This window comes from Pristiophorus japonicus, chromosome 6 (assembly GCF_044704955.1).
Source record: "Pristiophorus japonicus isolate sPriJap1 chromosome 6, sPriJap1.hap1, whole genome shotgun sequence".
In the NCBI taxonomy this organism is placed as follows: domain Eukaryota; kingdom Metazoa; phylum Chordata; class Chondrichthyes; family Pristiophoridae; genus Pristiophorus; species Pristiophorus japonicus.
The window spans coordinates 173,138,715-173,282,893 of record NC_091982.1 but is presented as its reverse complement, the minus strand read 5'-3'; the positions used below and the strand labels follow the sequence as shown (position 1 = coordinate 173,282,893).

The following is a 144,179-nucleotide window of genomic DNA, read 5'->3' as shown; positions in this document are numbered from 1 at the left end:
AGAAGCTTTTGTACCAAGAATTTACACCAAGGACAATGAGAGTGTACTCCTCCAGCCTGCACCTCGAGAGACCCACAAAGGCTTTTTAAAAAAAAAAGGCATTACAACTTTTAACCACCGGGACCATGTCTCAACAAACCTATCCTTTGTGCATTTCCTAGCTCCGTAACCTCTCATCCAAATAAATCCACACCTGCGCTTCTAACTTAAAATGTCTTACACTTCCCACATACAGGACAACACTATGAAGGGTTAAAAAAAACTTCACTTTGTTTGAAAAAGTGGGTGGAGCTAAAACAAACAGGCAGTTCCACAACCTTTCCAAACAGGCTTCCAGACACAAGGAAAAAAGACAGAAGCACTCTCATTCAAAGACAAGACATTCACGCACTCTCATTGAAAGACAAGACATTCACAAGTCTCTCTCCATTCAATAAAGCTTTTTCTTTTGCTAGCTTCATTTTTTTTTGAATCCATAAGTCACTATCAGGTTCTCTTTTTTTTTTACATTTGATTTACTTCCTCTGTTAATTTTACATGGACTTGAAGAATCGGAACCCAGGCCTTTTCTATTACTTTCCTTTTTTTTTCTACCTGGATCTCTGTTTATAAGACACTCCTGGAGACAAGTTGTTCTCTCTAAATTAAATGAACCATCGGGTGGAAATGGCCTGTTTTCACCCTTAGTCCACTTTACCGTTTTTGTTTCTTTGGTCAATTGAAGACTGACCACAATTCTGGAGCATGACATAGGCTGGTGTGCCTTTTGTGGTGTTTTAACTTGCTCCGGCACCCATTCTGGATGATTAAGATTTTCCCACAGTTTCTGATCTCACAATCCTTTCGGCCAACCGAGTTCTCTACGCCCACTTCTCCTGGCCGTTACGTGGCCTGAAAAGGCTCTTAATTCGGGCTCAGTCTGGGTGTGTGAGATATGTTGGCACGAACCAATCGTAGTTGATCAATCAGTTACTGTTTCTTTTCCTAATCAATTTTTTTTTTTTTTTCGAATCACAACTCTCCCTAGTGACTCTTCCCGTTTCTCTAATGGCAATGACTCACAAAGGTATTGCACACAACAGTAATACAAGGACAACAAACAATATTCCCGTGAGTACACAAATCATAACCTCTAAACAAATTCTCAGTCTGCGTTGTACGCCACTACAGACCGAGTCCTTAACTTATCCTAATAACAGCTGATAAAACTTAAGGTTCCGTACCCAAACTCTTTGATCGATTGCGCTCTTTTTTTTTTAATAGTCTTATCACATAAGAACCCCTTCCGAATTAAAAACAATAAAAATCTTATCACATAAGAACCTTCGATCGATTAGCGCTTTCTTTTTTTTTAATAGTCTTATCACATAAGAACCCCTTCCGAATTAAAAACAATAAAAATCTTATCACATAAGAACCTGGAACCCTTTTCGATCGACTAGCGCTTTCTTACCTACTGAAACCTTCCCCGGGCTGTCTCGAGGTTTTTTTCAGAACCTGTTCTCTTCTGCTGGCGAGCTGAGAAAGAAATGGTTATAAAAAAATACCTTTAACTTTTAAATGCCGAGTCTTGTAGATGCAGTACCTCAGCTGTGGACAACAGATTACATCTGCGATTCAACAGTGAAGAAACCTCTTGTGAGCAAAGGCTCACCTTGTTTGGCCACTGAAGCCTTTCACTGGAGAGGCACTATGCCTGTATCCGTTTTACTCACAGAACAGAGAGTATGCATCTCGGTGGAACCTCCAATAACTGTCGAAATCTCGACCTCAGAAAAGAATGACTCCGACACTTACAGCTCCGATGGAAGTTTCCCTTTTAATTTACTTGCTCGCAAGGGGTAGGTTTCACTCAGTCAAGGGCTAAATGAACACCTCCGCAATGGTACAGCTTCACAAGATATTTATACAGTAAAACCCAAGTTCTGGCCTCTCCCTGTGTATTGCTCTGTCTCACAGTCAGTGAATACAGATAAAGAGTTAATGGTGTCAAGATATTTCCTTTTGTCAGGGTTATCAGAAAGCCAAACGGCCATTACTCCATGAGTCATAGGTAATGGGCTATCACCTGTCTTGTATTGTGTCAGGATTATCCAATTTCCTGGTCAGTTTACCTGTTTGCTTCAAATGGATGAGGTAAAGGAAAGAGAGATAATGGCTAGAAGATAAGGGTGGGGTGACATGGAACTCCTGTAGTGTAGACAATAGGAGAGCACCATGGGGGGTTACTTGTCTCAGCATGACTTGTCTCCTAGCTGTCTGATAACCATCAGCCATCTAACAGCAGGTTTAGCTGTTTATGCAAGCTGGCTGCTAAAATGCAGAAAGTTCTGGAAGGGCCAGGACTCCATTTTGTTCAAAAGGCACACAAATACCGTATGGTATCAGCTTAGATAAAAATACATTTCCACATTGTCCAGGGTCGTGCCATGGAGCTTGATGCTTTGAGGGCAGTTCTGAGCGGCGGTGGAGGACCTTTGTCTTATGGATGTTAAGCATAAGGCCCATGCTTTCATATGCATTGACTATATCCTGGAGTTCAGCCTTTGAATGTGCACAGACGCAGGTGTCGTCCGCATACCGCAGCTCAACGACAGAGGTAGGGGTGATCTTGGACCTGGCCTGGAGTCAGTGTAGGTTAAACAACTTCCCACTGGTTCTGTAGTTTAGTTCCACTCCAGTGGGGAGCTTGTTGATTGTGAGGTGGAGCATGGCGGCGAGGAAGATTGAGAAGAGGGTTGGAGCGATGACCCTGTTTGACCCCGGTCCGGACGTGGATTGGGTCTGTAATGGATCCGTTGGTAAGGATCAAGGCCTGCATGTCATAAGATAGTCATATCTTTTGTGAATGTCATTATGTATTGATGGTATAATGTGTATTGCCAAAATCATGGCTCACATAATTAGTCTCTGAAACACTAAAGATCAGAGGTTTTCTGCCGAGCGCCAGCTTCCAGAAACTACTTTCAAAGGGTATGAAAAAACTGATATAGAAACACAGAGCTCAGGTTATCTACACGTGCAACACCAATGGGGAAGATGATGCGCAAACAGCTTCTGGGATGGATTCCTTGTGAAGATATCCAATATAACTGTAAAAATAAACGTATTACCAATAAAACCTTCAATGGCCTACAGTGCTACCATTCATATTCTACTGATTGAAAAAATTTATTACTTCTTCAGCTCTTTTTCAATCATTAAAAGTTTCACTGATGGGAGACCTGTGAACAGAACCCTGTACCTGCATTGAATACATATGTAGAGCAATTCCTCCTGCTGTTTCACAATGATGTGAGTTGGAGGTGAAAACACTGATCCTCATACATAGAAACATAGAAACATAGAAAATAGGTGCAGGAGTAGGCCATTCGGCCCTTCTAGCCTGCACTGCCATTCAATGAGTTCATGGCTGAACATGCAACTTCAGTACCCCATTCCTGCTTTCTCACCATACCCCTTGATCCCCCTGGTAGTAAGGACTTCATCTAACTCCTTTTTGAATATATTTAGTGAATTGACCTCAACAACTTTCTGTGGTAGAGAATTCCACAGGTTCACCACTCTCTGGGTGAAGAAATTCCTCCTCATCTCGGTCCTAAATGGCTTACCCCTTATCCTTAGACTGTGTCCCCTGGTTCTGGACTTCCCCAACATTGGGAACATTCTTCCTGCATCTAACCTGTCTAACCCTGTCAGAATTGTAAACGTTTCTATGAGGTCCCCTCTCATTCTTCTGAACTTCAGTGAATACAAGCCCAGTTGATCCAGTCTTTCTTGATAGGTCAGTCCCGCCATCCCGGGAATCAGTCTGGTGAACCTTCGCTGCACTCCCTCAATAGCAAGAATGTCCTTCCTCAGGTTAGGAGACCAAAACTGTACACAATACTCCAGGTGTGGCCTCACCAAGGCCCTGTACAATTGTAGCAACACCTCCCTGCCCCTGTACTCAAATCCCCTCGCTATGAAGGCCAACATGCCATTTGCTTTCTTAACCGCCTGCTGTACCTGCATGCCAACCTTCAATGACTGATGTACCATGACACCCAGGTCTCATTGCACCTCCCCTTTTCCTAATCTGTCACCATTCAGATAATAGTCTGTCTCTCTGTTTTTACCACCAAAGTGGATAACCTCACATTTATCCACATTATACTTCATCTGCCATGCATTTGCCCACTCACCTAACCTATCCAAGTCGCTCTGCAGCCTCATAGCATCCTCCTCGCAGCTCACACTGCTCCCCAATTTGGTGTCATCCGCAAATTTGGAGATACTACATTTAATCCCCTCGTCTAAATCATTAATGTACAGTGTAAACAGCTGGGGCCCCAGCACAGAACCTTGCGGTACCCCACTAGGCACTGCCTGCCATTCTGAAAAGTCCCCATTTACTCCTACTCTTTGCTTCCTGTCTGACAACCAGTTCTCAATCCATGTCAGCACACTACCCCCAATCCCATGTGCTTTAACTTTGCACATTAATCTCTTGTGTGGGACCTTGTCGAAAGCCTTCTGAAAGTCCAAATATACCACATCAACTGGTTCTCCCTTGTCCACTCTACTGGAAACATACTCAAAAAATTCCAGAAGATTTGTCAAGCATGATTTCCCTTTAACAAATCCATGCTGACTTGGACCTATCATATCACCTCTTTCCAAATGCACTGCTATGACATCCTTAATAATTGATTCCATCATTTTACCCACTACCGATGTCAGACTGACCGGTCTATAATTCCCTGTTATCTCTCTCCCTCCTTTTTTAAAAAGTGGGGTTACATTGGCTACCCTCCACTCCATAGGAACTGATCCCGAGTCAATGGAATGTTGGAAAATTACTGTCAATGCATCCACTATTTCCAAGGCCACCTCCTTAAGTACTCTGGGATGCAGTCCATCAGTCCCTGGGGATTTATCGACCTTCAATCCCATCAATTTCCCCAACACAATTTCCCGACTAAAAAGGATTTCCCTCAGTTCCTCCTCCTTACTAGACCCTCCGACCCCTTTTATATCCGGAAGGTTGTTTGTGTCCTCCTTAGTGAATACCGAACCAAAGTACTTGTTCAATTGGTCCGCCATTTCTTTGTTCCCCGTTATGACTTCCCCTGATTCTGACTGCAGGGGACCTACGTTTGTCTTTACTAACCTTTTTCTCTTTACATATCTATAGAAACTTTTGCAATCCGTCTTAATGTTCACTGCAAGCTTCTTCTCGTACTCCATTTTCCCTGCCCTAATCAAACCCTTTGTCCTCCTCTGCTGAGTTCTAAATTTCTCCCAGTCCCCGGGTTCACTGCTATTTCTGGCCAATTTGTATGCCACTTCCTTGGCTTTAATACTGTCCCTGATTTCCCTTGATAGCCATGGTTGAGCCAACTTCCCTTTTTTATTTTTACGCCAGACAGGAATGTACAATTGTTGTAGTTTATCCATGCGGTCTCTAAATGTCTGCCATTGCCCATCCACAGTCAACCCCTTCAGTATCATTCGCCAATCTATCCTAGCCAATTCACGCCTCATACCTTCAAAGTTACCCTTCTTTAAGTTCTGGACCATGGTCTCTGAATTAACTGTTTCATTCTCCATCCTAATGAAGAATTCCACCATATTATGGTCACTCTTCCCCAAGGGGCCTCGCACAACGAGATTGCTAATTAATCCTCTCTCACAACACCCAGTCTAAGATGGCCTCCCCCCCTAGTTGGTTCCTCGACATATTGGTTTAAAAAACCATCCCTTATGCACTCCAGGAAATCCTCCTCCACCGTATTGCTTCCAGCTTGGTTAGCCCGATCTATGTGCATATTAAAGTCACCCATTATAACTGCTGCACCTTTATTGCACGCACCCCTAATTTCATGTTTGATGCCCTCCCCAACATCACTACTACTGTTTGGAGGTCTGTACACAACTCCCACTAACGTTTTTTGCCCTTTTTTATTTATCGTTTTTATTTATCGTTTCTTATGGTTTATATTTTCATTTTTATTTCATTCCTGCTTATTTTTTCTGCTGTTCTGCTTTGGATTTTATCTTTTCTCTCTTTAAACCCTACTGGCTGTAGGATTTCAAACCACTGCTATGTTCTTGAAAAGTGAAGTGAAAGACCATGAGGGCGATTTTGCCCCGTGCCACTGTTGCGGGGCAGTAACCTCCTGTCCCGGGCCTTTTTGCGCCCAGGTCGGACGCACTGCCTCCGGCTGATTTGGGACTTGGCGTCCCCGAACTGATGTGGAGCACTGTCTGAGGCGCTCTGCGACATTCCGGGGTGGCTGCCAGGGCGGTAGTGGGCCTTTTCCAAAGGGGCAATTTCATCCCCATTGATTCTTCCCATTGCCGCTAATGTGTCAAGGAGAGAAAAAGGAATTTTATAATTGATAATAACTCAAAATGTACTGCACCTGCTGGCTTACTGACTTTAATTATACTATCTGTAGCTGAGCCAGACAGTTCACAACCTTGGTGTTGTGTTTGACCCTGAGATGAGCTTCCGACCACATATCCTACTTCCACCTCCATAACATCACCTACTTGCAGCCCTGCCTCAGCTCATCTGCTGCAGTTACCCTCATCCATGCCTTTGTTACCTCTAGACTTGACTATTCAAATACTCTCCTGGCTGGGCTCCCATCTTCCACCCTGCATAAACTTGTGCTCATGCAAAACTCTACTGCCCGTATCTTAACTCGCACCAAGTCCTGTTCACACATCACCCCTGTGCTTGCTGGCCTACAATGGCTCCTGGTTCGACAATGCCTCAGTTTTAAAATCCTCATTCTTGTTTTAAATCTATCCGTGAGAATCTCCAACCATCCTTTGCCCTTTCTCTCCCAGATTTCCAACTTCCACTGTTCAAGTTCCCCTGGCTTCATCAGTTAGTGCATTTTAGCCCCAACAACATGTTAACTACAAGTTAACGAACTACTTTAAACCGCCATCACTCATCCTCCATCCCTGCTGTCTGCTTCTCAAATTTGAGTTCTGAATTCCTGGCCTTCACTGGACATCAAGACTACGTCCCTGCATTGGACTGCACTGGACTACACCTCTACGTCCCTGCATTGGACTACACTGGACTACACCACTACGCTTCTGCACTGGACTATAATAGATGACACCTTAAGACTCATTTGCTGTGTCAAAAATCTGCTTCTAAAACAAAAAAATACATCTTCCTCCCTGTGGCTGTTTCACTGCTGAGCTAGGTAACTCGTATCTCTCTGCTGAGTTGGGTGACTCATTCTACTGGCTTTTCTGACTATTTGTGGTTTTCTATTTTCTTCTCTGCTTCTGATCTACGGTGACCTCCAACATCGCGGGAACTTTGCCATCATCTTCCTGCACTAAATCCGACTCTCATTACCATGGCAATAACCTCCATCCTTCAATTTTGTACTCTTCAAATAGCTTCTGGACTTCTCTTGCCTGTTACTCCTATCTCTGAATATAGACAACAGTTTGTTGATGCTCCAAATCAATTTCATCCTACCGATGTCAACATTTGCTCTCCACGGGACCTGTGACTTTAACTCTGGACTCCTTACTATTGTCACCAACCTATTGCTTGTTACTACCAGGAAATATACATCCCTATAATTGCTACATAACCAGGCCTATGTAACTTGAGATTTTCCCTATGTCCATTTGCGTGCGCATTTTGGCTGCCGCTTCAGACCCGAGCCATTCACTTCTATTTCCACTTCTTTCTACTGCTTTTTCTTTTCTCTCTATCCCTCCTGACCAGCCTCTCCTGTCGTCATGTTGCCTTTCATTACTCACCTCTTGGATAGTTTGCCTCCCAAATCTCGACCCCAACCCTTCTTTTACTTTACTACTTTCCTACTCTCTTGCCGGCATCCCAGGCTCAACTCCCTCGTAGACAAGCCTACAGCTTCCCTCTGTGCCTCTCTTGGAATCCTCCAAAATGCCCACCATGGCACTCGTCGCTGTCTCCTCACAAGTAGTAACCCCAACTGTCCCATCCTACTCTCTCACCGACCTTGCCACCCAGCTTGCCTCCAGAGGGCTAACCTTGCCAATCTCCTCCTCGTCCAACTCATCCCTCCAAGCGTGACCCTGTGGATGCTGGCAGTGGATCAGCCATCACCGATCCTCTCTGCATCGCCCTCCAGAACGTCCGTTCGCTTGCGAACAAGGCTCTTGTCATCCATAAGCTTATCATGGATGATGGCATCGACATCATGGCTCTGCCGGAAACTTGGCTGAGGGGAGTTGGCACCTTACCTTTAAATGAAGCCACCCCACCTGGCTATACCTTCCACCACTTGCCCAGCCCAGGCCGCCATAGTGGCATTGTGGCTCATCACCAAATCAGACCGTGGTCTGTCCCCCTACACCGCCGGCACTTTCTCCTCCTTTGAACATCTCACCTTATTCCACTCCTCTCACCTCTCATTTAAAATGATCATTCTCTACGGCCCAGCCAAGTACCATAAAAATTTTATCACCGAGATATCTTTACTGCTTTCCTCCCTCAGCCTCTGCACTGAACGAATTCTCATTCTCGGTGATTTCAAACTGCATCGCAATTCATCATGAGTTCACTACCCTCCTGTCCTCCCTTAATCTCTCACTCCATGTGAATTCCTCAACCCATATTCACGGCCACCCCCTTGGCCTTGCCATCTCTTGTGGCCTTGCTATACCCACCGTGTCAATTGCATAAAAGGCCATCTCTAACCATTGCCTTGTATCGCTCTGCACCCACATCCCCCTTCCTCCACCCAACCCTACTTCCTTCTGCATCCGCCTATGGAAAAAAACACGCCCCAAACTCTCTGACAACTGCACTTGTCAACTCCAAACTGTCCAGCCTTTGGCCCTCCATTCACCATGACATTTCTGCAGCTACCGATCTACTCAACAATATCTTCACTACCACCTTGGATGCCCCAGTCACTATTAAAACCATTACTCTCTCTCACCCTGGCTGTTCTCCCTTGTACAGCCCTCATCTTCGCTCTCTCAAGTCCAAGGGACGCAGACTTGAATGGATATGGCAGACAACTGGTTTCGACATTCACTGCCAGATCTGGCTCGACCACATAAAGCATTATTGGGTCCTACTCTTGTCTGCAATAACTGCTCACTATTCCAGGATCATTCTAGAATGCAAAGATAATATCTGGCTATTATCCTCTACTGCTAACTGTCTTCTTAAACCCCTCTCTCCTGTCTCCACCACACGCACCTCCAACAACAAGTGTGAGGAGCTCATGGACTTCTTTGTCTCAAAGTTTGAGATAATGCGATCAGCTGCCTCTGCTAGTTCCCTTCTTTCGCCTAGCCCACCGAGCCAAACTTCCTCTGAGGCTCCCCCCTGCCCTAACCCTAAACTCGCATCTTTCTCTAATTTCTCTCTGATCTCCTCTCATGACCTCGCCACACGCATCTTGTCCATGAGATTCACTTCCTGCTCCCTTGACCTTATTCCCACTAAACTGCTGACCACCCAACTTCCTTTTCTGACTCTGATGTTAGCTGACATTGTTAACGGTTCGCTCTCCTCAGGTACTGCCCCCCTCTCCTTCAAATCTGCCGTCATCACATCGCTCCTCAAAAAAACAACCTTTGACTCCACTGTGCTCCGCCCCATCTCCAACTTCCCTTTCCTCTCCAAAGTCCTTGAACATGTTGTCACCTTCCAAATCTGTGTCCAGCTTTCCCGGAACTCCATGTTTGAATCCCTTTAATCTGGTTTCCGCCCCTGCCACAGTACCGAAACAACTCTCATCAAAGTTACAAATGACATCCATTATGACTATGACAACGGTATACCATCACTCCTCGTCCTTCTCGACCTGTCTGCAGCCTTTGACATGGTTGACCACTCCATCCTTCTCTAACACATCTCCATCATCATCCAGTTGGGTGGGACTGCACTCCCTGGTTCCATTCTTATCTATCTAATCATAGCCAGAACATTTCCTTCAATGGCTTCTCTTCACACTCCCAATTCATTACTTCTGGTGTCCCCCAAGGATCTATCATTGGCCCTTACCTATTTCTCATCCATATGTTGCTCCTTGACGATATCATCCGAAAACACAGAGTCAGTTTCCACATGTACTGTGAAGACACCCAGCTCTAGCTCTCCACCACTTCTCTTGACCCATCCATGGTCTCTTGAGGTCTTCCAAAATTCAGCAGCCCGTGTCCTAACTCACATCAAGTCCCAATCACCAATCACCCCTGTGCTCGCTGACCTACATTGGCTCCAGGTTAAGCAAAATTTTCATCCTTGCTCACAAATTCCTCCATGGACTCGCCCCTCGCTATCTCAATAAGCTCATTCAGCCTCACAACTGTTAAGTATGGAAGAACTCCATAAGACTGAGTACTGTGAGCTAAAACTGATGTGACCTTACTCTCTTTAATACAACTCCAGAGTGCCTAAGCAGCATGGCAGACAACCTTTTATACTCCCTTGCATGAGGTGTACAGGTGACCCTTGGGCCTCCAACAGTTGCGCCCTCTGGTGGCAAGTCTTACACAGTTACAATGTTTATATACATAACATCACTCCTCCCCCCCCCACAGAGAGTACATCCATAGTCAGCACATACAACATCACTCTCCCCAAGTCCTTTGTGCCAATTACCTTTGCACTATGTGCTCTGGCTTAGCTCTCCCCAGACTTAAGTGCCAATAGCCCTTGCATCTTGGCTGTGCTTTGGCTTGGCTCTCTCCCTGTTAACCCCCAAATCCTTTTGCCACAACGTTGGGTCGTGGTTACCAGATTGGATAGTTCGATGATGCGGTGAAGGTTCCAGTGGGTTCTGGGTGTGATCCATGTGTATGTCAATGGCTACATACATCCATTCCCCCGCCCCTCCCCCCACCGCCGCCACCACAGCGAGATCATGCAGCTGGCCTGTTACATTAACATATAGGATCAGACACAGTACAAAGAAAGGAAGAAAAAATGTTTTTTTAATAGTTTGTATCGTGACACCTTGGTTCAGTGACTTACATTCGTTACGTTTTACAGTCGTGCGCCAGGATTGGATAGATTGCATTCATTAGTCATGGTCAGTACTGAGGTAGCAGTACAGGTATGCGAGGATGCTAGTTCCAGAGCAACCGGACGGGGTCCTAGTCGTCTGATGGCGGCACTGCGCCACCTGCTAGCGGGGTGGGCTTGGTTCGCTCACCTAGCCAGGTCACAGGACCTTTGCCGTTGCCTAGTGGTGGGCAAAGCCACAGATGTGTGTGGCCTCCCTGTCCTCCTTTGCGGGCTGCAGAGTCTTCTGCCTGTTCTCTAACGGTGTTGGGAACCTGGCTGTTCCAGGTCTTGTTTGGGGAACTCGTTGGTTCGGACCTTTCGCTCCTCGACATGGCCGAGGTAGTGACTGGGTCTGGGGGCTGCACCGTCTCCACCCGGGCAGTGGGCAATGGCGGCCAACTGCGCGTATTGGCGCCATTTTCATTTCTGGGTCCGTGACGAAAAGTGCCAATGGGTGCCTGCAGCGTGAGATAGATCTGGGCTTGCAAGGTATTAGGATCAGTGCCTTCACACTCATGAGGTCGCTTGCTTGCTACTTTTGGGGACACTCTATTCCCGACATCTCACAACAACATTTTGTTCTTTACATTAGGAATAGTACTGACAATTTGCAACAACATTTTATTCGCAATCTTAATCGGTTCGTTACATTGATTGCCATGCATACAATATCTTTTTAAGTTCAGTTGGTTGCAGGTCTCCTTTAAGAGAACCATGCTGGCTTTACCCCAATCAAATCCTTTGTTAGACACCACGTGTTGGTCCCTCAGCATTGCACCTCGTGATATGGCCGCGGCCATCTTTTTTTTCAGCCACGCTGCACCTCGCTGCAGCAGGGACACCATCTTGCCTCTGTCCTCAAGATCGATTGCCTTGATCCTTCTCTCACGCGATTCTGCCACAAAAGCTGGAAAGGTACCTGTGAATTCGATCTTCCTCCCCAGGAGTCCTGCCACTGGAGCCGGGAAGGTACTTTTAGGTCGTTCAGGTCGGATCATTGCCATGCAGTCATGATAGACGGTCTGTGTCTCAGGTGCTGCACTGGTCTGTTCTCTGGTGCCTGGCCCAAGCGAAAGTGAGGTTATGCTCTGCCTCTGAGTACGGGGGACATCGATTGCTGGAGTGAAGAGGTCTTCCCATTTCCACTGGATCTTCCCCATTCACCTTCTTCCAAGTAGTGTTGGACCATCACCTGCAACAATCCACAGAGGTAACTTGCCCACCATGCCATTATGGATTACACTTACATCCGCACTACCAAGGACTGGGATCAGCTCCTTGGTGTAGGTGCGCAACTTTTCCTGTACTGGAGCCAGCTCAGGTCGTTTTTTGTTCCATAGCCTCTCAAAGGCATCCTGGCTCATCACTGACTGGCTCGCTTCCGTGTCCACTTCCATGAAAACTGGAACGCCATTTATCTCGACTTCCATCTTCACTGGAGGACAATCGGTGGTGTAGGTATATACTCCATACACGCCTTCTTGGGGCTGAGCTGCCTCTCTGGCCAAATCATCATACTCCCCGCTGGATTCAAAGTCATCTACCGACTCCTCTGCTAGACGGTGAGTCGTATTTCTTTTACAAATACGCTGGAGGTGGCCTTTCATGTTACAGGCTTTGCATATGTACTCAGCAAACTGACACTGGTAAGCCCTATGGTTTCCCCCGCACGCCAGCATGGTGCTACTCGATAGCACCCCTCGGCTAGAGTTCTGGAACCCTGAGGTCTGTACTCTCTGCCCTGGGCAGAGCCACGTTCCACAGTCTTGCCTGTGAAAGGAACCATTCTGTGTACATTACTTGCCAGGTTTGAGTCCACAGGATGAATGATTTGCTTGGTACTGCAGGTCGAGGTCATGGACGCCTGACTGATGCTGATGGCCCTCTACAGATTGACTGTGGTGTCGGCAGATAATAGCTTGTTAAGGAGGCCCTCGTGGCGAATTCCTATAATGAAGATGACTCGCAAAGCTTCGTTGAGGTGCATGCCAAAAATCACACGCGCCGCAGGTCTCCTGAGGTCGGCAGCATATTTTGAAATCTCCTGGCCCTCAGGTCTGCGGTGAGTGTAGAATCTGTGCCTGGCCGTGAGGATGCTCTCTTTTGGTTTTAGTTGGTCGCGAATTAGTTCAGTCAGCTCATCGTATGTCTTATCCTTGGCCTTCATGGGTGACAGCAAGACCCTGACAAGGCGGTAGACCTCGGGCCCACAACTGGTCAGCAGTATAGCCTTGTGCTTCTCTGCCAATGAGTCCATCTCCCCTGCCAGGTCGTTTGCCACGAAATATTGCTCAAGCCTTTCCATGAAGGCATCACAATCATCATCCTCTGCGAAGTCCTTTAGTGTGCCAAAGGTTGCCATGATCGCGTGAAAGTCCTAATTCTCGTCGCCAGTTGTTATGTCTGTAATGTGCTTATGAATGACTCCATGAAGCAATGTGTTCTACTCTAACTGTAGTGACTTTGGTCCTTTATTCCAAACTCCAGAGTGAGGCACAAGCATGGTGTGCAGCCTTTTATACAGGGCTCTGCCTCCAGGGCAGGAAATCCCCAGTCTCCATCAGTTGCACCCTCTAGTCGTGCCAGCATGTATGTACACAGTGTAAACCTTATTGACAGTACATCAGGTACACAAGTCTCCATCTTATGCATCCACACAGTGATTACGCAGAAAATACATCCATAGCTAGCATATACAACAGTTAACATCAACATCACACGATTCAGCCGCGCGATCGTGGTACATGTTTTGCCGGTGACGCTGGGTTTCCACATGATCATTTAGATCCGGGTGGACTAGGGAGAACCTGGTTTTGAGTGCTCTCTTCATTAACAATTCTGCAGGGGGAACCCCAGCGAGCGAGTAAGGTCACGTCTGGTAGCTGAGCAGAACCCCAGTTAAGGGGGTCTGCAAGGAGCCTTCCGTCACGCGTTTCAAGCTCTGCTTGATAGTTTGAACTGCCCATTCCGCTTGACCGTTGGATGCGGGTTTAAATGGGGCAGACCTGACATGCTTGATGCCATTGCGGGTCATAAACTCATAGAATTCCGAGCTGGTGAAACACGGTCCATTGTCACTGACAAGGACGTCAGGCAAGCCATGGGGGGGCGAATATAGACCGGAGACTTTCAATGGTGGCAGTGGATGTGCTGGATGACATAATTACGCATTCAATCCATATACAACTAAAAACATCTTTCCAGCAAAATCTACATGGATCCTTGACCATGGTTTGGAGGGCCATGACCACAGACTCAATGGTGTATGCACAACTCTAAGTCCGAGTCAATGCCGGGCCACCAAACATGCGACTTGGCTATAGCCTTCATCATGACAATGCCTGGGTGGGTACTGTGTAGGTTGCGTATAAACGTTTCCCTGCCTTTTTTTGGCAAAACCACGCGATTGCCCCATAAGAGACAATCCAACTGGATGGACATTTCATCTTTGTGTCAGTGAAATGGCTTAATTTCTTCTTGCATTTCCCCGGGAACAGCCGACCAGCTCCCATTGAGGACGCAACTTTTTATAAGTGATAGCATAGGATCCTGGCTCGTCCAGGTCCTGATCTGGCGAGCAGTGACAGGTGACCCCCTCACTCTCAAAAGCATCCTTGACCAGAAGCAAGTCTGCGGGCTGCACCATTTCCACCCCGGTAATGAGCAATGGTAGCCGACCGAGGGCATCAGCACTGTTCTCCGTGCCTGGTCTGTGGCGGATAACATAGCCATAGGCGGACAATGTTAGTGCTCATCTTTGGATGTGGGACGAAGCATTGGTGTTTATACCTTTGCTTTCTGAAAACAGCGAAATGAGCGGTTTGTGGTCGCTTTCAAGCTCAAACCGAACTCCAAGTAGGTATTGGTGCATTTTCTTAACCCCATATACACATGCTAATGCCTCTTTCTCAACCATACTGTAGGCTCTTTCAGCCTTAGACAGACTTCCGGTTGCAACCGGTTGAAGTTTGCCCGATACATTGGTTTGCTGTAACACACAGCCGACCCCATACGAAGATGTGTCACAAGCCAGCACTAGTAGTTTACACGGGTCATACAGTACAAGTAACTTATTGGAACAAAGTAGGTTTCTGGCCTTCTCAAAGGCTGTCTCTTGAGATTTACCCCAAACCCAGTCATCACCCTTATGTAACAACATGTGCAACGGTTCCAGCAAAGTGCTTAACCCGGGTAGAAAGTTACCAAAATAGTTGAGGAGTCCCAGGAACGAACGCAGCTCTGTCACATTCTGTGGTCTGGATGCATTCTTGATGGCCTCTTTCTTTGAGTCCGTGGGTCTGATGCCGTCTGCCGCAATCTTTCTCCTCAAAAATTCGACCTCTGGCGCTAGGAAATCACACTTGGAGCGTTTCAGCCTGAGTCCCACTCTGTCTACTCGACTTAAAACCTCTTCCAGGTTGTGCAGGTGTTCGGTGGTGTCACGACCGGTGATCCAGTGATCAGGATGTCGTCTTGAAACACAACGGTGTGTGGAACCGATTTCAGCAGACTCTCCGTGTTCCTCTGGAAGATGGCAGCAGCTGAACAAATCCCAAAAGGACACCTGTGATATATAAACAGTCCTTTGTGCATGTTGCTGCATATCAATCTTTTCGAAGATTCAGCCAGCTCCTGTGTCATGTAGATGGAGGTTAGGTCCAACTTGGTGAATGACTTCCCCGCTGCTAACATTGCGAACAGGTCATCCACCTTGGGTAGCGGGTACTGGTCTTGTAACGAGACTCTGTTGATCGTTACCTTGTAGTCTCTGCAGATTCTGACCGTGCCATCACTTTTCAACACCGGAACAATCGGACTGGCCCACTCGATGAACTCGACTGGCGATATGATTCCCTCTTGTTGAAGTCTGCCCAGTTCAATCTCGACTTTCTCCCTCATCATATATAGAACTGCTTGAGCCTTGTGATGAACGGGCCTTGCATCGGGGACTAAATGGATCTGCACCTTGGCGCCTGTGAAGTTGCCTGTGAAATAGCGACGGAAACTTGTTCAGCACTTGGGCGCACGAGGCATCATCCATTGAAGATAGTGCTTTGATGTTATTTCAGTTCCATCGAATCTTTCCCAGCCAGCTTCTGCCGAATAGCGTTGGGCCATTGCCTGGTACAATCTACAGTGATAAATCATGCACAGCTCCATTGTACGATATCTTAACTGCCGCACTGCCAATGACTGGTATAAGTTCTTTGGTGTAGGTGTGCAGCTTTGTCTGAATCGGGCTCAGTTTGGGCCTTTGTGCCTTGTTGCCCCACAATTTCTCAAAAGCCTTCTGGCTCATAATTGACTAATTTGCCCCCGTGTCCAACTCCATTGATACTGGAATACTGTTCAATTTGACTTTCAACATAATGGGAGGACTCTTGGTGATGAAGGTGTGTACCCCATACACTTCTTCCTCGGGTTGAGTTGCCTCTCTAGTTTGTTCTGCGTGATCCGCGCCGGACCGATCATCCTTTGCCGAATCTGCCACGGAGTGAGTCGCAGCACTCTTGCACATCATTCGCTGGAGGTGCCCCTTTGTTGCATAGCCTTTGCACACGTAGTGCTTGAATCGACATTGATGGGCTCGATGATTACCCCCGCAGCACCAACATAGTGCTAATGGATTTGCATCCACGCCCGATGGCGGACTCTGAGTCATCCTAGGTCTTGCAGCTGCAGACGTGTAGACCCTGCCATATGCAGTTCTGCCTGCTAGCGACGTTATTTTATGCACAGTACTTGCCGGTGAGCTTCGATGCTGTGACGATATCTGTCTGGTACTATCGCTCGTGGATATGAATGCCTGGGCTAGCGTGATGGCCTTGCTCAGGTCTAGGGATTCAGCGGACAGCAGCTTGCGAAGAATGATCTCGAGGCTGATGCCAAGTACAAAAAAGTCCCACAGCTTTCCCCAAAAAATTCAGCAAATTCACACATTCTCGCAAGGCGTCTCAGGTCGGTGACATAACTCGCCACTTCCTGGCCCTCGTAGTGGTGGTGCGTGTAGAAGCGATACCTGGCCATTAAGACGCTCTCCTTCGGCTTGAGGTGGTTCCGAACCAGCATACACAACTCTGTATATGTCTTCTCCGCTGGTTTCTCCAGTGCTAGCAGATTCTTGATGAGGTCGTATATTGTGGACCCACACACGGTGAGGAGAATTGCCCTGCGCTTGATCACTTTATTGTCCCCATCCAGCTCGTTGGCCACAAAGTACTGGTCGAGACGCTCAATGAAGGCTTCCCAATCATCACCCTCTACAAATCTCTCAAAATACCAACGGCAGCCATGACCACGTGAAAGTTCGTAATCTGTTACTCGTCGCCAATTGTTAAGTATGTAAGAACTCCACAAGACTGAGTACTGTGAGCAAAAACTGATGTGACCTTAGTCTCTTTAATACAACTCCAGAGTGCCTAAGCAGCATGGCAGACAACCTTTTATACTCCCTTGCATGAGGTGTGCAGGTGACCCTTGGGCCTCCAATAGTTGTGCCTCTGGTGGCAAGTCTTACACAGTTACAATGTTTACATACATAACAACAACCCCACGAGATGTCTGCACTCCTCAAATTCTGCCCTCTTGAGCATCACTGATTATAACTGCTAAACCATCGGTGGCCGTGCCTTCAGCTGCTAGGGCCCTAAACTCCGGAACTCCATCCCTAAACCTCTCTACTTCTCTGCCTCTCTTTCCTCCTTTAAGACACTCCTTAAAACCTACCTCTTTGACCAAGCTTTAGTCATCTGCCGTAATTCCTTCTTATGTGGCTCGGTGTCAAATTTATCAGTTTTTTCTTATAACGCTGCTGTAAAGCGCCTTGGGAAATTTTACTATGTTAAAGGCGCTATATAAATAAAAGTCGTTTTTGTTGTAGTTGTTCATAAAGGTTGGGATAAACAGACTAGCGCCTGTCAGAAAGGTAGCAAATTGCTTCAGTGTGTCCAGGATCGTTTTCTGCAACATTATTGTCTAGACTTAGTAATGAATAATGAGCCGGATTTAGTTACCAGTCTAAAGATGCGTGAACATTTATCTGATAGCGATCAAAATATGATTAAGTTCAAAGGAGTGTTTGAAAGGGAGAAACGCAAAACAGCTACTAAGATTCTAGGTTTAAGTAAGACTGACTTACTGACTGACTGACTTAAATGCGATGAGACAGAGACTATCCACAGTCAACTGGGCAAATCTGTTAAGGAGAAGGGAAAAATGTGAAATAATTTTCTTTAGTAACATGATGCGCAATAAAGCCTTTGAAGGGCAAGGCTGCATTTCCAGGTGAATATCTTTGGCAAGATATTTTTATTAAGTTTGCTAATAGCCAACATGATAAAGTAAATTGTGTTACAATGCATCATTGCATGTAATGTTATGGAAATGATGCAAGATGCTCTGTTGTCTCAAAACAAAATGTTTGCCAAATACTTTTACAGCAGTCATCAGTGAGAATGGTGATTAAAAACCTCTACCTGCCCATAGTGCAAATTAAAAAGTGAAAATAACATCTTAAAACTATGTATAGGAGCTCAAATATCATTATTTCAGTCCAGTTTCTGATCTGTAAATCCACACCAATAGTTTCCCCATGCTTCTAAAGGACTTCTCTGGTAATTATATTAAACAGTACCTTTTGTACCGAGAAAAAAAATGGGTAAAATGACAGACGATCAGTGGGAGACGTTCAAAAAATAACTTAACGTGGTACAGAACCAGGTTATACCCCAATGGGGCAAGAGCTTTGCTTGCCAAAAAACAGCCATGGACAACTAAAGAAGAAAGAGACAACATAAAACTAAAAGAAAAAGCATACAAGAAAGCAAAAAATAGCATGGATCCTGGCGAATGGGAAAGCTCTGGCCGTGGAAGGGCCAGCTGCAGACTGAGCCGCATCCTCCTCTGCGCCATCAGTCTGGATTGGCTGGGGCGATTCCATGGTTGGCAGAAATGGCAGAGTGGGAGGGCTCAGGTCAGGACTGGTGTGATTGTGAGAGATCCTGCTCCAATGGCCTGCTGCCACTCCCCCGGTGCAGCACCTCACCATCCCCACCAATCTGCTGGAGCACAGTTTGGTGGGGTGGAGCAACACTGGAAGGTCCCCAGTGGACTGTGGTGGACCCAGCCGCGATGGCAGAAGTCAGATCCCACGTGTAATCCAGCTGAGACTGCAGGAGAACAGACACAGTCTCGATGCCACTAGAGATGACAGCTGTAAGACACTCCGTGGCCTGTTGCTGAGAGTGCATGAGAGCATTCTGAGCTTCCAGGGCAGCGGCCATCCTCTCCAATACAGCACTGAGACATTGATTCCCTTGCGCCTGTGATGTAATGGCAGCTGCCACATCGCCCACGACACGCATCATCACAGCTGGATCTACACAGTCACTTTGTTCGTCCAACATCGTCTGCACACTGGCAATGATGGGCTCCATGGTGTGCACAGAGCTGTCAGCAATGCGGGAAACGGACTCCTCCATGCTCCTGACCACTTGCGAGAGGTTCTTGGGCATCCTAGCCATTGCCCCCAATATCTGCGAATGCATGGCCTGCACCCTTGTTTCAAAAGCTGCCACATCGATGGACTCATCTGAGTCCTCTCCAGCGAAACTCGTGTGCGACCTCGCCCCCCGGAGAGAGGTTGACTTTGCCCTTCACCATGCTGCAGCCCGCTAGGCCCCAGTGCATCACCCAGTGCAGACCCCTCTCCTAAATCTAACTGCAGTGAACGCGTACTCCCAGTATCTGATCTGGTACATGTGAGTGTAGGAAGCAGTGATGTGGTGCTGGCAGCAGTGTCCCCCTCTTCCTCACCCTCATCGGACATGCCACCAATCTCTGCACTTGGCTCAAGGCTCTCGGCCTGACTCTGGCTCACACTCGGGATATCATCTGCAATCATAAGTAGCACAAGGATTCCGTGAGTTAGGGCATTGCAGCAAGCAACTTGTACACATTCATCACCAATTGCCTGGTAGGCGTTTGGACATTCAGGGACAGATGGCATTAAAGAAAGGCCTTCATTTACCGATGCTGCCCCCAGTGGGATCCACACTGCCTGCGGCCACGGGGAAGGCAATATGTGGACCCATTAGCCGATGCACCCTCTCTTCCATTTCATTCAGCTGTTGGATATCGGTCTCACCCCCACCAGTCCTCTGTTGCTCCAAACGATGATGAGAGACCTCGGCCTGCAAAGCAAAGAAAGGTTACTGGGTACCACTGTCATGAGGCCTTGGCAATTAGTGCAAGTGTGGGTCCATTACATGCAGGTGTAACTCTCACATGAAAGGGACCCTCCATTTCGAGTATGCACACATAGATATACCTGCCTCAGCAATCAAATGGTGCTTCAGTGGTGCAGGACCATTGGCGGGCCGGGGCCATTGGAGGGAGCAGCGTGCGGTGGCATACCGCTGCAGGGAGCAGCACGTGCTACTGCAGGAGGATGACGGCTGTGAAACCAGGTCGCTAATTGCAGTGTGGGCAGGCACCACAGAAAGGGCGAAGGAGTGGCAAGAGTCCATAGAGAGAGAAGTGACCGGGGCCCAGAAGAGGCGAGGGCCCAGGGGCAGCACGGGCCGGCCCACACTGCGATATGTGTGCACGCTCAGCCTGTGCAGCAGAGTTGGTCTCCAGTTAGTCTTGGGTAATCCTTGCCACTTGACCAAGACCTAGCTCTGTCAAGCCCATGTGGTGGCTAGTGTGCAACGGCCACCACACGTTAAAAAAATCCAAGCACAGGCATCTTCCACCCTTCAATATGCAGTTCAGGATCTGGAATATTAGGCCCTTCATTGAAACACCTGTGAACTCATCCCTTTTTGGCGTGGAAGCAAGTCATCCTCGCTTCGAGGGACTGCCTATGATGATGATGAGTGACTATATAGTGAAGGTGGGAAATAAGAGGTGAAGGAGAGGCTCAGAGATGCAAGGTCAGGAGTTGGGGGAACATGCTCTCACTTTCACTATTCGAATGATGTCAATAAACCTTTTGCGGCATTGGGTGGCGGTGCGGTCATGAACTGAGGTCCCTGACACCTCCACAGTTACCTCTCTCCATGCATTCCTGTGTTCAGATACAGTACGCATCTCCTTTGCTCCACAGCTTGGATGACTGTTTCAAGTTCAACAGGTGGCTGGCCCTCCTTTAAGAAGGCCAGGGAGCAGGTGCATCGTCATCATTCAATGGCAATCAGCTGTATTTCTCGGCCGAAGCGGTCAGGCCGCCCCCACACTGCTGCAAAGAGCCCGTTCCTACCACTAACACCGCCCCGCTTTTTTTTGGCTCTAAGTCCAAAATTTCGTTCTAATGTCCGCCCCATCCTTTTTCTTCTTCTTCTTCTTCTTAGGCGGTCCCTCGAATCGAGGATGACTTGCTTCCACACCAAAAAGGATTGTGTTCAATGAGTTCACAGGTGTTTCAATGAAAGACCTAATATTCCAGGTCCCGAACTGCATATTGAAGGGTGGAAGATGCCTGTGCGTGGATTTTTTTAACGTGTGGTGCCCGTTGCACACCAGTCACCACACAGGCTTGACAAAGCTAGGTTTTGGTCCAGTGGCAAGGGTTAACCATTCATCCATTTTGGTGGTAATGCACGCAAAAACTCGGTAGGTGCGCCCCGTTTCAGGTGGAGGGCAATTTCAGCCCCAGAGAGTAGGGATAATGGGCAGGTATCTAATTGGCAGGGTATGACGAGTGATGTCCCACAGGGATCTAGGTTAATGCCTCAATTATTCACTGTATTTATCAATGACTTGGATAATGGGATAGAAAGCCACATATCCAAAAATGCCGATGACACAAAGATAGGCGGCATTGCAGGCAGTGTAGATGAAAGAATAAAACTACAAAAAGATATTAATAGATTAAGTGAATGGGCAAAGCTGTGGTAAATGTAGGCAATGTAGGCAAATGTGAGTTCATCTACTTTGAATCTCAAAAGGATAGAACAGGGTACTTTCTAAATGGTGAAAAGCTAAAAACAGTGACGACTTGGGGGTCCAGATACATAGATCATTAAAATGTCATGAACAGGTACAGAAAATAATCAAAATGGCTAATGGAATGCTGGCCTTTAGCTAGAGGACTAAAGTACAAGGGGTAGAGGTTATGCTACAGCTATTCAAAGCCCTGGTTAGACCTCTCCTGGAGTACTGTGAGCAGTTCTGGGCACCACACCTTGGGAAGGATATATTGGCCTTGAAGGGAATGCAGCGTATTTTTACCAGAATGATACCCGGACTTCAGGGGTTAAGTTACGAGGAAAGATTACACAAACTAGGTTTGCATTCCCTAGAATTTGATCAAAGTTTTCAAAATATTAACGGGAACAGATAGTGTAGATGGAGAGAAACTATTTCCGCTGGTTGGGGAGTCTAGGACTAGGGGGCATAGTCTAAAAATTAGAGCCAGACCTTTCAGGATTGAAGTTAGGAAACATTTCTACGTGCAAAGGGTGGTAGAAGTTTGGAATTCTCTTCCGCATACGGTAATTAATGCTAGATCAATTGTTAATTTTAAATCTGAAATTGATAGATTTTTGTTAACCAAAGGTATTAAGGGATATGAGGCAAAGGCGGATATATGCAGTTAGGTCACAGATCAGCCATGTCTCATTAAATGGCGGAACAGGCTTGAGGGGTTAAACAGCCTACTCCTGCTCTGCTGTTCCTATGTTCCTACGGGTCTTTTATAAATTATTTTGGGATGGATTTTTGGATCTTCTCTGCTCTGTTTGTTTGCCGCAGAGCGGCGCCAATGGCAACGATGAGTTGTTTTGACCGGTCAGTCAGCCTCCAGCTCCCCGCAGCGATCCTCAGGTCCGGTTTAGCAGCACCACCCGGAAAAGCTGGGCCTGGTGTGAAACGCCCCTGGTTGCGACACCAGCTTGGGTTTTGATTCTTGCCCGAACTGTACGCTGCAAAGCCCACCTTGCACTGACCGCCTGGGTTATCAGGGTGGTCCAACAATCCTGTCAGCGAAGAGATAAGTAATGTACTCAAGAGGTAAGTATGACTGTTTCTTCTTTTAATTTTTTTTGCGATTTGTGTTGTGGTGGCATGGACAATGTTTTGGGAATGTTTTTGTGATATTTGTTTTAGTTTTTTTTTCACCCCCACCAGGCATCTCTTGGAGCACTCCCGGCCCGGCTCTTTAGCTCGGGAGTTTCCCATCCTAACACCCTAAGAGAGGTGTACAACGCCTCCCTTAGCAATGCGATCCCGACTCAGGGCCAAGGTGCCCAAATTTACCTACTGAGGCGCAAATTATTCCTGGGCGCTAACTTTCCCGCCCCCGGCCCCCGCTGCCATTATCACTCCAAAAACACCAAAGCCAAAAATCCAATAGTGAATTTCAATCGGTGAATCTACCTGGTGTCTGTTATGGTTCATGAAACACAATTCCTGCTTATTGAAGTGATGTGCTGTGTCTATTTAGGCTGTGCATTTTTTGTGTGTCTTAACCTGTTGCTGTCAGTAAATTAAGCTGCTGCTTATCAACTAATGTTGTGCTACTGCCTGATTGGAAACTGCAGGAAATTACTGACAAATGCCTGATGCTTTAATGATTACAGTCATAATACTCAATCTCTAAATCCATTTATTTCACCTGCTCCTGCACAACCAAGTTATTGCGAATATTAATCATAACTCCACATGGTCCTATTGGGAAGCAACCGTGTAAGTATCCCACATGATTTTATGATTTTTTAAATATAATATTTTAGTAATGATATGGGAAAATAAGGTTATTGTCCAGGAACATATTATGAAAAATGTAATTTAATATTTGCTTTAATCAGTAAAAGTTAGAAAAATGCACATTTGTTTTCATCTACTAAACAAGCACTGGAAAAACACCAATAATTTTTGAGTAATTATATAACTACACATTCTGAAACAATTTGGTATAAACTTAACCAAGAAATCAAATAAGATAGCAGACCAAAAGAATAAGCTCTTCTGCATGTTTAGTATTCAGTAAAATGTATACAGTGAAGACAGATTTATTAGTACAAGTGCTTAACCTCCACATATTTACTACTAAAGCTATTTTAAACCAATAACTTGAATGGATGTTAAGGCCACGGTAATGTTTGCATTGCTCTATAATAACATAGCTAGATGGGGATCATCAAAACTCGATTAGACGGGATTTCTCCAGGGGTGAGTTTAGCTCTCCAAGTCCTCTCACTATTCCATTCCTCCTCCAGGCAGACGTAGCACCATCAGGATTGTGGATTTATTTTTGATCTGGTAACCAGAGAATTTGCTTCCATCTTCCAATTCATTTTTGGCAAAAAGTAGGCGCAGATCGTCTATGGTGGCTAATACAGAAAAAAAGAGAGAAACTGAGAAAAAAAACGAAACAAAACCACAAGCGCATCCTAAATACCATCATTAGTAAGTCTTCAGATTTTAGGATTAAATACATTTAGATCCAGCATCAGCTCTGGAAAGCTGAATTCCAAAGTTAGGGTTGAACCCTATAAATCCTATCAGCATAATACAGCTCTGCTGTGATGCACGCAGTCATTTTCCCATTAGGTGTACAGAACATCTGGGGGGGGGCAATTTTCAACTTCCTTCACCTGCCGGAGCGGATTGCCCACCCAATTTTCATCAGATTAATTTCAGAAAGCCACTCCTTAGCCATATGGCACTTGTTACCCACCTCCTGCTTGTCCTGGCAGTTTCTTCAGTAGTTTCTCCTTGAACTTCAGGATCGTCATCTCATTGAATTCTGTCTCTGAGTGAGAAATATCAACAGCCATTTTTTCCCCTTTCAACCCCACTACAATCACTTGATAGATTTTCCCCATTGCACCGTCTCGGGGACTTTGCAAGCTGCTGTCTCTCCTCCGTAGTTCTCAAAGTCTATTGTAAACAAGTTGGATTCAGTTTCACTTTTAGTTTCAGGCAGTTTGATGGAACTGCAGCATTGAGCAATCTCTATGGGACATGACTGTAAACAGCTTCCTTAAAATGCTCCACCCAAATTTTATTAATAAATTATGAAGTGCTTTACCACATTAGAACTATTCCACAACACAATAAAATAACAACTGTGCCTTTTATAGGTTCAAGTCCCATTCCAGAGACTTGAGCACAAAGACCTAGGCTGACACTCCAGTGCAGTGCTGAGGGAGTGCTGCACTGTCGGAGGTGCCGTCTTTGGCATGAGACATTAAACTGAGGCCCCGTCTGCTGTCTCAGGTGGATGTAAAAATCCTATGGCGCTATTTCGAAAAAGAGCAGGGAAGTTCTCCCAAGTGTCCTGGCCAATATTTATCTCTCGATCAACATCACTAAAACAGATTATTTGGTCATTATTTATAATCTTTCCAAAAGCGTAAATTCTAGAATTGTTGATTTCACTTCAGTAAATTTTTTCTCTCTGGGGTGGGGGGTGGGTCGGCAATTATTGATAGAGTCCTATGGAGACTCTCCCAATATTGACGCTCCCAAGGGCCATTTTCTAATATCCAACAGGGAGCGATAGTGTAAAACGGGTAATATCGGATCAATCGGCTGCACAATATCTCCCCCAGTTGTAACTGTAGTGTATGTAGGCACCTTTAGTAATGACTCCACGAGGCAGGGTACGATACTTAAACTGTGTAGACCTGTAGTCCTTTATTTGCAGCTCCTGAGTGAGGACAACAAGCTGTGAGTTCCTTTTTATACTGGGTTACCTACAGTGTGCAGGTAACCCTCAGGTCTCCAGCAGCAGCACCCTCTGGTGTACAGGTAAGGTGTGTACAGTATAAGGGTACATTCAGTGTTACATAACAGTGTTACAGACATCACACAGTAAACAGGCATGCATACACAACAGTAACGAAAATCGAGAGCGATTTATAATGGGCGGCTGATGCGAGAGTGCCTGTTTTATACGATTGCCCAAAGTCAGAATTACACCCAGTGTGAGCTATTGAAATGGATGCCGTGAACACCTGAACTAATCTGCTGACTGAACCTCATGGCAGTCGCACTGAACTCAGCATCAACAAGGGTCTGTGCATGTGTGTTGGGATGGATACGCAGAATTTTGATTCCCCAAGCAACGACTTGTTCATGCTGAGAGAGACAGCAAGTGTGTCACTTCTCTCATAACATTAAAAAGATTCCATACAAAGTGTAGAAAATTCCTAAGAGGCCCAATAGATGAACAGTGTCGGACATCTACAAGAGGACATCTTGCACCTCATGGCTGGATGAGCAGAAATTTCCTTCAACTAAATATTTGGGAAGACCGAAGCCATTGTTGTCAGTCCCCGCCACAAACTGCGTTCCCTGGCCAACGACTCCATCCCTCTCCCTGGCAACTGTCTGAGGCTGAACCAGACCATTTGCAATCTTGGTGTCATGTAGGACCCTGAGATGAGCTTCTGACCAAACATCCACCCCATCACCAAGACCGCCTTCTTCCATCTCCATAACATTGCCCGCCTCCGCCCCTGCCTTAGGTCATCTGCTGCTGAAACCATCATCCATACCGTTGTTACCTCTAGACTGACAATGCCAATGCTCTCCTGTCTAGCCTCCCATCTTACACCCTACATAAACCTGAGCTCATCCAAAGCTCTGCTGCTCGTATCCTAAATCACATCAAGTCCCGTTCACTCATCACCCCCCCTGTGCTCGCTGCCCTCAGTGGCTTTCGGTCCATGGTTAATGGGACAAAAAACGGACAAATCCCCTGACCTGATGGCCGACATCCAAGGATTTTCAAAGAGGCTGCTGCAGAGATAGTGGATGCAGTGGTTTTGATTTTCAAGAATTCCCTAACTGTTACGCATATGAAACCATGGTATGGCTATTAACAGGGGCAGGTTACGTGGGTACGGGTGGAGTTTTGAATGGTAAAGCCAGAAGTCTGGGTATCCACAAATGGTGTGACGTTTTAATTCCCATCCCAAATCTCGTAGCGGGGGGGGGGGGCGCGGTGGTACCCAATCCCAGGGGGGTGCCAGATCGCCAACCCGGTTGGGGCAGTGGGGGGAGGAATGGGGGTGATACGTCCTTACTACACAGTATAAATGCACACGAGGCCCATGCTTGAGAGAAGGTCAGTCTGTGACCTGTCCTTTATTCCTTAGCACTCAAGTGATGAAGGTGGGTAGAGCTTCCCCTTTTATACCTGAAGGTCCAGGTTAGGAGTGTCTCCCACCTAGTGGTCAGTGTTCTCACGGTGTACAACTTAAGTCAGTTTATACATGGGTTACAATGCTGGTTGAATACATGACATCACCACCCCCCCCAAAGTCTTATTGGGATCACAGGTCGAGTCTCTTTGGTGGTTTACGCTCCCTTGTAGAGCGCCTGAGTTGGGGCTCCGGTTGTTGGGCACTGGCCTGAGTGTCTGCTGTTTGCAGTGCCTCAGGCCTGTCCGGACTGCACACAGTGACTGGGCTCTCCTCCCTTTGGTTCCGGTGTTCGGTCACCTGTGGTGGAGTGAACTCTATATCGTGTTCTTCCTCTGCTTCTTCTATGGGGTTGCTGAACCTCCTTTTTGTTTGATCCACATGTTTGCGGCAGATTTGTCCATTGGTAAGTTTAACTACCAGAATCCTATTTCCCTCTTTGGCAACCACAGTGCCTGCGAGCCATTTGGGCCCTGCTGCGTAGTTGAGGACAAAAACAGGATCATTTACATCAATACATCGCGCCCTCGCATTCCTGTCATGGTAGTGATATTGTGACTGGCGCCTGCTCTCGACAATTTCTTTCATGGTGGCGTGTATAAGGGATAATCGGGTTTTGAGCGTCCTTTTCATTAGTAGCTCTGCGGGTGGAACCCCTGTGAGCGAGTGTGGTCGGGATCTATAGGTCAACAGGAGGCATGATAAGCGGGTTTGTAGGGAACCCCCTTGGAATCTGAGCATCCCCTGTTTGATTATCTGCACTGCTCGTTCTGCCTGACCGTTTAAGGCCGGCTTGAACAGTGCCGTTCTAACATGGTTAATTCTATTGCCTGCCATGAAGTCCTGGAATTCAGTGCTTGTGAAGCACGGGCCATTGTCGCTGACCAAGATGTCCGGTAGACCGTGGGCGGCGAACATTGCCCGTAGACTTTCTATCGTGGCAGAGGATGTGCTTGAATTTAAAATGTCACACTCGATCCATTTGGAGTAGGCGTCTACTACAACCAAAAACATTTTCCCCATGAAAGGACCTGCGTAGTCCACATGGATGCGTGACCAAGGCTTGGCAGGCCATGGCCAGGGAGGCTTCCCTGGGCGCATGGCCCAGCTGGGCACACGTGTTGCACCTGCGAACACAAAGTTCCAGATCTGCGTCTATCCCTGGCCACCAAACGTGTGACCTGGCAATTGCCTTCATCGTGACAATGCCCGGGTGTCCATTGTGGAGTTCTCTGATGAATACCTCTCTGCCCATCTGGGGCATGACTACACGGTTTCCCCACAGTAGGCAATCAGCCTGAATCGAGAGTTCATCCTTGCGCCTGTGAAATGGTTTAAATTTCTCAGGGCATGCCCTGTACATGGCTGCCCATTCCCATTCAGGACACATTTCTTAACGAGAGACAATAGCGGGTCTCTATTTGTCCAGACTTTAATCTGACGGGTTGTCACGGGTGAGCCTTCGCTTCCGAAAGCTTCAACAGCCATCACCATCTCAGCACCATGCTCGGTAGCCCCCTCAGTGGTGGCTAGTGGGAGCCTGCTGAGTGCATCGGCACAGTTTTTGGTGCCCGGTCTGTGCCGAATTGTGTAGTCATAAGCGGCTAACGTGAGTGCCCACTTCTGTATGCGGGCCGATGCGTTTGCATTTATGGCCTTGTTGTCGGCCAAAAGGGACGTTAGGGGTTTGTGATCTGTCTCCAGCTCAAATTTCCTGCCAAACAGGTACTGGTGCATTTTCTTTACTGCATATACACATGCGAGTGCCTCCTTTTCTACCATCCCGTAGCCCCTTTCTGCCTGGGACAGACTCCTGGAGGCATAAGCTACCGGCTGTAACTGACCCTTGGCATTGACATGCTGCAACACACACCCGACACCATAGGACGACGCATCGCACGTTAACATAAGTTTCTTACATGGGTCATATAGCGTTAACAGATTGTTGGAACATAACAAATTGCGTGCTCTATTAAAAGCCCTTTCCTAGTTGTCCCCCCAGACCCATTCGCGACCTTTGCGTAGGAGCACGTGTAGCAGCTCTAGCAGCGTGCTCAATTTGGGAAGAAAGTTACCAAAATAGTTCAGGAGCCCCAGGAACGAACGCAGCTCCGTCATGTTACGGGGTCTGGGTGCTCTCTGGATCGCTTCCGTCTTGGATGCAGTAGGGCTGATACCGTCTGCTGCTACCCTCATCCCCAGGAATTCTACCTCTGGAGCTAGGAAGACGCACTTCGCCTTTTTCAGTCGCAGACCTACCCGGTCCAGTCTGCGTAGCACCTCCTCCAGATTGTGGAGGTGTTCTTCAGTATCGTAACCCGTAATGAGGATGTCGTCCTGAAAAACCACCGTCCCTGGAATCGACTTGAGGAGGCTTTCCATATTTCGTTGGAAGATCGCGGAGGCCGAGCGAATCCCGAACGGACATCTGTTGTACTCAAACAACCCCTTGTGTGTCGTGATGGTGGTCAGCTTCTTCGACTCACTTGCCAGCTCCTGGGTCATGGAAGCTGAGGTCAGGTCCAATTTTGAAAAAAGTTTGCCACCGGATAGCGTCGCAAAGAGATCCTCCGCTCTCGGTAACGAGTACTGGTCTTGGAGTGACACCCGATTGATGGTGGCCTTGTAATTGCCACATATCCTGACCGACCCATCCGCCTTGAGCACCGGCACAATCGGGCTCGCCCAGTCACTGAATTCGACTGGCGAGATGATGCCTTCCCTCAACAGGCGGTCCAATTCACCTTCTATCTTTTCCCACATCACGTACGGCACCGCTCTGGCCTTGTGGTGTACTGGTCTGGCATCCGGGTTTATGTGAATCACTATCTTGGCCCCCATGAAAGTACCAATGCAGGGTTGAAATAATGAGTCAAATTTGTCCAGGACCTGTGAGCATGATACTCGCTCCACAGAAGAAATTGCATTGACATCGCCCCATTTCCAGTTCATGACAGCAAGCCAACTCCTCCCCAGTAGTGCGGGACCGTCCCCTGGGACAATCCAGAGTGGCAACCTGTTCTCCGAATCTTTGTGGGTCACGACTACCGTGGCGCTGCCTAGCACCGGAATGATCTGCTTTGTGTAAGTCCGTAGCTGTGCGTCAATTAGCGATAATTTTGGCCTCCTGGCCTTGGATGCCCACAACTTTTCGAACTGTTTGATACCCATCAGGGACTGGCTGGCACCCATGTCTAACTCCATTGATACTGGGATGCCATTGAGGAGCACTTTCATCATTATCGGTGGCGTCCTGGTGTATGAACTGTATACGTGCTCCACATGAACTCGCTGAACTTCAGCTTCCAGCGATTTCCCCCAGTGTCCATTTCTGCAATTTCTGCAGGTATTTTGCTCATCTCTGCAAACTCCGGCTGAATGTCTGCCTCCACGCCTCCAGCATGAGTTGCGGTTTGAAACAAAAGGTCCCTTGCCAGTCGATCGTCCCTGACTGCCTCTGTTATTGTCCTTGAGTGCACCATTAACAGGTGTTGATGGCCCCATTACTGGCCGCATTGTCCCTTGCAATGGCGTGAATCGCTGTTCAGCTTGCCATTGTCTCTGTTGAACTCCCCCTCTGGGTTCGACTACATGTTGGGGCATGCCTGACTGCCCTTGTCTGCCTGGAGAACTGTGTGCTGCTTTAACAATGTTGAATCTCTGTCCCAACCATTCCTTAACACAGTACCTCTCGTCTGTTCTGCTAGTGGCCATGCTCGTGTGGTTTAAATCCCAGTTTCTTGTCGCCATTGATACGTCCTTACTACACAGTATAAATGCACACGAGGCCCATGCTTGAGAGGTCAGTCTGTGTCCTGTCCTTTATTCCTTAGCACTCAAGTTATGAAGGTGGGTGGAGCTACCCCTTTTATACCTGAAGGTCCAGGTTAGGAGTGTCTCCCACCTAGTGGTCAGTATTCTCACGGTGTACAACTTAGGTCAGTTTATACATGGGTTACAATGCTGGTTGAATACATGACAGGGGATAGTGCAATCCTGAGCTGGGTCCGATTCCCGACCTTGGGGGGTGTCCGATCCTGAGGTGGGGTCCGATCCCCGACCCTGGGAATCTGATTGTTGGGGGGATCTGATTGCGGGGACGGGTGGGGGGGGGGGGGGCAATCCCAGGGGCCGTTGTATTGGGGGGTGGTCTGATGAGGAGGGTCTGGGGTGAAGCACTCCTGCCCACTATAAAACCTGCAGTATAAATCAGAGGCTCCCAGCTTCATTAAAATATTTAAATTGACAACCTGCCGCCATGGAGCGTGTTTGCTGCCCGCCCCTTGTTCTGCCTCCGTATAACCTGGAAGTAGGCGGGTTGGAGGTGGGGCGGGGTGAGCTTTCAGATTTTTAGGGGGAGAAATTCAGTATCGCCCCATTTGGGGAAATTAGCGGCAGGTGCTAGTGATTTCCAGCTTCCTCCTGGAGCGCTGCAGGACACAGGCGGGGTGGTGGTTGGGCCGCGCTGCACAATGTCCCGTGCAGCATTGCCAGGTTCCGAGGCTCCTTCCCTCCCTTAAAGGGAAGGGCCATCGCTGCAGGTTCTGCATTGGGATCAGTGAGCTGGTCCCCGACAGCAGCTGCAATCCAGCCTGATCAGCCCCACACACTCCAGCAGAGTGCCGGTCTGATCGATCACGGCCCGGGAGAATTGAAGAAAATTGAAAAATACTGTTTTCGAAATTTCTCTACTTACCTCGGCAACCTTCCCTTTAACTTGTGCCCCCCCCGCCCCCTCCCTGCCCCCGCCAAGCTCCCGGCCCTCCCGAACAATGCCTCCTGCAGCTGTCAGTGTTGTCGCCCGGCAGTGCTTCAGGGGGCGGAATTGAGGTTCAGATCCAAGACGCTACCGGGGCGATGCGCACGGCAATGATGTCATGATATCCAGGCGCAGGAGATCGTGGCGCAATGTCTTATCGACGTCGCAAACCTCCCGACCAAGTTAGCGGGAATCCGTTCATCTCGCTGCACCCGGTCAGTAATTTGTTAGCGCCACGTTACTGCCCCCGGAGGTGATAACAGGAGGTGCTAAGGAGGCCAATCTCTAGGCCTCAAAACGTTAACATCTGTTCTGACTTTAAGCCACCAGATTTTGTGTGCTTAGATGCAGCTGAGCAATACTCCGCTAACCTCCGATAGAGATCCGCACTTACCTGGTGCAAGGCCTCCTTTGAAAATTTGTGTTGTTTCGCTGCGGAATTGTGCGCAGTGTAGTGACCCACAGATCCCAGTGTGGACGTGTGCAAAAGCATATCTGGGATTATGTGAGGCGGTGCTCCAACCATGCAACTGAAATCCCCGATGACCATTCATGATTTTTTAATGCTTAATTTTAGCAGAGGCAATATAAACATCCTGCTTGTGTGTCTAGGTTTCTTGTGTACAAAAACTTCACTGCAGGGAGATTACAATTCATTCATAGTTTAGTAAATTCGTTCAAATCATGAAAGCCTCAAGGACTAGTCAGCTATGTCATTGGCATTTCAAACAGTTAACTGAAAAGGTTGAACACTTGTCTTGTTTTAAACACCCTACTGTTGTTCACTTGAATAGTAACAAATTCAATCTTATGGTTATAATCATTTTATTCTTTAACTGCAGCATTACACCACTTGTCAATTGCTGTTTTAGTCACAGATAGTGCATGCAAATTTAAGCATGAGTTCCTTCTCGTGCTGCTGGAATAAAGGAAAAAGTTTATATTTATTCACTATTCTCTTTACCAAACTGCAAGTAGCCTTACCTTATTTGGTCATTTCTGGTCAAAAGCACTATCCTTCAGCCGATGCACACAAGTTTACATTTTCCGTACATCAACATTTGGTAGTTTACATTCAATGTACCATCTTTCAACGGGCTTGAACTTCAACATCCTCTTCCAATGATTGCAATGGTATGTGTTGGAATGTTTACAGTATGGCAATACTATAAAGATCCCGAGACCCTACTTCAAACTTGAACACTGGCTGTGGCTAAGTGAAATCCTTAACTCTCTCTCACCCTCTCTCTCTCATGATGCCAACCTTTGCTTTTTCCCCTGATTGAACTAAACATGGACACCTTTTGGAAGCTGAATGCACCGAGTTCCGTATGCCAACAACTTGTTCTTTTCCTTTTATTTCTGTTGGTGAACCAGTTTTGTGAGATACATCACAGCGACTGCACAAGGAGATTGTTTTTCTAATAAAAACATCTTTGTAATCCAGCTCTGAAATGAAAAGGGCGCTGTAAAGTCCTGTCCCCTCAGTACAGATTCACACGAGGCATGTAGTGAAGTCGAGGTCACTCTGGACCTGCACCTTTATTTCACAGCTCTGGAATGCTGCACTTGCCTGAGACCTGTCCTTATATACCTGTCTCTTGCAAGTGCACCCCTGGTGGTAAGGTATGCTGGTGGTTACAGGTCATATCTTATTACAGTCATGTATAGCATGTTAGGATACAGTTATATATAATAATGTAAGATACATGACATCACCCTCCCCCAAGGTCTTATTATCTTTATAGGTTCAGTCTCTCAGGTGGTCTACGCTCTCATGTGGAGCGTCTGAGTTGTGGTTCAGTTGTTTGCCTTGGTGTCTATTTTTCTTTGGGTGTGGTTGCTGGTATCTCGCCTGGGCTGTCTGTTTCAATTGGTGTGATTGTTGGGATTGCCCTTTCCTCAGGTTGTTCCCTCTGTCTGTCCACCAGGTGTGGTGCGAGTTCCACATTGTAGTCTGCCTCTGGTTCCGCAGTGTTGTTGGTAAATCTGCTTTTGACTTGGTCTACATGCCTCTGGCAGGTTTTGCCATTGTCCATTTGTACTACCAGTAGCCTGTTTCCTTCCTTGCCCGTTACTGTCCCTGCAAGCCATTTGGGACCCCTGCCATAGTTTAGTACAAATACTTTGTCCTCTATCTCATTCCATCTCCCCCTCGAATTTCTGTCATGGTACTCAGTCAGCTTACGGCGCTTTGCCTCAACAATTTCGTGCATGTCTGGGAGGATTAATGAGAGCCTTGTTTTTAAAGTCCTTTTCATCAACAGTTGAGCGGGGGGGATCCCAGTCAGTGAGTGCGGACGAGATCTATATGCCAGCAGCAGTCGCGACAGGCGACCCTGCAGCGTGGGACCTTGGATTTTAAGCATGCCTTGTTTAATGATTTGCACTGCTCTCTCCGCCTGGCCGTTGGAGGCCGGCTTGAACGGTGCCGGCTTGAACGGTGCTGTCTTGACGTGATTTATGCCGTGGTCAATTATAAAGTCTTGGAATTCTGCGCTGGTGAAGCACGGACCATTGTCACTGACCAATATGTCAGGGATTCCGTGCGTTGCAAATATGGTTGCGAGACTCTCTACAGTGGTGGAGGTTATGCTCAAGTTTAAAATGGTGCATTCGATCCACTTTGAAAATGCATCTACGAGGAACATTTTGCCCATGAATGGGCCCGCATAGTCTACGTGCACCCGCGACCATGGTTTAGTAGGCCAGGGCCAGGGGCTCAGTGGAGGCTCCCTGGGGGCATTGCTGAGTTGGGCACAAATGGTGCACCTTCGGACACAGAGCTCCAAGTCCACGTCAATACCAGGCCACCAGACTTGGGATCTGGCTATGGCCTTTATGAGAATGATCCCCGGGTGCTCGCGGTGGAGCTCCCGGACAAATGCCTCTCTGCCTCGCAGAGGCATGACTACTCGGCTGCCCCACATCAGGCAGTCTGCTTGCAGTGATAGCTCATGCATGCGCCTGTGAAAGGGTTTTAATTCCTCGGGGCAGGCATCGCGAGCCTCTGCCCAGTCACCGGTTAGGACACATCTTTTTACTAAGGATAACGTGGGGTCGCTGGCCGTCCAGGCTCTCATTTGGCGAGCCGTCATGGGCGAACCTGTGGACTCAAAGGCATTGATTGCCTTGACTATCTCACAGTCCTATTCGTCAGAACCTTGCGTGGTCGCCAGGGGTAGCCTGCTGAGCGCGTCGGCACAGTTGTCTGTGCCTGGTCTGTGCCTTATTGTGTATTCGTAGGACGCCAGCATGAGTGCCCACCGTTGAATTCGCGCCGAGGCGTTGGCGTTTATTGCCTTGCTCTTGGATAGGAGGGACGTGAGGGGCTTGTGGTCAGTTTCTAACGCGAACTTGGCCCCGAAAAGGTATTGGTGCATCTTTTTGACACCGTACACGCACGCGAGCGCCTCCTTCTCTACCATTCCGTACCCGCGCTCCGCCCGTGAAAGTGACCTGGAGGCATAAGCTATGGGTTATAATTTGCCCGCACTATTGACATGTTGCAAAACGCACCCGACCCCATACGCTGACGCATCGCATGTGAGAACTAGCTTTTTACCTGGATCAAAGAAAGTCAAAATTCTGTTGGAACACAGAAGGTTGCGTGCCTTATTGAAGGCACGTTCCTGGGCGTCCCCCCAAAACCAATTGCACCCCTTCCTGAGTAGCACGTGGAGAGGCTCCAGCAGCGTGCTTAAGTTCTGCATAAAGTTCCCAAAGTAATTGAGTAGCCCGAGAAAGGCGCACAGTTCTGAGACATTTCGGGGCCTGGGTGCCAGGCGAATTGCTTCTGTTTTGGACTCTGTTGAGCGGATTCCATCAGCGGCAATCCTTCTGCCCAAAAATTCAACCTCAGGTGCGAGAAACAGGCACTTGGATTTCTTGACTCGCAGGCCTACCCGATCCAACTGCTTTAGTACTTCCTCCAAATTACGGAGATGGGAGTCGGTGTCCCTGCCCGTGATAAGTATGTTGTCTTGAAATACAACCGTCCCCGGGATGGACTTGAGCAGACTCTCCATGTGGCGCTGGAATATGGCAGCTGCCGACCTGATGCCGAATGGGCATTGATTGTACATGAAAAGGCCTCGATGTGTGTTGATGGTGGTGAGTAGCTTGGATTCCTCGGTCAATTCTTGCATCATATACGCAGATGTGAGGTCTAATTTTGAGAAAAGTTTACCTCCAGTCAATGTGGCAAATAAGTCCTCCGCTCTGGGCAGCGGGTACTGGTCCTGTAGGGAGACTGTTTATGGTAGATTTGTAGTCCCCACAGATTCGTATGGATCCATCAGGCTTCATGACTGGGACGATGGGACTTGCCCAGTCGCTAAATTCCACAGGTGATATAATGCCTTCCCGCAGAAGCCTGTCTAGTTCGTGTTCAATCTTTTCCCTCATCACATAGGGTACAGCTCTGGCCTTGTGATGTACCGGTCTAGCATCCTGTGTGATGTAGATTTTGACTTTGGCCCCTTTGAAAGTGCCCAACACCTGGCTGAAAGAGATGTTCAAATCGCTTTATAACTTGTTGAGCAAGAGGTCCGTTCCTTGCATGACATGGCATGGACATCATCCCATTTCCAGTTTAGTTTTGCCAGCCAGCTTCTCCCCAGCAGTGCTGGGGGGTCTCCGGGGACAATCCACAGGGGAAGTCGGTTCACTGTCCCTTTATGTGTGACAGAGAGCATGGCGCTGCCGAGGACTGGTACGATTTCTTTGGTATAGGTCCTTAGTTTGGTGTCAACCCTTCTGAGTTTTGGTCTGTCTCTTTTATGCGACCACAGTTGTTCAAATTGTTGAGCGCCCATGAGAGATTGACTCGCTCCCGTATCCAGCTCCATGTTGACAGATATCCCGTTGAGTAGGACCCTCATCATTATAAGAGGCGTCCTGTTGTAGGAGCAGCGGCCATTGATCGTGTTGACCCGCTGTACACCGGTGTCCCGGGTACTGTCCCCACCATCTTCTGGTCTGCTTTCCGACCCATCCGATTCGTATACCAGCCGAGCTGCCGTTTTTCTTCACATGCGGGCCAAATACCCTGCAAACAGCCTGCTGAAATTGACATCCCCTTGCCGAGTGCCCCCCCCCCACACCTCCAGCACAGAGCTGTTCCATTGTTCAAAGAGTTCCCAAAGAATGAGCTGCGTCTGGCTGATCTCTCTTGAGCTTCTCTCAGTTTGTAGTTGATTGCTCGCATTGTGGGTTGATGAGGTGTGAACGGCCGTTCCTGTGGCCCTTGATGGTTTCTGCCTGCTGTCGAGAGCCTGTTCTCCCAGTTTTGTCTGTGTGTGGGGATGGCAGCTTGATGGCTTCTGCCTGCTGTCGAGAGCCTGTTCTCCTGGTTTTGTCTGTGTGTGGGGGTAGCAGCTTGTTTAGTGCTGTGACAACTTCTTCCGATATTTCGTTAGTTGTCGTACCTACATTGTAAATCAACCTCGTTTCTTCTTCCCCTACCAAGAATGTCTGTGCAACCAGTGCTGCTGCCTCTAAGGTCAGGTTCTTGATCTCTATGAGCTTTCGGAATATGTCTGCGTGGCCTATTCCTTCAATGAAAAAGTCAGCATTTCTCTCCTCAGTTCATCGGAGAACTCACATAAACTAGCCAACCTCCGAAGTTCCGCCACGAAGTCGGGTATGCTCTGGCCCACACAGCGTCTGTAGTTGTAGAATCTTTGTCTGGCCATGTGTAGGCTGCTCGCTGGCTTCAGGTGGTCTCTTACCAGTGTGCTCAATTCTTCAAACGACTTGCTTGCTGGTTTCTCGGGTGCCAACAGATCCTTCATTAAAGCGTATGTTTTCGAGCCACAGCTGGTCAAGAGATGGGCGCTTCTCTTGTCTGCCTTATTGTCGCCTAACCAGTCTTTGGTTACAAAGCTTTGCTGGAGCCTTTCTATAAAGTCCTCCCAATTGTCTCCCGCATTGTACTTTTCATCTGATCCGTTGTTCGCCATTCCGTGGATTCTGTAATCCCGTAACCCGTTGCCACTGTAAAGTCCTGTCCCCTCAGTACAGATTCACACGAGGCATATAGTGAAGTCAAGGTCACTCTGGACCTGCACCTTTATTTCACAGCTCTGGAATGCAGCACTTGCCTGAGACCTGTCCTTATATACCTGTCTCTTGCAAGTGCACCCCTAATGGTAAGGTGTGCTGGTGGTTACAGGTCATATCTTATTACAGTCATGTATAGCATGTTAGGATAGTTATATATAATAATGTAAGATAGATGATAAGCGCGGTGCTTTGGTGGTTTGTTTTCGGCCTTTGCCTATTTGTCTCTGGGAGTTGTGTTGGGATCAGTTGTAATAATTAGAAAGAGGAGGTATTAGTTTGGTGGATACAGATATTTATTTTGAAGATAATTTTTAATTACATTTTTATCATTGTGAAAATAACTCGGGTATATGTCAAGCTGCTGCATGTCGCTCCTTCACTTACGCTGTGCAAACAGGCTCCTGTGCTGGTTTGCACCAGCCGTGAAATTTTCCTGCATCATTGCTGGGAAGTTGGTGGGCAATTAGCTCAACTCTGTGCAAGCAATGAGGATTTGACAGTCGAAGTGGATGACAGTCGGAACCTGACAGATCGCAAACTTGAGATTTAGTGGCACTTGCGGTCAATTTCAAAGGCGGCATGATATCATACTCTGAGAGTTCATCGTCATATCGATTGCAAATTCCTCCCCAATAATTCCATTTACTTGCCACAATGAGGACAAAATTCCAATTTCTACAGTCTAAATTTGATCGTACCTCTGAAAATGCATCAATGTGAGGGTTAGATTATAAGGAGCGATTACATAACCTATACTTGTTTCCCTGGAATATAGAAGGTTAAGGGGTGATTGAGATTTTGTGAAAGGATTGATAGGGTAGATAGAGAGAAACTTTCTCTGCTGGTGGTGGAGTCTCAGACAAGTGGACATAACTTTGAAATCAGAGCCAGGCTATTCAGGGCAAAAGTTAAGAAACACTTCTGCACTCAAAGGATGGTAGAAGTGTGGAACTCTCCCACAAAAAGCAGGAGATGCTAACTCAATTAATAATTTTAAATCTGAGATTGAGAGTTTTCTGCTGGACAAGGGTATAAAAGGATATGGAGCCTAGGTAGGTGGATAGAGTTAAGAAACAGATCAGCCATAACCTCATTGAATGGTGGATCAGACTTGAGGGGCTGGATGGCCTACACCTGTTCCTATATTGAACACAATTTCTGACTTCTAGTCCACATCAACTTATTTCACACAAGGAAACACGGGCCTGATATGGGAGGCGGGGAGGGCTGTTTTGTGGTCCGGAAACCCGGAAGAATGAGTTTCCCTGAAGTACTGCCGGATTTAACAGCAAGGCCCAAAAAGCATTATTTTTATTGTGTCTGTAAGCACTCTAGAAATGACTCCACAAGGTAAGGTATTGCACTTGAACTGCTGTGACCTTAGTCCATTGATTGCCGCTCCTGAATGAGGGTACAGTAAGGCGAGCTCCCTTTTATACTTGGTTACCTGCAGTGTACAGATGACCCCTAGGTCTCCACCAGTTGCACCCTCTGGTGGTACAGGCATAGTGTATACAGTGTGAAGATATATTCAGTGGTCTTATATAACTGTACAGTGAGTGTACATGGTATATACTTATATTATACATACACAACATCACTCCCCCCGAAGTCTTGTGCCACTGGCCTTTGCACTGTGTGCTCTGGCCCTCGACTTGAGTGCCCAAAGCCCTTGCATCTTGTCTGTGCTTGGAAATGGCTCTCTTCCTGTAGACCCCCAATCCTCATTGCCACAACATTGGGAAATGGTCAGCAGTGGATGGTTAGAGGTTGCAGTGGGGTTTGTGTGGGTTCTGGGTGTGATCCATGTGTGTCCAGGGCTACATTCATCCATTTCACCACCCCCCCCCCCCCGCCCCATATAGAGACCATGTGTGTGGCTCAACACCTGCATTTGCATACATGTATAGAGAAAAAAATAGGATTAGTTACATCACTATTTGGGTTTAGCAGTAGTGGAACAAGTACATTTTACAGGTAAGGTACATACGTGGTGTGACAGTCTTGCCCCTGGGTGTAGGTGCAGGTGGGTGAGGACGCTTGTTCCAGAGTAACCGAACTGTGTCCAGGTTGTCTGATGGTGGCGCTGCACTCCCTGCCAGCTGGGTGGGCTCGGATCGCTCACCTGGCTGAGTCTCAGGGTCTTTGCCGTTGCCTAGTGGTAGGCAAAGCCACAGGAATGTGTGGCCTCCCTGTCCTCCTTTGAGGGCTGCAGGGTTCTCTGCTGCCCTTCAGCGGTAGTGGGAGCCTGGTCATCCCAGGTCCCATCGGGAGGGCTGGAAGGTGCTAGCCTCTTGCTCCAGGTACTGGCCTTGGTGACCAGAGAGCTAGGGCCGATCTGGAGCAGGGTGCCAGTAGTGGTGCCTTTGCCGTCTGCAGTGGGTATGCTCCCGCTGTGTGTGACCACACTCTGGGGCATCACATTAGCCCTGGAGGCACAGGCTACATGATGGGGTAGCCTCTGGACCTGGGTGCTTCTGACGGGAGGTTTCCCTTGGTTTTGTCAGCATACATGTAGAACCCGGCATCACACATCATTTCTTCATTTACAGTCATGATACATTGGCTCCGACCACAATCATCCGATTCAACATTGTTAGTTGTCTTTACATCTTCACATTTTTCACTTACATCTTCGCATTTGTCAATTACATCTTTTCCCTGTGTACTACCGGCATCGCTGTACAATGTTACATTTATATACTTGCATTTGTCAATTACATCTTTTCCATGTATACTACTGGCATCGCTATTCAAAGTTACATTTAGATACTTGCATTTGTTAATTACATCTTTTACATGTGTATCACCGGCATCGCTGTACAAAGAGTAGAACTGTCCCTTTAATTGTGCTGGGTTGTCGCTTTCCTTTAAGAGGGCCTTGCAATCTTTACCCCAATCCGGTTCACTGCTCGGCATTACGTGTTGCTCCCTCAACGCTGCCCCTCGTGGTCTGGTCGTGGCCATCTTGACTTCAGGCGCTTCACCTCGTGGTGCGGACGCCATCTTCTTTCTCTCCACAAGGTAGGCTGCGGTGATCCTTTTCTCCTCCGGTTCTGCCACGGAAACAGGGAAGTTACCTTCTGCATCGATCTTCTTCCTCCGGAGTCCTGCCACTAGAAGGTGAGGTCTGGTCATTTGGGTTGGATCATCTCGCCGTTGGGTTGTGCGGTCTGTGTCGTCGCCGCACAGTCGAGTTGGACGGTTGGATTTTCAGGTGCTGTGATGGGTCCAAATTTGGGCTGCATAGGACGTCGATCGCCGGGGCCTGGAGGCTTTACCAGCTCCAACAGATTTGGATTTGTTTCCTCCATCTTCTTCCTAGCAGCATTGGGCCATCACCAGCAACGATCCACAAAGGTAACTTGTGCATCGCGCCGCCATGGGATACCTGAACATCCATGCTGCCAACGACTGGAATGGTGTCGTTTGTGTAGGTAAGTAGCTTCACCTGGATCGGGATAATTTTAGGTCGTTCGATTGGATTGTCCCAGAGTTTCTCGAAGGCCGCTTAATTCATTAGCGATTGGCTCGCCCCTGTATCGACCTCCATCGAGACTGGGACACCGTTGATTTCAACTTCCATTTTCAACGGAGAGCTCTCGGTGGAGCAGGTAATCACTCCGTATACCTCTTCCTAGGGCTAAGCTGCCTCCTGGACTCTCTGTTCCTCTTCATCAGCGCTGGAGCCCGGGTGATCGGCCAACTCTTCAGCGACTCGGTGAGTAAAATTCTCTTACACATTTGCTGGAGATGGCCTTTCACATTGCAGTCTTTGCAAGTATAGTCTTTGTAGTGGCACTGGTGGGCCCTGTGATTTCCTCCACAGCGCCAGCATGGGGCTGGCTGGTTGGCCCCATGTGGCGGACTCAGGGTTGCAGGACTTGAGGTAGCAATCTTGCCTCTAAAGGGAGCCAGTCGGTTCACGGTACTTGCTGGGTTAGAGTCCTGGGGGTGAGTCATCACCCTCTTGGAATCGCAGGCTGAGGCCATGAATGCCTGGCTGATGTTAATTGCCTTCTGCAGGGTAACCGTGGTGTCCACAGAGAGCAGCCTGTGGTGGAGGCCCTCGTGGTCGATTCCAATAACAAAGATGCCCCTCAGTGCTTCGGTGAGGTGGTCGCCAAAATCACACGGTGCAGCCAATCATCTCAGGTCTGCAGCATATTTTGCGATTTCTTTGCCTTCGGGACGCCGGTGTGTGTAGAACCGGTGTCAGGCTGTGAGGATGCTCTCTTTTGGTTTGAGCTGTTCCTGTATCATCGTTACGAGTTCCGCGTACGTTTTGGTTGTCGTCTTCTCTGGGGCTAGCAAGTCCCTGACAAGGCCATAAACGGTGGGTCCACAACTGCTGAGCAGGAGAGCTCTGCACTATCAGCCAGTGACGTCGGTGTGTCTCCAGCCAGGTCGTTCGCGATGAAGTAGTGTTCGAGCCTTTCCACAAAGGCATCCCAATCTTCCCCATCAGCGAATTGTTGAAAGTTGCCAAGGTTAGCCATTTTTTGCGTGGAAATTCGTAATCTTGTCATCAGTTATTGTGTCTGTAAGCACGCTAATAATGACTCCACGAGGTAAGGTATTGCACTTGAACTGTTGTGACCTTAGTCCATTTATTGCAGCTCCTGAATGAGGGTACAGTATGGTGAGCTCCCTTTTATATTTGGTTATCTGCAGGTGACCCCCAGGTCTCCACCAGTTGCACCCTCTGGTGGTACAGGCATAGCATATACAGTGTGAAGATACATTCAGTGGTCTAATGTAACTGTACATTGAGTGTACAGGATATATACTTATATTATACATACACAACAAATTTTACTCCGTCTCGGGCCGCAGCCAGCCATATTGAGAGCCTGACTGTCAGGCGGGAAGGCCTGTGGCATCAGGCTGAAGCCAGGGAGTGGAGGGGAGGGAGGGAGAGATCGTGGGTCAGGGGCCCTGGATCGATCAGAGGGTCAGAGGCATGTTGGGAGGCTGGGGACCTTCGATGGCCGGAGACGCATCAAAAGTTCGGAGACATCGGAAGATCAGAGATATCGGGGGGTCGGAGACATCGAAGGTTCGGAGCTACATCAAACGGCCGGAGACATTGGAGGGGCAAAGATATCAGAGGGTTGGAGACATCGGCGGGGACGGAAATTTTGAAGGGTTGAAGATATCGGAAGGTTGGAGGCATCAGAGAGGTGGAGACGTCGGTGGGCCAGACACATTGGGGGCCAGAGACATCGGAGGAGGGGGGGGAGACATAGTGCGGGGGGGGGGGGGGGGCAAGATGTCAGAGGGGCGGAGACACAGCGGGGGGGGGGCATAGAACTTGGAGGGTGGGAGACACCTTGGAGGGACCAGAGATATCAGAAGGGCAGAGACATGGTGGGGCAAAGACATTGTGGGGGGTGGGGCGATACATCTTGGAGGGGCCGGAGATATTGGAGGGAGCAGAGACATCGGGTTGGAGTCATTAGCGGGTCGGAGACATCGGAAGGCTGGAGACATTGGGGTGGGGGGGCTGGAGGGAGATGAGGAGTGGAAAAGCTGGGGAGGGTTTCAGGTCGGGCGGATCAGCAGCGTCGGGTGGGGTGAGCGGAAGGATCGAGTTGGTGGGAGGTCGTGTCTCGTGGGAGGTGTTCGATTGCAATGGGAGGAGGATCCAGCAGGAAAGGAACGTCACTGCTGGATCTAGCAGACCTCGCCTCCCATTAGCCACCAGGTTTCTGAAAGCCCGGGAAATCTGGCTGGCCAGGGTTTAAAGTGGATTCTAAGGGCTGGGTTTTCCTTTTAAATCACCCACGCCCGATCCTTAACGGTGTTCCGGCGATCGACTCGGAATCTTCGGCTCGCAATTTCTGCGCACGCACGCGTGGCTGTCAAGCTCCGCCCCCCCACAAGAGGCCAGGGACTGCCGGCCTGAGATCACTGTGTGGGAGGGGGAGAGAGTGAGATCCCTGCGGTGTGGAGGGAGAGAGTGAGATCACTGTGTGGGAGGGGGAGAGAGTGAGATCCCTGCGGTGTGGAGGGAGAGAGTGAGATCACTGTGTGGGAGGGGGAGAGAGTGAGATCGCTGTGGTCGGGAGGGAGAGAGTGTAATCACTGTGGAGAACTATAAAGATCTGTGTAATATCAAACAAACCTGTCAGATCTGTGACAATACCATCCACTTAAAATCCAGTAAGACCTGCTTTTTCAGGACGGTGTTAAGGTCCGATGGTAAATGGATCTTAATGATGAAACTTCCATTTTAGGCGGTATTTGGGCGGTAATATATGGGCGGACAGTATCAAATACCGCCGGGCGGTAATTGTAAAGTCCTTACTCTACAGCATGAAACCACACAAGGCACATTCCAGGGACAAGGCCACTCAGTGACCTTAACTCTTTATTCAGCACTCCAGAAGTAATGACCCTGCGTGGGACCTCCCTTTAAATACCTGAGTGATCAGGTAAGGAGTGTCTCCCACAAGTTCAACCCCTGTGGTCAAGGTGTGCATCTGTGCTGAGTGTATAGAGTAATACAGTGGTGTTACGTTGTAGTTACAAACATGACATCACCTTCCTCCCCAAAGTCTTATTGGGATCATAGGTTTAGTCTTTCAGGTGGTCTGCACTCCCTCGTGAAGCGCCGCAGTTGGTGCTCTGGTTGTTGGACACTGATGTGAGTGTCTGTCACCTGTGGTGATTCCGGCCTGTCCGGGCTGACCTCAGGAACTGTGCATTCTTCCGATTGCTCTTGTTGCACGTTCGCTGGCGGTAGTGTGAGCTCCATCTCATGGTCTTCTTCAGGTTCCTCCGTGTCCACACTGAACCTTTTTTTTCACTTGGTTCAGATGCTTACGGCATATCTGGCCATTGTTAAGTTTTACCACAATGCCCCTATTCCCTTCTTTGTCAATTGCGGTACCCTCGAGCCATTTTGGCCCCGTGGTGTGATTGAGGATGAATACAGGATCATTTATTTCTATACATCTCCCCCTCGAATTACGGTCATGGTATTCGTTTTGTGACTTGCGCTTGCCCTCAACTATGTCGGTCAGGACTGGGTGGATGAGGTACAACAAAGTTTTGAGTGTCCATTTCATGAGTAGCTCTGCGGGCGGGACCCCCGTGAGTGAGTGTGGGCGGAACCTATAGGCCAGCAGGAGGGGCAATAGGCGGCATTGTAGAGAGGGTCCTTGAATCCTGAGCATCCCTTGCTTAACGATTTGGACTGCACGTTCCGCCTGGCCATTGGAGGCCGGATTGAACGGCGCAGTCCTGACGTGGTTGATGCCATTGCCCCACATAAACTCCCAGAATTCATAGCTCGTGAAACACGGGCCATTATCACTAACCAGGATGTCCGGCAAGCCATGGGTAGCGAAGATCGCACGTAGGCTTTCCACGGTGGTGGATGACGTGCATGAATTCAGGATGATGCACTCGATCCATTTCGAGTACGCATCTACAACGATAAGGAACATCTTCCCCATGAACGGGCCCGCGTAGTCAACATGAATGCGTGACCATGGCTTGGTGGGCCAGGGCCACGGGCTGAGCGGGGACCCTGTGGGCATTACCCAGCTGGGCACATGTCATGCACCTGCGAACACAGTGTTCCAGGTCTGCTTCAATTCCGGGCCACCAAACGTGGGACCGGGCAATGGTCTTCATCATCACAATGCCTGGGTGCTTGCTGTAGAGTTCCTTGATGAACGCCTCCCTGCCCTTCTGGGGCATGACTACACAGCTGCCCCATAGTAGGCAGTCAGCTTGGATGGAGAGCTCATCCATCCATCTGTGGAATGGTCTGACCTCCTCAGGGCATGCTCCGTGTGTGGGCGCCCAATCCCCAGTCAGGACACATTTCTTAATCAGGGATAGGAGGGGATCCCTGTTTGTCCAGACTTTGATCTGGTGGGCTGTGATAGGGGAGCCTGCACTGTCAAAGGCATCGTCAGCCATGACCATCTCAGCGCTTTGCTCAGCTGCCCCCTCGGTGGTGGCCAGTGGGAGCCTGCTGAGCGCGTCAGCACAATTTTCAGTGCCGGGCCGGTGCCGGATGGAGTAGTCATAGGCCGCTAGCGTGAGAGCCCATTGCTGTATGCGAGCTGATGCGTTGGCATTGACAGCCTTGCTGTCTGACAACAGGGATGTGAGTGGCTCATGGTCCGTCTCGAATTCAAACTTTCTACCAAAGAGGTACTGATGCATTTTCTTTACACCATAGACACATGCGAGCGCCTCCTTCTCAACCATCCCATAGCCCCGTTCTGCTTGAGAGAGTGACCTGGAGGCATAAGCCACAGGTTGTAGCTGACCCTCAGCATTACCCGGCTGCAACACGCACCCAACCCCATAGGACGATGCATCACATGTCAGAACTAAACTTTTGCAAGGGTGTTACAGGGTCAACAGTTTGTTTGAACACAGTAGGTTTCACGCCCGATCAAAAGCCCGTTCCTGACAACCGCCCCAAAACCAATCACAACCCTTACGCAGGAGCACGTGTAGCGGCTCCAATATCGTGCTCAAGTTCGGCAGAAAGTTCCCGAAATAGTTCAACAGTCCCAGGAATGAATGCAGCTCCAATGTGTTGCAGGGCCTGGGTGCTCGTCGAATCGCCTCTATTTTGGATTCGGTGGACCGAATCTCATCTGCAGCAAACCTCCTGCCCAGAAACTCAATCTCGGGAGCTAAGAACATGCATTTAGACTTCTTGAGTTGCAGGACTACCCGGTCCAGTCAGCGTAGCCCCTCCTCCAGGTTGTGGAGGTGTTCCTCGGTGTCTCGACCCGTGATGAGGATGTCGTCCTGGAATACGATCGTTCCAGGGATGGATTTAAGCAGGCTTTCCATGTTGCGCTGAAAAATCGCGGCCGCTGATTGAATGCCAAACGGACACCTGTTATAAGCGAACAGTCCCGTGTGCGTGGTGATGGTGGTCAGTAGTTTAGATTCGTCGGCCAGTTCCTGGGTCATGTAGGCTGAAGTGAGGTCCAACTTGATGAACAGCTTGCCGCCTGCCAGTATAGCGAAGAGGTCCTCCGCTCTTGGGAGCGGGTATTGGTCTTGTAAGGACACCCGATTGATGGTGGCCTTGTAGTCACCACAGATCCTGACAGAGCCATCCGCTTTAAGAACGGGGATGATGGGGCTCGCCCAGTCGCTGAATTCAACAGGCGAGATGATGCCCTCTCTCAACAGCCGGTCCAATTCGCTCTCGATTTTCTCCCGCATCACATACGGCATCACTCTGGCTTTGTGGTGCACTGGCCTGGCGTCTGGGGTGATGTGTATCACTACTTTAGTGCCTTTGAAAGTCCCGACACCCGGTTGGAAAAATGACTCGAATTGTTGTAGGACTTGTGAGCACGAACTTCGCTCCACCGAGGACATTGCGTGAACATCCCCCCATTTTCAGTTCATCTCGGCTAGCCAGCTCCTCCCCAACAGTGCGGAACCATTGCCTGGGACAATCCAGAGCAGCAGCCGGTTCACTAAGTCATCGTGCATGACAGCCAACATTGCACTGCCTAGCACCAGAATGATTTATTTGGTGTAAGTCCTTAGTTGTGTCTCGATACGTTCTAATTTGGGTCTACTGGCTTTGTGTGACCATAGCTTCTCGAATTGTTGAACGCCCATGAGTGACTGGCTGGTCCCTGTGTCCAGCTCCATTCGTACTGGGATACCGTTCAATAAAACCCTCATCATCATTGGTGGCGTTTTGGTGTATGAACTGTGAATATTCACCACATGGACCCGCTGAACCTCGGCGTCCCTTGATTTGCCCCAAAAGTCATCCTGCCTCACAGAACCCTCTTCTGGTCTACAGGCTTTCTGCATATATGAGCTAAATGGCCACTGAGGTTGCAGTTTCTGCAGACAAACTGTTGGAATCTGCAAGATCTGGCTGAGTGTTTCCCCCCACACCTCCAGCATGAGTTAAAGTTTGCATTGTTGGGGACAAAAGGGCTGTGGCCAGGAATTCTGCGCTGCTTGTCTCTCTGACTGCTCTTAAGTACCCTATTAGTGGGTGTCAATGGCCCCATCCCGGGCTGCATTGTCCACTGTGGTGGCGTGGACATCCATTCAGCCTGCCGTTGTCTCTGCTGAGGTCCTATTCTAGGGTTATTACTGCCTGATGAATGTCGGACTGCCCCTGCTTGCCCGCGGGGCTCTGAGTAGCATTGAGGACGTTGACTCCCTGATCCATCGCCGCATCGGAGGCAGAATTGCATGCGTAAATCATTTTCATCTCTTCCTCCCCCGCCATGAAAGTCTGAGCCATCAACGCCGCCGCTTCCAAGGTCAAGTCCTTGGTCTCAATTAACTTGCAAAAAATCCCCGCATTACCGATACCCTCGATAAAGAAGTCCTTTAGCATCTCCCCCCTGCAGGCGTCTGTGAACTTACAGAGGCTGGCCAAGTGCCTGAGGTCCGCTACAAAGTCCGGTAAGCTATGTCCTTCGCAACGTTGGTGGGTGTAGAATCTGTGTCGAGCCATGTGTATGCTGCTCGCTGGCTTGAGGTGCTCCCCAATCAACTTGCTAAGCTCTTCAAAGGTTTTGTCTGACGGCTTTTCGGGTGCCAGTAAGTCCTTCATGAGCGCATAAGTCTTTGGCCCGCAGCTGGTCAAAAGATGAGCCCAACGCTTGTCGGCCGCTGCATCCCCCAGCCAGTCGTTCATGACAAAGCTCTGCTGAAGCCTCTCAACAAAATCGTCCCAGTCTTCCCCAACACAGTACCGTTCCTCTGTGCTACCGGTGGCCATTCTCGTGGGTCGTGAATTCCTGTTTCTCGTCGTCAATGTAAAGTCCTTACTCTGCAGCATGAAACCACATGAGGCACATTCCAGAGACAAGGCCACTCTGTGACCTTAACTCTTTATTCAGCACTCCAGAAGTGATGACCCTGCGTGGGACCTCCCTTTTAATACCTGAGTGATCAGGTAAGGAGTGTCTCCCACAAGTTCACCCCCTGTAGTCAAGGTGTGCATCTGTGTTGAGTGTATATAGTAATACAGTGGTGTTACATTGTAGTTACAAACATGACAGTAATTACTGTGGAATTTATCGCTGGGCGGTATCTGGACAGTAAATGGACGATTTTAAAGGAAACACTAGCCCTAAATCTGAGGCACACAGCCTCATTATAATATTTAAAGGAGGGATCCTTCTCCCGTTATGCCTCCGTTAAAACTAGAAGTGGGCAGGTTGGAAGCAGGTGGGGGTTGGGTTTCAGATTTTGAATATTTGTACATCCCCCTCGACCCAAACCCACCTGTTTTTAGGGTTTAAGATTCCCACCACAATCTAGGATATAAGCGATAGCGTGTGACTTATTATCCTAAATTGGCCTATCTGCAAAATAGGCTTGCAGCTGCAATGTGCAATATCATTTGATTGGCAGCGAAGGTTGTTATTTTCCGGGACTGTTTTGTTGAAGGGACTTTCCAGTCAGATTTATACTCAGTGTTTCAGCACAAAGGTTACACTTTGCAGCTTGTAAGATGTCAACAGAAAAAGGGGCCTCTCATTCAGTTCACAATTCCTTCACTCAGTGTCCAACTCCTTCACTCAGGCCAGTGCGGACGGCATTGGTGGCATGGGGGGAACGCACTGTTGATGGGGCGTGTTAAGCCTGCCTGCGAGGTTCCCGGCCAATTAACAGAAAGCTGGTTGTAATGTATGCACCTGTGAGTAACAGGGCCCGAGACTATTACGGGGCTCTGTTCTTTCCGGATCCATCCAGCGAGGAAGCACACAGAGTTTTGTGGGAGGACCTGCCGAAGATCGGCCAGGAGGGTGCCAAAAATCTGGACGCTCCACTAAACTTGGCGGAGCTGACCGGTGCCCTCGACCAGCTCGCGAGGGGAAAGTCCCCGGGGCTGGACGGGCTGATCATGAAGTTCCACAGAGCTTCTGGGACATCCTGGGGGGGGGGCAACTACGCGCGGATCCTACAAAAGGCTGCGAGGTCGGGAGGTGCGTCGCTGAGTTGGGTGTCCGTGAGTCAGAGAGGCCTACAAAAGGCCCAGCTTGTGCAGCTACAGGAAGAAGGCAAAAAGAAGTAGAAAGAAATAGAAAGGTGACGTCACAGCCAAGGGGGTAAGTGGCTGGTGACTGGTAAGTAGTTTTTCTTTTTTCTCTTCTATATCAGTGAGTAACTTTTAGCACTGTTGTTGCCAATTTAAGTTAATCTAAGGGTTAAGTCATGGCAGGCAAGCTCGGACAAGTGTTATGCTCCTCCTGTACTAAGTGGGAAATCAGGGGCGCCTCCAGTGTCCCTGACGACTACGTGTGCGGGAAGTGTATCCGCTTCCAGCTCCTGACGGTCCGCGTTGCGGAATTGGAGCTGAGGATGGATTTACTCTGGAGCATCCACGATGCTGAGAATGATGTGAGTAGCACGTGTAGCGAGTTGGTCTTACCGCAGGTAAAGGGTCCACAGCCAGTTAGGGAATGGAAGACTAGTAGGAAAAGCAGTGCAAGGAAGGTAGTGCAGCGGTCCCCTGCGGTCATCCCCCTGCAAAACAGATACACCGCTTTGTGTACTGTTGAGGGGGATGACTCATCAGGGAGGGCAGCAGCCACGGTGCCAAGTTCATGGCACCGTGGCTGGCTTTGCTGCACAGAAGGACAGGAAAAAGAGTGGGAGAGCGATAGTGATAGGGGATTCAATTGTAAGGGGAATAGATAGGCGTTTCTGCGGCCGCAACCGAGATTCCAGGATGGTCTGTTGCCTCCCTGGTGCAAGGGTCAAGGATGTCTCGGAGCGGGTGCAGGACATTCTAAAAAGGGCGGGTGAACAGCCAGTTGTCATGGTGCACATTGGTACCAACGATATAGGTAAAAAAAGGGATGAGGTCCTACGAGACGAATTTAAGGAGCTAGGAGCTAAATTAAAACGTAGGACCTCAAAAGTAGTAATCTTGGGATTGCTACCAGTGCCACATGCTAGTCAGAGTAGGAATCGCAGGATAGCTTAAATGAATACGTGGCTTGAGCAGTGGTGCAGCAGGGAGGGATTCAAATTCCTGGGGCATTGGAACCAGTTCTGGGGGAGGTGGGACCAGTACAAACCGGACGGTCTGCACCTGGGCAGGACCAGAACCCATGTCCTCGGGGGAGTGTTTTCTAGTGCTGTTTGGGAGGAGTTAAACTAATATGGCAGGGAGATGGGAACCAATGTAGGGAGACAGAGGGAAACAAAATGGAGACAAAAGCAAAAGACAGAAAGGAGATGAGTAAAAGTGGAGGGCAGAGAAATCCAAGGCAAAAAACAAAAAGGGCCACTGTACAGCAAAATTCTAAAGAGTCAAAGTGTAATAAAAAGGCAAGCATGAAAGCTCGGTGCCTCAATGCAAGGAGTATTCGGAACCCAGGAGAGGGCTCTGAGCTAGTTAGAGTGGGTGAGAGCTCAGATGAACAGGACCCCAAGAAAGAATGCAAAAGGCATGAGGCAACAGACCAGAATAGCACTGGGGTAAGTGTAAACCACAAGGTGATAGGAAGGGATAATATGTATGAATATAAAGGGGCTGCAGGAGGGGTCAAAACTAAAAATCATGGTTTAAAAACTAGTATTAAAACAATCTACCTAAATGCACGCAGCATTCGAAATAAAGTAAATGAGTTGACGGCACAAATCATTACAAATGGGTATGATTTCGTGGCCATTACAGAAACATGGTTGCAGGGTGGCCAAGAGTGGGAATTAAACATACAAGGGTACCTGACAATTCGGAAAGATAGACAAGAAGGGAAAGGAGGTGGGGTAGCTCTGTCAATAAAGGATGATATCAGGGCAGTTGTGAGAGATGATATTGGCTCTAATGAACAAAATTTTGAATCATTGTGGGTGGAGATTAGAGATAGCAAGGGGAAAAAGTCACTGGTGGGCGTAGTTTATAGGCCCCCAAATAATAGCTTCACGGCGGGGTGGGCAATAATCAAGGGAATAATGGAGGCATGTGAAAAAGGAACGGCAGTAATCATGGGGGATTTTAACCTACATATCGATTGGTCAAACCAAATCACACGGGGTAGCCTTGAGGAGGAATTCATAGAATGCATACGGGATTGTTTCTTAGAACAGTATGTTACAGAACCTACAAGGGAGCAAGCTATCTTAGATGGTCCTGTGTAATGAGACAGGAATAATAAACGATCTTCTAGTAAAAGATCCTCTAGGAATGAGTGATCACAGTATGGTTGAATTTGTAATACAGATTGAGGGTGAGGAAGTAGTGTCTCAAATGAGCGTACTATGCTTAATCAAAGGGGACTACAGTGGGATGAGGGCAGAGTTGGCGAAAGTAGACTGGAAACACAGACTAAACGGTGACACAATTGAGGAACAATGGAGGACTTTTAAGGAACTCTTTCATAGTGCTCAACAAAAATATATTCCAGTGAAAAAGAAGGGCAGTAAGAGAAGGGATAACCAAGGAAATAAAGGAGAGTATCAAATTAAAAACCAATGCGTATAAGGTGGCCAAGGTTAGTGGGAAACTTGAAGATTGGGAAAATTTTAAACGACAGCAAAGAATGACTAAGAAAGCAATAAAGAAAGGATTACGAAAGTAAACTTGCGCAAAACATAAAAACAGATAGTAAAAGCTTTTACCGATATATAAAATGGGAGAGTGACTAAAGTAAATGTTGGTCCCTTAGAAGATGAGAAGGGGGATTTAATAATGGGAAATGTGGAAATGGCTGAGACCTTAAACAATTATTTTGCTTCAGTCTTCACAGTGGAAGACACAAAAACCATGCCAAAAATTGCTGGTCACGGGAATGTGGAAGGGAGGACCTTGAAATAATCACTATCACTAGGGGGTAGTGCTGGACAGGCTAATGGGACTCAAGGTAAACAAGTCTCCTGGTCCTGATGAAATGCATCCCAGGGTATTAAAAGAGATGGCGGAAGTTATAGCAAATGCATTCGTTATAATCTATCAAAATTCTCTGGACTCTGGGGAGGTACCAGCGGATTGGAAAGCAGCTAATGTAACGCCTCTGTTTAAAAAAGGGGGCAGACAAAAGGCAGGTAACTATAGGCCGGTTAGTTTAACATCTTAAGTGGGAAAAATGCTTGAAGCTATCATTAAGGAAGAAATAGCGGTACATCTAGATAGGAATAGTGCAATCAAGCAGACGCAACATGGATTCATGAAGCGGAAATCATGTTTAACTAATTTACTGGAATTCTTTGAGGATATAACGAGCATGGTGGATAGAGGTGTACCGATGGATGTGGTGTATTTAGATTTCCAAAAGGCATTCGATAAGGTGCCACACAAAAGGTTACTGCAGAAAATAAAGGTACGCGGAGTCAGAAGAAATGTATTAGCATGGATAGAGAATTGGCTAGCTGACAGAAAGCAGAGAGTCGGGATAAATGGGTCCTTTTTGGGTTGGAAATCGGTGGTTAGTGGTGTGCCACAGGGATCGGTGCTGGGACCACAACTGTTTACAATATACATAGATGACCTGGAAGAGGGGACAGAGTGTAGTGTAACACAATTTGCAGATGACACAAAGATTAGTGGGAAAGCGGGTTGTGTAGAGGACACAGAGAGGCTGCAAAGAGATTTAGATAGGTTAAGCGAATGGGCTAAGGTTTGGCAGATGGAATACAATGTCGGAAAATGTGAGGTCATCCACCTTGGAAAAAAAAACAGTAAAAGGGAATATTATTTGAATGGGGAGAAATTACAACATGCTGCGGTGCAGAGGGACCTGGGGGTCCTTGTGCATGAAACTCTTTTAGGGAGTTAATGGAAAAACATTAAACCGTGCCCCCCGATCTGGGGGAAACACTAACATTTACAATGCCATATTTTTTTTTTTGGCACAGAATTGAATTTTTCTCCAAGGGCCCCCTATAAAAGGGGAGGGGGACACTAAAAGCACCGGCAATTAAAACAAATTAAACTTTAAAACGTAAAATCAAATTAAAATTTGGTTGCCGGGCGTGATGATGCATGAATCCCAAAAAGTTAATTTGCAGGTGCAGCAGGTAATCAGGAAGGCGAATGGAATGTTGGCCTTCATTGCGAGAGGGATGGAGTATAAAAACAGGGAGGTCCTGCTGAAACTGTATAGGGTATTGGTGAGGCCGCACCTGGAGTACTGCGTGCAGTTTTGGTCACCTTTCTTAAGGAAGGATATACTGGCTTTGGAGGGGGTACAGAGATGATTCACTCGGCTGATTCCGGAGATGAGGGGGTTACCTTATGATGATAGATTGAGTAGACTGGGTCTTTACTCGTTGGAGTTCAGAAGGATGAGGGGTGATCTTATACAAACATTTAAAATAATGAAAGGGATAGACAAGATAGAGGCAAAAAGGTTGTTTCCACTGGTCGGGGAGACTAGAACTAGGGGGCACAGCCCCAAAATACGGGGGAGCCAATTTAAAACCGAGTTGCGAAGGAATTTCTTCTCCCAGAGGGTTGTGAATCTGTGGAATTCTCTGCCCAAGGAAGCAGTTGAGGCTAGCTCATTGAATGTATTCAAATCACAGATAGATAGATTTTTAACCAATAAGGGAATTAAGGGTTACGCGGAGCGGGCGGGTAAGTGGAGCTGAGTCCACGGCCAGATCAGCCATAATCTTGTTGAATGGCGGAGCAGGCTCAAGGGGCTAGATGGCCTACTCCTGTTCCTAATTCTTATGTTCGTATGTTCATATGAAAGTCTGACGAACGGGGAGATGCCCCTCACTTGGCGCAGGGCGGTCATCATTCTGCTGCCTAAGAAGGGCGATCTCCAAAGAACTGACGCCCGATCTCCTTCCTCAGCATGGATTACAACATTTTTGCCAGGCTTCGTCTTGCCGCCGTGCTGGACCACATGATCCACCTCGACTAGTCCTACATGGTGCCGGGCCGGACAATCCATGATAGCATCCATCTGGTCTGGGACCTGGTCTACCATTCCCAGAGGGCTGGTCAGTTGGTCGCCTTCCTTTCCCTCGATCAGGAGAAAGCGTTCGACAGGGTAGATCACGAGTATCTTTTCAGGACTCTGCACGCTTTCGGGTTCGGGACACATTTCGTCACCCGGATCCAACTTTTGTATGCCGCCATGGAGTGTCTGATTAAGGTTAACGGGTCTTTGACGCCGCCCCTTCGTTTTGGGAGAGGAGTGCGCCAGGGATGCCCCATGTCTGTCCAGTTATATGCCATATGCGTAGCGCCTTTCCTGTGCCTCTTGCGGAAGAGGTGGACGGGACTGGCTCTGCAAGGGCCGGGCATGGAGGTCGTCCTTTCGGCTTACACCGATGACGTGCTCCTCATGGTCGAGGATCCCCTTGAGCTGCGGAGGATGCGTGAGTGCCAGAAGATTTATTCGGCCGCATCCTCCGTTAGGTTCAACTGGTAGAAACGTTCCGGACTCCTGGTGGGTCAGTGGCGGGTGGACTCCCTGCCGGAGGAGCTCAGGCCTTTTGCCTGGAGCACAACCCATCTCCTCTATCTGGGAGTCTACCTTAGCCCTGATGAGGAAGCCTGGCTGGCGAACAGGCAAGAGCTGGAGGCCAAAGTCGCCTCTCGCCTAGGGCGCCGGACAGGACTGCTCCGAGTGTTGCCCTACAGGGGTTGAGCGCTAGTCATAAACCAGCTGGTGGCCGCTATGCTGTGGTACCGGTTGGTCACGTTGACCCCTCCCTCTGCATTTGTCACCATGATACAGAAGAAGCTGGTTGACTTCTTCTGGAACAACAGGAAGCACTGGGTCTCTGCTGCGGTTCTGGGTCTCCCTCTTAGGGAGGTCGGTCAGTCGTTGGTGTGCGTGAGCACCCAGGCTGCAACTTTCCATCTTCAGACCTTGTGGAGATACTTGTACGTCGAGCATCCTCCTAGATGGTGTGCACTGACGACATATTTCTTCTGCCAGCGTTATTGCCTCAATTATGACACACAGCTCCTGTTTGTGAACCTGGGGGTCGTCAGGACCGCCATGCGGGTGCTGTCTGTCTTTTACCAGGAACTCATCAGGGTCTGGAACAGAGTCGCCACCAAGTGCAGTTCTCCCCCCGTCTGGAGTGACAGCTGTCCTTCGGGAGCCGCTGCTCAGGAATCCGTGCCTCCACGACCGCAGTTTTAGGTGGCAGGTGGATGAGAGAGCTGTGTTTGGCAAGGTGACTAGGAGTCGAGGATCATGACAACACTGCTCTGCTGGACTGCACTATTTGACTCATCTGCTGTGACTCTGCTCTGCTACTCAGTCACTTCAGGGTTTAAGCTGCTGAATTCTTTTCTCAAATTAGTTTCCGAACTCCTGGACTACTCTGGCCATCTAGACTACATTTCTGCTTTGGACTACACTGGATTACACCACTGGGCTTCTGCATTGGACTACAGTGTAAGACTAATCTGCTGTGTCACAGATTCTGCTGCAAAAAGATTTTTTTAATAACTTTTAAACTGCGTCTGTGTCACTGCTGAGCTGGCTCCACTGTTTTTTCAGCATTGTTGGCTTCTGGACAGCAGCTGCTGTTTCACCTCTATTCTGCTGATTTTTAAGCTTAGCTGGTTGTTGGCTTGTGGTTTTACATTTTCTCCGCCACTTTTGATCTACGGTTACTTCCAACTTGCGTCAATTTCAGCATCATCTCTCTGCACTGCAAGTGATTCTCATTCCTATGGCAAGAACCTCCAATCTCCAATTCTCTACCCTTCAAATAGCTTCTGGACTTCACTCGCCTGTTCCACCTGTCTCCGAACTTGAACAACAATTCGTCAATGCTCCATGCTGACTCCATCCTACCTACGTCAACTTTTTCCCTCCACAAGACTTCCATCTTTAATTCCGGTCTCCATATTGTCACCAACCTATTACTTGCAACTACCAGGAAATATGTATCACATTAATTACTGCTATGTAACCTGAGTTTTTCCCTGTGTCCAATTGTGTGCGCACCTTGGCTGGCTCTCCGGACCAAATCTATTCACTTCTATTTCCACTCCCCCCCCCCCGGCCCTTTTCCTTTTCCTCCCTTACCACTCTCTCCTGTCATCATGCCTCCTTTCATCTCTCCTCTCTTGGATACTCTACCCTCCCAAATCTCTATCCCAAACCTTCATTCCTCTTCGACCTTCCTACTCTCCTGCCACCGTCCCAGGCTTGTCTCCCTTTCAGAAAAGCCTATAGCATTCCTGTGTGCCTCTCTTAGCATCTTCAGAAAGCCCCACCGTGACACTTGTCATTGCCTCGTCATGAGCAGCAACCCCAACTGTCCCATCCTACTCCCTCATCGACCTTCCTGCCCAGCACGCCTGTTGGGGGCTAATCTTGCCAATCTCCTCCCCATTCAACTCACCACTCCCAACGCTGACCCTGTGGGGCAGCCATCACTGGCCTTCTCGCATCGCCCTCAAGAATGTCCGTTCACTTGCAAACCATGTCTTTGCCATCCGTGAGCTTATTGTGGATGATTGCATTGACATCATGGCCCTGACAGAAACTTGGCTGAGGGGTGATTATAACTTAATGTAAATGAAGCTTCCCCACCTGACTATACCTTCTACCATTTGCCCCGCCCAGACTGCCATGGTGGCGGTGTGGCTCTCATCATCAAATCAGACCATGGTCTGTCCCCCTATTCCTCCGGCACTGTTTCCTCCTTTGAGCATCTAACCTTATTGCACCCCTCTGACCTCTCATTTAAAATTCTCGTTTTCTACCATCCAAGTACCATAAAAATGTTATTACCGAGATATCTTCACTGCTTTCCTCCCTCAGCCTTTTCACCGAGCGACTTCTCATCCTCAGTGATTTCAACCTCCATCTCAATTCATCATGCTCTCTCTCCTCTGAATTCACTACCCTCCTATCTTCCCTTAATCTCTCCCTCCATGCAAACTCCCCCACCCACATTCACGATCACCCCTGCAACATTGCCACCTCTCGTGGCCTCGTTACTCCCATCGTGTCAATCGTGGATAAAGTCATCTCTGACCACTTCTTCGTTTCGCTCTTCACCAACATCCTCCTCACCCCAACACCTCCACCACCCACCAACCCCCCCCCCCCCCACCCACCCATCCCCACCCCAAACCTACTTCCTTCTGTGTCTGCCCCTGGAAAAACTTTCTCCCAACTCTCTTACAACTGCAATTATGAAATCCCAACTGTCCAGCCTTTGGCCCTCCGTTCACCACAACATTTCTGCAGCCACCGATCTGCTCAACCACACCTTCACCACCACCTTTGATGCCCTAGTCCCTGTTAAAAAAATTACTCTCTCTCAACCTGGCCGTTTCCCCTGTATGGTCCTCATCTTTGCTCCGTTAAGTCCAAGGAACGCAGACTTGAACGGATGTGGCGGACAACTGGTTTAGCCATTCACCGCCAGATCTGGCTAGACCACATAAAGCATCATCAGATCCTGCTCTCGTCTACCAAAACTGCTCAATGTTCCAGAATCATTCTGGAATGCAAAGATGAACCCCAGCTTCTATTCTCTACTGCTAGCCATCTTCTTAAACCCTGCTCCCTGTCTCATCCACCCTCACCTCCAACATGTGTGAGGAGCTCATGGACTTCTTTGTCTCAAAGATTGAGACCATCGTTCAGCTTCCTCTGCCTCTTCCCTTCCTTCCCCTAGACTTCCACTAAGCCTCCCTGCTGCCCTAGCCCTGAACTCGCAGCATTCTTCAGTTTCTCGACGATCTTCACTCATGACCTCTCCACACTCATCTTATCCATGAGACCCACTTCCTCGTCCCTTGACCCTTGATCCTAAACTGCTGACTACCCAGCTTCTTTTTCTGGACCATGATAGCTGACATTGTCGACATTTCTCTCTCCTCAGGTAATGGTCCCCTCTCCCTTAAATCTGTGTCATCATCCCTCTCCTCAAAAAACAACCCCTGACCCCCTCCACCCTTGCAAACTACCACCCCATCTCCAAAGTCTTTGACCATGTTTCTGCCTCCGAAATCCATGCCCATCTTTCCCACAAGTTTGATTCTGTCCCGCCACAGTACCGAAATGGCTCTCATCAAAGTCACAAATGACATCCTTTGTGACTGTGGCAAAGGTAAACTGTCTTTCTTGACTTGTCTGCAGCCTTTGACATGGTTGACCACTCCATTCTCCTCCAATGTCTCTCCATTATCGTCCAGCTAGGTGGGACTGCACTCACCTGTTTCCGTTCTTATCGATCTAATCGTAGCCAGAAAATCACCGACAATGGCTTTTCTTCCCACTCCTAAAATGTTACCTTGTGGTGTCCCCCAAGGACCTATCCTTGGCTCCTCCTATTTCTCATCAACATGTTGCCCCTTGGCAACATCATCTGAAAACACAGCATCACTTTCCACATGTACGCTGACGACACCCAGCTCTACCTCACCACCACTTTTCTTGACCCCGCCAGTCTCTACTTTGTCAGGCTGCTTGTCCGACATCCAGTCCTGGATGAACAGAAATTTTCTCCAGTTAAATATTGGGAAGACTGAAGCCATTGTTTTTGGTCCCCGCCACAAACTCCGTTCCCTTGCCATTGACTCCATCCCTCTCCCTAACATCTGTCTGAGGCTGAACCAGACTGTTCACAATCTTGGTGTCATATTTTTACATGAAATGAACATCCGACCACATATCCGCGGCATAACTAAGACCATCTATCTCCACCTCCTTAACATCACTCAATTTGGCCCCTGCCTCAGTTCATCCGCTGCTGAAACCCTCAACCACATGCAGTTAAAAACAAAATGGAGAGGAAAATAGAGGCTTCCAACCTCATTACAATATTTAAATTGAGCTACTGCCCCCTGGGAGTGGGTTGGTCACCCAGCCCTGGTAAAACAGACCTGGGCAGGTTGAATGTGGGATCTATTTGGGGATCCCAGTTTTAACACTTTTAGTGCCACCACGCTCCAATTTTAGGGGAGAATTCTGGCCTCTGTTTCTCCACAGATGCTGCCCGATATGCTGAGTGTTTCTAGCATTTTCTGTTTTTATTGCAGGTTTCCAGCATCTGCAAAATTTTGCTTTTGACATTCATTTAATATTGTTTGAATTATTAAAGCATCCCCTTTGCAGACTTGGATGGGACATGTATTTTGCGTGGGAAGAAATTATTTGTAATCTTTCCAAAAGTGTAAATTATAGAATTGTTGACTTCAATTCAGTGCTTTTTCTCTCTCTAGGGGTGGGGCTGGGCAATTCTCCCAATATTGACACTCCCAACGGCCTTTCCTGATACAACAGTGTAAACGGGCGATTTCGCATCAGTCGGCTGCTGCATATTTCTCCCAATCTGTAATGAAAATCGAAAAGTTCATTTGTTAAATTTGTCCGTTTTAGTGCCCCTTTAATAAGGGGCCACTTGATTTATTGCTTTACCAAAATAGTTGTAATGAAAATCGAGAGAGATTCATAACGACTGGCTGATTTGATAGCACCTGTTTTACTCTATAGCCCAGTCACAATTCTCCCCAATGTAAGCTGCTCAAAGGAAATGTTTTTTTTAAACATACAACATAATTAAGCTGCTGGTAAATCAACAAATAGACAAAATACACAAAATAGCCCAAATCAGTTGACTGTGTTGATACCATGAGGGCCACTTGAGATGCTTTGACAGGTCCTATCGGACATGGGAACCAGTGAAAATTAATGTTTCCTTCAACATTGTAAACCAACCAGTCAGCTGGACACCCCTAATGTGGACAATGTTAGCTTGAAATCCTGCCCTAATTTGGTACTCATCCATCTTCTCCCTGTGGCTGAAGAGCTCCTCCCAGAGTTACAATGCGGATTTTGTCCACTACGGGGTACAACGGACATGATCTTCACTGTGCGACAACTGCAAGAGAAATGCAGGGAACAGCACCAACCCTTGTATATGGCCTTCTTTGACCTCACAAAGGCCTTTGACACTGTTAACCGCGAGGGACTACGGAGCGGCATCCTCCGTTTCGGCTGCCCCCAAATGTTTGTCACCATCCTCCGCCTGCTCCACGACGACATGCAAACCATGATCCTGACCAATGGATCCATCACAAACCCAATCCACGTCCGGACCAGTGTCAAGCAGAGCTGCATCTTCGCGCCAACCCTTTTCTCGATCTTCCTCGCTGCAATGCTCCATCTCACGCTCAATAAGTTCCCCGCTGGAGTGGAATTAAACTATAGGACCAGTGGGAATCTGTTCAACCTTCGTCACCTCCAGGCTAGATCCAAGACCGTCCCATCCTCTGTCATCGAACTACAGTCTGCGCACATTCAGAGGCTGAACTCCAAGCCATCGTCAACATCTTCGCCAAGGCGTACGAAAGCTCAGGCCTTACATTAAACATCCGTAAGACAAAGATCCTCCACCAACCTGACCCCGCCACTCAGCACTGCCTCCTGGTCATTAAAATCCACAGCGCGGCCTTGGACAATGTAGACCACTTTCCATACCTCGGGAGCCTACTATCAGCAAGCACAGCCTTCGGTCACTTGAAGAAGAGTGTTCGAAAACCAGGCCCTCAAATCTGGCACCAAGCTTATGGTCTACAGGGCTGTAGCGATACCCGTCCTCCTGTATGGATCAGAGATGTGGACCATTTACAGTAGACATCTCAAATCGCTGGAGAAATGCTACCAACGATGTCACCACAAGATCCTGCAAATCCCCTGGGAGGATAGACGCACCAACGTCAGTGTTCTCAATCAGGCCAACATCCCCAGTGACCACACTTGACCAGCTCCGTTGGGTGGGCCGACACAAGACTCTCAAAGTAAGCGCTTTACTCGGAACTCCTACATGGCAAGCGAGCCCCAGGTGGGCAGAGGAAACGTTTCAAGGACACCCTCAAAGCCTCCTTGATAAAGTGCAACATCCCCACTGACACCTGGGAATCCCTGGCCAAAGACCGCCCTAGGTGGAGGAGGTGCATCCGGGAGGGTGCTGAGCACCTCGAGTCTTGTCGCCGAGTGAATGCAGAAAACAAGCGCAGACAGTGGAAGCAGCTTGACCAGACTCCCCACCCTTTCCTTCAACCACTGTCTGTCCCACCTGTGACAGAGACTGTAATTCCCCTATTGGACTGTACAGTCACCTGAGAACTCACTTTTAGAGTGGAAGCAAGTCTTCCTCGATTCCGAGCGACTGCCTATGATGATGATGTTTGTCTTATGAGGCAGCTGGTTGCTAAGTGCCGCAGGGAAGCAGGAACTGGTTTCACTTTCTGTAGCTCCGACTATAAAATGGCGGGACAATAAAGTGTCTGACCGACAGCTTCTGTGAAATGTTCGGCAGTGGGGTTCTGCAGCCGCAATAATGTCATTCGGTGGAAGCACGCGTTCTCGTCCCAACCTCCGTGAAGTTGCATCTGGAAGGACGGTCGGTAAAAGCCCCAAATCTGCAGAGAAACCTTCAGCTGAGCAATCCTCCTCCCCGCGGAACAATGGGCGGGAGAGAACGGGATTGACCCGGGAGAGGACGGCACAGTCCGGGGAGAGAACGGGACTGACCCGGGAGAGGACGGCACAGTCCGGGGAGAGAACGGGACTGACCCGGGAGAGGACGACACAGTCCGGGGAGAGAACGGGACTGACCCGGGAGAGGACGGCACAGTCAGGAGAGAGAACGGGACTGACCCGGGAGAGGACGGGGCAGACCCGGGCCGGGGAGAGAACGGGACTGACCCGGGAGAGGACGGCACAGTCAGGAGAGAGAACGGGACAGACCCGGGAGAGGACGGCACAGTCAGGAGAGAGAACGGGACTGACCCGGGCCGGGGAGAGAACAGGGCAGACCCGGGAGAGGACGGCACAGTCAGGAGAGAGAACGGGACTGACCCGGGCCGGGGAGAGAACGGGACAGACCCGGGAGAGGACGGCACAGTCAGGAGAGAGAACGGGACAGACCCGGGAGAGAACGGCACAGTCAGGAGAGAGGACGGCACAGTCAGGAGAGAGGACGGCACAGTCCGAGGAGAGAACGGGACTGACCCACGAGAGGACGGGGCAGACCCGGACCAGATGCAGCCCCGAGTCCAGGATCCGGGGTCGCTCCGTGCCCAGAGTCCAGCCCCGGGCCTCGGACTGCACCCGGCAATGGCCGGTCCAGAGACAGCCCGGGAATACAGAGGCGACCCAGGTCCGAGCACAAGGCATCTCCATCCCCGCCTCGCCGTCACCCTGCCAACTACTGGAGTCCTGGCGAAAGCTTTCTGTCGACACAGAGGAGGGAATGACACTTGTGAGTTTGCTTTCATCACCCCATCCCGTCTCAAATGTGTTCGTTTCTCTTTGTCCTCAGCCACACTGAACAGTTTAGTATTTAATCGGTTAATCGGGGGGCATGTTTTCTCAACCGAATCTGGGGACACACAGGGTGGGCACAGCAAAGTAGCCAGGACGGAAAATAACGGTAGCGCGGCAAATTTGTTAGCAGCCTTTATTTTAACAGTTGTACATAAAAACACAACAAATGTGCCTGTAATCATCGCGGGTGTGACGTCCCCCTCGTGAAGCGCATTCAGACCCCCCCCTCCCCCGTGACTGAGGTCACACCTGCCCCCCCCTCCCCCGTGACTGAGGTCACACCTGCCCCCCCCTCCCCCGTGACTGAGGTCACACCTGCCCCCCCCTCCCCCGTGACTGAGGTCACACCTGCCCCCCCCTCCCCCGTGACTGAGGTCACACCTGCCCCCCCCTCCCCCGTGACTGAGGTCACACCTGCCCCCCCCTCCCCCGTGACTGAGGTCACACCTGCCCCCCCCTCCCCCGTGACTGAGGTCACACCTGCCCCCCCCTCCCCCGTGACTGAGGTCACACCTGCTACCCCCCCCCCGGTGACTGAGGTCACACCTGCCCCCCCACTCCCCCGTGACTGAGGTCACACCTGCCCCCCCCTCCCCCGTGACTGAGGTCACACCTGCCCCCCCCTCCCCCGTGACTGAGGTCACACCTGCTCCCCCGTGACTGAGGTCACACCTGCCCCCCCCCTCCCCCGTGACTGAGGTCACACCTGCCCCCCCCTCCCCCGTGACTGAGGTCACACCTGCCCCCCCCTCCCCCCGTGACTGAGGTCACACCTGCCCTCCCCCCGTGACTGAGGTCACACCTGCCCTCCCCCCGTGACTGAGGTCACACCTGCCCTCCCCCCGTGACTGAGGTCACACCTGCCCTCCCCCCGTGACTGAGGTCACACCTGCCCTCCCCCCGTGACGGAGTGTGTATGGACCCTGGGAAGGCATCAAAAAAGCCGGTTTTTAGTGCACAATGCACATGCACTAAAACGGCTTTTCCGATCTGTCAAGTTTCTGGCTTGACAGATCATCCGCATCTCGGGAGCGAGGACATTTGCATCAGCAGGATTTCGGTATTTACCCATATCCTGCCCAGCAAATGTCCTGAAAACTCTTGCGCCTGATAAGCAGGCACGGAGCCTACTTTTACAGGCGTAAGAGTTTTAAAACACACACCAACATAATAAAAAATAAAATTAAAAAAACATTTTATTGTTTTAAAAACCCTCCCCACTACGATAAGTTTATTTTAAACCATAACTTCAAAAAAACGTTTTTTTAAATTGGGACTTTTTTTAATAATAACTTTAATTTAAATTAATGTTAAATATGTGGTGTATTTTTTATTCGTGTTTGGGGAGGTTTCTCAATCCTAATAATGGAAACTCCAACTTACAGAGTTCCCATTATTATGAATGAGGAAATATTTGACCTGGATTGACTGCCCAGAGCCATGTGGCTGCAGCAAGTTCTGGTAAGTACGCATCTTTTTTCCCTTTTTTTTTTAGCCGATCGCCTGCAGGAAGCAGCCGACCGGGATTTCTAGACTGCGTTTAATTTAGCCTCAGAGCCGCAAACTGACAGCTCTGGTAGAGTGTGGGGGTACACCCACTGCCCAGGGGTACACTTCGGGGGCTAGTTTTGTGAACTGGGGGCTCTTCCGGGGACATTGTTTGCCCAGGGATACAGTGCCTCATTTGGGGACAGTCCCTGGAAAACAGGGACATATGGTCACTATTATATAAAGCAAAACTTATTTTGATGCACTTCAATTTTTAGGGCTATACATATGTTAAGCAAAACCTTAAGCTAAACAGTAGAACCTGTTTTGAAAGAGATAAGTTATTATACAAAATAAATTACTAATAGACTGCCCATGCCAAGTGTCTTAAAAAAAAAATGCTTTACTGTTACAACCCTCCAAGTTCTCTGCATTCCTCCGATTCTAGTCTCTTGCGCATCCACCATTTTCAATGCACCACCATTGGTGATCGTGCCTCAAGATGTAGAATTCTCTCCGCCTCTCTACTTCCCTTTCTCCTTTTGAGACAATCTTTTAATCCTACCTGTCCTAATATCTCCTCATGTGGGTCAGTGTCAAATTTTGCTTGACTGCACTCCTCTGAAGCACCTTGGGATGTTTTACTACCTTATAAATGCAACTTCTTGTTGTAGGGTGCACATATTACAGTATGCTGAGTCAATACAAGTTTACTTCACAAGACAAAGTCAGCTGTTGCACTAGAGCTACCAGTTTCAGACATCACGATGGTCAAGTAGGGCATGCAGGTGAACACTGGAATTAATCTGCTGACTGCACCACATTGCAGTTGTACTAAACTGAGCATCATGAGAGCTCTGCATGTGTGCTGGGATGGATGTGCAGAATTTTGATTCACCACAATGTTTAGGAAATTCCCAAGAGGCCCAATAGATGAACAGTGCAGGACTTGTATAAGAGGACATCTTGCACCTCATAGCTTCAGAGGTGTCTCAAAGTACTTTGCATACAATGAGTTACTTTGAAATGCAGTTATTGCCACAATGCATTGTGTGTGTATATATAGAAAATAGGTGCAGGAGTAGGTCCTTCGAGCCTGCACCACCGTTCAATACGATCATGGTTGCTCATGCAACTTCAGTACCCCATTCCTGCTTTCTCTCCATACTCTTTGATCCCTTTAGCCGTAAGGGCCACATCTAACTCCCTTTTGAATATATCTAACGAACTGGCCTCAACAACTTTCTGTGGTAGAGAATTCCACAGGTTCACAATTCTCTGAGTGAAGAAGTTTCTCCTCATCTCAGTCCTAAATGGTTTACCCCTTATCCTTAGACTGTGACTCCTGGTTCTGGACTTCCCCAACATCGGGAACATTCTTCCTGCATCTAACCTGTCCAATCCCGTCAGAATTTTATGTTTCTATGAGATCCCCTCTCATCCTTCTAAACTCCAGTGAATATAAGCCTAGTCGATCCAGTTTTATTCATATGCCAGTCCTGCCATCCCGGGAATCAGTCTGGTGACCTTCGCTGTACTCCCTCAATAGCAAGAATGTCCTTCCTCAGATTAGGAGACCAAAACTGTACAAATTATTCAAGGTGGGGCCTCACCAAGGCCCTGTACAACTGCAGTAAGACCTGCCTGCTTCTATACTCAAATCCTCTCGCTATGAAGGCCAACATGTCATTTGCCGCATTCACCGCCTGCTGTACCTGCATGCCAACTTTCAATGACTGATGTACCATGACACCCAGGTCTCATTGCACTTCCCCTTTTCCTAATCTGTCACCATTCAGTTAATATTTTGCCTTCGTGTTTTTGCCACCAAAGTGGATAACCTCACATTTATCTACATTATACTGCATCTGCCATGTATTTGCCCACTCACCTAACCTGTCCAAGTCACCCTGCAGTCTCTTAGCATCCCCCTCACAGCTCACACTGTCACCCAGCTTAGTGTCATCTGCAAACTTGGAGATATTACATTCAATTTCTTCATCTCAATCATTAATGTATATTGTAAATAGCTGGGGTCCCAGCAATGAACCTTGCAGTACCCCACTAGTCACTGCCTGCTATTCTGAAAAGGACCCATTTATTCCTACTCTTTGCTTCCTGTCTGCCAACCAGTTCTCTATCCACGCCAGTACATTACCCCCAATACCATGTGCTTTAATTTTGCACACTAATCTCTAGTGTGGGGCCTTCTCAAAAGCCTTTTGAAAATCCAAATACACCACATCCACTGGTTCTCCCTTGTCCACTCTACTAGTTACATCCTCAAAAAATTCTAGAAGATTTGTCAAGCATGATTTCCCTTTCATAAATCCATGCTGACTTGGACCAATCCTGTTACTGCTTTCCAAATGCGCTGCTGTTATATCTCTAATAATTGATTCCAACATTTTCCCCACTGCCGATGTCAGGCTAACCGGTCTATAATTCCCTGTTTTCTCTCTCCTTTTTTAAAAAGTGGGGTTACATTAGCTACCCTCCAATCCATAGGAACTGATCCAGAGTTTATAGAATGTTGGAAAATGATCACCAATGCATCCACTACTTCTAGGGCCACTTCCTTAATACTCTGGGATGCAGACTATCAGGCCTTGGGGACTTATCGGCCTTCAAACCCATCAATTTCCCTAACACAATTTTGTGACTAATAATGATTTCCTTCAGTTCCTCCTTCTCGCTAGACCCTTGGTCCCCTAATATTTCCGGAAGGTTATTTGTGTCTTCCTTAGTGAAGACAGAAGCAAAGTATTTTTTCAATTGGTCTGCCATTTCCTTGTTCCCCATTATAAATTCACCTGATTCTGACTGCAAGGGACCTACATTTGTCTTCACTAATCTTTTTCTCTTCACATATCTATAGAAGCTTTTGCAGTCAGTTTTTATGTTCCCAGCAAGCTTCCTCTCATACTCTATTTTCCCCCTCCTAATTAAACCCTTTGTCATCCTCTGCTGAATTCTAAATTTCTCCCAGTCCTCAGGTTTGCTGCTTTTTCTGGCCAATTTATATGCCTCTTCCTTGGATTTAACACTATTCCTAATTTCCCTTGTTAGTCACGGTTGAGCCACCTTCCCCGTTTTATTTTTACGCCAGACAGGGATGTACAATTGTTGAAGTTCATACATGTGATCTTTAAATGTCTGCCATTGCCTATCCACCTTCAACCCTTGAGTATCATTCGCCAGTCTATCCTAGCCAATTCACGTCTCATACCATCGAAGTTACCTTTCTTTAAGTTCAGGACCCTAATCTCTGAATTAACTTTGTCACTCTCCATCTTAATGAAGAATTCTACCATATTACGGTCACTCTTCCCCAAGGGGCCTCGAACAACAAGATCGCTAATTAATCCCCTCTCATTACACAACACCCAGTCTAGGATGGCCAGCTCTCTAGTTGGTTCCTCGACATATTGGTCTAGAAAAGGACTCATCCCTTATACACTCCAGGAAATCCTCCTCCACCGTATTGCTACCAGTTTGATTAGCCCAATCTATATGTAGATTAAAGTCACCCATGATAACTGCTGTACCTTTATTGCACGCATCCCTAATTTCCAACCTCACTACTACTGTTTGGTGGTCTGTACACAACTCCCACTAGCGTTTTCTGCCCTTTGGTATTCCACAGCTCTACCCATACAGATTCCACATCATCCAAGCTAATGTCCTTCCTTACCATTGCGTTAATCTCCTCTTTAACCAGTAACGCTATCCCACCTCCTTTTCCTTTCTGTCTATCCTTCCTGAATATTGAATACCCCTGGATGTTGAGTTCCCAGCCTTGGTTGCTTTAAAACTGGGTACAAAGGCAACTTGACAGAATTTATTCATCACAGAGCTACAGCAATCCGTCTCAAATCAGAAAAAAAACATCAGTACCAATATTCAACTGCAAAAAGATTCTATTCCACCTCTTCAACCACACAGTCTTTGGGGTAGAATTTCTGCTTTGGGTGTATAATCGGCAATTCCGGCAAAAATTGTGCCCGTTTGGAGGAGAGTTTTTTTTCCCCAGAGTTTCCACTCAAATTTATTTGCATATTGCCGAATGCAAAATCTGCCGTAAACCAGCACAATCAGTAGCAGTTTAAAATGTGATTTTTTCTTTTTAAAATCTTACTTTAAAAAAATTTCTTGATATATTTAAGAGTGGTAACTTGGTAAAGTTTGATTTAATACAATTGAAAATAGGTTTATCACCAAAAATAAGCATTTTAAATCAGTGTAAATCCACCACTTGTGAGTAACCTGATATTAAATGACTTAAAAAAAATATATACAAAACTATTTTCTTGTTAGTTTGGGGTACAGTTGTGAGTTCTTTAATAAATTAAAGAAACTTTCAAAATGTACCTATTGGTGTCCTTGCGCCTGAAAGTTCCAACTGATTTTTTGGCGCCTCCTCGAAGGTCCGCAAACAAATGCAATTAGTAGAAACCTCCACTGGTGATTAATTCATCCTGGGGGCATGGCCAGTTTTGTGGGCGGGGCCTGCTTCTAGGGCGATTGTTTTAAAACTACCGGAAACTCAAGTTGTGCTGAATTCAACTTGCGCTTAAAATTCTGCGACTTTTGCACTGGTTACACCAATATCGGGGGAATTGTGCCGAAAAAAACAGTGCAATCGAGTAAAAAATCCAGGCCTATTTTTCACCTGCAATGGCCATTGCAATAAACTAACCTTTTAGGTGTCTAAAAGGCCATCCTTCCTCAGACTTGGTCTCAGAAGTCCACACATCCAATAATTTCCCCTTCACAGGGCTGAATCCAAGAGGCCACGGTTCCTGTTACATACTCTCAAGTCTTTCTTCCAGTGACTCACCCATGAAAGCCTGTGGTTCTCATGACCTATGCGTAAAAGGCCACAGTTTAAACGCCCCGCTCCTAAGTGACCACAGTTTGGCAGGCCTACATGTAAGAGGTCACTGATTCCCCTAAATTGCCCACAAAATGCAATAGTTCCAGTGACCTATCTGCAATAGGCTTTGTTTCCCCTTGATCTAGCCTCAAGAAGCTTGAATTCCCCTGATCTGCCTTTAAACAGTCACAGATTGTGACTTTTCTGCAAAAGGCCATATCTCCCATGATCTATCCCTAGTGATTCAGCGTTAAGGTGGACAACATTCCAGTTTCTACAGTGTGGATTTGATTGTAAGTGCCTCTGAAAATGTATTAATGTTTCTTTTTTTTTAAGTCCTGTGGTGATGAAAATTCATAATGTGCTGCTTTGTTTTTTCTTTTTAAATCCAATTTAACAATAAGTTAAACTGTATGGGGATGAAATTCCATATGGCTCTGGTCATGAGGCTATTGAACCCCTGCAGAATTTAGCCCTGATTATTTAATACAAGAGGCTGCAAACACTGTCCTGCCTGTGATCGCTTTCAGATGCTATAGCTCAGACCGTGTCAAGTGCTTTAAACTTTTTATCCTCTGTGTTGTAAATTTCTATGGTTTTATTTGGGAGAGGGAAAGGTAGTGGGGTCTGACAAAGACCTGGCACAGGCATGTTGGGCTGAATGATTTCCTCCTATGCTGTTAACTTCATTGGTTAAGTGCTAGTAAAGAATTCCTACTGTTTAACATTTCAGTGGTGGCTTAAACATCATCAGTTGCTGCGAGGGGTGGAGGGGTGCAGGTAAGTGGGGGATTGACAGCGTGCATATTCACGGACAATTGGGGTTGTGATGTGGTTGGATATAATTTGGGAGCAGGAAACAGCCATAAATAGAAATCTAGTGACTAGAAATTGGCTCAACAGGTAGATCCAAACATTAGGCTTGGTGTTAGCAGAAAGCTAAAATAATCCAAAGTGTTTGCCTTGCCTAACATCACCAAAGTTTTATAAATTGATTTGTTTACAAAACAAACTGTGAAAAATATGTATGGCTTACCTCCAGAATTACCTTCTCCTTTATGTTAATGTGATTGGATAGCTACATTTCTGGTAAGTTTACCTAAGTTTACTAATCTTGTCTGATTTTGTTTAAAGATCTATACTAGTAGAATATATTCCAGTACAATTGCTGAAATTTTATAACGTGTTCACTTTATGCCAGGTTATATTATATTCGAAACATTAAAAATAGGAGCAGTAGTAGGCCATTCGGCCCTTTGAGTCTGCACCGCCATTCACTATGATCATGGCTCAATAAAGTCGTCCCAATCATCACCAACACAGTACCTCTCTTCTGTGCTGCTAGTGGCCATGCTCGCGTGGTTTAAATCCCAGTTTCTCATCGCCAATGATGATATGTCCTTACTATACAGTATAAATGGACACGAGGCCCGTACTTGAGAGAAGGTCACTCTGTGACCAATTACATTTATTACCAAGACCTCAAGTGATGAAGGTGGGTGGAGCGTCCCCTTTTATACTTGAAAGTCCAGGTTAGGAGTGTCTCCCACAAGTTCACCCCTTGTGGTCAATGTTCTCAAGGTGTACAACTTAGGTCAGCTTATACATGGGTTACAATGATAGTTGAATACATGACAATTACCATCACCGAATCCCCCACCATCAATATCCTGGGATTCACCATTGACCAGAAACTTAACTGGACCAGCCACATAACTACTGTGACAACAAGAGCAGGTCAGAGGTTGGGTATTCTACAGCGAATGTCTCATGAAAGCCTTTCCACAAGGCACAATTTCAGATTTTTTCCCCCCAAATTGGCCTGGGTTTTTAAATCTGCTTTTTTGCCTCTCCCAGGAGATCACATGGTTTCAGGTGGGGTAGAGTGTATACGTTGTGATACACAAGGTATCACAATTTTGTGGGACAGACTCGATGGACCAGATGGTCTTTACCTGTCCGTCATTGTTCGCAAGTCAGGAGTGAGATGAATACTCTCCACTTGCCTGGATGAGTGCAGCTCCAACAACATTCGAGAAGCTCAACACCATCCCAGCCAGAGAGAACCATAAAAGTTTTCAGGCCATTCGTGTCTATGTCGGAAGAAACACAAAAGGTCATCGACCTGAAACATTAACTCTCTTTCTCTCCACAGATGCAAGTAAGGAATACACAGATTTCTAGTATCTGTAGTATTTTGCTTTTGTGTCTGTGTTGGCCCTTTACTAGAGCAATCCAAAACTAATCACAATGCCCTGCTGTCCCTGGCTCCCCAACCAGAGGAAATAATGTTTTACTCTTTACACTATCAAAATCTTTTATAATTAAAAAAAGTCTATGTTAAATCAATTCTTAGCTTTCTCTGCTCCAGTGGAAATGTTCCTAGTACCTTCACTCTCTTCTCAACAATGGGCCAGAACTTCATATCAAAATAACGGCAAGGCTAATGATGCTCTCCATTATTTGAGTAAATTGTACAGCAACTTCAGGCTAGGAGCACATCCGCGGCTAAATGCGAATATCTGAAAGTTTCTGTCCAAGTTACACTGCTCCACCGTTGGCTTTCAGAAAACAGCATATCATCCATAGCTTTCCTGTTTCTTAGGATCTTTTTTTATTAGTTCCGGGATGTGGGTGTCGCTGGCAAGGCCAGCATTTATTGCCCATCTCCAATTACCTTTTGAGAAGATGGTGGTGAGCCACCTTCTTGAACTGCTACAGTCCTTGTGGTGAAGGAACTCCCACAATGCTGTTAGGGAGGGAGTTCCAGGATTTTGACACAGCGACGATGAAGGAACAGCGATACATTTCCAAGTCAGGATGGTGTGGGACTTGGAGGGGAAATTGCAGGTGATGATGTTCCCTTGCACCTGCTGCCATTGTCCTTCTAGGTGGTAGAGGTCACGGGTTTGGGAGGTGCTGCCGAAGAAGCCTTGGCAAGTTGCTGCAGTGCATCTTGTAGATGGTACACACTGCAGTCATGCTGTGCCAGTGCTGGAGGGAATGGATGTTGAAAGTGGTGGATGGGGTGCCGATCAAGCAGGCTGCTTTGTCTTGGATGGTGTTGAGCTTCTCGAATGTTGTTGGAGCTGCACTCATCCAGGCAAGTGGAGAGTATTCATCTCACTCCTGACTTGCGAACAATGACGGACAGGTAAAGACCATCTGGTCCATCGAGTCTGTCCCACAAAATTGTGATACCTTGTGTATCACAACGTATACACTCTACCCCACCTGAAACCATGTGATCTCCTGGGAGAGGCAAAAAAGCAGATTTAAAAACCCAGGCCAATTTGGGGGGAAAAAAATCTGAAATTGTGCCTTGTGGAAAGGCTTTCATGAGACATTCGCTGTAGAATACCCAACCTCTGACCTGCTCTTGTTGTCACAGTAGTTATGTGGCTGGTCCAGTTAAGTTTCTGGTCAATGGTGAATCCCAGGATATTGATGGTGAGGGATTCGGTGATGGTAATTGTCATGTATTCAACTATCATTGTAACCCATGTATAAGCTGACCTAAGTTGTACACCTTGAGAACATTGACCACAAGGGGTGAACTTGTGGGAGACACTCCTAACCTGGACTTTCAAGTATAAAAGGGGACGCTCCACCCACCTTCATCACTTGAGGTCTTGGTAATAAATGTAATTGGTCACAGAGTGACCTTCTCTCAAGTACGGGCCTCGTGTCCATTTATACTGTATAGTAAGGACATATCATCATTGGCGATGAGAAACTGGGATTTAAACCACGCGAGCATGGCCACTAGCAGCACAGAAGAGAGGTACTGTGTTGGTGATGATTGGGACGACTTTATTGAGAGACTACAGCAAAGTTTTGTCACTAAGGAATGGTTGGGACAGGATTCGGCCGACAAATGCAGGGCTCATCTCCTGACGGTTTGTGGATTCAGAACGTACTCCCTGATGAAGGACCACCTAGCGTCGGAGAAGCCGGCGGACAAGACGTTCGAAGAGCTCAGTAAGTTGATCGGGGAACACCTTAAACCGGCGAGCAGCATGCACATGGCGAGACACCGGTTTTACATGCACCGGTGGCGAGAAGGGCAAAGCGTTCCAGATTTCGTGGCAGATCTCCGGTGACTGGCGAGCCTATGTAAATTCTCAGATGTATGCAGAGCGGAGATGCTGCAAGACTTTTTTTATTGAGGGCATTGGGCACGCTGGGGTTTTCAGGAAACTGATTGAGACCAAAGACTTGACCTTGGAAGCGGCGACTCTGATAGCCCAGACATTTATCTCGGGGGAGGAAGAGACCAGAATGATGTATGACAAAAATCTTGGCTCAAATCGGCAAATGACCAGGGAGTCAACATTGTTAACGCGGCACACAGTTCTCTAGGCAGACGAGGGCAATTGGACATGCCCCAGCATGTAGTCAAACCCAAAGGGGGAATTCAACAGAGACAATGGCTAGCTGAACGGCGATTCATGCCATCGCAATGGATAATGGGGCCATCAACACCTGTTTATAGTGCGCTTAAGGACAGTTATAGAGACGATCGACTGGTAATGGACCTTTTTGTTTCCAACAACGGGGCCTCCAGCTCATGCTGGAGGTGTGGAGGCAAACACCCAGCCAGAGCTTGCAGGTATCAGCAATATACCTGCAGAAACTGCAACGTCAGTGGTCACTTGGCACGTATGTGCAGGAAGCCTGCAGCCAGGTTGATGTCCGAGGAGGACATGCCCGATGTAAGTCCTACGAGGCCAAATGAATACTGGGGGAAATCGCTGGAAGCTGAAGTTCAGCGAGTTCATGTGGAGCACATATACAGTTCATATACCAGGGCGCCACCGATAATGATGAAAGTGCTCTTCAATGGCATCCCAGTATTAATGGAGCTAGACACTGGGACCAGCCAGTCCCTGATGAGTATCAAACAGTTTGAAAGGTTGTGGGCGTCCAAGGCCAGGAGGCCAAAATTATAGCCGCTTGACGCACAGCTATGGACATATACAAAGGAGATCATTCCGGTGCTAGGCAGCGCCACGGTAGTCGTGACCCACAAAGATTCGGAGAACAGGTTGCCACTCTGGATTGTCCCGGGGAACGGTCCCGCACTAGGGAGGAGTTGGCTTGCTGTCATAAACTGGAAATGGGGTGATGTCAATGCAATTTCTTCTGTGGAGCGAGTATCATCTCACAGGTCCTGGGCAAATTTGACTCGTTATTTCTACTCGGCATCGGCACTTTCATGGGGGCCAAGGTAGTGATTCACATAAATGCGGACGCCATGCCAGTATACCACAAGGCCAGAGTGGTGCCATACGTGATGCGGGAAAAGATAGAATGTGAATTGGACCGCCGGCTGAGGGAAGGCATCATCTCGCCAGTCGAATTCAGTAACTGGGCGAGCCCGATCGTGCCGGTGCTCAAGGCGGATGGGTTGGTCAGGATATGTGGCGATTACAAGGCCACCATCAATCGGGTGTCACTCCAAGACCAGTACCCACTACTGAGAGCGGAGGACGTCTTTGCAACGCTATCCGGTGGCAAACTTTTTTCAAAATTGGACCTGACCTCAGCTTGCTTGACCCAGGAGCTGGCGAGTGAGTCGAAGTAGCTGACCACCATCACGACACACAAGGGTTTGTTTGAGTATAACAGATGTCCGTTCGGGATTCGTTCGGCCGCCACGATCTTTCAGCGAAATATGGAAAGCCTCCAAGTCGATTCCAAGGACGGTGGTTTTTCAAGACGACATCCTCCTCCCGGGTCACGATACTGAAGAACACTTCCACAACCTGGAGGAGGTGCTACGCAGACTGGACTGGGTAGGGCTGCGACTGAAAAAGGCGAAGTGCGTCTTCTTAGCTCCAGAGGTAGAATTCCTGGGGAGGAGGGTAGCAGCAGACAGGATCAGACCTCCTGCATCCAAAACTGAAGCGATCCAGAGAGCACCCAGACCCCGTAACACAACGGAGCTGCGTTCGTTCCTGGGGCTCCTGAACTATTTTGGTAACTTTCTTCCCAAATTGAGCACGCTGTTAGAGCCGCTACACATGCTCCTACGCAAAGGTCGCGATTAGGTCTGGGGGGGTAGCCAGGAAAGGGCTTTTGATAGAACACGCAATTTGTTATGCTCCAACAATCTGTTAACGTTATATGATCCGTGTAAGAAACTTGTTTTAACGTGCGATGTGTTGTCCTATGGGGTCGGGTGTGTGTTGCAGCATGTGAATCCCAATGGTCAGTTACAGCCGGTAGCTTATGCCTCCAGAAGTCTATCCCAGACAGAAAGGGGCAATGGGATGGTAGAAAAGGAAGTGCTAGCATGTGTAAATGCAGTTTAAAAAAAAAAAAATGCACCAGTACCTGTTTGGCAGGAAATTTGAGCTGGAGACAGATCACAAACCCCTAACGTCCCTTTTGACCGACAACAAGGCCATAAATGCGAATGCATCAGCCCGCATACAGAAGTGGGCACTTCCATTAGCCGCCTATGACTACACAATTCGGCACAGATCGGGCACTGAAAACTGCGCCGATGCACTCAGCAGGCTCCCACTAGCCACCACTGAGCATGGTGCTGAGATGGTCATGGCTGTTGAAGCTTTCTAAAGCGAAGGCTCACCAGTGATAGCCCGTCAGATTAAAGTCTGGGCAAATAAAGACCTGCTACTGTCTTTAGTTAAGAAATGTGTCCTGAATGGGAACTGGGCAGCCACGTACGGGGCATGACTGAGGAATTTAAACCGTTTCATAGGCGCAAGGATGAACTCTCTATTCAGGTCGATTGCCTACTGTGGGGAAACCGAGTAGTCATGCCCCAGATGGGCAGAGATGTTCATCAGAGAACTTCACAATGAGCACCTGGGCAGTGTCATGATGAAGGCAATTGCCAGGTCACACATTTGGTGGCCAGGAATAGATACAGACCTGGAATTTTGTGTTCGCAGGTGCAACACGTGTGCTCAGCTGGGCAACGCACCCAGGGAAGCCCCTGGTCCTGGCCCACCAAGCCATGGTTACGCATCCATGTGGACTACACCGGTCCTTTCATGGGAAAAACGCCTACTCCAAATGGATCAAGTGTGCCATTTTAAATTCAAGCACATGCTCTGCCACGCTAGAAAGTCTACGGGCAATGTTCGCCGCCCATGGTCTACTGGATGTCTTGGTCAGTGACAATGGCCCGTGCTTCAGAAGCACTGAATTCCAGGACTTCATGGCAGGCAATGGAATCAACCATGTCGGAACGGCACCATTCAAGCCGACCTCAAACGGCCAGGCGGAATGAGCATTGCAGATAATCAAACGGGATGCTCAGAATCCAAGGGGGTTCCCTACAAAGCCGCTTATCATGCCTCCTGTTAGCCAATAGATCCCGACCACACTCGCTCACAGGGGTTCCACCCGCAGAGCTGCTAATGAAAAGGACGCTCAAAACCAGGTTATCCCTTATACACCCTACTATGAAAGACATTGTTGAGAGCAGGCGTCAGTCACAATGTGACGACCATGACAGGAATGCGAGGGCGCGATGTATTGATGTCAATGACCCTGTTTTTGTCCTTAATTACACTGCAGGGCCCAAATGGCTTGCAGGCACTGTGATTGCCAAAGAGGGGAATAGGGTTTTGGTAGTTAAACTTGCCAATGGACAAATCTGCCGCAAACACGTTGATCAAACCACAAGGAGGTTTAGCAACCCCATAGAAGAAGCAGAGGAAGAACACGAGGTAGACTTTACTCCACCACAGGTGACCGAACACCGGAACGAAGTGGAGGAGAGCCCAGTCATTATGGGCAGTCTGGACAGGCCTGAGGCACCGCAAACAGCAGACACTCAGGCCAGCACCCAACAACCAGAGCCCCAACTCAGGCGCTCTTCAAGGGAGCGTAAACCACCAGAGAGACTTAATCTGTGATCCCAATAAGACTTTGGGGGGGAGATGATGTCATGTATTCAACTATCATTGTAACCCATGTATAAGCTGACCTAAGTTGTACACCTTGAGAACATTGACCACAAGGGGTAAACTTGTGGGAGACACTCCTAACCTGGACTTTCAGGTATAAAAGGGGAAGCTTCACCCACCTTCATCAGTTGAGGTCTTGGTAATAAGGGTAACTGGTCACAGAGTGACCTTCTCTCAAGTATGGGCCTCGTGTGCATTTATACTGTATAGTAAGGACATATCAGTAATGCCATTGAATATCAAGGGGAGATGGTCACTGCCTGGCACTTGTGTGGCACAAATGTTACTTGCCACTTATCAGCCCAAGCCTGAAGGTTGTCCAGGTCTTGCTACATGCGGACATGGACTGCTTCATTTCCTGAGGAGTTGCGAATGGAACTGAACACTGCAATCATCAGTGAACAGCTCCACTTTTGATCTTATGATGGAGAGAAGGTCATTGTTGAAGCAGCTGAAGATGGTTGGGCCGAGGACACTTCCCTGAGGAACTCCTGCAGCAATGTCCTGGAGCTGGGGTGATTGACCTCCAACAACCACAACCATCTTTGTGTGTGCTAGGTATGATCTCCGACCAGTGGAGAGTTTCCCCCCCTGATTCCCATTGACTTCAATTTTACTTTGGCTCCTTGATGCCACACTCTGTTCCAGATGCCATGTTTCCCTCGCTGTGATGTTAATAGCTCATACTTTCAACAACTTTGTGGGCAATTTTTTTTTGAGCTGAGAGGTTCAGGGACTAATCTAATTAAGGGCGACATGGTTAGATAGAAACATAGAAAATAGGTGCAGGAGTAGGCCATTCGGCCCTTCGAGCCTGCACCGCCATTCAAATGAGGTCATGGCTGAACATGCAACTTCAGTACCCCATTCCTGCTTTCTCACCATACCCCTTGATCCCCCTAGTAGTAAGGACTACATCTAACTCCTTTTTGAATATATTTAGTGAATTGGCCTCAACAACTCTCTGGCAGAGAATTCCACAGGTTCACCACTCTCTGGGTGAAGAAGTTTCTCCTCATCTCAGTCCTAACTGGCTTACCCCTTATCCTTAGACTGTGACCCCTGGTTCTGAACTTCCCGAACATTCTTCCTGCATCTAACCTGTCTAAACCCCTCAGAATTTTAAACGTTTCTATGAGATCCTCTCTCATTCATCTGAACCCCAGTGAATACAAGCCCAGTTGATCCAGTCTTCCTTGATGTGTCAGTCCCACCATCCCGGGAATCAGTCTGGTGAACCTTCGCTGCACTCCCTCAATAGCAAGAATGTCCTTCCTCAAGTTAGGAGACCAAATCTGTACACAATACTCCAAGTGTGGCCTCATGACGACAAATTCTGGCCCTATAGTTCCTAATCTCTGCTAAATCTACTCTGTATGCTCTCTGTTGCTTTAATGTCCTTTTCTAGGTGCTCAAAACTACACACAGTTCTCCAATTGTGACCAAAGCATTGCTTTGTACAAATCATTACTTCTTTACTTGTGAACTCTTTTTAGATCTATTTATGAAACCTAAAATACTATTACTCTTTTTCATGGCCATGTCAATACTCACTGAAAAGTACAAGTATCTCATCAATTCAGATATAATGAATATTTGACAGTAAAGTATTGTTCCTGTGTTCCACTCATTGGTGTTTAAGTGACACGACAGTGTGGTCAATATGGATTCATGAAGGGAAAATCATGTGTAACTAATTTACTGGAATTCTTTGAGGATATAACGAGCATGGTGGATAGAGGTGTACCGATGGATGTGGTGTATTTAGATTTCCAAAAGGCATTCGATAAGGTGCCACACAAAAGGTTGCTGCAGAAGATAGAGGTACGCGGAGTCAGAGGAATGTATTAGCATGGATAGAGAATTGGCTGGCGAACAGAAAGCAGAGAGTCAGGATAAATGGGTCCTTTTCGGGTTGGAAATCGGTGGTTAATGGTGTGCCACAGGGATCGGTGCTGGGACCACAACTGTTTACAATATACATAGATGACCTGGAAGAGGGGACAGAGTGTAGTGTAACAAAATTTGCAGATGACACTAAGATTAGTGGGAAAGCGGGTTGTGTAGAGGACACAGAGAGGCTGCAAAGAGATTTGGATAGGTTAAGCGAATGGGCTAAGGTTTGGCAGATGGAATACAATGTTGGAAAGTGTGAGGTCATCCACCTTGGGGGGGGGGAGGGGAGAGAGAGGAGAGAAACAGTAAAAGGGAATATTATTTGAATGGGGAGAAATTACAACATGCTGAGGAGCAGAGGGACCTGGAGGTCCTTGTGCATGAATCCCAAAAAGTTAGTTTGCAGGTGCAGCAGGTAATCAGGAAGGCGAATGGAATGTTGGCCTTCATTGCGAGAGGGATGGAATACAAAAGCAGGGAGGTCCTGCTGCAACTGTATAGGGCATTGGTAAGGCCGCACCTGGAGTACTGCGTGCAGTTTTGGTCACCTTACTTGAGGAAGGATATACTGGCTTTGGAGGGGGTACAGAGACGATTCACTCGGCTGATTCCGGAGATGAGGGGGTTACCTTATGATGATTGAGTAGACTGGGTCTTTACTCGTTGGAGTTCAGAAGGATGAGGGGTGATCTTATAGAAACATTTAAAATCATGAAAGGGATAGGCAAGATAGAGGCAAAGAGGTTGTTTCCACTGGTCGGGGAGACTAGAACTAGGGGGCACAGCCTCAAAATACGGGGGAGCCAATTTAAAACCGAGGTGAGAATGAATTTCTTCTCCCAGAGGGTTGTGAATCTGTGGAATTCTCTGCCCAAGGAAGCAGTTGAGGCTAGCTCATTGAATGTATTCAAGTCACAGATAGATTTTTAACCAATAAGGGAATTAAGGGTTACGGGGAGAGGGCGGGTAAGTGGAGCTGAGTCCACGGCCAGATCAGCCATGATCTTATTGAATGACGGAACAGGCTTGAAGGGCTAGATGGCCTACTCCTGTTCCTAATTCTTATGTTCTTATATACATAAATATTTGTACATTGGTGTACAGGCATTGAGTGAAACTAGCAGTATTAGTGTATGATTGTGTGCTTTGATCTATGGAGCATGACATTGGCCAGGTAGATTCTCTCAACTGAAATAACAAATTGTTACATTGTCACAAACCTCATTAATGCTGATCATTAACACCTGGCGCAGCCTCATTTGAGGCCTTCATCTTTACCAAGTCACAGGTTTGTCTTTTACAGATTATCAATGTGAATGTTCTATACAACAAGGTTTTATAGTGTGCAGCACACCAAGGGTATTTTGTACACCTTTGATGGTTCTTACTGCATATTCGCTTCAGAGCAATTATAGTACCTCAAACATTATTTGAACGAACCAAATTCTCAATAATGGACTATATTGGTTTGTGTGCCTGGTTGTAACTGTGTTTGGCAGGTAGTACAAGTGGAGCAGAAACCGAGCTGCATCCCACTTCAAACTATAAAATCCCCATTAAATCTTTTCATAGGTAAGATAATACATAAATGTGTCTAGATATGGCTATTATTTTTGGAAGAGGTGGCCAGCTGGTTAGCCAGAAGAACATAATTAACGCAATTTAATTTGACATTTCCACACTTATAGAGCATTCGAAGAGAGATTGGGGTTACACAGTCCTGTCTCTGATCTGACCATTCGAGCTTGTCTTCCCGCTGTGAACATAGGATTTCAGAATTACACCTTGCATGTAGTCATAACTTCATTGCATCAGAAATATCTTCAGATCTTTGATATGTTAAATGCATATAATATTTGTAGATTCCTGTTGGGCACTGTTGTGTTTTGCTCAGAACCAAGCTATTTAATATGTAAGTGAGATGTCGATAAAACAAAATCAACAGATAGCCGGGGGTTGCTGTTCAGATTCTATCTACCTGGATGGTAAAATTGATTGATTAATAACCTATTTGCATGCCTATTGGGAGGATTGCTTTGGCCGAGGTTGCCTTCACGACTGCCAACCTCATTGTCCCCCAAATGCACAAGCCCGCTTCTACCACCTTCCTAAGATCCATCAACAGGACTGTCCTGGTAGACCCATTGTTTCCGCCTGTTTGTGCCCCCACAGAACTGATTTCTTCGTATCTCGACTCTTTTTTGTTTTCTTCCCTGGTCCAGTCTCTTTCCATCTACATCTGCAACTGTTCCGACGCCCTCCGTCACTTTAACAGTTTTCAGTTGCCTGGCTCCAGCCATCTCCTTTTTCACTATGGAAGTCCAATCCCTCTACACCTCGATCAGGACAACCTGAGGACGCTCCACTTCTTCCTTGAGCAGAGGCCCAACCAGTCCCCATCCACTACCACCCTCCTTCGCCTGGCTGAACTTGCTCGCACATTGAACAATTTCTCCTTTGATTCCACTCACTTCTTCCAAATTAAAGGTGTTGCTATGGGGATCTGCATGAACCGTAGCTACGCCTGCCTTTTCATAATAAGTGCAACATCCCCACTGAAACCTGGGAGTCCCTGGCCAAAGACCGCCCTAAGTGGAGGAAGTGCATCCAGGAGAGCGCTGAGCACCTCGAGTCTCGTTGTCGAGAGCATGCAGAAATCAAGTGCAGGCAGCAGAAAGCGTGCGGCAAACCAGTCCCACCCACCCCTTCCCTCAACGACTGTTTTCCCCACCTGTGACAGGGACTGTGGTTCTTGTATTGGACCATACAGCCACTGAAGAACTCATGCTAAGAGTGGCAGCAAGTCTTCCTCGATTCCGAGGGACTGCCTATGATGATGATGATGATGATGAAGAACATAACAAATAGGAGCAGGAGTAGGCCATACGGCCCCTCGAGCCTGCTCTGCCATTTAATACGATCATGGCTGATCCGCTCATGGACTCGGGTCCACTTCCCTGCCCGCTCTCCATAACCCCTTATTCCCTTATTGGTTAAGAAACTGTCTATCTCTGTCTTAAATTTATTCAATGACCCAGCTTCCACAGCTTTCTGAGGCAGCAAATTCCACAGATGTCCAACCCTCAGAGAAGAAATTCCTCATCTCTGTTTTAAATGGGCGGCCCCTTATTCTAAGATTATGCCCTCTAGTTCTAGTCTCTCCTATCAGTGGAAACATCCTCTCTGCATCCACCTTGTCAAGCCCCCTCATAATCTTATACATTTCGATAAGATCACCTCTCATTCTTCAGAATCCCAATGAGTAGAGGCCCAACCAACTCAACTTTTCCTCATGTCAATCCCCTCGTCTCCGGAATCAACCTTGTGAACCTTCTCTGAACTGCCTCCAAAGCAAGTATACCCTTTCGTAAATATGGAAACCAAAACTATATGCAGTATTCCAGATGTGGCTTCACCAATACCCTGTATAACTGTAGCAAGACTCCCCTGCTTTTATACTCCATCCCATTGGCTTTCTCACTTGTACCTGCATACGAACCTTTTGTGTTTCGTGAGATATATAGAACATTTTTTGTTCCAATTCCACTCTGGTCCCCTCATTCACCTCTTTTTCTGGCACATTGATGACTGTATCGGTGCCATTTCCTGCTCTCGCCCTGAACCAGAAAATTTCATTCGTTTGGTTTCCAAATTCCACCTTTCCCTCACCTTCACATGATCCATCTCCGACTTTTCCCTTCCCTTCCACAACTTCTCTGTCACCATTTCTGACAAGCATCCACTATAAGCCCACGGATTCCCTTTGGACGACACTTCCTCCCACCTCACTTCCTGTAAGGACTCTTTTCCATTCTCCCAGTTTCTTCGTCTCTGTCGCATCTGTTCCGATGATGCCACCTTCCCGATATGTCTTCCTTTTTCCTCAATCGAGGATTCCCCTCTACCTTGGTTGACGTGGCCCTCGACCGTGTCCGTTCCATTTCCTGCACCTCTGCTCTCACCTCTTCCCCCTCCCTCCCAGAACCACAAGAGGGTTCCCCTTGTCTTCACCTTTCACCCACTAGCCTCCACATACAATGGATAATTTTCTGCCACCTCCAGCATGATCCCACCACCAAACACATCTTCCTCTCTCCTCCACTTTCAGCATTTGAAAGGGACTGCTACTTCCGTGACATCCTGGTCCACTCCTCAGTCACCCCCAACACCACCTGCCCTTCCTATGGCACCTTTCCATGCAAGCATAGGAGATACAACACCTGCCCTTTTACCTCCTCCCTGCCCACTGTCCAGGGCCACAAACACTCCTTCCAGGTGAAAAAGCAATTTACTTGTAATTCTTGCAGTTTAGTATACTGTATTCGCTGCTTACTATGCAGTCTCCTCTACATTGGAGTGACTAAACGCAGATTGGGTGACTGCTTAGCGGAACACCTCCGTTCAGTCCGTAATCATGACCGCCAGCTTTTGGACGCCTGTCACTTTAATTCTCCGCTCCACTCCCACTCTGACTTCTACCTCCACCATTGTTCCAACGAAGCTCAACATAAGCTCGAGGAACAGCACCTCATCTTTCGATTAGGCAATTTACAGCCTTCTGGACTCGACACTGATTTCAACAATTTCAGACCATAACCTCTGCCCCTATTTTTTCAGATGGCAGCTGTTGATGTATCTGCCATTCCCATTTATACCTCTTACAGCCTCCTATTTTGTTTCTTTACTTGTCCCATTACCATCTCATTTTGCTTTGTACAATCATCCCTTTCATCATTTAATCTTCCCTGCCTTCCACCCCGTCACTGACCTTCCCTTTTTGTTCTTTCCTCTCCACCCACCTTTCCCTGCCTCTGCACCTGCTTAAAACTGTTACATCTCAAACCTTTTCCAATTCTGACAAAAGGTCCTGAAGACCTGAAACATTAACTCTGTTTCTCGCTCCACAGATGCTGCCTGACCTGAGTATTTTCTGTTTCTATTTCAGATTTCCAGCATACGCAGTATTTTGCTTTTGCATCTCCTTAGGATGTGAATTGGCTAGAATAGACTGGCAAATGATACTTAAAGGATTGACGGTGGATAGGCAATGGCAAACATTTATAGATCACATGGATGAACTTCAACAATTGTACATCCCTGTCTGGAGCAAAAATAAAAAGGGAAAGGTAGCTCAACCCTGGCTAACAAGGGAAATTAAGGATAGTGTTAAATCCAAGGAAGAGGCATACAAATTGGCCAGAAAAAGCAGCAAACCTGAGGACTGGGAGAAATTTAGAATCCAGCAGAGGATGACAAAGTGTTTAATTAAGTGGGGGGAAATAGAGTATGAGAGGAAGCTTGCTGGGCACATAAAAACTGACTGCAAAAGCTTCTATAGATATGTGAAGAGAAAAAGATTAGTGAAGAAAAATGTAGGTCCTTTGTTGTCAGATTCAGGTGAATTTATAATGGGGAACAAAGAAATGGCAGACCAGTTGAACAAATACTTTGGTTCTGTCTTCACGAAGGAAGACACAAATAACCTTCTGGAAATACTAGGGGACCAAGGCTCTAGTGAGAAGGAGAAACTGAAGGAAATCCTTATTCGGCAGGAAATTGTGTTGGGGAAATTGATGGGATTGAAGGCCGATAAATCCCTGGGGCCTGATAGTCTGCATCCCAGATTACTTAAGGAAGTGGCCCTAGAAGTAGTGGCTGCATTGGTGATCATTTTCCAACAGTCTATTAACTCTGGATCAGTTCCTATGGACTGGAGGATAGCTAATGTAACACCACTTTTTAAAAAAGGAGGGAGAGAGAAAACGGGTAATTATAGACCGGTTCGCCTGACATCAGTAGTGGGGAAAATGTTGGAATCAATTATTAAAGATGAAATAGCAGCGCATTTGGAAAGCAGTGACAGGATCGGTCCAAGTCAGCATGAATTTCTGAAAGGGAAATCATGCTTGACAAATCTTCTAGAAGTATTTGAGGATGTAACTTGTGGGGCCCAAGTTTCCACATGATTTGCGCCTGATTTTTAGGAGCAACTGGTGGAGAACGGACTATCTTAGAAATCGCAATTCTCCACATTTTGATTTCTGCAGTTCTAGTCAGGTAGAACAGTTCTACTTTGGAACAGAATTTTTTCTTCAAAAGGGGGCGTGTCCGGCCACTGACGCCTGATTTGAAAGTTTCCACAGTGAAAACGTACTCCAAACTAAAGTAGAATAGAGCAAGTGAAGATTTTTGTAGAACTGAAAAAACCTGTTCTACACATTAAAAAATCAGGCGCAGGTTACAAATTAGGTGTCCAGAACGAGGTGGGGGGGGGTAGGGAAGTCATTAAATTCTATAATAAATCCTTATTTATACTTATACAAATATTATACAAATAAATCCAACCTGAATAAACATTTATAAGCAAAGAAAAGATTAAATAAACCATCTTCCTACCTGTGTGAAAGTGCTTCAGCCAGGGAGAATTCTGCAGCCGTTCGTGCCGCTGAGCGGGAGGGGGGGTGGGGGGGGGGAGAGGAGAAAGCGGTTTGTTGTTGTGGAGGGGAGGGAGGGGAAGGAGACAGCGGTTTGTTGCCGCGGAGGGGAAGGAGACAGCGGCTTGTTGCCGGGGAGGGAGGGGAAGGAGACAGCGGCTTGTTGCCGGGGAGGGAGGGGAAGGAGACAGCGGCTTGTTGCCGTGGAGGGAGGGGAGGGAGGTGAAGGGGACAGCGGTTTGTTGCCACAGAGGGGAGGGAGGGGAAGGAGACAGCGGCTTGTTGTCACGCAGGGGAGGGGAGGGAGGGAAAGGAGAGAGCCGTTTGTTGCTGCGGAGGGGAGGGAGGGGAAGGAGACAGTGAGAAGGGTAGCCTCAGTGCTGATGTGCTGATGGCAATGTGATTTTATTAAAAAATGTTCAAAAATTAAACAGCTACAAAGAACTACAAAAATGGCCGAGTGCCAATGTTTTTTTTTCACACTGAGCATGCGCGAACGCTCCAACGCGCACGCGCAGCGTTGTCGGCAGGAAAAAAACTAATTTAAATAGTATCTGCCCCCTCCCACTTACAAAATCGGCGCGAGTGTAGACTCCGCCCCCCTGGGCGCCGCGCCAAACAGACAAGGAGCTGCAAAGCGCTCAAGAATAGCGCGTTTTTTTTCTGGTGCCGTTTTAGGCGCGAAAAACGGGCGCCCAGCTCGGAGGGGCGCCCGTTTTTTATCCTGTGGAAACTTGGGCCCGTAGAGTGGACAAGGGAGAACCAGTGGATGTGGTATATTTGGACTTTCAAAAGGCTTTTGACAAGGTCCCACACAGATTGGTATGCAAAATTAAAGCACATGGTATTGGGGTTAATGTACTGACTTGGATAGAGAACTGGTTGGCAGACAGGAAGCTGAGAGTCGGGATTAACGGATCCTTTTCAGAATGGCAGGCAGTGACTAGTGGGGTGCCGCAGGGCTCAGTACTGGGATGCAGCTATTTACAATAAACATCAATGATTTAGATAAAGGAATTGAGTGTAATATCTCCAAGTTTGCAGATGACACTAAGCTGGGTAGCGGTGTGAGTTGTGAGGTGTTTGCTAAGAGGCTGCAGGTTGACTTGGACAAGTTCGGTGAGTGGGCAAATGCATGGCAGATGCAGTTTAATGTGAGGTTATCCACTTTGGTGGCAAAAATACGAAGGCAGAAATTTATCTGAATGGCGGCAGATTAGGGAAAGGGGAGGTGCAACGAGACCTGGGTGTCATGGTACATCAGTCATTGAAAGTTGGCATGCAGTTACAGCAGGCGGTGAAGAAGGCAAATGGTATGTTGGCCTTCATAACTAGGAGCAGGGAGTTCTTACTGCAGTTGTACAGGGCCTTAGTGAGGCTTCACCTGGAATAATTGTGTTCAGTTTTGGTCTCCTAATCATTCTTGCTATTGAGGGAGTGCAGCGAAGGTTCACCAGACTGATTCCCGGGATGGCAGGACTGACATATGAGGAGAGACTGGATCGACTGGGCCTGTATTCACTGGAGTTTAGAAGGATGAGAGGGAATCTCATAGGAACATATAAAATTCTGACGGGACTGGACAGTTTAGATGCAGGAAGAATGTTCCTGATGTTGGAAGTCCAGAACCAGGGGACACAGTCTAAGGATAAGGGGTAAGCCATTTAGGACTGAGATGAGGAGAAACTTCTTCACTCAGAGAGTTGTTAACCTGTGGAATTCTCTACCGCAGAGACTTGTTGATGCCAGTTCGTTCGATATATTCAAGAGGGAGTTAGATATAGCCCTTACGGCTAAAGGGATCAAGGGGTATGGAGAGAAAGCAGGAAAGGGGTACTGAGGGAATGATCAGCCATGATCTTATTGAATGGCGGTGCACGTTCGAAGGGCCGAATGGCCTGCTCCTGCACCTATTTTCTATGTTCAGGTCCCTGTTTCCCTATTGTATCCATGTCGTGGCAATAGTGACAAGGAGCTCTGTAAATCTGAAGAGCCTACCTTACAATCATCAAAAACTTAAGTAAAACATTCTGAAAAAGGATACTAAAAGTTTGAACATATTGCTGATCAGTTCAAGCACAATATAGCTGACTGAACTATATTTTGTTTCTTCTGTATGATCTAATTTCTAGTAAATAAATTCGAATAGTAGTTTCAGCCTGAACAAGATGGTCTGATAATGGATAGTTCTCTGAATTGGGCAGCCCAAACAGCCACTAGTGTGAAATACTACAGTAAAAGGGTAAATATGAATCCTTTGGCGCATTGCTCCCATTCATAAGATTGTAAGTTTTTCAGATGACGGGCATCATGGGTCTGCTTATGTAAAGTGTCTTTTACTGTGACCATGAATAAAGAGAGATTTAAGAAGGAGCCCAAATGATAACAGTAACCATAACATAGTTTTCTAATTGCCAACCTTACAGTTAGCTATCCCATTCAAATAAAGAGGGAAGATGAGACCAATTAAGGATGAAGACTTGTGTTGTAAGTTTGGAAGTACCTCAGCAAATCATGTTCTGCACTTCAGACAGCCTGTATAATAATGTGGTTTCCATACTCGAGTCAATTGGATCTTCCCCTTAATCATTTCCTAGATTAGGCTTTCAGTACACTAACAATAATTATTTACTGCTGGGTTGTGCCTTTATTGGAATGTGCAGATTAGTGTAAACACCACTCCAGAGTTATCCTTAACATTTACATTTGTCTAACTAGTGGTAAAATTACTTGCATCCTAAATATCTGATTTTGTGCTCCTAAATTTATTGCTAGACAGCTATAATCTACACTTTTTATGTTTCATGGAATGGCTTATCAGCAGTCATTTACCATTCACACGCTGCAAATCTATGGATAAAGTTGCCTGCAGGGATGATTCAACTCCACATCAATCTATCTGTTTCAGGAAAGAGAATTAAAAAGAGATGCGATGCGGCATTCTCCGAGAAACACAATCCAGGCTTGTGTACCAGACTGCAGTAACCATGAAAAAAACACTGTTGATGTAAATTATGAACAAAGGAGATCTAATCAAAGTAAGTGCATGCTAAAATAAACTGAACTGGATTACACCTGAAGAGAAGCCTACAATGAAAAACAGACTTAAAAAATAAAAACCTGCCTCTTCAGTCAGTGCAGCTTTGTCCCAAAGGCTCTTCCCCCTGGATGGGGGTTAACATTGCCTATAGAGCAACCTGGAATAACCCAATCTGTTTACCGTATTGATTTTATTTTCTATGAATGTCACCTGTATTGTTACATTGTCAGCATAGGCATCCAGGACAGCACACCATGACCTTGATGTTTAACAAGAACCCCATTCACTTCACAATATTCACTGTTCACTATGTAGGAATAGATATGCAAACATTCCATGGAACACTATGGTTCCTTTGCTGTTGGGACATGGGAATGCCGTGTGTGGAATTAAATTTCAGAGCGTCAGCTTGGCTCAGTAGTAGTACTCTTACCTTCGAGTCAGATGATTGTGGGTTCAAGTTCCACTGCAGCATCTGATCACATAATTTAGACCAATGCTTCAATGCAGTACAAAAGGAGTGCATTGTCAAATGAGATATTAAACTGAGGCCTTGTATGCCTGTGCAGGTGGATTGAAGAGATTCCATGGTACTATTCCAAATTTCCAGTCTCAACACTAACTCAAGCATGTGAATTAAACAGATTAACTGGTCATTTATTTCATTGCTGTTTGTGGAAATGTGCTGTGTTCAAATTGACTGCTGTGTTTGCCTCCATCACAACAGTGACTACAAAAATGTAATTAATTGGGTGTGAAGGGTATCAATGTAAGTTCTCTTCATCCTTCACTTATTCACTTCCTGAATAGATTAAATAACTTTGGGGGCGGGGGGAGGAAAGAGAGGAGAGAGAATGCTAGCATAGCTTGTTGTAAAAGGTGGATTTGACAGCCTGACTGAACTTTGAACTTTAAATATCGTCTGATTAATAGAAGCTTGATGCTAGAGGACTACGTACAGTTTTGGTCTCCGTATTTAAGGAAGAATATACTTGCATTGGAGGCAGTTCAGAGAAGGTTCACTAGATTGATTCCGGAGATGAGGGGTTGATTTATGAAGGTAGGTTGAACCTATACACATTGGAGTTCAGAAGAATGAGAGGTGATCTAATCGAAACTTACAAAATAATGAGGGGTCTCAACAAGGTGGATGCAGAGAGGATATTTCCACTCATAGGGAAAACTAGAACTAGGGGGCATAGTCTCAGAAGAAAGGGCCACCCATTTAAAACTGAGATGAGGAGGAATTTCTTCTCTGAGGTTTGTAAATATATGGAATTCTCTGCCCCCAGAGAGCTGTGGAGGCTGGGTCATTGAACATATTTAAGGTGGAGATAGACAGATTTTTGAGCGATAAGGGAATAAAGGGTTATGGGAAGCCGGCAGGGAAGTGGAGCTGAGTCCATGATCAGATCAGCCATGATTTTTATTAAATGGCGGGGCAGGCTCGAGGGGCAAAATGGCCTTCTCCTGCTCCTATTTCTTATGAAGCTGCATATCATCAAACATAAAGGATATCACAACAGTGTATAATATAACATGACATTTCATTTTCTAGTATTTGTGGGACTCACCAACACAGGCAATGACTGCTGTGTGAATGCCCTTCTGCAGACCTTTTTTATGATGCCAGAATATAAAAACATACTTTCCAGGTAAGTTCTAGCTAGAACAAATCAAGTCTTTTTTTATACCACATATTTTAGCCTCTACCAGATCTTGCAAACTTAACCATATTTGTGGCATACCTTTCATATTTTTTATCCATATTATATATATATATATATACACACACTAATATGTTGAACTAATATTAAAGTCATTTTATTGATATCTGTATTGCTTACTTATTGAGTCGATGCGATGCAGTAAAACTATGTTCTCTGGAGGGGGGTCCAGACCAGGAGGACATATCTTTAGGAATTAAATCCTAAAATCAGGAAGCATTTTTCTTACACAGGTTAGTGCAAAGTTTAAACTCTCTTCCCCCAAAAGGCTGTAGAGACTGAGTCAAATTAAATTATTGAGATTGATAGATTTTCATTAGGTAAGGGTATCGAGGGATACAGAACAAAGGCAGGTAAATGGAGTTGAGGTACAGTTCAGCCGTAAAATGGGGTGTTTACTGATGCATTCATGTATTGTGTGTTACTTGTAGGTCACCTTCATTGATGACTTTGTTCCCAAAATATATATTGATGCTAAAGTTGGTTGTCACCAGTGACTACAGGCTCTAGTTTTACCAGCTACTGGGCAGTAGTGCCACCTACTGGCAGTCCATGCAAAGAAAACAATACTGGAGTTTTCAGTGACCTGTCAATTTCTGATTCGCTTCAGAGTTACAGATTTCTACCTCATAGTTTAAGATGAAAAGCTGTGCGCACTATTCTGTTAATTATAGAACATTAAAAATGAATCAAATGTTTACATTTTATGCTTAAATTGTATTCCCTATTTATTTGAAGCAGCAATATGTTTTATAAATGTGAGGGAATGGCCTAATGTGATGAATAGTGTGGTGATATAAAAACAGTTGTCAATAGCTCAGTTGGCAACCATGCCACCTAGCACTGCCTAATACAGACTAGGAATGTCCAGGGTTTGATTCCCAGTTTCTGCTGAGGTAGCCAATCTCAATCGGGTGAAAGTAGAGGTGCTACAGTTGTCCTCATACTTCTTGACCAAGGGAGAAAAAAATCAACCAAGCTTTATGTTCCTGATTGCATTGCTGGAATGGGCATGTGTGTGGATGTTGGGTGGCCAGAGGATCGGGCTCAGGTGTGATGTAGGAGCCCTGAAACTGACCAAAGGCCACAAGAAAGGCCCGTAGGACAAGGTAACAGAGGGCAGCTGGCACATGGGCAACTATACCACAGCATGATTCATGCCCTTCAGTGGAGCACAGGAAGAAATTGGAGAGAGGGAAATGAATTGATTGGTAGGATGGGGTTTACGCGCTCGATTTCCCCACACATGATTGTGTTCCCTAACTGCACTGTGCCACCATTGAGTAGCACAGAACAGAAGCAAAGTACATCCACAAAGAGAAGAAAAATAAATTGAAAGGTTAATTACCCACATTTGCACTTGCTTAGTACCTGGCAGCTGTAAAGTGACTGGACCTAAGTCGTCATCTTGTCTATTGCCCAGGAAAGTGCATGATACAAAGAAAGTGGGAGTAAAAAGGAAATTAAAATATTAAACAACAGAAACTATTTGCTGGTAATGTCTTGGCTTACAGAGCCAAACTTCTTTGTGATTGCCTCTAGTTACACTTTGATTGAACAGAAAGACAGTTTGTACTGAGACAAAATATGACCATGGCTGAGCTGAATGCTACACTTTTCACCAAAATCATTTTTTGCCAATCCCTATTCAGTACATTGAACATGATTCCATTGTGTTCGCTTTAGGGGTATTCAATTCTTTTGTTCCCTTGATATAGATGTCAACAGCAAGGTGTTCTAAAAGAAAACGATAACCACATCCCATATCATCTTGACAAAGTGTTCCAGGATCTGCAGAACACCACCCAGAGAACTGTGACACCTGAAAAATTTATTCAGTGCTTGATGTTAAATCACATTACTGGTAAGTGTTCTACAGGTACCAGCTTTAGTTTGGATATTTAACTTGACTTTACCTGTTGAACAAAGAGTCTTTAAAAATCTGATGTCAGTTTTGTATCTGAGAATAAATTTGTTAATTCAAGTTTATCAGTTAATACAATTGTACCAATGTTTTATTTGAAATAATGTCTTGGAAGGGCACTGCAGCACATTGCTGTACTAATCCCCCCCCACCGCCCTCCCCGCCCACCACCTTAAACATTCACTCCCTCTAATGGCGCACAGTGGCTGCAGTGTGTACCATCTGCAAAATGCACTGCAGCAATTCACCAAGGCTTCTACGACAGCACCTCCCAAACCCGTGACCTCTACTGGCTAGAATGTCAAGGGCAGCAGGGGACCATGGGAACCATCACCTGCAAGTTCCCGTCCAAGTCACACGCTGTCCTGGCTTGGAAATATATCGCTGTTCCTTCATTGTCACTGAGTCAAAATCCTGGAACTCCCTCCCTAACAGCACTGTGGGAGTACCTTCACCACATAGATTGCAGCAGTTCAAGAAGGCGGCTCATCAAGGACAAGTAGGGATGGGCAATAAATGCTGGCCTTGCCAGTGATGCCCAAATTCAGTGAACGAATAAAAAAAGTGCTGTGTTGCAGCACCACAGGGCATGTTAATACCAGCATTCTCCACCACCACAATTCCCCATCTGGTGATTTCCTAACTTCAGCCTATCATCTCTGTTCATCAACAAGTTACAATTATATACCGGATGACGTCATCAAAACCCAAGTCGCTGTTTGGAGCGTGGGCAGGAATATTGGCGGGTCCCAGGTATAGTGGAGGAGTGGCGAGAGATCGTGGTGGAGGAGTGGCGAGAGATCGTGGTGGAGGAGCAGCGGGAGATCGTGGCAGAGGTGCGGTGAATGAAGAGCCGAGGGCCCAGGGGCAGCAAGGGCCTGCCCACACTGATATGTGTGCGCACTAGGTCCATGCAGCAGAGCAGATCTACAGTTGTCCTGGTTAACCCTTGCCACTGGATAAAGGCCTAGCTTTGTCAAGCCCGTGTGGTGGTTGACGTGCAACGGACACCACACGTGTTTTTTTTAAATCCACACACTGGCATCTTCCACTCCTTCAATTGGAGTTCAGGACTGGAATATCTGGTCGTTCATTGAAACATCTGTGAACTCATGTCACCCTCGTTCAAAGGACCGCCTATGATGATGATGACAATGATGTAGTGTCTTTAAAGTAGTAAATTGTCCCAAGGCACTTCACAGGATCGTTATCAAACAAAATTTGACACCGAGCAACATGAGGAGATATTGGGACTGATTACCAAAAGCTTGGTCAAAAACATAGGTTTTAAGAAGCGTCTTAAAGGAGGAGAGAGATTTTCATCCTTTGTTGTCCCTCAGCACATTACTCTCCAGTTTGCAGGTTGGGGAAAAGCTGAGAATGCCTTTGAGAATTCCACATTCGCTTGTCTTCTGATTTCCCACCCACCTAAGAAAAGGCCATTTTCTCTGGGCAATGCCTCCACTTGATGGCCTGACACCATGTGCTACTTTTCCATGGCTCATGTGTTGATACACTAATGCACTGCACCACCAAACTATCACCATCCTTATTCATACCTTTTAACTGGAGTGGAACATCATGTATTCACTGAATGAAGAATTTTTTGCAGAATCTCTCTGCTCCTAGGCACTGCCTAACCAATTTTTCAAAAACACTCATCTACAGATCATCTTTAATGTACAGTATTCACAAGTTTAAATGGTACTAGGTGGTATTGTTTACCAAGGTTGAAAACATTGGCACAATTCTAGCCACAAAAGGCATCAAGAGGTATGGGGAAAAAGCGGGAATATGGTGTTGAGATAGAGGATCAGCCATGATATTGAATGGCGATTATAGGTTCGAATGGCTTACTTACTGCTCCTATTTTCTATGTTTCTATGTAATGCAAATCTGCATCAAGAAGTGGGGTTAAAACGTATTAGCAAATAACATGTGCACTACTTTGGACAATATTCTCCTCCAAAAATTATGTTATGGATCTAGTAGGAAAGATAATCAGCATTTTAAAAAAAACTTGACAATCTGTTTAACTGCACCCAATCTGACTTGTCCGTATACAAAACAAATCTTCAGGCTTACTGCTGGTTAAGCTCTTAGAGTGCAATTATTTTTAGAGGATATAGTAATTTTCATAGGGTTTAGTCACATTTTTAAAATGAATGTACAGTAGTTCCAAATGTGTACGGCATTTTATTTCTGCATTTATTTTAAGTGACAATTCAGCTGGATGCTGAAGAGATATTTCGTTCCCTCTTTAGTCTATTACAAGATCAGCTGAAGAAGACAGAGTTTGTAAGTACTGGAGAAATTAAATACTTTTATTTATTATTATTATTCTATCAGATCATAGGACTGTATAAAGTTGCATGTTTGAACAGGTTATGCATTTATACTAAATTCTATAGGATGATCAAATAAAATGATCCTATCCTCACCTCACCTACAGTCCGGACACATGCCTTTGCAAGCAGATTTCACTGGATAGTGATTAAGAGTGGAAGCCTGGCTAAGTCTCCCCCTCTGTAGCTTGGTCACTGATCTCAATGATGGCACTCTTTCTTCCCCCCGCCTCCCCTGTGACACCCATCCCTCAACTACTTTGCCATTCTTGGTTCCTTGAGATAATTGCTATTCTTCATATCTTTCCACTGTCTATACCTCATCAGAAAAAGGTTTCCTTTATCTGTCAAGGCCTCTTAACAGGGTTAATATCCTTCTAATCAGCATGTTATTAGATCATGTTGGCAAGCAATGATTCATTGCAAAGAGAGGGCAAAAAATCTCTAGTCTGTGAGTGGGGGAGGCACATTTACAATGGGTGTAGGGGAGGAGTATTTACAATGGGTATATGTACAAAGACACACATGCAACCAGAATAAAGTGATGTAACCATGCTGCTTGACTACAAACTCTTAATTTTTTTATGTTTACATAAAGCAAAAGGTGCTGTACTATGGAATGGATTTTAAGGCTATAATGGGCCGAAAATTCCGGCCTCGCTGGGTCCGTACAAAGTGTGCATGGACCCGGCGAGGCCACGCAAAAGCTGTTTTTTGGGGCGCAATGTACATGCACCGAAAGCCAGCTTTTCCAAACTGTCAAAATTTCTCTTGACAGATTCTCCGCATCCCCCAGGAAGGTTCTCTGCATTCCCGCAGGAAGGACATTCGTGCGGGAGAGATTGGGCTATTTGCCCAGCGAATGTCCTTCAAACTTTTACACCTGGTAAAAGCAGGCACATAGTTTACTGTTACTAGAGTAAGAGTTTTAAAACATAAATTTAAACATTCATTTTTATATTAAAAACCCCGCCCATTAAGGTAAGTTTATTTTTAACACAATTAAAACACATTTGGAAAAACACACTTTTTTTAAATTTTGTTTTTGTGTTTTAATTACATTTAATTTCAATTAATTTTAAATATGTGAGGTGTTTTATTTATTTTATTTATTTATTGTACTGTGTTTTAGGGGGTTATACTCGTTGATAGTAATGGGAACTCGGACAAACGGAGTTCCCATTTTTATCAATGAGAATACTGCATAGCGATTGGTCCAGGTCCACGTGACTCCAGCATGTACGTACAAAAGACATCTTCCCATGCGTTGTGCAGCGAATCTAGGCCTCCGACCGGAATCCTACATTTCTCCAGGACCACCAGATTTTTTTTCAGGTTGGAGGCATTCGTATAAAGGAAGCCTCTGACCGCAATTTTCCCCCCCCCCAATACAATTGAAGGTTTCTGGTAGCATCCTAAACCATGACAGTAAAGAGTTATTTTATATAATACTGATGATTTCCTGCAGTAGCACAAGACTGTTCTACCATGTAATGCACAACAAAAGGTGCTCACTTAACGAGTGAATGCAGAGAGTATATATAGAAATGGCTTTTGTATTTTCAGTTTCTATTTTCTCAGCAGATATTCACTGAAGTGGAGTCAACTGTGTCAAATAGAGGCTATCACTAGTCATTATTTGGTGTACTCTAAAATATACTGATCCCTGTGATATACCAAAACCTAACAATAAAATACCAGTTTATGATCTAGCAAAAGCCAGGTAACAGGAGACACCAAGTTTGCAATGGTGCCAGGAGAGAATTGAAAAGTGAAATCTATTAATATAATCTACATTTTATATTTGTTTTTCTACAGATCAGGGATATTAATAATCTTCATATCATAACCACTGAGGAATATACAAAATGTTTACAATGCCTACAAGAATGCAAACAGGTTGGATACATGCTGACTATTCCTCTTTCTCTTTGCAACCCTTCATCAGGGGAACTTTATATGTGTGTAGTAAGTGTTATTTTCTCAATCCCATTTGATTCACGGTCATGTTTTAATAGTGGATCTTTAATAGTCTTTGAAGTGTCATTTATAAAAATAAACTTTCCTTAATGGAGTCTGGTGTGGATTTATCCCCTTGTGAAACCTGACGGAGAAAACCCTTCATGGTTTGATTCGATAACTGGAATTGGAACCAAATTCCAATCCCAGTCTTGATGTGGTTTTTTTGTGGAACATGGTTTCCCCAAGCTTTGACATTTCCAGGAATTTGATCAATAACCAAGTTATGTCACAAATGACGGTATTGACGATGGCCGAATATGGCTAATTATTTTAATGAATTCTGAAATCGAGACGTTGGGAATGATACTGATTTCAAAATCAGCATTTACACAATCCACATTTTGTGGTTAAAAAGTTTAAATGCACTTTTACACACTTTCTGGCAAAGGTAAATCGTACAAGGGCAATCACATTTTTATGCAAGTGAGGAAACAGCCTGTTATCTCAAAATGTGAACCCCTTCTTTGTGAATTATTGATTTCCCAAAAAGCAAAGAAATAACTCGTCGTCGAGCTTTAATAACCTTGACAGCCCAAATGTCGAATGAACCAAAGGGGTCAGTAATAGGCATTCTGCCGTATTGTTGATCTCTGTATCTGTACATAACATGTCTTGAGTTAAAAACTTGCATCACGTTTTGTATATGAAATAAAAATGTTTCACATACTCTGAAGTAGAAGGGAGTATTTTACAAACATAAGTACAGAGGTCAAAGGCCATTCAGCCATCTAGCTTATTCTCTCATGGAAGTCTCCCTCATCACCGCATCAAACTGCTAAAAGTATTCCAAAGATTTTGTTTTCACTACTTTATCAGAAGACTGTTCTAGGCATTAATCACTTATTTTTGTGAATTATTGCTTCCTGATATATGTCGTCATAGAAATTTCCAGCATGGAAGGAGGCCATTTTGGCCCGTCGTGCCCGCGCCGGCCAACAAAGAGCTATCCAGCCTAATCTCACTTTCCAGCTCTTGTGGGTTACGGCACTTCAAGTGCACATCCAAGTACTTTTTAAATGTGGTGAGGGTTTCTGCCTCTACCACCCTTTCATGCAGTGAGTTCCAGACTCTCACCATCCTCTGGGTGAAGACATTTTCCCTTAAATCCCCTTTGGACCTCCTATCAATTATTTTAAATCTATGCCCCATATACACTGCATCAAAGGCACTACCCTAATCGACCGTCCTTGTTACCTCCTCAAAAAAATTCAATCAAGTTAGTCAGACATGACCCTCCCTTAACAAATCCATCCTGAACTTGTTTTCTGTGTTTATACTTGTGTCCCCTTATCCTGCAGTCATAAATAGGTCTCCGTATTCACCTTTTCTATTCCACTTAGTATCTTATTTATTTCTATAAAGTTCCCTCCCATTCAAATCCTTTCCATGCTGAAAGTATTGCATTTTATCTGCCATCAGTTTGTCCACTTGCAAATATTGTCTTGGCTCTTCTGTAATTTCTTGGCTACACCAACAGATACGACTACTCTTCCGTCCCAATCCCCTACCACTATTTGCACCAACAGTCTCGACTCCTCATCCATCCCAATCCCTTATCACCATTTAGTATCCTCTGTAAATCTGACCAAGTGACATTGCATTTCTGAATTCAAGTCATTTATGTACATCAGAAACCACAGCAGCCCTAACACCAGTCTCTGGGCCAATCCATTCAGTATATCTCATAAATCTGCCATTAGTCCCATAACTGGTACTTGCTGCTTTTATTGTACTATTTCCTATCCCATCGTAAAGTTTTACTTCAGATATTAACTGCCTTAAGCTTGTGTAAGAGTCTGTCATAGAATGGCTAAGGAGGCTATTCAGCCTGTCCAGCCCATGCCGGCTCTATGCAAGAGCACTTCAACTAGTCCCACTACCCTGTCCTTTCTTCGTAGTCCTACAAAAATGTTTCCTTCAGGTACCTATCTAATTCCCTTTTGAAAGCCACAATTGAAACTCCAGCATCCTTTCAGGTAGTGAATTCCACAAGACCACATGCTGCATAAAAATGTTTTTCCTCATTTTGTCTTTGGTTCTTCTGTCAATCACCTTAAATCTGTATCCTCTGGTTCTCGATCCTTCCGTCAATCTGAACAGTTTCCTCTATCCTCTATCTAGACCCCTCATGATTTTGAACACCTCTATCAAATCTCTCCTTAATCTTTTATGCTCTAAGGAGAACCCTCAGCTCCTCCAGTCTATCCAGTGCAGTGCCCAGAATTGGACACAATACTCCAGTTAAGGCCAAATCAGTGTTTTATAAAGGTTCATCATAACTTTCTTGCTTTTATACTCTGTGCTTCTATTTATGAAGCCTAGGATCCTGTATGCTTTCTCAACCTGCCCTGCCACCTTCAACGATTTGTGCACATATACTCCTTGGTCTCTCTGGTTCATGCACCCCTTTAGAATTATGCGCTTTAGTTCATATTGCCTCTCCTCGTTCTTTCTACCAAAATGTATCACTTTGCACTTTTCTGCGTTAAATTTCATCTGCCACGTGTCCACCCATTCTATCAGCCTGTCTATGTCCTCTTGAAGGCTATCACTATCCTCCTCAATGTTCACTATACCTCCAAGTTTTGTGTCATCTGCAAATTTTGAAATTGTGCCTTGTATTCCCAAGTCCAAGTCATTAATATATATCAAGAAAAGCAGTGGTCCTAGTACTGACCCCTGGGGAACACCACTCCTGGGGAACATCTTCCTCCAGTCCGAAAAACAACCTTGCATCACTACTCTCTGTTTCCTGTCACTTAGCCAAACTGTCCTTTTATTCCATGGGCTTCAAATTTGGTAGCAAGCCTATTATGTGGCACTTTATCAAACCCTTTTGGAAACCTATGTACACCATATCAACTGCATTGCGTTAATCAACCCTCTGTTACCTCATCAAAAAACTCAATCAAGTTAGTTAAACACGATTTACCTTTGACAAATCCATGCTGGCTTTCCTAAATTAATATTTGTCCGAGTTTGTTAATTTTGTCCTGGATTATCATTTCTAAAAGCTTCCACACTACCATGGTTAAACTGACTGGCCTGTAGGGCGCTGAGCACCTCGAGTTTCATAGCCAAGAGCATGCAGAAAGCAAACGCAGGCAGCGGAAGGAGCGTGCGGCAAACCAGACTCCCCTCCCACCCTTTCCTTCAACCACTGTCTGTCCCACCTATGACAGAGACTGTAATTCCTGTATTGGACTGTTCAGTTACCTAAGAACTCACTTTTAGGGTGGAAGCAAGTTTATCCTTGCACCCTTTTTTGAACAAGGGTTTAATATTTGCAATTCTCCAGTCCTCTGGCACCACCCCTGTATCTAAGGAAAATTGGAAGATTATGGCCAGTACCTCCTGCAATTTCCATTCTTATCTCCCTCAACATCCTTGGTTGCATCCCATCTGGTCCTGGTGACTTATCTACTTTAAGTACAGACAGCCTTTCTAGTACCTCTTTATCAATTTTTATCCCATCTAGTATCTCAACTACCTCCTCTTTCACTATGACTTTGGCAGCATCTTTTTCCTTGCTAAAGATAGATGCAAAGTGCTCATTTAGTACCTCGGCCATGCCCTCTGCCTTCATGCATAGGTCTCCTTCTTGGTCCCTAATCAGCCCAACCTCTTCTCCTACTACCTGCTTACTATTCATATGCCTATAAAAGACTTATAGATTCCCTTTTATATTAGCTGCCAGACTATTCTCATACTCTCACTTTGCCCCTCTTTCCTTTTTCCCTTCTCCTCTGAACTTTCTATATTCAGCCTGGAACTTTATTGAAAGTTTTCTAGAAGTTTAAAAACACAATATCATGGGGCTTTCCAATGTCCACTTGAGAGGTCACTTCCTCAAAAAACTCAAGGGGGTTTCTTAGACAGGATCTGTCCTTTTTAAAATAGTGTTAGCTGCTACTTACTAGTTATTTTCATATAAATAACCTTTGACTTCTTCCTAATAGTCAATTCCATAATTTTACCAGTTAACGATGTAAGACTAACAGGTCTATAAGTTACCCAGGTTTGTTTTATCACTTTTTTTGACAATAGGTGCCCTGTGCATTTGTTCCCACTCCAATCAGACCTCCCCTGTGTTCACAGATTCCCTCATAAAGATGATCAGCTTTTGTAGTTTTGCAAATTATAAAACCTACATGTTTCAGTATCCTTTTCAACCTCTCCAAATAAATGAAAACAAGCAACATCTGACAGGCATCTGATTCAAAACAATGCAATCCTTAATTTTCAACATGGATATCCAGTTGCAGTATTTTTTCAGTTTGAACTTTGCCCACTGATACAGAGGTAGCAGACTGGGTATTTAGGGTTAAAACCTGGGAATGTCGTATTGGCAGGATTGATTCATGAAGCAGGAGTAAAATAGATATGTACAAAAGCAAAATATTGTGGATGCTGGAATCTGAAATACTCATCCAGCATTTTCTGTGAAATAGATTGGATTTGTCTTGTTTGACGTATAAATCCGTGCCGTTTCTGTACACTCCGGGAGGTAATAGGCATGATACAAATGGGACTTGTAGACTGAGATCTCACGAGAAATCTGTGCTACTTTAGTTAAACAGAATATCCATGAGAGAATATTAACCTAGATTGTTTCCTCTTTAGGTATCAAGTGATAGTTATTATTTGTTTCCACACATACATGCCAAGGTCAAATTTCCTTTAGGCCAAGATCTGGATTTCAAAGATAAACCCTTTTGAAAATAAACTAGAGAATAACTTTAAAACAGTACTCTGGTACATTGACATGATTTTTTTTTAAGGATAACGTGTGTGTGTCAAGAAGCAGCTGTAGAGTCAAATCATGTTATGGGGGATTTAGCCAGTTTTTGATCAATCCAGAACTGAACAGGGAGAAAATAAGGTCGAGCTCAGGTGCCAGAGTTATTCCACTGCTCGCTGCTGATGACCTGTTTTTCAAAATCGTAACTTAATAACTAGTGCCTCCAAATCCAGAGACAAATGTACAAGTGGAAAATGGACTAAAAATAGAACTTTTGATCTCCGGCTATGATGTTAGAATTTTCTGGTCTTAATTATCAAAACCCCAACTTTCTGGTCTGGCTTCAAATCGGCTAGGGAAGTGGTAAATTTGGGAATGTAGGTTTAAATCATTCACTTTGAAATTTAGAATGTAGGCCATTGTCTCATTCATCCATAATATTTTTGAAATTACAGATTTTTTTCTGATTTAACATTGAATACTTTTATTTTACATTTAAACAGAAAAAATCCCTTGATGCTTTCTTTGAACCCCAAATATTAGAGGGTGGGAACAAGTGTTACTGTGACCAATGTGGAAAAAAGACAAAAACAATGCAGGCAAGTACTGACCTACCAAATCAGATGTGAAGATTTACCATTCTTGTCAAATAGTCAATATGGTATTTGTCACTTCTGTATTACAAATTTAATAATGTATTATATAACTCTCAGTTGTATATGTGTACTTGCTTTTAATGCTATGACATTCAATATAGCATGAAAATTCTTTAAAATGTAACTAATTTGTTACTATATGATGAATATGTCAGCTGGTAGCACCCTCGCCTCTTGAGTCAGAATGTTGTGGGTTCAAGCCCCACTCCAGGGACTTGAGCACATAAATCTAGGCTGACATTCCAGTTCAGTGCTGAGGGAGTGCTGCACTGTTGGACGTGCCATCTTTCGGATCAGACGTAAAACCGAGGTCCCATCTACACTCTCTCGTGGACGTAAAAGATCCCATGGCACTATTTTGAAGAAGAACAGGGGAGTTATCCCTGGTGTCCTGGCCAAAATATTTATCCTTCAATCAGCATAACAAAACAGATTATCTGGTCATTATCACATTGCTGTTGTTGGGTGCTTGCTGTGTGCAAATTGGCTGCCACGTTTCCCACAATACAACAGTGACCACACTCCAAAAATTACTTAATTGACTGTAAAGTGCTTTGAAACATCTGGTGGTCGTGAACGGCGCAATATAAGTGCAAGTCTTTCTTTCTTCAACAGGGCTCCAGAGTGCTTTCTCCTCCACAAATATTATGCCTACAGTTAAAACGCTTTGACTTGGCTACAAATTTGGGGAAAGCAGTCAAAAGCTATAATTTTATGGCATTTCCTGACCGCTTGAATTTGGATAACTTCAACAAAGAACATCACCGCCAAATGGTGCGTTTTTATGCGAAGGCGTGCATGTGAAGTTTACGCTGCCTTTCCTCCTTTGTCCTGCTCCGAGTTATTGCTCTTCCATTTCTACCTATCCAACCATGTCCGTGTTTTCCAGCAATGGCTTCCCTCCCTTGTGCAATCACCTCCGGGGTTCTTAAGAATCTAATTTTTACCTCTCCTCCTCTATATGCTGCCCCTCTGACATCATCCAGAGGCATGGGGTAAACTTTGACATGGTTGCTGATAATGTTCACTACTAGCTCTCTATCGCTTCTTGACCCCTTGACTGCTGCGGTCCCCGCCACAAACTCTGTTCCCTAGCCACTGACTCCATCGCTCTCCCCAACTTCTGTCTGAGGCTGAACCAGAACGTTCGCAACCTTGGTGTCATATTTGACTCTGAAATTAGGCTTTTGACCACATATCCGCAGCATAACTAACACCACCTATTTCCACCTCCGTAATATCGCCCATCTCTGCCCTTGCCTCAGCTCATCCGCTGCTGAAGCCCTCATCCATGCCTTTGTTACCTCTAGACTTGACTATTCCTAACGCACTCCTGGCTGGCCTCCTAGCTTAAGTAGGGTAGAACATAGAAGTGATCAAAAACTCGGCTGCCTGTGTCCTTACTCGCTCCAAGTCCCACTCATCCATTACCCCTGTGCTCGCTGACTTACATTGGCTTCCGGTTAAGCAACGCCTCGATTTCAAAATTCTCATCCTTATTTTCAAATCCCTCCATGGCTTTGCCCCTCCCTTTCTCTGTAATCTCCTCCAGCCCCACAACCCCCCGAGATAACTGCGCTCCTCTAATTCTGCCCTCCTGAGCATCCCTGATTATAATCGCTCAACCATTGGTGGGCATGCCTTTTGTTGCCGAGGCCCCAAGCTCTGGAATTCTCCGCCTAAGCCTCTCCGCCTCTCTACCCCTCTTTCCTCCTTCAAGACGCTCCTTAAAACATAACTCTTTGATCAAGCTTTTGGTCACCTGCGGTAATTTCTACTTATGTGGCTCGGTGTCAAATTTTTAGTGCATAATACTCCTGTGAAGCGCCTTGAGATATTTCACTAGGTTAAAGGCGTGCGATAAATACAAATTGTTGTTGCATGCTGTAGATTCCTTGTCCGACATGAAATTCTGGATAGTCACAACTTCCTCTGGCTCAAAATCAATAAAATTGAAGACATCGGGGGAAATTTTAACCTAAAACAATTGGTGGGTTAAGAGTGTGGGGGTAAAATATTAAAAACCGGAATCCTGACCTGAACCCACTTCCAAACCGCCCAGTTCTGGTTTTAATGAAGGCAGGACCAAGGGCAGCCAACCCGCTGCCAGGAGGTGGGATGGCAATTTAAATATTTTAATGAGTCTGGAAATCTTCTTTAACCTCCATTTTGTTGTTAACTGTATGTCGAGGGAATTTTAGCTTAAATTAACTCAGGCGGAGACTTTGAGAGTTGCACTTCGAGAGAATTTTATTTTCTAACAAGATATCTCGGAGAGTCCGCTCAGTCCGCACTGAGGCAAAACTCTGAGTTTTACAAGAAAACCCGCTCTCTCTTTATACAGTTGAAACAGGAATTTTATCTAAAACACACCACACAAGTACATTAATCATACATTCTTGTAAATGCAATCAAAGCAAGAACTTTATCTAAAACACCTCCTATGAGCATTAATCATACATCCTGTAAATACAAAGGTTATTCCAGGAGGCACACTTTATCTTGTCCTTGCATAGCTTCTCCCTGTCCGTTTTCTGATAAGCAGGATATCTGGAAACTCATGTAAACACTAGATAGTCATGTATTTACAACATTCTTTGTTCCAAGATCTGAGAGGTTTGGGTGTTTTCTTTTCTAGCTCCACTAATTCTAGACCAATATGTCGAGGAACCAACTAGGGGGGAGGCCATCTTAGACTGGGTGTTGTGTAATGAGAGAGGATTAATTAGCAATCTCATTGTGCGAGGCCCCTTGGGGAAGAGTGACCAGAATATGGTGGAATTCTGCATTAGAATGGAGAATGAAACAGTTAATTCAGAGACCATGGTCCAGAACTTAAAGAAGGGTAACTTTGAAGGTATGAGGAGTGAATTGGCTAGGATAGATTGGCGAATGATACTTAAAGGGTTGACTGTGGATGGGCAATGGCAGACATTTAGAGACCACATGGATGAATTACAACAATTGTACATTCCTGTCTGGCGTAAAAATAAAAAAGGGAAGGTGGCTCAACCGTGGCTATCTAGGGAAATCAGGGATAGTATTAAAGCCAAGGAAGTGGCATACAAATTGGCCAGAAATAGCAGCGAACCCGGGGACTGGGAGAAATTTAGAACTCAGCAGAGGAGGACAAAGGGTTTGATTAGGGCAGGGAAAATGGAGTACGAGAAGAAGCTTGCAGGGAACATTAAGGCGGATTGCAAAAGTTTCGATAGGTATGTAAAGAGAAAAAGGTTAGTAAAGACAAACGTAGGTCCCCTGCAGTCAGAATCAGGGGAAGTCATAACGGGGAACAAAGAAATGGCAGACCAATTGAACAAGTACTTTGGTTCGGTATTCACTAAGGAGGACACAAACAACCTTCCGGATATAAAAGGGGTCAGAGGGTCTAGTAAGGAGGAGGAACTGAGGGAAATCTTTATTAGTCGGGAAATTGTGTTGGGGAAATTGATGGGATTGAAGGCTGATAAATCCCCAGGGCCTGATGGACTGCATCCCAGAGTACTTAAGGAGGTGGCCTTGGAAATAGTGGATGCATTGACAGTCATTTTCCAACATTCCATTGACTCTGGATCAGTTCCTATCGAGTGGAGGGTAGCCAATGTAACCCCACTTTTTTAAAAAGGAGGGAGAGAGAAAACCAGGAATTATAGACCGGTCAGCCTGACCTCAGTAGTGGGTAAAATGATGGAATCAATTATTAAGGATGTCATAGCAGCGCATTTGGAAAATGGTGACATGATAGGTCCAAGTCAGCATGGATTTGTGAAAGGGAAATCATGCTTGACAAATCTCCTGGAATTTTTTGAGGATGTTTCCAGTAAAGTGGACAAAGGAGAACCAGTTGATGTGGTATATTTGGACTTTCAGAAGGCTTTCGACAAGGTCCCACACAAGAGATTAATGTGCAAAGTTAAAGCACATGGGATTGGGGGTAGTGTGCTGACGTGGATTGAGAACTGGTTGTCAGACAGGAAGCAAAGAGTAGGAGTAAACGGGTACTTTTCAGAATGGCAGGCAGTGACTAGTGGAGTGCCGCAAGGTTCTGTGCTGGGGCCCCAGCTGTTTACATTGTACATTAATGATTTAGACGAGGGGATTAAATGCAGTATCTCCAAATTTGCGGATGATACTAAGTTGGGTGGCAGTGTGAGCTGCGAGGAGGATGCTATTAGGCTGCAGAGTGACTTGGATAGGTTAGGTGAGTGGGCAAATGCATGGCAGATGAAGTATAATGTGGATAAATGTGAGGTTATCCACTTTGGTGGTAAAAACAGAGAGACAGACTATTATCTGAATGGTGACAGATTAGGAAAAGGGAAGGTGCAACGAGACCTGGGTGTCATGGTACATCAGTCATTGAAGGTTGGCATGCAGGTACAGCAGGCGGTTAAGAAAGCAAATGGCATGTTGGCCTTCATAGCGAGGGGATTTGAATACAGGGGCAGGGAGGTGTTGCTACAGTTGTACAGGGCCTTGGTGAGGCCACACCTGGAGTATTGTGTACAGTTTTGGTCTCCTAACTTGAGGAAGGACATTCTTGCTATTGAGGGAGTGCAGCGAAGGTTCACCAGACTGATTCCCGGGATGGCGGGACTGACCTATCAAGAAAGATTGGATCAATTGGGCTTGTATTCACTGGAGTTCAGAAGAATGAGAGGGGACCTCATAGAAACGTTTAAAATTCTGACGGGTTTAGACAGGTTAGATGCAGAAAGAATGTTCCCAATGTTGGGGAAGTCCAGAACCAGGGGTCACAGTCTGAGGATAAGGGGTAAGCCATTTAGGACCGAGATGAGGAGAAACTTCTTCACCCAGAGAGTGGTGAACCTGTGGAATTCTCTACCACAGAAAGTAGTTGAGGCCAATTCACTAAATATATTCAAAAGGGAGTTAGATGAAGTCCTTACTACTCGGGGGATCAAGGGTTATGGCGAGAAAGCAGGAAGGGGGTACTGAAGTTTCATGTTCAGCCATGAACTCATTGAATGGCGGTGCAGGCTAGAAGGGCTGAATGGCCTGCTCCTGCACCTATTTTTCTATGTTTCTATCTGAATGGTGACAGATTAGGAAAAGGGAAGGTGCAACGAGACCTGGGTGTCATGGTACATCAGTCATTGAAGGTTGGCATGCAGGTACAGCAGGCGGTTAAGAAAGCAAATGGCATGTTGGCCTTCATAGCGACGGGATTTGAGTACAGGGGCAGGGAGGTGTTGCTACAGTTGTACAGGGCCTTGGTGAGGCCATACCTGGAGTATTGTGTACAGTTTTGGTCTCCTAACTTGAGGAAGGACATTCTTGCTATTGAGGGAGTGCAGTGAAGATTCACCAGACTGATTCCCGGGATGGTGGGACTGACCTATCAAGAAAGACTGGATCAACTGGGCTTGTATTCACTGGAGTTCAGAAGAATGAGAGGGGACCTCATGGAAACGTTTAAAATTCTGACGGGTTTAGACAGGTTAGATGCAGGAAGAATGTTCCCAATGTTGGGGAAGTCCAGAACCAGGGGTCACAGTCTAAGGATAAGGGGTAAGCCATTTAGGACCGAGATGAGGAGAAACTTCTTCACCCAGAGAGTGGTGAACCTGTGGAATTCTCTACCACAGAAAGTAGTTGAGGCCAATTCACTAAATATATTCAAAAGGGAGTTAGATGAAGTCCTTACTACTCGGGGGATCAAGGGGTATGGCGAGAAAGCAGGAAGGGGGTACTGAAGTTTCATGTTCAGCCATGAACTCATTGAATGGTGGTGCAGGTTAGAAGGGCTGAATGGCCTGTTCCTGCACCTATTTTCTATGTTTCTATGTTTCCATGTTTCTACAAACTCAGGAAAAAGTGAACTGAACCCTTTCCTTTATAATAGGACATAGATAATTTTCTTCCACAATTCCCTCCTTGTTGATCTTTTACTAGATCAACACAATTTCTTATACATTCTTTTCTTGTTCAGGGTAGGGTCGCATTTTAAGACATTCCTCTTCATTGTAATCGTCTACTTTTCCCACTATGCGATTTAAACTTCCTTTCATGGACACACTTTTCCTTTCTACTTGGGATACCAGGCTCATTACTTGACTAATTAATTTTTTCAATTTTATCCATATTCCACAAATGATTATTAACAATGTAAGCATAACTACACCCATGATTATTATGGGGTGTACAGCTAGCTTCAGTACTGCAGAAGCTTTTGGGGACCATCCGAAAAACACATCCCACCAGTGGTGTACTGTCAGAGGTAACTTCATCTGCGATTCTTACTAGCTGCCCCTTCTTGTAACTCATTTCGACTCTAAATTGGTGGATGTCTCTGCCTCTTTTTGACAGCGCTTCCTCAATTTGCTTGTCATTACGTATCAAATTGTGCAGTCTGGTCAAATTAATTACAGGGGCTAAGGGTTCAATCTTGTGCACAGACAGATATTTTTCTACATTTTGCCATTGCCCGAAGGTATAAGTTCTTTTTTCTTCAGGGTCATACAGGGTGTAGACTCCTTTCACGCATTTATTAATGGGGGGCTTGTACAGAATTACATCCAGATAGACAGGTTTATTTCCTGTCATACAGATCTCATTCTGTCCAATTTCCGTAATCTCAGTGTCATTTGTTGGCTTCAGTTCCCACTTACATACTCCAATGGAGTGCTGTAGTGAGCATGGTTCGTATATGGCAGTTTGATAAGGACATACCATTCCGAATGGCCACCTAGCACATCCCCTATGGTGATGTGTCAAATTCTTTTCATCAACCCAATCTCCTTTAAACTCTGGGTACCAAAAGTTCTGTCCAAACAACTGGGGCATTACTTGGAACTGACACCAAATTTCTTGTCTCATCTTATTTACTATTTCCATAGTTATATTACATCCCTTTGAATCACAACTGGTATATCTTTCTTGGGGTTTAATGGTTAAATTAAGAAGCCTATCCTTCTGATTGATTTTCAGCAACCCTTCCCACGTGTCAGCATGGAAGGATAATATCTTCCTTTCTAGCTCGGCTCTCAATAGCTGTCTGATCATTTCTTTAAACATGCAATGGGTGTACCTGTTTACTCCCTGTTGTTCCTTCATCAGGTTCTCTATTTCCTTTTCTATCCTTTCGTTCTGCTTCCAGGTCATTACGTCTGTGACATAACCTGATACCTGCAAGTGCTGTAATCCTTCAGCCCAGGCATTTCTTATTTTTATGCCTTCCCCTACCAGTCCTCCGATGACCTGGATTTTATTTTGTAGGGTTTCGATATCCATGGAGTTCAATGCTCCTATTCCTGCTCCCACTCCACCTAACACAGTCCCTAACACATCCCGTTTCCTTCTCTGCGGGGGGCCTTTCTTTTCTAAAAGATACCTCAACACTGGTGGTGTTGCAGCCGCCTTTCTCCTTCGGGGATATTTAATTTGTATTAAATTTAATACGCCTGGGGACTTTACCACTGGGATGCAGGTGGTCAATATTCATTTCAGGTGTCCCGGATCTCACGGGGAATGCTTATTTTTATTATGGGTCCATTGTTTAGTATAGGTTATTCCATTTATTATTTTCGTGAGGTTCATACACTTTACCCATTCTCTGTTTCCTAATTCAAAGTAGCAATTCTCTTCCGGTCCACACAATGTTCCATTGGTCTCCCGACTCTCACCCTGGTCCGTGCTGGTCAGGCAAGTCATGTCCACCTTCCAGTTCAGAGATATATTAAATCCTTCCTCACTGGTCACTTTCACTTCTCCTGATTGCTGATCTATTCCTATTCCGCAAGCTTTACACATCACTGTGAAATTCCCTATCTTACAATTTTTTCCCTCTGGGCATGTAAAGTTACCTTGCTGCATTGCCTTATCAATTTTCTCCCACTTCACATCTCCCTTCCATACTTTTCCTTCTTCAAGTAATTCTTCTTCCTGTCTGGCTCTCCTTACTGCTAAAAATGATCAGAACGCCCAATGTCCACTTATAGTTTTTCCAAGAGTCCCGCCTCATCTTCCCTTTTCTGTTTACTTCTATAACACTCTTGAACTAATTCGTTACTATCGTGCTTGCGTGTTGTTATTGTAACAGTAACCCAAATAATAAAGGCCCAAACTGGCATACAAATGAGTTCTGACATTCATCCCTGGACTTTTGGGTAACTATAGATACTTTTAAGTCCAAAATACACAATGAGTGAACACAAAATAAGGGCAGGTACAGTTCTTCAGCGAGAAGATGGCTGGTTTCTTAGTCGGGCGACCGTAGCTCGTCCTGGTTCAATGCCTTTTCTTTCGGCTGTGATTCGTCGGGGAAATAATATTTACAGCGGGTTGCATGCACCCAGTTCGGGTGATTTTCCAACTTCAAAGCGGTTCGTGTTGTGAGAATTATCTGATACGGTCCTTTCCACCTAGGAGAAAAGGATGCTTTATTTAATATTTTTACTAACACTTGATCTCCAGACCTGAAAGGGTGCATATTTCCTTCCGTCGGGGGCACCTGTGTCTGCTTTATTTGTTCGTGCAGACTCTTTGCTATTTCACACATGGCTTGAGCATACTTTTGTGATTTTTCATCATTCCAAATTAATGCTATTTTTCAGCCACCAATGGTGGTTTTACGCCGGTAGGCATTGGTCTTCCCAACAAGGCTTCATGTGGTGTCAAACCAGTGTTTCGGTTTTTTTGGTTTCTAATTGTATACAATACCAATGGTAAGGCATCTGGCCACTTTAGTCCTGTCTCCTGACATACCTTGGTGAGGGTAGATTTTATTATCCCATTTACTCTATCTACCATTCCCGAGGACTATGGTTGATATGGTATATGTAACTTCCACTGGAAACCTAATGCTTCTGTAAGATTTTGCACTATTTTTCCTGTGAAGTGTGTTCCCCTGTCACTGTTGATTCCCATAGGTATCCCATATCTTGGTACTATTTCTTTAAATAGAATTTTTACTACTGTTCGGGAATCGTCTCTCCTAGTGGCGTACGCTTCTACCCACCTTGTGAACATATCTACTATGACTAATAGATACTTGAGACCTGATACTGGAGGCATGTGAACAAAATCAATTTGCAAATTTTCAAAGGGCATACTTGGTTGGGGTAGATGATCATATTTAGCAGGTGTTTTACCTCTGTTATTTTGTTGACAAATTTGGCATGTTCTAGCAACTTTTTCAATTACCACTGTTATTCCTGGTGCATACCACTGTGCATTAATAGCATGTATCATCCCTCCTTTGCCCATGTGAGCCTGACCGTGTGCTAGGCGAGACAGGGGCAAAAATAGAGACCTAGGGCAAACAGTTCGCCCATCAGGGTGACACCAAATGTCGTTTTTGAGAAAACAACCTTGGTGTTCCCAAGTCCTTCTTTCTTGTATAGTAACTTGTTGTTGGGCTGTTTTAAGTTGTTGGATGTCAAGCATCTGTGGAGGGGAGACTGAGACTGCTTGAAGGCAGTCTGCCTGTGCCGAAGCAGCCTGTTTGGCTGCCTCGTCAGCCCTCCTATTTCCTACTGATACTTCATCCTCACCGGTTGTGTGAGCTGCACATTTGATAACGGCTACCTTACTTGGCAATTGAATGGCGTCTAATAGATTAAGCACCAGTTGAGAGTGCTTAATATGCTTTCCATCAGAGGTGATAAAGCCTCTGTTTTTCCACAGTTGTCCAAAATCATGGACCACACCGAATGCATATCTAGAATCAGTATAGATATTAGCAGTTTGATCTTTAGCTATTATACAAGTTCTAGTGAGGGCAAACAATTCAGCAGCCTGAGCTGAGGTTCCAGGAGGCAGGGCAAATGCTTCAACAGTTTCGTGAGGGTTTACAATAGCATAGCCTGCCAAAAGCAAATCATCCGACGGTCTGTACGATGATCCATCCGTATAGAGAATAAGATCAGGATTGTCCATTGGCTCTGTGAGCAAATCGGGTCTTGGTAAGGTGGCTATTTCCACTGTTAACAGACAATCATGCTGGTCTGGATCCTCTACTTCTTTAGTAGGGAGGAAGGTGGCTGGGTTTACTACCGGTGCGCGTCGAAAGGTATAGTTAGGGTGTGACAGCAGTAATACTTCATAACCTGTTCTTGATTCCCTGAAACTGTTACAGCACCTATGTGAGAGAGGGCACCGAGTGTCGTTACAAAAGTTACAATTTTGTCAGACTCGAGTCCAGTACCTGGGTTTTCACATATCTCAAGGGCAGAGGCAGCTAGGACCAGAAAGAATTTAGACAATTCAAAGTGCCACCATACCAAAGACAAAGAAGGATATCTTGTCATTTTTGGGGATGGTTGGGTACTGTAGACAATGGATCCCCGATTATCGAGAATGGGATGCGGACCTAAGATCAGCTGCCCTAAATGATGCCCCACCCAAGGTGGAGTGGATCCGTATCCGTGGCTGGAAGCCACAAGCAAATCGTCCGCATACTGCAACAGCACAGACTGGTCCGATAATGAACAGTCTTCGAGGTCTCTTTTACTGCTGCTGCATATACTGCGGGGCTTTCGGTGTATCCTTGGGGCAACCTGGTCCATGTGTACTGCTGTTTCTTGTAGGTGAAAGCAAACAGATACTGACTCTCTTGATTTAATGGGATGGAGAAAAAGGCTGAACACAGATCTACCACAGTAAAGACAGTTGCTGTTGGTGGGATAGCAGATAGTATAATGTTGGTGTCCGGTACCACAGGGGTGATAGGGACTACTATCTTATTAATAGCTCTCAGATCTTGCACAAATCTCCACTCATTCGGCCTATTAACCTTTGGTATGGGCAGTATCGGAGTGTTACACGGGCTCTGTGTCTTTTCTAGAACTCCTTGTTCCAACAATGCAGAAATGACTGGCTCTATCCCATCTTCTGCCTCTGGAGGCAGTCTGTACTGCCTAATGCTTGGTAACACGGCGTTCTTTATCAATTGTACCCGATGGGGTACTGCAGAATGTACTTGCCCAACATGATTCTTAAGTTTTGCCCAAAGTTCCGAAGATACTTGATTCAATGCCATTGGCAGCTTAGGGCTTGGTTGTCCAGGGGGTTGCTGTTTTTCAAAAGTGGAGGCATGACTTTTACCTTTCCACTGGAGAATTCCCCTGGTGCGGGTGACAAATTCTATCTGAACATTCTGCAATTTTATTACTGCCCAAGGTTGATAGCCTTGTTGCTGTTTTTCCTTTTCTATTTCTACAATCATCGGACCCATATCTTTGGGTTTCGCTGGCGGTTTTACAGCCAATGTCAGATGGGGTGTCGAGTTCTCTTCTCTAAACGGCTGCTGCTGTAAGGGTGTCAAATCAATGGCTACCCCCAATCCTTCTGGTCCAAAATAAATGCGGGGCGTAGCTTCTACTATTTCTTTTTTATTTAAAAAGGATTGTACCAAACACTGGTAAGTTTCAGCTTTTTGTCGAATGTACCAGGCTGTACAGTGAAGCTGAACTGCCTCAAAGCTTGTCAAAATTATATACATCAATTCTTCAGTATTAGAGTCAATTTTAGCTTTTAAATTTTGTATAACTTCATGTATCAAGGGGGAATAGAAGTTGCCATTCAATTGCCAACAATAGAGGGTAGCCTTTACTTTGTTATCTTCCCTTTTCTCTTCTTCAATCCCATTAAAGAACTGATGGATTTTATTTGGAGGGAGCTCCATGAACATCCCTTCCTTTGTGCAATAAATTGTGGCTCCTAGTTTGCACAAAGTCTGCCTTCCCAATAAAGGGAGAGGTGTTGTTTTAGAGACGATCAAAGTCTCATTATTAACTTGTTGTCCTTCAACTATCAATTTGGTAGGTTCAGATAAAAATTATTTCATGGGAATACCGGCCACGCCCAAACTTAAGACGGTGGTGTTGCTTGCGGGTAGTCCCACAGAGGGTGGTACAGAAGACATAGTAGCACCGGTATCCACCAGGAACTTCACAAGTGTTTCCCACTTTTACTATTGCTAAAGGGTTTTCTTCTATGTCTGCTGATAAGCGGAGGGCTGCCGCTTGTACCACTAAGCATCCGGGGCATCCCTATGCTGATTGGTGTGGGTTGGGGTTAGAGAATGAAAACTGAGGGGCCAATGAAGGTGGAGGTTCGGGGAAATCCCTTTGTAACCCTCCAAGCTGTTTCGGTGGGCATCTGCAATCTCGAGCCCAATGCCCTTTCCTTCCGCAATTTCTACACTCATCTTGGGAGCGATCGCTTTGGGGCCACTGTCCTCTTCCTTTTCCTCGTCCTCGTCCTCCAAACCCTCTATTATTCTGTGCTTGTCCTCTTCCCTTTTGCTGATAGTATTGACCTGTTATTTTAGCCTTGTTGTCTTTATAGGTGAATAGTCCCTCCCTATCCATATTGGCCAGTACTGTAATTGTCTCTTTCCAACTTTTTCTTTGCCAGTCCAAAACCTTTATTTTGTATGTTCTGGCTTGTTGTGGCAACATACAATTTATCAAGGTTTGTACTGCCAAAGGTTCATTTTGATCCATCGGTATTCCTGCATGTTCGTCCCAACTGTTTTTCCATCTGCCTGCAAAATCTATCATTGATTCTTCTGCTTTCTGCAAGCAGCGGGTGACTTCACTTATATCCCCATGCTTTTTTGCCCCTTGCAGAATTGCGTTCTTTCCTCGGTGTTTCAGCCAATGGGTTAATGACTCATTGCCGTCATTCAGCAAGTCATCATTAACTCTCCAGTCTCCATTTTCCCATGATGGGATGTGGAACATATCTTTTACTCCCTGCCAGGAAGATCCATAGGCCGCTTGCAATAATAGTTTAACATCTCCTGGGAGTGGATTGTAAATTGTACACGTTTGCTCAAGCCAATTGTGAAATGCTATCGGTTTCTTTACCGGATTTGGGGCGGCCGAGATCATATCTCTGGCTCTCCAGGGGACCAGGGTTTCAGAACTGCCGTAGTTCCTATCATTACCCTAGGATTTTGGTGGACGGTAGAGTCGGCTGCTTCTTTTGCCATTTGTCGCCTTGTTTGGTGAGGACCTCTTTTCCCTGTGTCCTGGTTTGCTACCCCTCCCTCTATTTCCTGCCAACTATCTTGTTTTGGGGGTTCTACACGGGGATAGAGTCCTACTGTTGGTGCTGAGGGGATAGGAAGGCCCGGAGGACTATCAAAGATAACTTAAAACTTCCTCCATATGGCCAATCCCCATCAGACCAACCGTACAAATCGCTACTAAACGTTACCGCGTATCTGTCGTCTCCTGTTTCTTTAATTAGTGTCCGCCGGCGAGCCAGGCGGCACAATGGGATCTCCTACCTTCTCTCGTTGCTTTACTACCTTACGGATTCTTTTCTCGTTCTTGGGATGTACTTTCATTCTTTCAGTCAAGAGGTCGTCTTTCTTTCCTTTTCTAGGAGCTGGGCGCGAGCGCCCTGCTCGACTAGAGCCGTTTCCCATTCTTCCGGGTGGAACGTCTCGCGATCTTTTCTGAAATGAGAGTTAGGACAATCCTACAAAATATACAGTAATTTACAAAGCGCTCACCGGTGTTCTCTTTTCCGCTCAGCTCGAGGTCTCCTTTTGCCTTTTTGTTACTTTAGTTTCTTTACGGTAGCTACCTTAAATGCCTTACCCCCCGGGGATCTCGGCGGCTCGTCCCCCTTTTAGCTAGGACGGCCTAGGCACCTTCCCCCTTTTAGCTAGGAAGGTCCTTAAAATTCCTCTTTTCTCTTCAAAAGTTAAATTTAGTTCTTTTGGATCTCGTTTTTTAGAGATCCTGCCTGACTACGCCAGAATCTGTCGAGGAAATTTTAGCTTAAATTAACTCAGGCGGAGACTTTGAGAGTTGCACTTCGAGAGAATTTTATTTTCTAACAAGATATCTCGGAGAGTCCGCTCAGTCCGCACTGAGGCAAAACTCTGAGTTTTACAACAAAACCCGCTCTCTCTTTATACAGTTGAAACAGGAATTTTATCTAAAACACACCACACAAGTACATTAATCATACATTCTTGTAAATGCAATCAAAGCAAGAACTTTATCTAAAACACCTCATATGAGCATTAATCATACATCCTGTAAATACAAAGGTCATTCCAGGAGGCACACTTTATCTTGTCCTTGCATAGCTTCTCCCTGTCCGTTTTCTGATAAGCAGGATATCTGGAAACTCATGTAAACACTAGATAGTCATGTATTTACAACATTCTTTGTTTCAAGATCTGAGAGGTTTGAGTGTTTTATTTTCTAGCTCCACTAATTCTACAAACTCAGCAAAAGTGAACTTAACCCTTTCCTTTATAATAGGACATAGATCGTTTTCTTCCACACTGTAGCTGGTCAGGTTTTGCACACTTTGTAAAACCCGGCAGTTACAACAAGATGAAGACTGCTGCATCCAGGAGTTACATGCCATTATGATCATCTCCTGGATCCAGGGTCCTTGCCTAGAACCCCGCCCTGCCTCATGAAGCCTCCGATCACATTCCCAGCTCCCTTTTCTTTCCCCCTGCCTTCCCCATCCACCGATAATGTTGAGGCCGGCCCCGATCTGCTGTTTCCCACCCTCCCCCCATGATCCTGCGGTGCCCTCTCTGATCCTCCAGTAGCCGGCCACAATCTTCCCTTCACCATCAGCCCCCCCCCACCGCACTAATCATCCGGCCCCAATCCTCTCCACGCCACCCCTCTTAATGGCCCAGCCCGACCCCCCACCACCCCCCCCTGATCCTCATGTCCTGGCACCCACACGAACCCTCCCTCCTCTGTCCCACCTAGTGCCACAGGCCTACCCGCCAGCCTGCCCCTCAATCTGGCCAACAGCGGGTTGGAAATAAAAGCCCCACAATACAAATCATGCCGTTAAAGTCTGCAGTGCCTGCGGGAAAACCCAGCCTCCCGAGTTTCCCAACCGCCTCAAATTCCTTCCATCCCTAACCCGCCTTCCCCATGAAAATCCAACCCATCGTCATTGGCTCATATCACAAACTCCACTCTCACGCCACTGACTCCATTCCTCCTCCAGCCATGCTGAACCAAACCATTTGTATTCTTGCCATCCTGTTTGACCCTGAACTGAGCTTAAAGCCTCATATCATATTCATCAGTGAGATCACTTACATCCACCTCTGCAATGTCTCCCACCCCTCTGGCAAAACACTTGTCGTGCCTTTGTCACAGCCAGTCATGATTACTCTCCTTGCTGGCCTCCCTTTCTCACCCTCCATAAACTCCAACTTATCCAAACTTTGCCACATGTATCCACTCCCACACTGGGTCCTGCTAATCCATCACCCTCCCTCCTCGCTGATCTAAACCAGTGTCCGTACCCGCAACGCATTAAATTCAACATTCTTCTCTTTGTTTATAAATCCCCCATGCCCTTGTCCTACCCGATCTCTGCAATCTTCTCCAGCTCTCCTCCAATTCTAGCCTTGTATGCATCCCTCTCCGTTGGTGGCAAAGCCCTCAACCAACTCTCTGGGGTTCCCTCCTTAAATCTCTCTGCCTTGCCACATCTCTCTCTCTCTCTCTCTCTCTCTCTCTCTCTCGCTTTCTCTTGCCCTTCCCAACCTTAAAAACCCATTTCTTTAACAATGCCTTTGATCTATCTTCCCAATCTCTCCCACCCTGGTTCAGCATTCCTTTTCCTTATGCTTGTTTGTGAAGTATCTTAGATCATTTCTTTATGTTAAAGCTGCTATACATCTGCTGTTGTGAATAAGTTGTTTTTTCCTTTCCAGGACACATACAACCTCCTGTCCGTGATTGTGCATATAGGCAGCACTTCCTTTGGTCATTATTATGCTTATATAAGGAGATTTCCAGAAATGGACTGGTACTGCTTCAGGGATGAATATGTTACGAAGGTAAGTGCTAATAAGATACAGGGGCTGAAATTGGTCGACATACTGTCCCCTACTGCCCGCATACCGCCCAAAAATGTGATTTTTAAAACGCTGAAATGCGGCTCGGCGGAATATTCATCATTGACATACCGCCGAGCGGAATGCATACCATCCGCCATGCAGGACCGCCTGCATACTGCCCAAAAAGTCCGATTTTCATTGCATACCATCGGAGCTGCATACTGTCCTGGAAAAGGTGGTTTTACGCGATGGTCAGTGGCTGGGAATGGGTGGAGTGCACAGAGCTGCCATTTTGGAAATCCGGAATTGTCAGCTAAAGCAGCAGCTCTGTATCTGAGGTGAACAGTGATTTTACTATGCAATTTTGTGTGGAAAAGGTATTATTGTTACTGAGTAACTTATTAAGATTGAAGGCATTTTAGTTATATTTTTTTCATCGAAAATTTATTGGGGAGATTTAAAAAGAATAGGGCCTGTGTTATCTCAGCCTGTATTGCTGACAACCTGTCTAATGGAGGAACCAGATGTGAGGAAGTTTATTGAGCAGAGTTAGAAGGGTAATGGAAGAGGTCGCAGAATGATGATGATGAGGAAGAGGAGGCCTTACCTGCAAAGGATCTTCAGGGAGAAGTGTTCATACTTGGACCTGACCAATTGACAGTGTGTCTGAAGGATGTGCTTCCGAAAAGTGGTCATTATTGAGATTTGCCAGCTCATTAAGGTAGACCTGCAGCCTAGTGCCAGCAACATTACTGCACTCTCTGTTGAAATGAAGGTGACTTTTATGCATGTGGGTTTTTTCAGGCATCAGCTGGAGACATATGCTCTGTTTCTCAGTACGCTACTCATCGGTGCATTCGACAAGTAACCGAAGCACCGTATGCATGCCGGATGGAATTTATTAATCTCCCAATGACCAGGGATGCTCCGAGTGACAGGGCTTTGGGATTTGCACGCATTGCCGGCGTCCCCAAGGTGCAGGGTGCTATTGACTGTACCCATATTGCCCTGCGGGCACCATTACAGGAGGCGGAGATGTACCGAAAATCTAAGGGATTTCACTCCCTCAACGTGCAGCTCATATGCGACCATACACAGCGGATAATGGCAGTGAATGCCAAATTTCCAGGGAGCATCCATGATGTGGGAGAGCACTGTGGCTGATCTGTTGAAGTCTGAGCCACAAGGTAAATGATGGATGCTGGGGGACAAAGGGTACGGCCTCGACACCTGGCTCTTGACCCCGCTGTGGAACCCTCACACAGAACCCGAGCAACGATACAATAAGAGCCATATAGCCACATGTAACATAATTGAAAAGACAATTGGAGTGCTGAAGCAGCGCTTTCAATGCTTGGACCACTGTGGAGGCAGGCTGCCATACCACCCTGAGCAGGTTGCTCAGTTCAGTGGTGTGCTGCATGTTGCATAATTTAGCCATCATGCGGGGACAGGATTTGCCACAGGGGACTGAAGGACCACCTGAGAAGAGAGTGCAGGAGATGGAGGAGGAAGAAGAGGACAATGAAGGGCAGGAGGATGACGCTTGCAGATTAACCCATGGCAATCCCCCCCCACCCCCCCCCCCCCTCCCCCATCAACACCACAGCCGGAGGGCACATGGAGTATATGCCACTGCAAAATTGTTACGTCAGCAGCCCATAAATGAATGCTTTGCTTGAATGTTTTGGGACCTTGATGACTGTTAACCCAAAGATTTGACATTGAATTGAATTTAAGCACTCTTGTACAAAACGTTTTGTACATGTAAAAATCTCAATATACTGCAAATCTCAAACTTTGTAAAACTTATAACTATAAAACAACTGTAACAACAAAACTTTAACAACTTTCATAACTTATGTATATAATAACTCGATCGACTGAATACAGTCCAATGACCTCTGACAATCGCGCCACCTAGTGGCTAGTAACCCCAAGCATACATACATGACAATATCCCTCTTTAAGATATTAGTAACAGTCTTGACAAATTGAGATGCTCTGGGGCTTACCACTCCCGAGTTGATCGTCTCAGTTCAACTCCAGCCTTGGGCGAGTGTTCTGAGTCTGTTCTGACTGGGGGCTGGGTAGCCGATCTGATGGGAGTGGCAATGACCATGTCAGGGATTGAAAGTTTAGATTCACTGATGACAGCAGAGTCCTCTGATGACTCAGGGTAGGTTGGTTGGTCACTGATTGTGTCTTCCTCAGACTGTTCCAGTTCATCTGCGTGCCATAGCTTTATCTGATCAACATGTTTGCTGCATGTTTGCCCATTCTTGAGCTTGACGATAAACACTCTGTTACCCTCCTTGGCCGTAACACTACCAGCGATCCACTTGGGACCTTGACCATAATTTAGAACATACACAGGATCGTTAACAGAAATGTCGCGTGTGACGGTAGTGCGATCATAATACTACTGCTGACTTTGACGTCTGTATTCAACATGATTGTTCAAGTCAGGGTGGACAAGAGAGCCTGGTCTTGAGACCTCTCTTCATCAATAGTTCAGCAGGGAGGACCCTGGTAAGCGTGTGCGGTCTTGTCCTGTAACTAAGCAATATGCGTGACAAGCGAGTCTGCAGTGAACATTTAGTTACACGTTTCATACTATGCTTGATGGTTTGAACAGCATGCTCTGCTTGATCATTAGCTGCGGGTTTGAATGGTGCTGACCTCACATGTTTGATACCATTGAGTTTCATGCACTCTTGAAACTCCAGACTAGTGAAGCAAGGTCCGTTGTCTCTTACAACGATGTCGGGCAGACCATGAGTGGCAAACATGACACGAAGGCTCTCAATGGTAGCTGTGGATGTACTGGATGACATCATTATACACTCTATCCACTTGGAATTTGCATCCACCACAACTAAAAACATCCTTCCCAGGAAGAGACCTGTAAAATCGATGTGGATCCTGGACCATGGTTTATATGGCCATGACCACAGACTTAGCGGCGATTCCGCTGGTGCTTTACATAGCTGCATGCAAGTGTTGCACTGATGCACACATGATTCCAGATCAAAGTCAATTCCAGGCCACCACCCATGAGACCTGGCAATGGCTTTCATCATGATAATACCGGGATGAGTGCTATGTAGGTCATGTACAAATTTCTCTCTGCCTTTCTTGGGCATAACAACACGATTACCCCACAGTAAACAATCTGACTGAATGGATAGTTCGTCTTTGCGACGGTTGTAAGGTTTGGTCTCATCATCCATTTGCTTGGGTATGGCAGACCAATCACCACTAAGGACACAGCGTTTTACAACCGATAATATCGGGTCCTGGCTGGTCCAGGTCTTAACTTGTTGAGCCGGGACAGGGGTTCATCACTTTCAAAAGCATCCATGACTAACAGTAGGTCTGCAGGTTGTGGCATCTCCACCTCCGGTGTGGGCAACGGCAGACGGCTCAGTGCTTCGGCACAATTCTCGGTGCCAGGTCCATGGCGAATGACATAATCATAGGCAGATAATGTCAGCGCCCACCTCTGGATGCGGGTCGATGCATTGGTATTGATACCTTTGTTTTCCGAAAACAATGAAATGAGTGGCTTGTGATCTGTTTCCAGTTCAAACCGAAGACCAAACAGGTACTGATGCATCTTTTTAACCTCATACACACAGGCTAATGCTTCTTTTTCTACCATGCTGTAGGCTCTTTCCGCCTTTGACAAACTTTTACACGACAGGTTGTAGTTTGCCCAACTCATTAGCTTGTTGGAGCACGCAACCAACTCCATATGACGAAGCATCACAGGCCAATACTAGACACTTACACTGATCATAATGTACCAACAGCTTGTTAGAGCAAAATAGATTAGTAGCTTTCTCAAAAGCTCTGTCTTGAAACGCACCCCAACCCCAGTTGTCGCCTTTTCTTAGCAGCATGTGCAGGGGCTCTAATAAAGTTCTCAATCTAGGTAAGAAATTACCGAAGTAGTTGAGTAGACCAAGGAACGAACGCAGCTCCATCACATTCTGAGGCCTTGGTGCATTTTTGATGGCCTTGGTTTTCGAGTCCGTAGGCCTGATGCCGTCAGCAGCAATTTTCCTCCCCAGGAATTCGACTTCCGGTGCCATGAAGACGCACTTCGAACGTTTCAGTCTGAGTCCCATTTTGTCCAGACGATGTGGAACCTCTTCCAGGTTGTTCAGATGTTCGCCGGTGTCACGACCTGTGACCAGGATGTCATCTTGGAACACAACGGTTCTAGGGACGGACTTCAGTAGATTCTCCATGTTCCTCTGAAATATGGCTGCAGCCAAGCGAATTCCGAAAGGACACCTGTTGTAGATAAACAGTCCTTTGAGTGTTGATGCACGTAAGTTTGTTCGACGTCTCGACCAGCTCCTGTGTCATGTAGGCCGATGTCAGATCCAGTTTAGTGAATGACTTTTCCCCCCCCACCCACTCCCCCAGCTAGCGTTGCAATCGTGATGGCCTAGCTCAAGTGCAGCGTTTCTGCAGCTAGTAGCTTATGCAGGATCACCTTGTTGTTGATGCCGATTACAAAGAATTCCCGCAGCATGTCTCCCAACGCATTTTTGAACTTACATGGTCCAGCTAGATGTCTTGGGTCGGTAATGAATTCCGACATATCCTAGCCCTCAGAATGAACGTGCTTGTAGAATCGATATTGTGAGATGATGATGCCTTCTTCTGGTTTCAGATGGTCACGTACCTAGGCGCACAATTCCTCATAGTCCTTGTCCGTTGGACTTGTAGGCGAGAGAAGATTCTTTGAGTCCATAGATTTTCGGACTGCAAACCATGAGGAAGACCACCCTGCGTCTAACTGTGTCAGTGGGTTTCTCCATTTTGTTTGCCACGAAGTACTTGTCCAGGCGAGCTACAAAATCTGTCCAGTCCTCTCCCTCCACGAATTTCGCCAGAATTCCAATTGTGCTCATTTTTGCAATGCGAAGGTTCTTAAGTTACCTTGTCACCAAATGTTATGTATGTAATAACTTGATAGTTTACAGTATTCATTCTAACACAGGTACAAACCTGACTCTGCTTCATTAGGGCCCAAAATGATTACATTACATGATGGTTTGACTTTTATACCTGGGCTGCGCACACGTGCGTACAGCCCAATGACCTTTGACAGTCGCGCCACCTGGTGGCTAGTAACCCCAAGCATACATACATGACAATAGCAACTTTAACAAAACTTTTACAACTTTAATAAACTTTTACAAATAAAACTTCAATTACATTTAAAAGACCCTTTACTTTCCACGCCCACTGCCCCTTCCACGCCCATGTGGTACACCACCCTTGGGACTATTCTCCCCTTTCCTGGCCTGAATCATCTGAGTCTGGAAGTACAAAACAACATTTAAAAAGCTTTGCACCAGGGGAGAGGTCAGGGTTACATGAGTACATAGTAGAGTGACTTATCGCAGTCTGTCTTAAATGTCCACCACTGTTGTAGTACTGCAGACAGAATACATATATGCATTGTGTTACATTTCCCCAACATTCCGGTACATTACATGAGGCCAACATTACAGTTCAATAAACGTTCATTACATTACATCAGGCCAACATTATAGTTACAGTAACATTACATGACATGAGGGGACCACAACACAGACTGGATTGTATTCAACTTACCATCTTGTGTGAGTGGGTCAGCTCCAATGTCGGTGGTGGCATGGTTGCTATCCCCAACCAGGGACAGGGCACGGATCTCGATGTCAGTAAGAAACTCCTTTTGGTGTGGGGGGCGGGGGGGGGCTTTCCATGACCACCCTTGGTTAGCTTGGAGTACTTCTCTGTTAGGTGCTCCAGAAGGGCAGCTAACTTCGTCTCATCGAAGGCAGGCACCCTCAACTTCTCCTGTGCTTTAATGTCTTTTTTAACATTGGCATGATCTTTTTACTGCTATGAATTTTGGTTTGTTAAATATCTCTTGTCTTCAAAGTGAAGAATTATTAGTTATTAGCAATATATTTCCACTGTGCTATGTATTTTTAAACTCACTGCCCATCGACTACCTTGCTGCTCTCTCTCTCTCTCTCTCTCCTCTTCAACTCCCTACGCATGCGCAGGTGACCCCTGACCCTCAATCGTGGGTAAAACGCTTGTGTGAAAAAAAACGGGGGAAATAAATTGCGCAGACGCAGTTCCGTGTTGCACTGCCCATCGAACAGAGTGCATCTGGATCGACTATTAGGATACATAACGTCCGATGCAGACCACTGACGTATTGCCGAAAAAATTTGACCAATTTTGTCCTCTTCGGTCTCGGCGGTATAAAACGACATGCCGCCGTGGAATGGGTGGACCTTACGTATCGACCAATTTCAGCCCCACAGACTTTTAAACTAAAATATCGATCCTATTGTTCAGGATGCTTTGAGGCTAGTTATTTGTAGACAGTGCCTGACCACTTGTAGTGCAGTCTGCCATCAGATGAATTCCTTTGTAGACATAATAACCCTCACCATTTGTTCTTTTGTTAATTGAATTATGTTGCTGATCAGTATGTAGCTGGTATTATAGGACAGATACAAGCAAGCTTTTGGTGAGCTCTGGAGTGTACAGTGTGGATACCAGCATCAGACAGGCCAACATGTTTGCTGTCATGCTGGGCAGTGGTATTTCAAATCTGGAAAATAGACCAAAGGGCCATAGGGCAATTTGAGACTGACAAAAAGGACTTGGGACTGTACAGCACATAGATTAGGTGGAGCAGTGGAGTCTGAGGCACATGGAGCAGGCAGGGTAACACTGTGAGGCAGATGATTTATTGGTATTTCATGTTAGTTATTTTAGCTTAGAGAATAAATGTAGCTTTCTTAAATTCTTTCCAATTTGTGTATCTTAATGCAAAGTTCGGTGCCTAAACTCTACACCCTCTAACCAAAATGTAATCGTTTTCCAGCATGACTGATTAAAATTTATCTTCAACTTTTAACTTGCAATCATTTTAAAAACTCCAAAATCATAAGAACAGAAGAATTAGGAGCAGGATTAGGCCTAACGACCCCTCGAGCCTGCTCCGCCATTCAATAAGATCATTGCTGATCATCAACCTGAACTCCACTTTCCCGCCCGATCTCCACATTCCTTCATTCCTATAGACTACAAAAATCTATCTCTCTCAGCCTTGAATATATTCAGAGACTCAGCATCCACAGCCCTCTGGGGCAGAGAATTCCAAAGATTCCTCACCTCTGTCTTAAATGGCCTGCCCAGGAATCAATCTAGTGAACCTCCGTTGTACCGCCTCCAAAGCAAGTATATCCTTCCTTGGATAAGGAGACCAAAACTGTACACAGTACTCCAGGTGTGGTCTCAACAAGGCCCTGTACAATTGTAGCAAGACTTCCTTACTCTGATACTCCAACCCCCTCGCAATAAAGGACAACATGCCATTTGCCTTCCTTATTGCTTGCTGTACCTGCATGTTAGCTTTCTCAGTTTCTTGCAAGAGTACACCTAAATCTCTCTGAACACCAACATTTAAAAGTTTCTCACCATTTAAAAATCATTCTGTTTTTCTTTTCTTCCTACCAAAGTGAATAACCTCACATTTCCCCACATTATACTCCATCTGCCACCTTACTGCCCACTTACTTAGTCTATCTTTATCCCTTTTGCAGACACTTTGTGTTCTCACAGCTTACTGTCCCACCTAGCTTTGTATCGTCAGCAAACTTGGATACATCACACTTGGTCCAATCCTAGGGCATAGTTGATTCCTCAGATTGTATTTCACCTGTATGTGAGAACCTCTCTTGTATCGGTCTTATTTAGGATTTTCAGCTGATGGGCCTCCAGTAACTAGAAGTGATATTATGTCTGCAATATACCTATGAATGACTTCACAAGGCAAAGTTTTGTACTCAAACTGTAGTGACCTTGGTCCTTTATTCGTAACTCCAGAGGGAGGCAGCGGCATGGTGGCTCCCCTTTTATACAGCCCCTGTCACCAGAGCAGGAAACCCTGGTCTCCACCAGTTGCACCCTCTAGTGGTGCCAGCATGTATATACACAGTGTAAACCTTAGAGAGTACATCAGGTAAGCAAGTCTCCATCTTATGCAACTATACAGTGACTACACAGAGAGTATATCTATAGTCTGCATATATAACATCACTCTCCCCCAAATCCTTTGTCAATTACCTTTGCACTATGTGCTCTGGCTTAGCTCTCCCCAGACTTAAGTGCCAATAGCCCTTGCATCTTGGCTGTGCTTTGGCTTGGCTCTCTTCCTGTTAACCCCAAAGCCCTTTTGCCACAACGTTGGGTAGTGGTTACCAGTTTGGAGGTTCGATGATGCAGTGAAGGTTCCAGTGGGTTCTCGGTGTGATCCATGTGTGTCCATGGCTACATACATCCATTCCCCCTCCCCCAACCCCCTCAGCGAGATCATGCAGCTGGCCCGTTACATTAACATACAGGATCAGACACTGTGCAAGTACAAAGAAAGGAAGAAAAAAACTTTTTTTTTTAGTTTGTATCGTGACACCTTGGTTCATTGACTAACATTCGTTTCATTTTACGGTCGTGCGCCAGGATTGGGTAGATTGCATTCATGGTCAGTACTGAGGTAGCAGTACAGGTATGCGAGGACGCTAGTTCCAGAGCGACCGGACGGGGTCCTAGACGTCTGATGGCGGCACTGCGTCACCTGCTAGCGGGGTGTGCTTGGTTCGCTCACTTTGCCAGGGCTCAGGGCCTTTGCTGTTGCCTAGTGGTGGGCAGAGCCACAGATGTGTGTGGCCTCCCTGTACTCCTTTGAGGGCTGCAGAATCTTCTGCCTGCTCTCTAATGGTGTTGGGAACCTGGCTGTACCAGGTCCCGTTTGGGGAACTCAATGTTTCTGACCTTTTGCTCCCGGACATGGCCGAGATAGCGACTGGGTCTGGGGGCTGCACTATCTCCACCCGGGTGGTGGGCAACGGCGGCCAACTGCGCGTATTGGCACCGTTTTCGTTTCCAGGTCCGTGGCGAATAATGCCATTGGGTGCCTGCAGCGTGGGATAGACCTGGGGCAGGGTATCCGGATCAGTGCCGTCACCCTCCTGAGGTTGCTGGCTTGCTACTTTTGGGGACACTCTATTCCCGACATCTCGCAACAACATTTTGTTCTTTACATTCTTAATCAGTTCGTTACATTGCCATGCATACAATGTCTTTAAGTTCAGTTGGTTGCATGTCTCCTTTAAGAGAACCCTGCCACGCCACACTGCCTCTCGCCGCAGCAGGGACGCCATCTTGCCTCTGTCCTCGAGGTCGACTGCCTTGATCCTTCACTCCCGCGATTCTGCCACAAAAGCTGGAAGAGTGCCTGTGAATTTGATCTTCCTCCCCAGGAATCCGGCCACTGGAGCCAGGAAGGTACTTTTAGGTCATTCCGGTCGGATCATTGCCACGCAGTCATGATGGATGGTCTGTGCCTCAGGTGCTGCGCTGGTCTGTTCTATGGTGCCTGGCCCAAGTGAAGGTGAGGTTTTGCTCTGCCTCTGAACACTGGGGACATCGACTGCTGGAGTGAAGAGGTCTTCCCATTTCCACTGGATCTTCCTCATCCACATTCTTCTGAGTAGCGTTGGACCATCACCTGCAACAATCTACAGAGGTAACTTGTGCACCACGCCATTATGGATTACAATTACATCCGCACTACCAAGGACTGGGATCAGCTCCTTGATGTAGGTGCGCAACTTTTCCTGTACTAGAACCAGCTTGTGTCGTTTTTCGTTCCATAGCCTCTCAAAGGCATCCTGGCTCATCACTGACTGGCTTGCTCCCATGTCCACTTCCCTGAAAACTGGAACGCCATTTATCTCTACTTCCATCTTCACTGGAGGATAATCAGTGGTGCAGGTATACACTCCATACACTTCTTGGGGCTGAGCTGCCTCTCTGGCCAAGTCATCATACTCCCCACTGGATTCAAAGTCATCTACCGACTCCTCTGCTTGACAGTGAGTCGTATTTCTTTTACACATACGCTGGAGGTGGCCCTTCATTTTACAGGCTTTGCATACGTACTCAGCAAACTGACACTAGTAAGCCCTATGGTTTCTTCCGCAACGCCAGCATGGTGCTACTCGATGGTGCTCCTCGGCGGACTCTGAGTTCTGGAACCCTGAGGTCTGTGCTCTCTGCCCTGGGCAGAGCCATGTTCTACAGTCTTGCCTGTGAAAGGCACCATTCTGTGTACAGTACTTGCCAGGTTTGAGTCCACAGGTTCATTGATTTGCTTGGTGCAGCAGGTAGAGGTCATGAACGCCAGGCTGATGCTGATGGCCTTCTGCAGGTTGACTGTGGTGTCAGCAGCTAAAAGCTTGTGAAGGAGGCCCTCGTGGCCAATTCCTATGCTCGCAATGCTTTGTTGAGGTGCATACCGAAATCACACGGTGCTGCAAGTCTCCTGAGGTCGGCAGCATATTTTGCACTCTCCTGGCCCTCAGGTCTGCGGTGAGTGTAGAATCTGTGCTTGGCCGTGAGGATGCTCTCTCTTGGTTTTAGTTGGTCGTGAATTAGTTCAGTCAGCTCATCGTATGTCTTATCCTGGCCTTCGTGGGTGCCAGCAAGTCCCTGACGAGGCGGTAGACCTCGGGCCCACAACTGGTCAGCAGTATAGCCTTGCACTTCTCCGCCGATGCGTTCGTCTCCCCGCCAGGTTGTTTTCCACAAAATATAGCTCGAGCCTTTCCGTGAAGGCATCCCAATCCATCCTCTGTGAAGTCTTTTAGTGTGCCAAAGGTAGGCATAATCGCATGAAAGTCCATATTCTCGTCACCAGTTATTATGTTTGTAATGTGCTTATGAATGACTCCACGAGGCAATGTGTTGTACTCAAACTGTCGTGACCTTGGTCCTTTATTCGTAACTCCAAATTGAGGCAGCTGCATGGTGGCTCCCCTTTTATACAGCCCCTGCCACCAGGGCAGGAAACCCCGGTCTCTACTAGTTGCACCCTCTAGTGTGTATATAAACAGTGTAAACCTTATTGAGAGTTCATCAGGTAAACAAGTCTCCATCTTATGCACCTATACAGTGACTACGCTGAGAGTATGTCTATAGTCTGCATATATAACAGGTGACATAGGCACTTGTCCATTTTCCCACAATTACCATCAAAGGGTGTATAATGAGAAGTCATGGAATATGATTTATATCTCTCAAAAGTGGCAAAGTGGTGTTATAGTTGGTGACACAAGTGCTATCATATTCCATGGTTTATTGTCATCATTACTTTAAATGGCAACTACATGTTCTGCATTGTGGAATTCTCCTGATGATATCTCCATGAAACCCCCACCCCCCCTTCTCTCACCCCTCCCGCCGCCATATGTTCATTTGTGACATTGGCCGGAATTCTGCCAGTGCTCAGAGCACAGGATCAGTGGTGAGTCGGCAGTGAAATTTGATTTGATTGACAGTGGGTTGAGAACCCGCTGTCAAAACACACTCACCTGCATTTCCCAATGTCTGGTCTGCCAGCGCTGAGCAGACCCAGCAGCGTTGGGGAAGGCAATATAAATGATTAGTGGCTTGTTTACAGCCACTTACCAATGGTTTTTAACTTAAATTTTGAATTTGATAGCTCGCCCACAGACTTCATGCCGTGCCCAGACCACGTCCGTGAAGCTGAGGCTGCAAGTCAATGGCCATTGCTCCAGCTGATGAGTTGGCTGTTTCAAATGTTAAGTCAAAGCTCCCAGCTGACAGTGATATCTTCCCTCAGCCACAAGCTTTTCCTCAATGCATTTCCACAACAGATTCAGCATGCTGTAAGTCTTTACATATCTCTCCATCCAGTCTGACCTCATTATCTCTCTCACCATTGACAGATCGCTTCTGTCATCTCTACTTCACCTGCCATCTAGTTCATCAGCATGGGTGCCCTTTATACCTTCTCACCGTGGTCCTCAGAATCCCAGCATGATCATTCCCAACACCAGCCGCACAAGGCACGCCAGCAGTACCAAAAACAGCACCAATCTTCTCCACAATCACCTGATACCCTCAGCTCTGTGCAGCATCAGCACCCTATTACATTGCTGACCGGGACGCTATGGATGGCCCCACCATGGTCAGATTTACTTCACTTGATGCTGTACACCCTGGCTGCCACATGATACACCAGGTTGGCACCACCCCACACCAACAACATAAAGCATCCTTACAATGCCCAAGCCATTCCTTTTCACACTCATCAGCATTGTGGGGGGTGCCATTATGTTTCACTATTCGCTCAAACTCATTAAGCCATTTCCAAAGGTGCACACAAATCTGTCCAAGAACGTAAAGTGTTGAAAATAAAGATTTAAATATTTGGTGGCACATTAATAGAAATTTTACATGAACAGTGGCGAAAACACCCAAGTCCCTACCCTTGTGTGTTGTTAGTTGGTATGATTGCACTAGAATGAGGGTGAGTGTGAGGGCTGGCTAGTGAGATGGAGATGTAATAATGTAGATAGAAATGGATGGCTGGAGGTGCAAGGTAAGTTGGTGTGAGTAAGGATGTGCAGGTGTAGGGTAGGGAAGGCAGAGTGATGGGGATGTGATGAGTGGCACAGCAGGATGAGGTTGAGTGTGACTTTGCAGTAACTTTGAAAGGTTTGCGCCACTGCAACCAGGTCCTTCTCACGACATTCCTGCTTGTGCCCTCCTGTGCAATATGCAACCAGGCTGTGTTGGTCTCTTCTGCCCATAGGAAGGGAAGAGCACTTCCCTGCACGCTATGACTTCCTCCATTTGCATATGGAAGGAGTCATAGGACCTGGATGCAGCCGTGCACCTTTGTGCAGTGCTGGTCAATGCTGCAAAACACTGACAAAGCACAACTGTCAAAGTAAATTTGGACACGGTCCCTTTAAGGAAACTGGCTGATGGCGCATCATAAATGACATCACCAGACCCGCTTCCTCTAATTGGCTGGTAAACTTGCTGGGCGGGCTTAACAAGCCCAATCAACGGAAAGTCATTTCAGAGGCCGGGATGGAGTCAGCAGCGGGGCCGAGATCACCCGCCTCGGACTATCACAGCCATTGTTTCCGTGAAATCCAAATTTAAAGATCACAATGTGTGGTATAATGAATGCGTTTTTTGCAGTAAAGATAGCCGTCACAAATGGCACACACAAGCTGTGGCATATCCATGTAAATTGCATTGTCAGGGAATAAGGAAGCTGACAGATGAGTTCAAGCCACTTGTCTGTCAAAAGAATGGGTTATGTCAGTGCGATATGCTGTTGTACCTGGATTTTCAGATTGTGCAAGTTCATTTTTATTATAAATACTCTTTATCTCTGCTCTCATAGGCAACATGGAAAGATGTTACAACAACATTTGGATCATCACCCAGCTCCTCTTGTGGCCTAAATAGATTTCAAATGTAAGTTTACTGCAATGCGTTGGATTCAAGACAAATTTAGTTACAAATGTAAAATTATCACATTTCGGGAATTTACCATTTTTCTGGCGTGGACACGATGGGCCGAAATGGTCTCCTTCCATGCTGTAAATTTCTATGATTTTTCCACAGAAAGGTTTGGGAATGTAAGAAAAAAAGTTACTTTTATGGGTTGTATTGTAAAGCAAAATTTTCACACAAGTTGTTTTCAATAAAAGGTACCAAACCAGAAATGTACAAAAACACATGATACAAAATAAATGCATGCTTTGTGCAGAAATTGTAAATAATAGTGAATAAATATTTGTGAAAAGGTGCAGATTTTTTTTTTCATGTGTCCGCTGTGGCTCAGTGGATAGCACTCTCTCCTCTGAGACAGAAGGTTGTGGGTTCAAGTCCCACTCCAGGAACTTGAGCACATAAATCTAGGCTGACACTCCAGTGCAGTGCTGAGGGAGTGCTGTATGGTCGGAGGTGCCGTCTTTTGGATGAGGTGTTAAACCGAGGCCCCGTCTGCTCTCTCAGGTGGACGTTAAAGATTCCATGGCACTATTCTGAAGAAGAGCAGGGGAATTATCCCGGGTGTCCTGGCCAATATTTATTCCTCAATAAACATAACAAAAACAGATTATCTGGTCATTATCACTTTGCTGTTTGTGGGAGCTTGCTGTGCACAAATGGCTGTCGCATTTCGCATATTGCAACAGTGACTACTCTAGAAGTACTTCATTGGCTGTAAAGCACTTGAAGACATCCGGAGGTCGTGAAAGGCACTATATAAATCCAAGTCTTTTTTTTAGATTGGTAGAGGTTCCTTTAATTGTCATTAATTATAAGGAATTTAAAAAATATTGGCTTGTAATCTCCCCAACTTTAACTCAGTACAAATACTGCAAGTTTTATCAGTCGTCTGCAAAGTTTGAGGGAGGAGCTAAGCTACTTTCAAACAACACAGGCTGTGTGATTTATTCAGTTATGTGTATGACCGCCAGCTATTTTCAAATTAGTCCAAGGAATGCTTGTAACTGTTGGTGTTTTGGGGGATATTTAAGGTTAATGTGGGCATGGTGGACCCCACATGGTTTAGTACCATTTTTGGCATTTAGAAACTCTCTTCCAATTGGTGGTTGATATGTGGAGCTACAAAGTAGCACGTTCTCAGTTTTCTATGTTTTCCCTCCTGACCAACTCACTCCATCAGGTACCAGTGGTAGCTTCTTGTTGCCAACACTAGACAGAATGGTAAAATTGCTAAGCTGTCACTAAGCCCGGAATTTTCCCCTAAAAAAAAGCGAGTGGGTTTGGAGCGTGAAGGAAGTTAATTAACAATGTTAATCCCAACTTGATCCCGCCTCCAACCCGCCCAGAGGCGGGACAGATGGGCGGGCGACCAGGGGGCATTACCTCAATTTAAAATATTGTAATGAGGCTGGGAGCCTCTCTTTTTCCCACCATTTTAAATTTAACTGCATGGGGACTATTTTCTCACAAGTAGTGAAACCTGGCAGTTAAGCCATGGCGGAAACTGCTGCATCCAGGAGGTAAGTGCTTTTATACCTACTTCCTGGAGCCAGGAACCCCACCAGACCCACCCCTTCTCCCCGCCCCCCCCCCCCCCAAACCCAGGCCTCCATTTCCTATTGTTAATGATGAGGCTGTCCCCGAACCCACCCCCCTCCAAATCGCTGACCCAGCTCCCCCCGATCGCTATCCCCATGATCCCCGACCCCCAGACCGGCGATGTTGACTGAGGCCTGCTCACCCACAGTCAGCCAACCTCTCCAGCAGGCTGGCTGCAGGCAGAACTCCGAGGCCTGAGCTGCAAATTAGGCCCTGCCGGTAAAATCAGATGGCCTACGGGGACCCTGGCCCCTCTCTGGTTCCTGCTTGCCTCTAAGCCCCCGCACCCAACCAACCTACCTGCTGAAAATCACAGCCTCCGTGTTTTTTTTCATGCTACCACCATTAGAAAGCCTTGCCCTGACATTTGGATGTAACTTTGTAATGATGATGTATTAGTTATGACTGCACGTAAATAAATGTGACTTCCTATGTGCTATCTAATTTTTAAAGTTATCATTCTATTTAGGGGCGAAACAGCTTATCTTCTTTTTTATAAGAGAATTAATTGATCATATCAGGTTAGTCACTCATAACTTATTGAAATATTTATGATAAATGCACAAAATAAATCCTGGTTTCAAAACCAATTTAATACGATTCTTACTGAGTATATGATTCTTGCAGTGCTATTTACCTCATAATTGAAGGTCTCTCCCCAAAACCTCAGTATTATAGTACATTATTTTTAGCACTGATTTTAATCTAACCCATCTGGAGCATAAAATCAAGCAGGGTGTAAAACCCCAAACATCTGGCCCCAAACCGGCCCCGTTTCTACGGGTGGGTTAGGTTATAATCAGACCTATTATTACGGGACACTTTCTAGAGTGCATTGTAGGTATTGGCCATTAAGTTCAAACTATCAGTGTTTAGTCATTTTTACATCTTCACCCCAGTTAATTAGCAGCACTTGGTACTGAGAATACAGCAAAACCCTGTTAAATGCATTCCGTCAAGTCACCCATGAATAAAGTTGCATGTAGGCAGACTTGTAAAGAGTGCTGTGGTTACATTACACCTAGAATGTTACTACTAATAGAACTTAAGCAGTGATGCAAATATGAAGGTTGGTTACATTGCCCATTTTATTGCTCTGTCGTGAGAGGGGGAAGGTGTGGTGGGAAGACCTCTATGCATGGCTATTCAAACATAAATATTGGCAGCTTCTGTCTCTGGTTAATTCCTATCTTAGCTAAAATACAACTACCTGTGCCACTGGAGATTTTTAAAAATTGAAAGGAAAAATTTGCAGAATGGCAGAACATCACTTGGACATGCATCATTAGATTTGTACTGCACTTTAACACCAGTGCGCTGAAAATCTCACTGCAGCCTTGGTGTGGAAGGTTCAGTACAAAGGCAACATAAGGGCCTTGTGGCATCGTTTAAGGCCAGGAGTTACAAGCAAATAATTGAAGGATGCCCTGAGGAACACACTGATTGCCACCGAAATTGTGATGTGGTTTTACATTGGTGAGGTCATTGGCCGAGGAAGCCTGTTTGGATATAACGTCTGAACTCTGTCCTATGTTGACCCAGAATTCCGTTATACATGAATGGATAATATTTCAAATTAAATAAACCCATTACTAGGACTTGGAGAAAAAAAACACAGGAGGAGTGACCATGCATTGCCCTGGGGAGACTACCTTTTGTAAAACAGAAATTTACCTGTACAGGAGCTGCAGACAAATGAGATTCACCTATAAGATAGCATGTAGAGTTAATTTTTAATTCTGCATCCTGGATGTCCATTGTAATTTACAAATATTGACTATCGAGATGATTGACTATCATTCCCCTTCACTATAAGGAGATAGACCTTGCTGTCCTTCTGGGGATCAAGGCCCTCTTTTGTCGACTTTGAGTTATGGGTTCATGGTTTTACAATAGATTGTCAATCTTTTTTTTTCAATGAAATGTCTTGCCTGCTTGTAGACATTAATATATTCTCATTAACTCATGAATGTGCCATGTGGAAATGAGGGGGAATAAAGTACAAAATCAAAACTGCAGGATGACCAAATTACAAAAGGTTTTCTAATTTTGAAGCACTGGTGCATTAAAAATAGTTTCACATTAACCAAGAAGATAGGAAAATGGCAGTGAAACAATCCAGAGCAAACAGAACTTTTAAATTTTAAATTGTGACTTTAATATACTTTGGAAAATGTAAAAAGATATATTGAGAATTTACAAGACTTTATTTTTACAATGAAAACTTCTGATTTGATTTGAATAGGATGGAAGCTTACTCCTACCAAGACATCACAACATTTCAGATCTTCAAAACTTGTTAGTTTTCTTAATGTTTTTTAAATTTAAATGAAGGCTTAAAATTCTAAGCTGGGTTGCAGCAAATTATCTGTGGCAGAGAATCCTCGAATGGCTCCTGGCCTGCACTGAGTTTGTTGGAAATGGAAGAGACTATTGGCTTCACTGTTCTCAGATTATGGGAAGGGTGAGTTTCACTGCTGACTTGTTTTACAATAAGCCTTGCTGAAAGCACTTGTGTTGGCAGTGGTATGGGACTTGGTTCCAATGTCCCACCACAACAGTCAATATTCACTGTCTAGACTTACACATGAAGGGCCTTTTGGGTGAACACTGTTATTTTGATGAAGGTTTGAACATGGACCTTCAACAGCAAAACTTGTTGCTGTGAGGTTAGACTTCAAGAGGCATTAACGGGACTGTATTAAAAGTGTATGAGTAGATTTTGCATTTTTATATACTATATGGTTATAAAAGATGTTGTATTAGGATCTGTAAAACACTTAACTTGAAGTGCCAATGCTTAAATATATTAATGTAACTAAATCAGTGTTTGTTACATTTTGTACTCCTGTTTGTGGTATAGTGCATTGTTTTGTGTACTTAATTGTGAATCATTGAATATGAAATTTATTTATGATATTTTCTTGTATGTATTCAGATGATGATTGTACTCTGACCATGGGTTAATTTCCAGCTTGCTGTGGAGTAGCTTCTTTTCCCAAGAGAGCAAGCGATAACTTGCTCTGCTAATTACCAACCTTCTCTTAAACAAATACATATTTGCTAGTGAATGTCAAACAATGGTAGCACATGACCAGTTTGTACTCTGCTGCTGGCACAGCACAAATGTTTATTTTAGGCTGACATAGAAACCTGTCCCAACAAGGACATGTTCCCATACGGAGCTCCCAGAACAACGCACGCAGCATTCGAAACTAAGTAAATGAGCTGACGGCACAAATCATTACAAATGGGTATGATTTGGTGGCCATTACAGGAACGTGGTTGCAGGGTACCCAAGACTGGGAATTAAACATACAGGGGTATCTGACAAGTCGGAAAGATAGACAAGAAGGGAAAGGAGGTGGGGTAGCTCTGTTAATAAAGGATGATATCAGGGCAGTTGTGAGACGATATTGGCTCTAAGGAACAAAATGTTGAATCATTGTGGGTGGAGATTAGAGATAGTAAGGGGAAAAAGTCACTGGTGGGCGTAGTTTATAGGCCCCCAAATAATAACTTCACGGTGGGGCGGACAATAATCAAGGGAATAATGGAGGCATGTAAAAAAGGAACGGCAGTAATCTGGGGGGATTTTAACCTACATATCGATTGGTCAAATCAAATCGCACGGGGTAGCCTTGAGGAGGAATTCATAGAATGCATACGAGATTGTTTCTTAGAACAGTATGTTACAAGGGAGCAAGCTGTCTTAGATCTCATCCTGTGTAATGAGACAGGAATAATAAACAATCTCCTAGTAAAAGATCCCCTCGGAATGAGTGATCACAGTATGGTTGAATTTGTAATACAGATTGAGGGTGAGGAAGTAGTGTCTCAAACGAGCGCACTATGCTTAAACAAAGGGGACGACAGTGGGATGAGGTCAGAATTGGCTAAGTAGACTGGGAACACAGACTAAACGGTGGCACAATTGAGGAACAGTGGAGGACTTTTAAGGAGCTCTTTCATAGTGCTCAACAAAAATATATTCCAGTGAAAAAGAAGGGCAGTAAGAGAAGGGATCACCAGCCGTGGATAACCAAGGAAATAAAGGAGAGTATCAAATTAAAAACCAAATGCGTATAAGGTGGCCAAGGTTAGTGGGAAACTAGAAGAGTGGGAAAATTTTAAACGACAGCAAATAATGATTAAGAAAGCAATAAAGAAAGGAAAGATAGATTACGAAAGTAAACTTGCGCAAAACATAAAAACAGATAGTAAAAGCTTTTACCGATATATAAAACGGAAAAGAGTGACTAAAGTAAATGTTGGTCCCTTAGAAGATGAGAAGGGGGATTTAATAATGGGAAATGTGGAAATGGCTGAGACCTTAAACAGTTATTTTGCTTCGGTCTTCACATTGGAAGACACAAAAACCATGCCAAAAATTGCTGGTCATGGGAATGTGGGAAGGAAGGACCTTGAGACAATCACTATCACTAGGGAGGCAGTGCTGGACAGGCTAATGGGACTCAAGGTAGACAAGTCCCCTGGTCCTGATGAAATGCATCCCAGGGTATTAAAAGAGATGGCTGAAGTTATAGCAGATGCATTCGTTATAATCTACCAAAATTCTCTGGACTCTGGGGAGGTACCATCGGATTGGAAAGCAGCTAATGTAACGGCTCTGTTTTTAAAAAAAAAGGGGGCAGACAAAAGGCAGGTAACTATAGGCCGGTTAGTTTAACATCTGTAGTGGGGAAAATGCTTGAATCTATCATTAAGGAAGAAATAGCGGGTCTTCTAGATAGGAATAGTGCTATCAAGCAGATGCAACATGGATTCATGAAGGGGAAATCATGTTTAACTAATTTACTGGAATTCTTTGAGGATATAACTAGCATGGTGGATAGAGGTGTACCGATGGATGTGGTGTATTTGGATTTCCAAAAGGCATTCGATAAGGTGCCACACAAAAGGTTACTGCAGAAGATAAAGGTATGAGGAGTCAGAGGAAATGTATTAGCATGGATAGAGAATTGGCTAACTAACAGAAAGCAGTGAGTCGGGATAAATGGGTCCTTTTCAGTTTGGAAATCGGTGGTTAGTGGTATGCCACAGGGATCGGTGCTAGGACCACAACTGTTTACAATATACATAGATGACCTGGAAGAGGGGACAGAGTGTAATGTAACAAAATTTGCAGATGACCCAAAGATTAATGGGAAAGCGGGTTGTGTAGAGGACACCGAGAGGCTGCAAAGAGATTTAGATAGGTTATGCGAATGGGCTAAGGTTTGGCAGATGGAATAAATGTCGGAAAATGTGAGGTCATCCACCTTGGGCAAAAAAAAACAGTAAAAGGGAATATTATTTGAATGGGGAGAAATTACAACATGCTGCGGTGCAGAGGGACCTGGGGGTCCTTGTGCATGAATCCCAAAAAGTTAGTTTGCAGGTGCAGCAAGTAATCAGGAAGGCGAATGGAATGTTGGCCTTCATTGCGAGAGGGATGGAGTACAAAAGCAGGGAGGGTATTGGTGAGGCCGCACCTGGAGTACTGCGTGCAGTTTTGGTCACCTTACTTAAGGAAGGATATACTAGCTTTGGAGGGGTACAGAGACTATTCACTAGGCTGATTCCGGAGATGAGGGGGTTACCTTATGATGATAGATTGAGTAGACTCGGTCTTTACTCGTTGGGAGTTCAGAAGGATGAGGGGTGATCTTATAGAAACATTTAAAATAATGTAAGGGATAGAGAAGATAGAGGCAGAGAGGCTGTTTCCACTTGTCGGGGAGACTAGAACTAGGGGGCACAGCCTCAAAATACGGGGTGCCAATTTAAAACCGAGTTGAGAAGGAATTTCTTCTCCCAGAGGGTTGTGAATTTGTGGAATTCTCTGCCCAAGGAAGCAGTTGAGGCTAGCTCATTGAATGTATTCAAATCACAGATAGATAGATTTTTAAGCAATAAGACAATTAGGGGTTATGGGGAGCGGGCGGGTAAGTGGAGCTGAGTCCACGGCCAGATCAGCCATGATCTTGTTGAATGGCGGAGCAGGCTTGAGGGGCTAGATGGCCTACTCCTGTTCCTAATTCTTATGTTCTTATGTTTTCAATGTTAATAACTGAGCTAGACATAAGACTTGGTCTGAACCTGAATTAATCTAGAATCTAATCTAGAAAATGTTGGTACAACTGTTCAACGGAAAATACTATTACAACTCCAGGTATCTCAGACTATGTAATAAATCTTCCAAAAATGACACATTCTGCTCATTTGTTTCTTTCACTCATCATCATATAATTGTGTACAAGCCAAAGGACGAAAGGTTTTCTATCTGAATGCGATTTCTGTTGGACTTGGTTTGGTGCTGATTTGGATGTAATTCTGCCATTTTGTAAGCGATAAATAAAGACTTGAATTTAAACAATGCCTTTCACGACCTCAGGACATCCCAAAGCACGTTCCAGGCCATAAAGTACTTTTGGATTGTGGTCACTGTTGGAATGTGTGCAACGCAGCAGCCAATTTGAGCACAGCAAGCTCCCACAAACAGCAATGTGATAATGACCACATAATCTATTTTTGTTGTGTTGATTGAGGGATAAATATTAGGCAGGACACTGGGAATAACTTCCCTGCTCTTCTTCGAAATAGTGCCATGGGATCTTTTATATCCACTTGATAAGCTGAGGCCTCGGCTGCTCTAACGTCTCATCCGAAAGATGGCACCTCCGACAATGCCGCACTCCCTCAGCACTGCACTGGAGTGTCAACCTAGATTTTTATGCTCAAGTCCCTGGAGTGGGATGTGTAACCACAACCTTCTGATGCAGAGGCGAGAGTGCTACCCACTGAGCCACTGGTGGTAGCACTCAGTAGAAGAGAGTTCCAAATTTCTACCACCTTTTGTGTGTAGAAGTGTTTCCTAATTTCACTCCTGAAAGATCTGGCTCTAATTTTTGGACTATACCCGCTAGCCTTGGAAAAAACCTGCAGAAATAGTTTCTATCTACCCTCTCTGTTCCCCTTAATATCCTGAAACCTAGTCCTAGAATCCTCAACCAGCAGAAATAGTTTCTCTCTATCTACCCTATCTGTTCCCCTTTAATACCTATATCCTGAAAACTTCGGTCATCCCTTAACCTTCTAAATTCGAGGGAATACAACCCTAATTTGTGTAAAATCTCCTCGTAACTTAATCATTGAAGTCCGGGTATCATTCTGATAAACCTACGCTGCGCTCGCTTCAAGGCCAATATATTCTTCCTAAAATGTGGTACTCAAGATGTGATCTAACCAGGGTTTTGTACAGCAGCAGCATAACTTCTAATCCCTTGTACTCTAGTCCTCTGGATATAAAGGCCAGCATTCCATTAGCCTTTTTGATTCTTTTCTGAATCTGTTCATGACATTTTAATGAACAATGTACCTGGACTCCCAAGTCTCTTTGGACCGTCCACTGTTTTTAGCTTTTCACCATTTAGAAAGTACCCTGTTCTAATCTTTTTAGGTCCAAAGTAGATGACCTCATATTTGCCTACATTGGAATCCATTTGCCACAGTTTTGCCCATTCACTTAATTGCCCCCTTGTTGCCTCTGGGATATTGTTGTAGAAACCTATCCTGGACACACTCAAGAAATTCACTACCTTTCTGACAGGTGCAAGTCTGCTAATCCCAATCTATATAAAAGTTAAAATCCCCCATTAAAACCACTCTGCCGTTGCTACATGCTTGTCTAATTTCTGCATTTATATAATCTAGCACTTCACACTGCTACCAGGGGTGCCTTTTCACAACTCCCACTGCAGACTTAAATCTTTCCTATTTCTTAATTCTACCCATAAATTCTGCACTGCCTGCTTTATATCCTCTCATCATTGGAATTATTTCATCCTTAATCATTAATGCTACACCGCACCCTCTGCAATTTTCCCTGTCTTTCCTGCAGACCTTATAACCTGATATACTTCGTTCCCAGTCCTGACTGTCTTGCATCAATGTCTTCGTAATGGCTAAAATGTCATGCCCTCCAAATTGAATTCGTGCCTGAGTTCATTCAATTTATTCCTTATACTCTGTGTTTGTATAAAGCATGCTTATTTGGGCCATACACCCAAGCCTGTCCTTCAGCTCTAACCTTTTACTCATGCTTCTTATTTTTCTCTCCTGGTTTAATCACTTTACATCTTTTAGTATTTCCTTTACCTGTAGTGCCTAAGACACAATTTCTGACTATTACTCTACTCTATTCCCTTTCATTTTGTTTTTGTACTACAATTTCCACCTGAGCCCTCCCCACCCCCACTCATTTACTAGTTTAAAGTCCTTGTAAGAAGTAGTGCCCAGATCTGCTCTCAGTATTCGAGGTGTTTAACCAGGGTTTTGTACAGCTGCAGCATAACTTGTGCCCCCTTGTATTCTAGTCCTCTAGATATAAAGGTCAGCATTCCATTAGCCTTTTAAAATTATTTTCTGTATCTGTTCATGACTATTTAATGATGTATGTACCTGGACCCCCAAGTCTCTTTGGACATCCACTGTTTTAAGCTTTTCACCATTTAGAAATTACCCTGTTCTATCCTTTTTAGGTCCAAAGATGATGACCTCGTGTTTGCCTGCATTTAAATCCATTTGTCACAGTTTTGCCCATTCACTTAATCTGTTGATATCCCTTTGTAATTTTATGCTATCATCTACACTGCCTACAATGCCGCCTATCTTTGTGGCATCAGCAAATATGTATATACTGTTGTGTCCTTAGATGCTCTAATAATGACTCCACGAGGCAATGTGTTGTACTTGAATTGTAGTGACCTTAGTCCTTTATTAGTTAACTCCAGAGTGAGGATCACACCTGGTGGCCTGTCTTTTATACTAGGCCAGACACACCTGTACAGGCAACCAACAAGTCTCCCACTGCTGTGAACAGTGGCAGCTGTCCTTCAGGAGCCGCTGCTCAGGAATCCGTACCTCCACAACCGCGGTTTTAGGTGGCAGACTGACGAGAGGGCTGTGGCTGGCGAGGTGACCGGGGTCAAGGACCTGCTCGATGGCGCCAGACGTGCTGGCACAGTGCCTAAACTGGGCCGACGTCTGGCGCATGGCCAATGCCACCGAGTCGCTAAAAACAGCACTGGGCCCTTACTCCGTTAGGTGTGTCGAGGAGGCTCAAGCACGTGGAGAGATCCCGTCCGGACGGAATTCCTCATCGGCGCCAAGCCCCGAAACCTCAGGAGCCACCGCCTCACAACTTGAGCCTCCTCGGGGAAATCCCCTCCATGCCTTTCAGTTCTGCGCGGAGAGGTTTCCTGTACGTGCTGCTCTTGCACAAGTTCCACCTTGCCATCCTCGTCTGCCGTCCGGACACGCCATGGCGCACCATCTTGCCGTCTGGAGTCCCCAATGGAGTGCACTCTACGCGGGAGTCCTCCCTCTATTTACTGGGGACTTGGCCTGGAGGGTGTTGCATGGAGCAGTCCCGTGCAATAAGTTTTTAAGTCGGTTCACGGACTCCCAGGCCGCCTGCAATTTCCATGTTTTTATGGAGTGTACGAGGTTGCAGCCCCTGTTCCATTATTTGAAGGGGCTGCTCCTCAAATTCTGGTTGCACTTCAATCCCACACTCCTGATCATTGGGCACCCTGTGTGGAGGGGAGCGGGCAGGTCGGAGGGCCTCCTTTTAGAACTGCTCCTGGGCATGGCCAAGGGGGCCATCAGCCGGTCCAGGCAGTGGGTGGTCGAGGGGGTCGTTCAGCCCGATTGCCTGCCTCACTTCCGCGGTTACATCCGAGCCAGGGTGTCCCTGGAGATGGAGCACACGGCGTCCACCGGTACGCTCGTGGCCTTCCACGAGAGGTGGGCGCCAGAGGGACTGGAGTGCATCATCATCCCCGGCAACCAAATTTTAATTTGATCATTTAAGTTTTTAAAGTTTAATTTGTTTAATTTGCCGGTTTTAGTGCCCCCCCTTTTTTAGCCAGGGGGCACTTGTATAATTTCTGTTTTTAGTGCCCTTAAACCCCCCCCCACACTGCTGTGCCCTCTGGTGGCACACCTTGTGATAGTACCAACTGTAGCCATGTTGGATACATGACATCATTCTCCCCATAGCATTTAGTGCAAATCGCCTCTGCATTGATTGTGCTCTGGGCTTAGCTCTATCTGATTGACCCTTGGCAGGTCGTTTCAATCTTGGATGAGTGGTTGGTGCAGTAGAGTGCTGGTGGTTGCTGTTTGTGTGTGTCCCTGACCACTCCATTCTCCCCACCCGCCCCCACATATAGATCATGCCGGAGGCTCATTGCATTCGTATACATTTAAATTCAGAAAAACAAGGTTGCGTAACATTTGTGATTCCGTTGTGAGACAAGTACATTAGACTGGTGAGATACATTATCGATGTGGTGACCGGTGCATAAGGACAAACTAGTTCCAAAACTGCTGGATGGTGTCCAGGTAGTCTGGTGGCGGCACGGTGCCCAGTGCTGGCAGTGGGAACCCGGGTGGCTCAAGTTGCCTGCTCTTGGGACTGTTGCCGTGGTTCTTAGCGTCGGGCAGCTTCACAGATGCCTGTGACCTCCCTTTCCTTTCTTTGCACCCTGGGTCGCTGCTGCTCCCTAAGGAGCTGTCGTCTAGCAGTGCACAGGGAACTGCTGACTCGCTGGCCTGGGTCTTGTTTGGTTTGGGATCCTGGCTGGTCCCGGTCCCTTTTGGGGGGACTGCAGCTGGTGACCCTTCGTTTAAGGGTATGGCCTTGGTGGCGATGGGGTCTGGGGACTGCTCCTTAGCACAGTTTGCTCTTTCAGGCTCATAGTGGTTGGTGCCATCGGGTGCCTAAGAGCTGGAGCCGATCAGGGACAGGGTATTGATACTGGTGCCGTTGCCCTGCTGAGATTGCTTGCTCTGCAGCTAGTGTGTGTTGGCTGCTTTTGGCCACACACCATGGTGCATGACTCTGGTCCTCGGGACGCAGGCTACAGCATTGGGTAGCTCGCTGGACCTGGGTGCCCCCGATAGGTCTGACCGCTGCA

At 46.1% G+C, this 144,179-nt stretch overlaps 2 protein-coding genes across 3 annotated transcripts; one reads left to right on the top strand and one right to left on the bottom strand.

Annotated features, from left to right (window-relative positions):
* Positions 1-23,622: 23,622 nt before the first annotated feature.
* On the bottom strand, positions 23,623-24,961 carry LOC139265867 (uncharacterized). Its single transcript, XM_070883383.1, has 2 exons — positions 24,714-24,961; positions 23,623-24,366 (listed from the first exon to the last, which is right to left on the bottom strand). Exons 1-2 carry the CDS (start codon positions 24,859-24,861, stop codon positions 24,233-24,235), a joined length of 282 nt encoding a protein of 93 aa, XP_070739484.1. The 5' UTR covers positions 24,862-24,961; the 3' UTR covers positions 23,623-24,232.
* A 6,995-nt stretch (positions 24,962-31,956) lies between these two features.
* Positions 31,957-136,061, top strand: LOC139265866 (ubl carboxyl-terminal hydrolase 18-like). Of its 2 annotated transcripts, XM_070883382.1 has the most exons (12): positions 31,957-32,160; positions 88,810-88,939; positions 90,500-90,596; positions 92,387-92,532; positions 94,811-94,890; positions 96,756-96,905; positions 102,204-102,299; positions 102,972-103,130; positions 118,045-118,170; positions 131,483-131,556; positions 133,664-133,715; positions 135,440-136,061. In XM_070883382.1, exons 1-11 carry the CDS (start codon positions 32,095-32,097, stop codon positions 133,704-133,706), a joined length of 1,167 nt encoding a protein of 388 aa, XP_070739483.1. In that variant the 5' UTR covers positions 31,957-32,094; the 3' UTR covers positions 133,707-133,715; positions 135,440-136,061. The 2 variants fall into 2 exon arrangements, with proteins under 2 accessions (XP_070739483.1, XP_070739482.1); XM_070883381.1 differs by lacking the exon at positions 133,664-133,715.
* The last annotated feature ends 8,118 nt before the right edge of the window (positions 136,062-144,179 follow it).

Excerpts from the sequence above, each read along its gene's own strand:
- LOC139265866 (XM_070883381.1), top strand. The coding sequence starts at position 32,095 with ATGTCTTATCGACGTCGCAAACCTCCCGACCAAGTTAGCGGGAATCCG. Across the intron at positions 32,161-88,809 it reads CGTTCATCTCGCTGCACCCG|GAAAGAGAATTAAAAAGAGA; the intron begins GTCAGTAATTTG and ends TATCTGTTTCAG. Across the intron at positions 131,557-135,439 it reads GGCCTAAATAGATTTCAAAT|GATGGAAGCTTACTCCTACC; the intron begins GTAAGTTTACTG and ends TGATTTGAATAG.
- LOC139265867 (XM_070883383.1), bottom strand. The coding sequence starts at position 24,861 with ATGGGGAAAATCTATCAAGTGATTGTAGTGGGGTTGAAAGGGGAAAAA. Across the intron at positions 24,367-24,713 it reads ACTGCCAGGACAAGCAGGAG|CCACCATAGACGATCTGCGC; the intron begins GTGGGTAACAAG and ends TTTCTGTATTAG.